The sequence below is a fragment of the Tripterygium wilfordii genome, chromosome 10 (genome assembly GCF_013401445.1).
Source record: "Tripterygium wilfordii isolate XIE 37 chromosome 10, ASM1340144v1, whole genome shotgun sequence".
Lineage (NCBI taxonomy): Eukaryota > Viridiplantae > Streptophyta > Magnoliopsida > Celastrales > Celastraceae > Tripterygium > Tripterygium wilfordii.
In genome coordinates, this window is record NC_052241.1 from 3,083,771 (window position 1) to 3,198,162 (window position 114,392).

The 114,392-nt window shown below is 36.9% G+C and overlaps 14 protein-coding genes across 16 annotated transcripts; 7 read left to right on the forward strand and 7 right to left on the reverse strand.

Moving 5' to 3' along the window:
• The first annotated feature begins 8,604 nt into the window (after positions 1-8,604).
• LOC120006999 (zinc finger protein CONSTANS-LIKE 2-like) lies at positions 8,605-9,921 on the forward strand. Its single transcript, XM_038857137.1, has 2 exons — positions 8,605-9,245; positions 9,340-9,921. Exons 1-2 carry the CDS (start codon positions 8,739-8,741, stop codon positions 9,523-9,525), a joined length of 693 nt encoding a protein of 230 aa, XP_038713065.1. The 5' UTR covers positions 8,605-8,738; the 3' UTR covers positions 9,526-9,921.
• Positions 9,922-15,371: 5,450 nt separating this feature from the next.
• Positions 15,372-17,909, reverse strand: LOC120007009 (frataxin, mitochondrial-like). Its single transcript, XM_038857151.1, has 5 exons — positions 17,642-17,909; positions 17,284-17,356; positions 16,892-16,939; positions 16,711-16,805; positions 15,372-15,844 (listed from the first exon to the last, which is right to left on the reverse strand). Exons 1-5 carry the CDS (start codon positions 17,878-17,880, stop codon positions 15,709-15,711), a joined length of 591 nt encoding a protein of 196 aa, XP_038713079.1. The 5' UTR covers positions 17,881-17,909; the 3' UTR covers positions 15,372-15,708.
• Positions 17,910-19,517: 1,608 nt separating this feature from the next.
• On the forward strand, positions 19,518-24,154 carry LOC120007559. Its single transcript, XM_038857868.1, has 5 exons — positions 19,518-19,933; positions 21,166-21,617; positions 21,716-22,961; positions 23,047-23,193; positions 23,296-24,154. The coding sequence occupies exons 2-5, from the start codon at positions 21,564-21,566 to the stop codon at positions 23,925-23,927; spliced, it is 2,079 nt and encodes a 692-aa protein (XP_038713796.1). The 5' UTR covers positions 19,518-19,933; positions 21,166-21,563; the 3' UTR covers positions 23,928-24,154.
• Positions 24,155-24,526: 372 nt separating this feature from the next.
• On the forward strand, positions 24,527-29,592 carry LOC120006855 (5' exonuclease Apollo). Of its 2 annotated transcripts, none has more exons than XM_038856963.1 (5): positions 24,527-24,956; positions 25,419-25,627; positions 26,103-26,210; positions 26,432-27,152; positions 29,468-29,592. In XM_038856963.1, exons 1-4 carry the CDS (start codon positions 24,665-24,667, stop codon positions 27,122-27,124), a joined length of 1,302 nt encoding a protein of 433 aa, XP_038712891.1. In that variant the 5' UTR covers positions 24,527-24,664; the 3' UTR covers positions 27,125-27,152; positions 29,468-29,592. The 2 variants fall into 2 exon arrangements, with proteins under 2 accessions (XP_038712891.1, XP_038712890.1); XM_038856962.1 differs by lacking the exon at positions 29,468-29,592 and adding an exon at positions 27,445-28,034.
• On the forward strand, positions 29,391-31,954 carry LOC120006854 (G-type lectin S-receptor-like serine/threonine-protein kinase At2g19130). Its single transcript, XM_038856961.1, has one exon. It carries the CDS (start codon positions 29,539-29,541, stop codon positions 31,756-31,758), a length of 2,220 nt encoding a protein of 739 aa, XP_038712889.1. The 5' UTR covers positions 29,391-29,538; the 3' UTR covers positions 31,759-31,954.
• A 4,042-nt stretch (positions 31,955-35,996) lies between these two features.
• LOC120007908 lies at positions 35,997-37,742 on the reverse strand. Its single transcript, XM_038858390.1, has 3 exons — positions 37,084-37,742; positions 36,903-37,001; positions 35,997-36,792 (listed from the first exon to the last, which is right to left on the reverse strand). Exons 1-3 carry the CDS (start codon positions 37,701-37,703, stop codon positions 36,546-36,548), a joined length of 966 nt encoding a protein of 321 aa, XP_038714318.1. The 5' UTR covers positions 37,704-37,742; the 3' UTR covers positions 35,997-36,545.
• Positions 37,743-41,863: 4,121 nt separating this feature from the next.
• On the forward strand, positions 41,864-44,818 carry LOC120006847 (cytosolic Fe-S cluster assembly factor NBP35-like). Of its 2 annotated transcripts, none has more exons than XM_038856952.1 (4): positions 41,864-42,009; positions 42,196-42,257; positions 42,346-42,447; positions 43,644-44,818. In XM_038856952.1, the coding sequence occupies exons 2-4, from the start codon at positions 42,221-42,223 to the stop codon at positions 44,564-44,566; spliced, it is 1,062 nt and encodes a 353-aa protein (XP_038712880.1). In that variant the 5' UTR covers positions 41,864-42,009; positions 42,196-42,220; the 3' UTR covers positions 44,567-44,818. The 2 variants fall into 2 exon arrangements, with proteins under 2 accessions (XP_038712880.1, XP_038712882.1); XM_038856954.1 differs by having other exon boundaries at positions 41,894-42,009; positions 42,182-42,257.
• Positions 44,819-53,062: 8,244 nt separating this feature from the next.
• Positions 53,063-54,556, forward strand: LOC120007164 (transcription factor MYB10-like). Its single transcript, XM_038857360.1, has 3 exons — positions 53,063-53,277; positions 53,395-53,524; positions 53,622-54,556. Exons 1-3 carry the CDS (start codon positions 53,136-53,138, stop codon positions 54,106-54,108), a joined length of 759 nt encoding a protein of 252 aa, XP_038713288.1. The 5' UTR covers positions 53,063-53,135; the 3' UTR covers positions 54,109-54,556.
• A 13,689-nt stretch (positions 54,557-68,245) lies between these two features.
• Positions 68,246-69,692, forward strand: LOC120007838 (transcription factor MYB15-like). Its single transcript, XM_038858301.1, has 3 exons — positions 68,246-68,431; positions 68,551-68,680; positions 68,776-69,692. Exons 1-3 carry the CDS (start codon positions 68,302-68,304, stop codon positions 69,260-69,262), a joined length of 747 nt encoding a protein of 248 aa, XP_038714229.1. The 5' UTR covers positions 68,246-68,301; the 3' UTR covers positions 69,263-69,692.
• A 10,421-nt stretch (positions 69,693-80,113) lies between these two features.
• LOC120008039 (putative cyclin-D6-1) lies at positions 80,114-81,967 on the reverse strand. Its single transcript, XM_038858543.1, has 6 exons — positions 81,696-81,967; positions 81,513-81,593; positions 81,327-81,422; positions 81,042-81,243; positions 80,821-80,951; positions 80,114-80,742 (listed from the first exon to the last, which is right to left on the reverse strand). The coding sequence occupies exons 1-6, from the start codon at positions 81,870-81,872 to the stop codon at positions 80,467-80,469; spliced, it is 963 nt and encodes a 320-aa protein (XP_038714471.1). The 5' UTR covers positions 81,873-81,967; the 3' UTR covers positions 80,114-80,466.
• Positions 81,968-95,495: 13,528 nt separating this feature from the next.
• On the reverse strand, positions 95,496-96,257 carry LOC120007238 (secreted RxLR effector protein 161-like). Its single transcript, XM_038857445.1, has one exon. The coding sequence runs from the start codon at positions 96,255-96,257 to the stop codon at positions 95,496-95,498; it is 762 nt and encodes a 253-aa protein (XP_038713373.1).
• Positions 96,258-100,269: 4,012 nt separating this feature from the next.
• LOC120007169 lies at positions 100,270-100,668 on the reverse strand. Its single transcript, XM_038857362.1, has one exon. It carries the CDS (start codon positions 100,666-100,668, stop codon positions 100,270-100,272), a length of 399 nt encoding a protein of 132 aa, XP_038713290.1.
• Positions 100,669-102,481: 1,813 nt separating this feature from the next.
• LOC120007240 (uncharacterized GPI-anchored protein At4g28100-like) lies at positions 102,482-104,607 on the reverse strand. The gene is made up of 2 exons (XM_038857446.1): positions 103,462-104,607; positions 102,482-102,829 (listed from the first exon to the last, which is right to left on the reverse strand). Exons 1-2 carry the CDS (start codon positions 104,083-104,085, stop codon positions 102,482-102,484), a joined length of 972 nt encoding a protein of 323 aa, XP_038713374.1. The 5' UTR covers positions 104,086-104,607.
• Positions 104,608-111,286: 6,679 nt separating this feature from the next.
• Positions 111,287-112,748, reverse strand: LOC120007888 (transcription factor MYB41-like). Its single transcript, XM_038858364.1, has 3 exons — positions 112,530-112,748; positions 112,285-112,414; positions 111,287-112,196 (listed from the first exon to the last, which is right to left on the reverse strand). The coding sequence occupies exons 1-3, from the start codon at positions 112,660-112,662 to the stop codon at positions 111,434-111,436; spliced, it is 1,026 nt and encodes a 341-aa protein (XP_038714292.1). The 5' UTR covers positions 112,663-112,748; the 3' UTR covers positions 111,287-111,433.
• Positions 112,749-114,392: the final 1,644 nt, after the last annotated feature.

Genomic DNA, 114,392 nt, shown 5'->3' on the forward strand with positions numbered 1-114,392 from the left:
ATAGGGCTGCAACTTTAAATAAACCAAATCACCAACTTCAGAGACAATGGGGGTTCGTTTCGCATCAGCAAAGCGCTTCATAGAGTTTTGACTTTTATTGAGATTATGTCGCAAAACTCCCATAATGTCCTCCCTGGATCGAAGGTAAGTATCCACAGCTGCAATGGCTGTTGTGTTCGGGATATAATCACAAAGACGAGGAGGGGGTCGCCCATAGACAATTTCAAAGGGAGTGAACTTGGAACTCGAATGAGTAGTAGTGTTATAGCAATACTCTGCCAGGGGAAGCCATTGTAGCCACTTCTTGGGCTGAGTCCCTGCGAAACACCGGAGATATTGCTCAAAGGCCTTATTCACCGCTTCGGTTTGACCGTCACTTTGAGGATGGTAACTGGTAGTGAAATTCAACCTCGTCCCTTGCAAGTCAAAGAATTTAGTCCAGAATGCGTTGGTAAAAACTGAGTCACGGTATGTCACCATGGATTCCGGAATCCCGTGCAATCTGAAGATATTATCTAAAAATATTTGAGCCACAGATGCTGCTGTATACGGGTGGGAAAGCGCCAGGAAATGAGCATACTTTGAAAGTCTATCCACCACAACTAAGAGAACTGATTTTCCCCCCGATGTTAGCAATCCTTCCACAAAATCCAAGCTAATATCTGCCCAAATTTTGGTCGGTATTGGCAGCGGTTGCAGCAACCCATACGGTTGAGTATTGAGGTACTTGGTTGTTTGACACACCTCGCAATGCTTGATGAAAATCTTGACATCAGATTTCATGCCTGGCCAATAGAAGTCCCGATGGGCTCTTTGAAGGGTCTTATCATAGCCAGCATGTCCCGCCAAAGTAGAACTATGAATCTGGTCAAGAATCTTACCACGCACACCAGCTTGATTAACAACTACTAATCGATTTTTATAGACCAGAACATCACTCCGCAAACTGAATTTGGACCCCAAAGGTGGAATGGCTGTCAACAATGTAAATTACTGCCCTATCCAAGGATCTCCATCATAGGACCGCTTGATATCTGTAAGGAGGTCTATAGTTGGAATGGTGATTGCACAGATGGAAGGTGGGGTTGGATCGCCCACTTCCAGTTGCCGCGAGAGGGCATCGGCCACTTGATTCTCCTTCCCTTGCTTATATTCCATCGAAAAATCATAACCAAAGAGCTTGCTAATCCACTTTTGTTGGGCCGGAGTTCCAATTTGCTGTTCAAGGAGGAACTTCAAGCTGGAATGATCTGTTTTGACCGTAAATGTGTGACCCAACAAGTATGCCCGCCATTTCTTGATAGAGGAAACCAGAGCAAATAACTCTTTTTCGTAAGTTGACAGATTAAGTGCTTTGTTTTTCAAGGCAACACTAAAATAGGAGATGGGCCTGCCGTTTTGGAGCAACAAGGCCCCAATGCCACTACCAGATGCGTCACATTCAATCACAAATGGTTTGGAAAAATCAGGGAGAGCTAGCACTGGCGGAGATGTTACAGCGTCCCGCAAAGCATGAAAAGTTGTTGTGGCCGCATCCGACCAAATGAAAGAATTTTTGGCAAGAAGCTTGTATAGTGGTGTTGTAATAGCTCCATACCCTCGGATAAATTTTCGGTAATACCCAGTGAGCCCCAAGAACCCCCGGAGCGCCTTTATTGATTTAGGAATAGGCCACTCTCTCATAGCTTGCGTTTTATCAGGATCAGTCCGCACACCATGGCTATCAATAATATGTCCCAAATACCCAACTTCCTTGACTTCAAAGCTGCACTTAGAAGCCTTAACAAAAAGTTGATGTTGTTGCAGAAGCTCGAAAACAATGGTCAGGTGGTGCAAATGGTCCTGCCGGGACTGGCTATAGACCAATATATCATCAAAGAACACAAGAACAAACCGGCGAAGGTAGGGCTTGAACACGGCATTCATAAGACTTTGCAAAGTCGATGGGGAGTTTGTGAGACCAAAGGGCATGACAAGGAATTCATAATGACCTTCATGAGTTCTAAAAGCCGTTTTCGGGATATCCACCTCCACTACCCGAATTTGGTGGTAACCGGAGCGTAGATCCAACTTTGAAAAAATCACCGCCCCGTTTAATTCATCCAATAGTTCCTTAATGAGAGGCATGGGAAAGCGATCCTTAATAGTCGCCTTGTTTACAGCCCGATAATCCACACACATCCGCCACGTGCCATCCGTCTTGGCACACCAATAAAACCGGAGAAGAGAAAGGACTCACACTATTGCGGATGACCCCGATCTTTAAAAGTTCGTGGATGATTTTCTCAATTTCCGCTTTCTGATAATGGGGGTACCTGTATGGCCTCACATTGATAGGGGAAGTACCCTCTTGTAGCACAATTCTATGATCATGGGTTCGCATTGGCGGCAGACCAGTTGGTTCCGTAAAAATAGCCAGGTACGAGGACAATAATTGATTAATCTCCGCATCAGGGGAGGTGAGAGAGGAGGCCGAGCCAGTTTCAACTAATTGCAACAACATGCCATGTCTTTCAAACTTCTGAAATGTACTACAGTTCGCCATTGATATGAGATCAGAGGAAGACGGTTGTAGGCCAACCAGTTTACAACGTGCTCCCTGATAAACAAACTCCATAGTCAGCTTCCGGAAGTCCCACTGCACCACTTCAAAGGCCCGCAGCCATTGGATGCCCAAGATCATGTCACAGCCCCCCAACGGCAAAACCAAAAAATCAGTACAGAAGATCAATTTTTGGATGCAAAAAACGACTCCACAATGCTTTCCTTGGCTATGAACTTCATCTCCATTGGCGATTTTAATAGGCATTGTAGCACACTGTTGAAGTACCAAGTGCGACTTGTGAGACATGGCAGGGTCCAGAAAATTATGAGTGGAGCCCGTATCAATTAAGGCCACAAAATGGTGCTGCCCAACTCGTCCAACCACTCTCATGGTACGCAGTGAGGAAGACCCCGACAGTGCATGCAAAGAAATTTCAGGATCTTGGGTGGAGGACCCCGGCATAGCACTAATAGAGACCTCATTTCCTTCGGCAATGGCCACCGTTTCTGCCTTCCCACCCATTTCAGCCAGAGAAAAATTATCCTCCTGAGTCTCGATGTAAAAGAGTTTGGGGTTTGGACATTGGTGACCCGGAGACCATTTAGCATCACAGCTATAACATAACCCCCTCCGTTTCTTCTCGCGCATTTGCTGGTCTGTAATTCACTGGACTGGAGGCCCTTTTGACAAAAAACTTGGTTTGGGTAACTCGGAGGTGACTGGGGAACTGGTTGTTGTAGGAGGTGTCGTATGCATTCCATAACCTGGGTAGGGAAGTGATAATACTGCAGGAGGCGGTGGCAAAGCCGGTGTAAGGGACCCCACACTGAGTTCGGATTGATAGTGATGGTGATGCGACATTGCTCCCAACTGTGGGTGACGAAACTGTCGCTGCGTGATCTGAAGAGTTTCTTCTTGCATCCTGGCTCAAGCTTGGGTTGCCAAAATTGATTGGGGCATCAACATTTTAACTGGTAACCGAATTTCCTCCTTCAAACCCCCCAAGAAACAACTCAACTTATGGGCTCCTGTCAACCCTTGGACCTTGACAACCAAGATGGTAGTTGGCCAGAAACTTGGAATTCCCGGCCCCAAATTGCCGCACGGCCCTCCATATGATAAAGAGCGATCAGGGCTCTCTGTTCCATCGGGGTCTGATAATAAAGGAAGTATTGACTAGCTCGTTGGAGCCACTCTGTTGGGTCATTACTGGAGAACTTCGAAAAATCCAACCGTGGGTTGCGGTTCTGCCAAGCCACATGTCCGGCATTCTCATTCCTCCCACGCTGAAGAGCATGAACTACTAAGGCTGGGTCTGGTGGTGGTGGTGGGGCTGGTGCCGGAGGTGCTTGAACTGGAGCAAGGCGCTCGTTGAGGGATTGAATCGCTGCGTTCTGAACCTCGAAACGGGCTTCAAAACGGGCTGTAAGAGCTGTAATAGCCGCCAGGATAGTGGAAGGAGAGTCATCGTCCGTCATCGCTCTCGTCTTAACCATGAGCAAGAAGGTTCCTCTGATACCAATTTGTCACACAACTATAAATGAGCAAGTAACCAGGAGATAAATAAGACCAACACAGTTAACTCCAACCAGAACCGAGGATATCTATATATGTCTGAACGAACTCCAAGTACATAACAAGAACAAATCCAGGGTCCCTCCAAGCAAGTGACCACAGGTAACGCCTTTTAGAGAGAGGCGGCTCTCCAAAACAACCCTAACACAGGAATAACTTCAACAACAACTTAACCTACAAAGCAACAACAATACATATACAACATAAAGTAATCGCAGCCCTTCATTTCTTCTTCTCATCTGATGGCTGCAGTTCCAGGAAGCAGCAAAGAGATACTAACAAAAGACGACGTCGCTTAAGTCAAAGCCACTTAAACAGACTCGTGACATAAAAGGAGACACGTGTCTGCAAGGACTTGGAGGACCAGAGGCGGAGGTTATTCTTGTGGAGAGGGAGGTGATGGCGAGGGGACGAGTCACAGGAGGATTTGGGGAATCTTAGGTGAGGCTTTGGAGGGCTGTTAGGAGGAATGCAGGTCTCTGGAGTTTGGAGGGCGTTGATATCGAGACTTTGTTTAGCAGACTTTCCATGTGTTTCTCCATTGTCGTTTGGATGGAGGATTATTGCCATCGAAACGATTCCTCCATGAACTCTTTGGTTGCAGATTCCGCACTGAAGCTTGAAAGCCTTCCACATCTGATCTGGATTAGCTGTCCTGCTGTAACGACGTCGTTTCTTGCCAATTATACAAGAGGTCAAATTAGACCAGCCCACATTACGTATGGCCCAGAATCGTTAAGATTTGACGGCCCATTTGTGAAAATCGCTGTATTGGTGAGAGCCCACTGGCTATTTTAGATCAAGCCTAGTACGGCCAGCCTAAAAGAAAGATACATGAAGCCATGAAGATGAAGGGGACTACCAGACTAGTATTTTTCCCAGTGAGTTGGAAGTGTAATGTCATTATTGGGTTTCATGATTTTAGGCCCACTAACTTAAGAGTTTCAGTATATACATCGCCAAAGGCCCATGTTGTAAGAAAATAATCTCAAGATTCTCAATTCCCAAACCATAGACATTTTAGAATAATGTTTGAGACTTCAAAATATCTAGCTCCATTTCATCTTAAATTAACGTAGAGCGTTGGATGTTAAGTGAGTCGTATATGTATGTTTATTGTTAGTGACTATTTCACATGTCACATAAATTTGAGATAAATCGATGTCATATTTTGAAGGTCTGTAACATTACTCGATATTTTATTGTTTAAAAGAAGTGAATGAGTGCCTCCTTTTGTTAGTGCAAATAAGAATAATAATCCATACGAGGTGCCTATGTGAATGCATTTATGATTCATAAAAGATGCACCTCGTTTATTTGCATTCATGTTTATGAAGAACACCGTTACTCTTATTTGCTTTCATGAATCGTGAATCATGAATGCAAGCTACATGAACACCACCGTTACTTTTAGTAATGGTTGTTTTTATTTGTTTGGATTGATGTTTTTTTTGATAGTTCAGTGGCAAACGTTAACAAGGGGAGTAACTTCATATCGTTTAAATTGTAGAAGAGGGAGTTAAGTGGGGAGAAGAAGGGGAAGTTTCACCGCACTTAACATTATCAAACTCAACATTTTGTAACCCTCAATTTTGGGGTGCATGGGAGATTTTAACACAAATTTTTTTAAAATTTTTTTTATAAATGTGTAGTATTCGGTCTAACGAATCCCATGATGTATTTTTGTTATAAACAAAAATTTAATTCAACATGAAAAATACATAACAATTCTAGATCGTCAAATATAAATTCAAAACATTCGATGTTTCGATCGAGATGAATTTAATTTTTGTTTCAAACAAATAATATATCATTGAATTCATTAGAACGAATATTACATATTTATAATTTCAAAAAATTAATTAACTTTTTTTATTATCAAAATAGCTACAAGTCTACAACAGTGCTTGTTGTAATTTTTATTTCAACAGACCCTTGACATCCCAATTTTGGGAGTTTGTGATGTGATATAAAACTTCGTTTTTTATTTCTTAAATCATTCCTAAATTTTTCTACTCATTTCAACTTTAGTTAGAATATTTTTGTAACTCACATCTCTCAATTCTCCTTAACTATTCTAGTAAGAGTGAGTAAAGGTAGTTCTCCTCCCATAATTCTCCCTTAACTATCTTTTTGTTAACTCTATATTTATTTTGATGCATTTTCTATTTTTTTCAAAAAAGAAAACAATTTTGAAACATGTTTGATTGTTGATTCTTAAACAAATCAATTGCACCTAAAAAAAATCTCCGATGAACATTATTTGCACCTCACACTTAACTAAGTACAACTCATTAACTTTCCAAAAACTCTCATCTATGAGCTCCCCACTTGTCTCTACCATTTGCCCCAATTCTTTTTCCCTCTTCTCCTTCTCCCTTTCGTTGAAGACAAAACTATTGAATCCCCTAGCCAAAACACCAGTCCCATCAGCTGAAGCAAAAGCATTAAGGGCAGGGGCACCGCCACCATAGACAGAGGTTACAGCAGTGGCATAGCCACCACCAGCACCAGTAACAATAAATGTCAACCCACGAGCATAACTCTCAGTAGCAGCATAGGAAGCAAGGGTAGATCAAGTCGAAAGACCAGTAGCATTAGTTGCTAAGACGGGTACTTCATGTGCTTCAACTCTCAAAGAAACTGCTTTTGCTTCTCGTTTTTTATTCTCGTTTCATTGTGATTATTGGAGTTTTGAGATGCTGGGATTGATGAAGATATCTAGAGAAGAATTGAGAATTAAGATTCAAGGGGTGTCGAAAGATGTGTATTCATAATTGTTATGTTTTTTATTGTGATTTATTTAGGACGGGTTATACATAATTAATTGTGGGGTTGAAATAATTTTGATCAAAATCTCACTCTCTGGTAGAGGTAATAGCACTTTTGGGTATTCAATTATTTGACTCAGTTCAACTCGAGAACTCATTTTTCAAACGTTTCAAGTTAGGAATCGAAAATTCAAATTTATTTCAAACCACCTACACCGACAGCTTTCTGCCTTTTCGGGCAAACAATTTGATAAGCATTTTCACTGCTCAAAAGGTCTGCAAACTGACCGAGTGACTAAGTTGGAACAATTCTAATTTTCGATTCCCAACTTGAAACGTTTGACAAATAGATTACCTAGTTGAACTGTATCAAATTATTAAGTACTCAAAAGTGTTATTACCCGCTCTTTGGTATAATACTATAGTGGACGCACTTAAACACTTCGTCACACTAGCCAATGGAGTCGACAGTGGTAGTCATTCGCTCAACAAGCACGTGAGCATTGTCGTTTCTTATAAGAAGATTTGCAGAAGCCGAAACTGGTGGCCAATTGAGCAAGGAATGCATGCGGGGCCAAAAAACGTACACGTAGTCGAAAAACGAATCAAGAGTGGCCCACGTAGTTGATCCACTGTAGTGCACCATATCAAGCCACGTAAGCAAATCCGAATCAATCTCCACTGCACGGGGATGACACGTCACCAAGAGATTAAAAATAGTCTTCAATCAAAACAAAGCTGAAGGGCGAGAAGTCCAATACCTCCTGACGTATACGAACCGCAGAAAGGTTTGCTGTTTGCTCCCTTATCGGCCAACACCTGGCGGCGAGGGTCACCACAACTGGGTGATTTTAATTCACACACAACCCCACGCTGTGTTTTTATATTGGGATGAGAGATTCTAATTCTTGATTTCAATTCTCCCTCTAAAATGATGATTTTATTTTTTAAAATACAATATTATAATTTATAAGTTAGGAATTAATGTTAAAGATTTAGGTTTAGGGTTTACGATTTATTTTTTAGGGTTTATGATTTATTCTTTAGGGTTTACCTATTTTTGTTCAAAACCAACTATATTATAAAATTATGAATACAAAACTACCCAATTACACATTTTTATTATCGATTTAATATATTTTTGAAAGAGAGATGAAGCCCATAATTGAAACTCACCATCTCACCCGTTCATATTACACTAAGAAAAAAATGAACGAATACCTGCATTAGAAATAAATGTAGTGTCCTGAGGTCGGACACAATATTCAGTTTGTTTATTAAATTCAAAAAATTATGTGAATTCTCACCAAAGTAAATAGACTAGAAGTATGATAAAATGATTAAGAAACTACAGTGATTTTTATTGTTGGAGCATTTCAACAAGAAAAATAATGATTTTCTTTTATTAGAAGCATCATAATATATAAAACAAGAGAAAGACTAAAGATTTTGCCCCAAAATCTCAACCACTACCCCGAAAATTAATAATTTCGGTGTTACGAATACCATTTATTTGGAGACATTCTAAATTTCAGAATTTCTAATTTTCATGTTTCGATTTAAATGTTTAAAATTGACAGAATTTATAACTGTGTAAGGGAAAAGTAGGCGAAAGTCCTGAAGGGTAAATTTGTAATATAGACCAAAAGGAGGGCTGTTTCTGTAAGTGACGGCAACTTGCCATTCTTTTCTTTTCGTCTGCCTAACCCATATACCATCCTCGAATTGTCCAGTAGAGAGAGAAAATTCCGACAAAGCAGAGCCAGAAAAATCTGGGGAAACTGGGAAAGAGGAATACAAGAAAACTCCACTGTTGAAGAGTAGTTGGTGCTATAGAGAGTTGAAGGATGAAGAGCTGTGAGCTTTGCAAGACTCCGGCGACGACTTACTGCGAATCAGACCAGGCGAGCCTGTGCTGGAACTGCGACGCGAAAGTTCACGGAGCGAACTTTCTGGTAGCGAGGCACTCGAGGACTCTTCTCTGCCGCGCGTGCCAGTCTCCGACTCCGTGGAAAGCCTCCGGTGCCAGGCTTGGCAGCACTGTTTCCGCGTGCGAGAGATGCGTAAATGGGACGAACGAAGGAGATGAAGAGAGTGAAGCGGGTAATGATGATGACCTCGATACCGAGGATGAAGATCTTGATCACGAAGAGGAGGTTGATGTTCAAGATGAGGATGGTGATAATCAAGTGGTGCCGTGGTCTTCTTCCACAACACCGCCTCCGGCTGCGAGTTCCTCAAGCAGCGAAGATTCGGTTACCAGGATCTCTGGTTCTGACACGGTAGCTTTTGAATCAATAAACAGTTTCACTTTGAAGAGAGTGCGAGAGAATGATTCCGATCTTCGCTTTCAGGTCAGTACTTGTTAGCAATTTGGGCTTCTTCTTTCGGCCAATAATTTTGTATTTGTTTTAAATTTCTTTTTCTTGTGTCTCGATGATATTGCAGGAGGAGGAATTCAACTGTTCATCTTCTCGTCTAAATTACGTATCGCCGTTGACAGCTCAGGCACATCAGTCAAAAAATTACGGCGAAGCTACCTCTGGCGGCTCCACAAGGCGTCGTAGAAATCAAGGGGCTGAGCAAGATACGCAGTTGAAAGATCAGGATCGGGCCGGGTCGAGATCCATGTAATCACCGCGTCGCTGAAGCGATTTCATGTTCGTTGACGGTCTTACTTTTTTGCGATCTTAGCCGTCCGGATATTGTGAGGAGGTTTCGTGATAATTTTTAATTTTACCTCTCTTTACTAACAGAAGTGGTGATCTTGGATTTAGCATTCCTTAATTTGTACTAATCAGATATCTTCTCTGTAATTTGTTTGTTGATTGTGATTTTGATTTTCACCATGAAAGCCAGCTTTTGTTTCTCTGGTTTGATATTGGTTGTGATATGCGCCTTTCATCATTGGTTTAGGCATACTGGAAACGCTGTCGTATTGTAACAAGTGTTGGTCTTTGTAAACTTATTATATGTGTAGTTTACAAATGCATTTCGTCTATCAAAATAAAATTAGCTTCATCTGTTTCACCAATTTATTTTTTTTAGTACAGAGGGAGAGGGTGTAAAGGTTCGAACTCAAAACCTCTATGAAATATCATGCATGCAAGTATCATTTGAATTGCCCGTGGTTCTCCATCTGTTTTACCAATTATATGAAAGAACAATGACATTAACTAACCAAAAGACTGGAATTTTTAATGTTAGTTGAGTCGAATTAATAATGGCAAAGGTGATTAGTTTAATAAGTTGAACAACTTCGGTGTTATATGGAGTAGGAAGTTCCTATATTTTGAACAATTTGTTTATCAAAATTTTTTAAATTTAGTAAAACAGGTTGAATGTTTGTGGTGACCTGTACAATGACTTCTATCACAGTGACTCTTCTGCTTGATGGATATGGTTAATCATCAGCCACACAAAAATGTCAGGAATCACATAATGGCATGACCACAATTGGTAGGCCTCTCAGATTTCTAGATAAAGGCTTACAAACAATGTTGGAGTTTTTTACCAAAATAACATTCTTACTGAGAATAGGAGATAGCCTAGTTGGTCAGGTTGTCTGCCCAGGACCTTGAGGTTCAGGGTTCTATTCTCACCAGGGGGTTTAGGATTTGGGTAGTTTTCCATCCGCAGTGGTGGCCTTCATGCCCCTCGGGCATGGTTTAGCGTGTGTGTGGCCTGTGAGCCTTCAAAAAAAAAAAAAAAAAAAAAAAACATTCTTACTCAAAATATGTCCCAATATAACACCTGAGTGAAAATATTTCCCAAAATAACACTACACGTCACTATTAGTAACGTGTTCTTTGGAAATTTTAAACGATCACGCCATCAGAGATGGCGTGATCTAATTAACATTGGTCACTTCATTGGCAATGGAGTGACTAATAAATATTTTCATTCACGCCAACTATGTTGGCGTGAATCATATTTTTATGATGATCACGCCAACACAGGCGTGAATGAACAAAATAAACACATATATATGTATCTACATATATACATCTATATACATACATACATATATATATATATATATATATATATATATTGTGATGGGTCTCACAGAAAATTTATGGTCCCCACTTTTGTTTTGTTTTATTACAATCATTGGATTTGAAGTTCACAAAGTTGGTTCACATACGATAATTCCTCTATATGTGTGTGTATATATATAGGAATTTTCCTATGTGAACCAACCTTGTGGACTAAAATCCAATGGTTGTGATAAAGTACAACATAAGTGAGGGCCACATATTTATTATGGGACTCACCATATCTATCGTTAAAAAATAAGTCTTACAAAGAACACGACATTGGCAGTGGCGTGTAGTGTTATTTTGGGAAAAACTTTCACTTGAGTGTTATATTGGGACATATTATGAGGGAGAGTATTATTTTGACAAAAAACTCAACAATGTTGTGACCAATCTTGATCTTATTGGTTTAGTTTTTTAATTAGTTAATTAGGCGTCGGTTAGGGAGATATTTATAGTTGTTCAATTAGTAAAAAATATCTGGGGATCCGGAGTGGAAACGTGTTGAATATTGTCCTTACATCTTTTTAATACATTAATGTAAAATGTAGCGTTTGTGGCCGGCCATCACATCAAGTGCGTGTTAGCTTTGTGTGGATTGGGAACTTGGAATTCTATTACTTTATTCAAAACAGAAACTCTATTGTGGTCAAGAGAGGCTCAACCGCTCAAGCATCATTAGGGTGGAAAAAAAATCGATTTCGGGTCTATATGTTATCATACGAAATATTTACATTATAAATTTTAATTTGGATTGGATTTCGGACATACTTAATTGATCAAATCCGGATTGATTTAAATTCGAATAAGTAAATTGGATAATAACCTAATCTAAGTTAGGGTATGAACAAATAAATCAAACTAAATTTATGCATTTGGACCCTGATCCGTTTTTAAATCTAACAAAATTTTTGTATTTGGACATATGTGACTTATGTTCAAACTTGAGTTAATCCGTGTTGACCAGATATTGTCATTCATATCAGATAAAGTTTTGACACCCCTAACCATCATAAATGCTCTCATCAACCAATAATAGAGGGTTAAATCCTTTTCTTTTGAGAAATTTATTGATCACTTGGGAGAAGAGGAAATAAAGGAAGTTGATATGACATACGAACTGTGGATATGAGTTGTTGTGGTGGAGGTTTGTCAGAGGGAAAAAGGAGGTTTTTTTGTGGTGGTGGTAAAAAGACAACAAATCAGATGATCAAATTCAATGCCACTCTTTTGTGAGAAGCTATGGAGAGATAAGGTGATTACATGGAGAGATAAGGTGATTTCTCACATTATCATAATAGACGTCAATCAATTGGATAAGGAGTGGTCAGCTTGAAAGTATGTTGTGTAACTGTTGGTTAGCTAAGGTTTGTTCAAGACAGAGACTGATTAAAAACTCCCAGTATATTATGCTTATCACAATTGAAGACTAGCTAGAATAATTATTATCATTTACTAACAGACAACGTTTTGTATTCATCTTTGGGTAGTTCAAATGACTATCGTGACTGTTGAGTAAACTGAACAATCACATGAGATAAGAGTGAAGAGTCTGTACAGTGCTACGATGGTTGAGGTCAATATCTGTATAAAGTAGCTTGTTATTTGTCTCTATATTCTCAATTTTATCTGTGGTTACATGCTTTTGAAACTCTCAGAATAACCGTACAGATGTCATGGATTCCTTCGTTGATTGATCTTAGGATTCTTTTGATGGTGATTGATTGGAGATATTAATTTAATCAGGAGCGTCCATTTGGGATTCCATGTTTCCTTATTTTGAGTCATAGAGTTTGTCGTTGTCGAGGCACTCCCCATGTTACGTTGTTCTTGGGAAAATGTCTCATTGCATGTGTGTTAAATCAAAACTGGCGTTCATGAATCATGATTTTAATGCACAAACAAATTAAAAGAAACTTATTTTACACAATACTTCATATAGTGTTCGAGTTTGCGGTTGGGTGTGTGTTGCGAGATTCTTATGACAAATTAGTGGTTGTTGCGGCAATTCCAATAGGTCTCCTGCATTTAGTTGATAGCGCAGAACTTTATGTCATCAGATAAAGAATCAATTTATCCATCTCTTTCAATTTAGTGATTGCAACGATCATTTAGCGATTTGAAGGGGCTAATGGAGGATATTCAACGAAGGGGTTAATGGAAGATATTCAATCTACGAATCTCTGTCTGAATGAAAACGATAGTATAATTCAAAAAATAAGTTTTCCTAGGTAATCTCATGTTTCTATAGTTTCTTCTGAATTTTAATAATGTTGCCCATTGTATTACTAAATTTGTTCTAAGTTACTCTAATCCGTGTGTATGAATTGCGTCCTATGAGCCATATTGACTATAAGAGATTGTAATGACAAATTTTTGCCAAATGATTCTTAATGATATACAATTCTTCCTCTTAAGAAAAAGAAGATTAATATTTTCTTAAGATAGATATTTTATAATATATTCTTGTCAACAAGCAAAAAAAAATAAAGATACTAACAATTAAAATCCAATTATCCGTTACTGAGCATATCAAGACGTTGATATCAACCGGCTTATTCAGCTCAGACGTGTCGATTACAGTGAACTCGGGGCATTTCCAAATTCACTCTATCTTAATGTATGTGTTTGGCAGTGTGTTGTAACTGTGTTCAGTTGCAACACACCTCACAGCACCACAGTTTTTTGTGACACGTCAAACAGCTTTTGCGTTCTAACTCACCTCACAGCACCACAGCTTTTTACCTCACAGCACCTCACCACACTCCCAAACACTTACAATATATGTTGACTTGTCCTACGTAATCAAATTAGGTCAATTATTGTATTTTAGATTAATGTACAAGGTAAACCTTGAGTGATTTTATATTAATATTATTAGTCATCTAATATAAATGTAATTTTGATACGTCAAACGCACTGCACCACAGTTTTAAAATGTAATCTAATATGAAGGAGAGTAGGTTCAATGAATCTACTAATATTGTCAAAGTTCCAGGATGGAGTAACAACTTGACCAAACAGGACTCTAGCCACAATAAGTGAAACTGCAACTTTGACTTTGAACTGATAATTAATCCTGTAACACTAACCCTCCACGTCACCTAATCATTTTTGCGAGTTGAAAAACCATACTTCTTTTACTCGTCAACATAAATAGCTTTCTTCTCAAAAAGATTTAATATAATCCACGTCAGATGCATGAATGTTTACATCTCATGCCAAAACTAGCTGATGCTGAGAAAAAAAACGTTTACCTGCCTGAGTCTGGGATAAGAGCTACGTTTCGTAGAGCGAGAAGATTAATTTTCAATACTAATGTAAAAACTGTGAAAAAAAAAACTACACTTAAAGCCAATGTTATCAGACTCGACCCGTGCATCAACCCGTGGAAGAAATTTTGAAGGCTCAACCGGTTAACCCGAAGGGTCAAGGGGTTGAACCGCATGTTTTTTTAATTAATTAATTTTATTTATAAATATTAATAAATAAATATTAACTTAATTATGTGTCGTTTTATATCAATTACTAAATAGATCAACAATGATAATTAATTAATTTAAGATAGAAAGAAAAAAATATAGTAATATAATATCATACTTGACAGTAATAAACATGGTATTGAAATTAGTTTTAAGAATTTTCATAAAAAACAGTTATAAACTTACAATAATATAAAAAAAGTTATAAAAAAAATTTATTATTAAAGTAGTGAGAAAATAAAAAACAAAATGCTTCAAGCCAAAGCAAATATGGGACCCACGCCTGTCATGGGCCCATCAATCCATGAAGTGAATCATGATTGAACAATTTTCAATTAATTTATTGTTATATCTTTTTTGATTTTCTCTCTTTGGTGGGAAATCCCACATCGAAAGTCTTACAAAATTTATCACCACAAGCTTAACATAAAAGAATGACAGGTAGAAGGTTTGTAGGTAAAATATTTCGACTTAAATGCTGAGTGCTTCGATATAAAAGTTATAATTTTTGAAAAGGTTTTTAACCCGTGAGTCGTTAAACCGTGCGGTTCAAGAATCAACCGCGGGACATACCGGTTTGACACGGGTCAATTGCTTGTTCGGTTCAACATGAGGATCGACCCGGCATAGATGAAAATTGTTGGTTGAACCGGTCCGACCGGTGGGCCGGGCCGGTTCTGATAACACTACTTAAAGCAATATAATATGCTATGAGGTATTTGACGAACTAAAAGCTAACCATCCGCTTACCAAAACGGGCACAAGCCCATAGGAGGTGCCATTTTCAAACTACCTCATAAAAGCTAATCATAGCACTGAAAAATTGAAAATCACAAGGATGAGAACGGACATTGATGATATTCCTACGAGAATGTACAAAATGTCAAAGAGGAATGCTACGAGTAAGAGACCCATGCTTGGACACCCATGGAAAGAATATGCTCTATGTAAAAGGTAATTGTCTGAAAGTTGCCCATCTTTATAACATATTATGCTACACAGCATACATGTATTACAATGTTGCATTATGATCTTTTTGAGATACTGATCTCCAAACCAATTGCCAATACAAATTATAGGCAAAGAAGCATTGATATATCATTCATAAATTATGATGCTGGCAGCTGGACAAGACTTCAAATACATTTCTTGGATAAAAAGAAAAAAAGGGATCCAAATCTAAACATAGATAAATGGTGAAGCTAAAACCGTAAACATAGATATTCTACTAGCATGCAAGTGCTGCTGATAAAAAGAGATAAATCAAAGTATGGGTATGTGATAGAACATGCAGTTCAAGAAAAGCTGAGGCTGATAGGTTCGTCGCATAGTTGCTTCAACTCACTTTCAAGTACTTCATACAATTTTGCTCCTGTTCTCCTATAAACCCAAGTTTGAACGTCTTTATCCCAATCAAACCTGGATGGACCACTGCATAAAACTTAAATTTCAGATTACAAAGACAATTTGAGAAACACAGTGCAGGGTATATAACAAAAATAATGGATGTCATTAAAGATTTCAAATCTTGTTGATATGCAACTCCATTCTCTATGATGCCTTTCATGATACCTCATTACACAGGATTTCAGAATTTCGGCAAACAAACAATGAACATCACTAACCTGTCACTGATGATGGAATCAAAACAAATGGGTAAGACAACCATATCTGCTGATATAAATATATAGTGAAGGCGTCAATCAAACTTAAGGAGTATATACGTCAAATATCCTCTAGTCACCAGCTTTTGACTTAGTTTAGAGTCCTACAAATAGACTTGACTTGACACCATATCCAATCATTTGAAGGGAATCGATGCTTATATTTGCCAGCTCAAGGAAGAAACTGTTAAAAATCATCTTCTTCATTGCACATGGACTAGGAAGACTTGGGACTATGCTTTAAATCTTCTGGGATTATCATGGGTAAAAGGCTTACAGCTCAATGTTTCAACAAGGAGCTTAGCGAGCTGTATTGCTTTTTTAGATCAAAGAAGCGGAACAAGAAGCGGAACAAGATAACAATCACTCATTAACCATCTCTTGGAAAGTTTAGTTGGGAAGAAACTAAAATGCCTTTGAAGACAATGAAAAAAATATACTTGCTTAAAACTCTTAATTTCTGATTCAATATAAATTGTAACCTTGATATTCGCTCTTTCTTGGATGGCATAAAATAATTCTTCCACACCATCTTGGTGCTATACAATAAATTCTCATTGAAAACAAAATTAAATAAAGCAGAAAAAAAAAGTATACAAATTCAAAACTTTAGAAGGCAAGAACCATTCATACCTCACTGGGGAAGACAACCAAATTTGTCTATTTGGAGTTTGTTTGTTCAACACATAAGTGCCCAAAGCCCCAAGCTTTACAGTTAAAACATCACTCTATTAAATGCAAACACAAACTATATCAGACAATTTAAACCTTCAGAGATAGTACCCCATCTTCAAACACTAATAAACAGATTTACCCCGTAGTCTACGTCAAATCCATCAATTTGGACATCATCACCATATTCCTGCTCAGCACCAGATTTCATATAAGAATTAGAATAAACATCCCAATCAAGTGGCAAAAGAGAATTCCTCGAGCCATGCATGGAAGAAACCAAAAATACTTCTGAGATCAATACCCAAATTCACTCCACACACAACACAAATCAAAATTCAAAAAATACACTGGGTTGGTGCAGGATTCTGCATGTCAAGTGCAACACAAAATTAAAGGTCATTTACTTAAAAATTTTGAACACGGACATATAACAGTTTGTAGCACCTATATGGAAATAGCTAATAGCAGTATTGGCGTATTGCCACAAGAGCACACAACGATGCAAACATTTCGAAATAAGAAGAGAAATACCTCAAGTTTCTCTTGCAGGTCATGGATTGTCAAATCAGCTAGTCTTTGAAAATCTTCCTCCTGCAGAAGAGAACTGTATTAAAATTAATCATTAGAATAATTACCCAAACTTACACGAATACAAGGAAAATTTCACTCATGTATGAATTAAAAATTAAAAATAATAGAAAAAACAAGTGTAATCTACTTCAATGCCAGGTATTCACCAAAATATTACATCTCCTAATTCAAAATTGACAAAGAAACCTCAAAAACCCTCTTTTCTCTGCTACCAAAACAGAACAGATGCTAAAATTCACGGTTTGATTTTTGTTGAAATGAATAAAAAAACGAAAAAACAAGACTGGCTAGTGAGTACCGGTAATCAATGGTGGCAGGGCCTTCGGCGTCGTCGAGATTGAAAGGACGAGAGCAGAAGTTTCTGGAAGAGGAAGACGAAGGAAAGACATCAGTGTTTGATATAACAAGGAGACTAACAGAAGCTTCAGGACGCAAAGCGCGAGATCTCTGAACTGAAGAAGAAGGATAAGGTAGAGAAGGACATCGAGATTTAACAATTCTTGATAATCTTCTCATGGAAAGCAGCTTTGAAGCCATTAGTAACCGCAACCGGAAGACGGAGTGTCGGGTGCAGACATCTATGTCCATACCAAAACTTAGTATAAGGATGTAGATGGGCCTGGATCTGGGCCAAGGCAACAGCAGTAATGGGCTGGGTCCAGCAGGGTTTTTCTTAGCCCATTAAGTAACGGGCTTATAACCATAAAATGAATATTAAGCCCTAATGACCTTTGGGCATTCAACGCGAAATAGGCAAAAATATTGGTCTATAAGGTTACCTCTTGTTGTCCGTAAGAAATTGTGATGGTAATTGGAATGAAATGGTAATGATAATTGTCATTACAATGATATGTTTGGTTGCATCATGAATATTGATAGTAATAATGGATTACAACGTTTGACATGCAAAATATATTTCGGAATGAAATGTCAATAAAGTATTTATTGATCGAAATATTTAATGTGTTTGTCTTTATCTCTTCATAATCAAGTCATGATAATTTGTCAAATAAAATCAAGTAATATATTATTGAATTATCATATGTTATATTATTATATATATTTTTACTACACTTTTAACAAATATTTGAACAATTATTGTAGAATAAAACACCTTAAACAATGTTTATAAAATAGATATAATAGATTAATAGTAAAAGTCAATAGTTGATTATTTAACTCGGAGTGAGAATGATATCACGCACATCAAGGGAATGAATATTCTCATTACCACTTATCTGTGGATGATTCGTCCATAATGATATCACGTACATAAAGAGAATGATTATTCTCATTATCACCCCTCATTTGTGGGTGGTCCTGACTTCGATATCATCTTATAATTTGGGCTCTCACATAGACATAACAGTTTGTCCACGTTGAACGCAATGGGTCCTCACGAATTTTTCTCCATGGGTTACGTTAGGGAGACCCAACCCAACTGACCTCTAAGATTTATTTGAAAAATTGATTGTTATGCATTAAGTTGGTTGGTCCACGTTATATGTTGGATCATATTCTAACAATAACCCGATGTGAGAGTTTTAACACCATTCTTTGGTGAAAGGGTATACCAAACGTTTAAATGTTTGACATTTACACACCACTGCTTTAGTATGAAAGACTAGAATTCAATCCACCGACCTGACCTTTGAGCCTAGTTTGTTCGCGTCCTATATACCTGGTGCTTTAGTGTGTGTGTGTATATATATATATATATATATCCAAAATTATTGTCCTTTTGACAAGAATTTCTTAACTACGGATTATACGATCATAATGAAATATAATTTTAATTAATATCTTTACTAAAAAATTAATGACGTTCAAAAATTATTTGGCCTTGCTAAGTATCAGGTGATTAGGTTAGTTATCAGGAGGTGCCTTCTTGGTTGTGCTTTGATGATCTGCACATGAAAAGAAGTGGCTCGGTACCTCGATTGTGTCTTGATCGGCAGCTCGATGAGAGTTTGTTCGATATCTTGGTTTCACGTTTGTATTTTTATACCACGTGTCATCATTAAGTAGATGGTATTTTTGGTACCATAAAAAACATAAAAAAGAGGAAATAAATAAAGGAGTCTTTATTTATTTTTTAAAAAGAAAAACGAAAATATGCAAACCACCAAAATTCTAGAAAGAGAGAGACATTCCATTTTCTTTTGTGGTGATCCGATTCGATAGAGCGACAAAGTTTGCGTTGCACCCGAAAAACAACACAACACAACGCGCACCCTTCCTTTAATTTTGTGCCTTTTTTTATGCTGTAATGAGTCCCGATCGGAATCATATTCCTCATATCGCAACCAACCGAAGCTCGCCAGTCGTAGCAACCAAACATAGCAGTTTGTCAATTCATGGGGAAGGTGACATTCCGTTCCGGATAGACTTGGGTTTCGGTTTGGCAATCAGAGCCGTTGATTTTGGCATAATATATATTCGTATTCTAGGGTTAGCGTTTAACTGGCCATGCCTCTCTCACGCCGTCCGTTGAAAGCAATAATAGAATAGTCAGATACATATAACAGTAATAACGCTCTTTTTCTCTTGGTTGCCCTCTCTTACAGGAACTCAATCTGGCTAGAGTTAGGTAAGATCTCTCGATTTGGGTTTTCTTTTTTTAGTTTTCTTCGTTCAATGATTAATTGTTTGTTATTCATTACTTGCCGTTGAATATGATTCTAAGATTGTATTTGTCAGTGTTTTGCTTGTTTCATTGGTTATTCTTTGCCCTCAATTCAAGTTCTTCATCTATTTTATAATCAAGGGTTGAATTCGCGTATGCTGATGGTGATTACTAGTTATCCGGAAATCTTAGTGAGAGTCAATTTTGCATGGTAGTTGAGCTTTTTGTGTGTTTGATTTGTATGCTGTATGATAGGTTCACTTTTTGTATGTTTTCTCTTGTTCGAGAGATTTGCTGCTAATTACGTTTCCCCTGTGTTGTTCAAGTTCTTTTGAGGCAAGCTCGAGATCTGCCCTTATTGAAGAATGTCCAATTAGGAGAAGAATGTTCAATTCTGAGATATTGAATTTTTTTTGGATTTCATGGCTGCTCGCAGTTTCTACATTATATTTTATTTGGTTTCCATGCTCAGGTCATAGGCTTAAATTCTTCTGCTGTTAGCTGCGATTTGTTTTGGCTCTAGTTTCCCATTTCCGGTTGCAATCCTTGTTTTGGTTGTTGATAGATCCTTGCAGGCTTATGCAAGGAGGGGAAGAGGGTAGTTTGGTAATTTTACAGTGCTGAGTGAGCAGAGTTGTTATGTAGGGAAGTTTGTTATTTAGGTGGAGCATCATCCTGGATTGAAGCCAAAATATCATTTGGCTTGTGTATTGGAGGTGCTAGCTCCTCGAAAGCTAGCTGACCATAGTCTTATTTTCTTCATCAATCACAGTCCTATCAATTTCCTCTTTATTCCAAACTCTAGCTACTGTTTCCTGTGTTCTGTTGGACTTGGTTCTTATCGGTTGTCAATAAGAACCAATTGGTTTAAAGCCTTACGGAAGCTTGTATGGAATATCCTCTTTTCTATCGCAGCATTCTGGAAACAGTTGGATTGGACATCTAATGTCGGAAAGGTTGAGAGGAGAATGAAAACAACATATGACTTGATTAAACTTCCATTCCATGTTTTTTTTTTCTGTGTTCATGTCCAAAGATTTAACAATGCTATTTTCTGCTACGTTGATCTTTGTAGTTTCCACCATATATCCTTGAAAGTTGCAACTAGAGTTACACAGTGAAGTTGATGTATCTTTCACAATTTTTTGTTGTATAAGCCAGGCTCTGATCTTTTCGGGTTTCCATTTAACTTGTAGGCCAGTATCTCTTATCCACTCAAGAGACAGGAGTTTCCTACTCCGCAAAGGTTTCTTTCATTCTGGCAGCTACAACAAAGTCTAGCTCTACTCGCACCTCTAGGTGGGTGTGGGGTGAAAACGAGGGAGTGATATTGGTTTGTGTTTTACGAAGATCAAGATCATCACACATTTGGAGATTGAGTCGTCTTTCAGAGGGTCTATCCCTTGATTATGGCTAAGGTTCCTGTTTGAGAAGTCCTGGAAGCTTGATAGTACAATTTCATATTTTCGAAGCAACTTATTCTGATTTGGAGTTAAAGAAATCAATGAGTTTTACTGCACAGGTGATCTGTTGATTTTGCATGTAATGCACAAGTAGGTTGAGTGTGGATGTAGTTCTCATCAGTATCTCCAGAATGTTTAGGTTTTCATGCTTCCACGCTCATGCAAATAATTCTCACAAGCCAAAGGTAAGTAAATAATAAATTTGCATCTTTGGCACCACGATTTAGTGGTTGTAGTCATTTTTCTTGGCTCTTTCTTACTTGAGTTTTTATTTATCCATCAGAAAATGGTTCAGCCATCTAGTGAAACAGTGCATAAGACTTTGCAAGATATTCCCCAAATTCAAGCTCCCAAGCCATCATCTGATTATACTGTTTTAAACTCATCAGCACAACCTTGTAGTCCAACTGGAGACTGCAGTCATCATGTCACAAGTTCACCAATTTCGGTTGAACGTGGCTGGAAATCAGAGGAAATTAAGGGCAAACTCACTCCGGAGAGAGATACTGGGTTCCTTTCAAAGGGCCGTCTTATGAAAAGCCAGTCTCTTGGAAGTGGACTATGCCTGGAGGGGAGAAATCATGGTGACAACAATACCGAGGATGAGACAGATCAAGAATTCTCTTCTAGCGTGCTACCAGAAGGCAGTAGGGATCCAGGAGTAAGCCCCAGCAGTGAGCATCGAATGGGCATGAACTCGGATTCTATCCACATAAGTTCTGATCATGTTGATAATATAGCAATCTTCTCAATTGGAGATACTCAGCATTTGGAGAAAGGTGGCCAGGAAACTTCTGATAACGTCTTATCTGGTGAGCATGCTAATGATTCAGGTGACCCCTCACCTCGCAGCCCTCTTGTCATCGTCAAATCTCATTCTTTGTGCAACCTTGGTCACTTGTCACCCACTTCTGGAAAATGTTCTCCTTTCAAACCGTTAGTGCAGCAGTCGAGATCTTCTGATGACCTACATGTTTTAAATACGAGGCAGAAAGAAATTTCCACCCATGAGTTTGAAGCACGGATACTTCAAGAGCAAGAATATGAAAAGGAGCATGAAACTGATAAAAACAACTTTGAAGCTTCTGTTGATGATGGTTATAATTCCTATAATTATTCTGCTGTTGCTAAGGACTGGATAATACCAGCCACCAATGAGGTATTTGGAAAGAACATCCAAGGTGAATCTTCCTTTGAGCGGTGGCAAGAGTTTCCAAGCAAGAATTTTAAGATCAAGCGCATTGAGGAGTGGGTTAATGATCTTCAATACTGTAGCCCACTTGAAGAGGCTAATGAATCTTCCCCTTGTAACAATCAGGTGAATGGAGATTCAACTGTCTCTAATGGTCTGACCACTTCAAAAGTGGATAGTAGGGTCACGCCTAGCATGGAAGCTGCCAAAAGATACATTTCTTCTTTGAGTGCCTTTGCAACCACAGCTCAGTTGTCAAATCATGGGTTGGTAGTGATTCCATTTCTTAGTACATTTGTAAGTCTGAGGGCACTTAATTTGTCAGGGAATGCCATAGGTTTGTGTTTCAAGCTGTGAACAACTTTCTATTGGTGATTTATTTTTGTGAACTGATTACTTACTTGCTTTCATACTCTTTCCAGTGAGAATTACTGCGGGTGCACTACCTCGTGGACTTCATGTTTTGAATCTGTCAAAAAACAGCATCACCACCATTGAGGGGTTACGTGAACTTACTCGACTTCGCGTGCTGGATTTGAGCTACAATCGGATATTGAGAATAGGACACGGTATATCATATGCTGCAGTCCAATTTTATAATGTCTAAATTCGTGGCATTGTTTGTTTTATGAGCTATTATTAATTTACTTCTCCTTTGTTTTTGGTGCAAGGTCTGGCTTCTTGTTCCTCTCTCAAAGAGTTATACCTGGCTGGAAACAAGATTAGCGAGGTGGAGGGGCTTCATCGTCTCTTAAAACTGACTGTGCTGGATCTGCGCTTCAATAAGATTTCTACAGCCAAATGTCTTGGCCAGCTTGCTGCTAACTACAATTCCTTGCAAGCAATCAGCTTGGAAGGAAACCCAGCCCAGAAGAATGTTGGAGATGAACAACTGAAGAAAACTTTGCAAGGCCTTCTTCCACATCTGGTTTATTTTAATCGGCAGCCTATTAAAGTCAGCACTTTAAAGGATGTTGCAGACAGAGCAGTTCGACTTGGAATTAGTGCTCGTCAAGGTGATCGTGGCCTTAGATTAGAAAACAAGGGTACGAGGAAAGCTGGCCATGGTCTAGCTGCACAACGGCCATCATCTTCTTCAACTCTTGGTCGTAAAAGTCAAGCTGTCGTGTCACCAAAACGATCCAGAGGCAGGCGTGTCCGCCTACCCCCACCTCCAAGTGGTACGAAAGCAACCACAGGGGATCAGCATCACCACTATGATTTTGGCGACAGACTTCTTAACCTCAAGTCAGAGTTATCAATTCGAAGGAGTCGAAGTGAAGGAACATTGGGAGCACTCTGAGATGATATCTTGCGATATTACACTGGAAGGCATGTCTCTTGGTTGTTGGTTGTTGGTTGTGGTCTCTGTCAGCTTTTAATATTAGTCCAAAGATATTTCATAAGCTTTTTGCCTTTTTGTTGGGAAACATGGTATGATTTTTAGTCATTGAGTTGAGTACTTAAATTTTCTAGCATTAGTTGTTTTATCTACTCTTTACGGATGATATTGGCCTGTTGGAAAATAAATTTTGAAGCTTACTTTTGCTCATACAGTAATATGCTGATTATGTCGCAGATTTTTTTGAATGTTGCTTATTTGTCCGGTGGGTATGTTGGGAAATTCTTAGTTGTAAAAAAAAAAAAAAAAACTTGAGATAGCAATGTCGACGAGCATTGAGAAAACAAAAAGCAACAAATGTAGATACACCCATTCATATTTACAGGTCATAAGTCTGCCATTTAACACTAATCAGTTTAATACTGAGCTAATGAATACTAATGAATAATAATCAAGCGCATTGCATTCCATTTCAAACGGTTTTGTAGAAACGCCCATCAATTATTACGGGCTGAGTATCAGCCAAATGGGTTGGGCCACAAGCTCATGGGCACATAAGTACGGTGTCGTTTCTTCGTTGTGTAAATCAAAATTATAGACTGGCGCTTTCAAAATTTTCAGATCAAATTTCACCGCCAAAACATAATTATCGCGATTACTTCTCTCTGAAAAACGGAGAAGGCACGCAGCACTCGCAGATGGAGAAAGGCCTGATCTCGGTGGATCGATGGTCGCAGGGGAGTCAGGCGTACTTGCTTACACACCTGCACTCGGACCACACGAGTGGATTGACCTCGGCGTGGTCCAGGGGTCCGCTCTTCTGCTCCCGAATAACTGCCAAACTCTTCCCCTTCAAGTTCCCCGATTTCGATCTATCGTTGCTCCGTGTCCTCGAAGATGGATCCTGGTACTCCGTTCCCCTGGTCTCTCCTTCGTCTGGATCTGAAACGGTTGTGCAAGTTATGGCCATTGATGCTCATCACTGCCCTGGTATGTTCATGATTGTACTTGAGTGCACAGTAACTGTTTGATTTTAGTTCTCAGACTCAGAGAAGGAATTAAACTGAGCTTCAAGATTTCTGTTCTTGCTTGTTAGGACAGTGAGATTAATTATTTGACATGTTCACGTACTTTCAGTTTATTATAAATCGTATTTGATTGACTGAGAATTCATTTTATATATTCCTCATTCATGAGAGTATGCGCGCGCTTATTATCATTCAAAGAGAACTAGTTTGTTTCAGTAGCCTGGCCTTATTGTTTGGTATTCAGTAAATAGTCTAGTACTTTGACTTAGTTTGTTAATGTATGAAATGGATAAGGTGCTAAAATAGCTAGCAATTACCAGGATCACATGTACTACTGTTATTTTGTTCTAGAGACTAAAACTTCCTGCGCGAGCAGAAATGTTTTTTTTCCCCTCCAAAATTTCAGTGTTCTATTATCCACCAGGTGCAGTTATGTTCCTGTTCCGTGGAAATTTTGGTTGCCTGCTTTATACTGGTGATTTCCGCTGGGAAGCAGATAGTGAGAGAGCGAAGAAAGGAAGGACCATTCTCCGTGATGCCCTCAAGAATGATGTAATTGACATCCTTTATTTGGATAACACCTACTGTAATCCATCATATGTTTTTCCATCTCGAGAAGTAGCTGCTCAGCAGGTGTTTCACATTTCAGATTTCTTGTAAATTTTGTTTTCTTAAATTTTCTCCTAGTTTGACTGACAATATGAACTTAAAACACCTTGCACATAATCAATACTCTGATAAGCTATATGCACATGTAGTTGATTCAACATTAATTCTTTGGAGCTTGTACAGAATGTAATACTTTGAGCAGATTTCTTTGCTGAAGAAAATGTAACACACTAAGAAACAGAGAGAACTTTAGTCACCCTCTATGATTTGTTTTTTCAACTACTTATATTTAGCATTATATAGATAAAGATAATACTAGAGATGCTCAGCTTTTCTTTAATAATTTCTGCAAAGTTTGTGAGGTATGCAACTTAGTCTACTTCATTAGCGAATTAATATATTGTTTACTGTAGGGCGTTGCAGTACTTCACCAATGGAAGGCCAAAGCACCTCAGAAGCTTTTTCTTTGGATGCTAATTCCATTCCTTGTTGATCACAGGTTGTTGACATAATTGCTTCACATCCAGAACATGACATCATCATTGGGATTGACTCTCTGGGGAAGGAAGATCTATTAATCCACATTTCGCGCAAGCTGAAAACAAAGGTCTGTCTCTGTTAATAAAGCTAAGTAACATAACTCTCTCTTGTATACATATTGTGTTTGTGCCCCATCCAAGTTTTCTTTCCTTTCTCATCTCTCCTTTACACCTGTATCAGCTCAAAGATTGATTCAACAGCCCTGTTTAAATTTTACCATTGTATTCATTTATCTTTCTTGAGAGCATCGCTGTTCAGTTGTTCACAGTTTTGTTTTCTCTTGTATAGATTTGGGTGTGGCCAGAACGCTTGCAGACCATGCATCTTCTTGGATTCCATGACATTTTTACGACCAAAACAACTCTTACTAGAATACGAGCTGTTCCTCGTTATAGTTTTAATATCGACACTCTGGAGAGCTTGAATGCGATGCGTCCAACTATTGGAATCATGCCATCTGGTCTTCCGTGGGTGAAACCAACAAAAGGAAATGCTAATCTTTTCGGTTCTCTTTTAACATCTCATTACAGAAGAAGCAGATCAAGTTCAAATGGTGGGAAAGCTGATGAGATGACTGGGAATTTAAGATCCATAGATAGATTCCACCAGTACATATATTCAGTTCCATATTCTGATCACTCAAGCTTTACAGAGATACAGGAGTTTATAGAACTTGCAAAGCCAATCAACATGAAGGGCATTGTCTCTGCATCAGCTTGCTATGTTGAACCTCTTTACTATTTCGGTCGCCTATGTGGAGTAAGGCAAACATCACAAACGTTATATGTTAAACATGAGAAGGAAGAGGAAGGCAAGAGAGTTGCAACTAACGAAAGCAAATATTGTTTTAGAGATTTTAATCCTAATGCCGAAAAGAGGAAAAGAAAAAATACCGCATTGGGAGTTTATCTGAGCAGGGTGAGTGCGTTGAGACGGAAACGATGTGGAGCAAAGATTGTGGAAAGTGAAAGTTCTATTTGATTACTTTTCAAGGTTGGCGATCACCTAGGTGAGCTCTCAAAAAGTTAATTTCATGTTGCTCTTTACCATTCAAAAAAGTAGTATCTTCAGTTGAAAATATACTGCGAAGTTCAATTTTGACTTTTGGAAGTGCAAGAATGCTTTTATCTTCCTTGTATCCATTATGCTAGATTCTGGAATGTATAGAATATATAAAGTTCAAGGTAATTGATGTGTCAATTATATACATGTATTTGTGCATCCTTTACACGTATTTTTGGATTGTTTTGAGTCGTTTGAGGATTGATTCTGCTTAAGTAGTTCATGTTTGTGCATTTTAGGTAAGGCGTGAATCGAATAAAAGAGAACCAAAACGAGCCAAGATAAGAAGATTTGACTGCTAGAGCCAAATTCCGATTGATTAGAGTGGGATCCCGATCAATCGGGTTATGTTGATCTAGCTCAGTTTGAACTCCAGTGAAGAACTCCGATTGATCATATATTAAGCTCGATCGATTGGACCAACCTAGTTCGTGATTTTGTGTTTCGAAACTTCACGGAAATGCCCCCAAACTCAAGTGGGTCAAGTTCAAAACAACACCAATTTGTTAGAAAAATGGCACAAAGGTTTTAGTGGTATACAAGGGTAGAAATTAGGTTTTTACTTCATTCCTGAAGGCTAGGGTTTTGGAGTACTTGTTGGAGGTAGCATATGAGCTTGGAGAAGAAAGGGATTCATGGGTTTTTCTGTCTCTCTTATTCTTGTATCCATGATTGTTATTATGGATTTTGATATGTATTTGAATGCCATGAGGAACTAATCCTCTAACTAAGGTCCTAATGGAATCCCATCTTTGATGATTCTATAAACTTGGTATGTGATTATGGATTTCTTGTTCTTTGTTGATTATCTATGGCTGTGTTTAATGTTTTTGGGTGTTTGATCACCATCCAAATGAGAGTTGTCTAGGTGGAGATCGGAAGGAGATATTTAGGGTTGCTTCTCACCATGGATGACATAGGGTTCATGAACCATAGGAATATAGATGTATGACTTATGCAATCACTATACAATTATCTATGTTCTTAATGGGTTTTTAATATTTAAATCCGAATATCAGGAATAATAGGGATTAATATTGAAAATACTTTTGGTGTAATAAAGAATGAAACATTGAATAGGAAAGGGAAATCGATTGTCAACAATTGAATTAGGAATTTAGGATTAACGAACCAAAGGAATATAATTGGATTAGGTAGTGGTGACATTGGGTGCCCTAGCATTTGAATACTTAATTTAATTACTTGGGTTTGATTTGATTGCTTGCTTTAATTTACTTGTTAATTGCTTTAATTACTTGTTTCACATTAGTTGTTAGAGAAAAAACAAACTTGGTTCTGCAAATAGCGCAGGACTTGACCATAATTGATACTTAATTGAATTGCTAAAATATTCTCGTGGGAACCATAATTGATTCATCACTTTATTACTTGAAACGATTTGTGCACTTGCAAACATTTCGTAATAGTAATTCACTTTTAACATATGACAAGTCTGTTTATAATTTCCTTTTGAATACTTTTTCACATGGTGCACTCATCATTATCACCATTTTTAATTTTTTTCCCATTTTTCATCGTGATTCTTCCCTGATAATGGTGTTCTTCTAATCAAATTTACCGCATAAGCCTTGCCTTTGCTGGAGTCCATGGTTATTTGCTTGCTTTATGTAGTCAGCCATCGCAACTATCAGATGACATGCCAAAACAATTGTGAATCTTTCTACCTGGAGTTGTGGTACCATTATTGCCATTTACTATTTTCCATTGTTACTCCACTCCCATGGTATGTAATGATTAAGTTCATGGCAGAAACTTAGCCAAAAAGTCAAAAAAAAAAAAAGGAAAAAAGAATGTCAAAAGCTTTGCCTTCTTTGATTCTTCATGTTACTAGTAGATGATTTTTTTTCTCACTCCAATGGTATCGACAGATAATTGTTTCTCAAAATTTTCTTGTGCGATCTGATTCAGTAAAAAAAAATCATCACTCCACTTATGCCATCTCATCCATTCATCTTTGTTTGATGGTGGAAGTCACAACATACTTATTATTGTTATGGTATGACTGCTTCAAACGCAACTATTCCTGTGAAATGCAAGTTTTCTCCATTCAAAAATCAGTTGGTCAGTCTTCTTTGTATGCCATAAATCTAATCATTGACTTTTGAGTCTTGACAGATGAGTCAACAGATTTCTTATTAACGAAAATGTCCGCTAAGACAACCAATTTTTTTTTTCCACTTCGGTGTTTGAATCTCTCTGCTGCCCTTTGAGACCCATTCTTCTTTTCTTGTTTTCTTGTAGATATTTGATAATCCATCTGATATTTGCGTTTCTTGAATATCTACATCTCATCTACGGAAGATTATTCAGCCATGGATGCCAACAACAATCCATGGTTCTTGGTATTCGTTATATTCATGTACTTCTCACTTAATTTCCACCACTCCTTTGGAGCCGACACCATCTCTGGTAACCAATATCTCTCCGGTGACCGGACACTTGTCTCTGCAGGTGGGGATTTCGTACTCGGATTCTTCAAACCAGTTAACTCATCTAACTACTATATAGGCATGTGGTACGGCAAAGTTTCTACAAAGACCATAGTTTGGGTGGCAAATAGAGACCGACCCATCTCTGATATACTCTCTTCGGAGTTGAGAATCTCAGATGGTAATCTAGTTCTCTTCGACGAGTCCAGTAGTCCTATCTGGTCAACAAGTTTGGAGTCTACCAGTTCATCTCCAGTAGAAGCAGCTCTTCTTGATGACGGAAATCTTGTTCTGAGAGATGGGTCTAACTCAACAGATTTATTATGGCAGAGTTTTTATCATCCAACAGATACATGGCTTCCTGGTGGCAGACTTCGACTGAATGGAGGGACCAAGAATCTCATTTCATGGAAAAATGAACAAGATCCTGCATCAGGCCTCTTCAGTTTCGCGTTGGGCCCAAATGAACTCAGCCAGTATTATGGACTGATTTGGTTTCAAATATACTGGAGCAACAAAATCTTCGGTGGAGTATATGAAATGACACCAAGCGATAATTACTACTTCAGCTATGTTACCAACGACTACGAGTATCTCACCTTTTCTATGAAAGACAAGTCCATCATATCTCGGTTTGTGATGGATGTTTCGGGCCGGATTCAACTACTGACATGGTTAGAAAGCTCCAAAGAATGGAATTTGTTTTGGTCCCAACCAAGGCAACCATGCGAAGTTTTCTATTTTTGTGGAGCATTTGGAAACTGTAATAATAATTCGCATTGTACTTGTTCGACAGGTTTTGAACCGAAGTCAAAAACTGATTGGGATTTGCAGGATTATTCTGGCGGTTGTGAGAGGAAAACGAGTCTGCAGAGTGGAAGTACTAGCCTTGCAAATGGCAAGAGCGACATATTTTCAGTCAGCCCCAATGTGAAATTAGTTCGACGGCTTATTGTTGGCTCGGTGGGCGCAGTTGTTTTCCTAGTCATTCTTGGTATTATATACATAAGACATCGAATGAGAAGAAGCATAAAAGTAAAAGCAGTAGAGGGCTCATTGTTGGCTTTTGGGTTCAAGTACTTGCAAAATGCGACAAAGAATTTCTCAGAGAAATTGGGTGGAGGTGGCTTTGGTTCTGTTTTCAAAGGCGTGTTGCCAGATTCCACTGTCATTGCTGTGAAGAAGCTAGAAAGCGTCAGCCAAGGGGAGAAGCAATTTCGCACAGAAGTTACCACAATCGGAATGATCCAGCATTTTAATCTCGTTCGTCTTCGTGGATTCTGTTCGGAGGGTAATAGAAAGTTGCTGGTCTACGATTATATGCCCAATGGTTCTTTAGATTCCCATCTTTTCCATGAAAAGAACTTGAAGGTCCTAGACTGGAAAACAAGGTACCAAATTGCTTTGGGGACAGCTAGAGGGTTAACCTATCTTCATGAAAAGTGTCGAGACTGCATCATACACTGTGACATAAAGCCAGAAAACATTCTTCTAGATGCTGAGTTTTGTCCAAAAGTGGCAGATTTTGGCCTTGCAAAGCTTGTCGGGCGGGAATTTAGCAAGGTACTGACAACCATGAGAGGAACGAGAGGTTATCTAGCACCAGAGTGGATTTCAGGAGTAGCAATCACTGCCAAAGCCGACGTGTACAGCTATGGAATGATGATTCTTGAACTTGTATCTGGAGAAAGAAATGCAAGGGAATTTGAGGCTGGGAAGGTGAAATTCTTCCCTACTTGGGCTGCAAACCAAATAATACAAGGCGGAGACATCCTTAGCTTATTAGACCGTAGGCTGGAGAAAAATGCTGATGTAGAAGAGCTCACAAGAGTCTGTAAAGTCGCTTGTTGGTGCATCCACGACGATGAAACTTGTAGGCCATCAATGGGTAAGGTAGTCCAGATTCTAGAGGGGGTAGTGGATGTAAGCATGCCCCCTCTTCCAAGGTCTCTGCAGATGTTTGATGACAATGATGAACACATCATTTTTTTCACGGAATCATCATCTAGCCAGAGTTCCCCACAGAGCAGCACATCAACTGCTTCGTCCCAGCCTAAAAGCACTATATCATCAACTGGTTCGACCACTCAACTAGATCAATGAGGGGATCACGATATGTATAATCAACATTTATTGTCATTGAAGCCTAGATCATTATCATAATTAGCTCACTGATCTTATTACAACAGTGACATAAGATAGCTCACTGTATTTATTGTACCAGTGACATGTTTGTATGCTAGGTATTATTAATTTTATGATTTCAAGTTCAAAATCATAAAAATAGATGGTTGACTGATTTGAAGTTCAGAAATTTATTTTTTAGTTAGCATTGCATGCCTTGGGTCATGGCGTTGGATTTGGAGGGGAAGGATTTCCTCCATTTCTCTTTCTATTTCTACTATTATTTTGCACTCCGCTGCTCAATCTATATTTCAGCTATTCTTTCACACTCTTCTGCTCCATCTCCATTTCTATCTCTACTTTTGCCCAGTCCATTTTTGTATCTACTACAATAATGTGTGTGTGCAAACTTAATGCTGGAACAGATCCATTGACTTTTTCCTCCCAGTTCTTATGTAGAGGCAAAGAAAATTTTTGCCATGAGCTGATGGTAGGTGGAACTCATACTAGGCTTTTCTTTTGGGACAGCAAGCTCAACTAGTCTACTTGGGAATTAACACACCATTCTCAAAGGAAAAATGAAAGCATCACTTTCAGAATGAAAGACAGAACAGTAGTCCTCATAAATATCAGAATAAAGGAAAAGAAGGAAAACAATAATTCAAAACAAACCAGAGAATAAAACTAACCTTGAAGATTTGATGTATGTTTCTGGAGTAGAGTAGGATTATATCATCGTATGCTTACGAATCAAGCACGTAAAAGAAAAACCAGTATACTTAAGTTCTTAACGTTATTCCAATAACAGTTAACCATTGGCATCTTCTTGCAACAACAATCCAGAACTGGCTCACTTAAAATGGCCCCAATTGTTGTGAATGAACATCTATTGAGAACTTTACCCGTCTCAGGCATTTCATAAACTTGTATTCTACTTGTATGTGTAATCTCTCACCCAAGTCAAGGTCATTTATCGCACATGACAGCCAGACCATGTCCTATTCAGAATGATATTGCCCCATCAGTGCCAAACATAAATAAAATTACGCCTAGAGAGATCAAGAGCAAAGAATATTTACATAGTTAACTAAACTGGTGCATAAAGCTCTACTTAATAGTTCTGCAACTTATAAACTGCCAATTCACAATCTAAGAGCAGTTTATTTAACTCTTCAGAATTAAAATGCAGTGTAAAACAATTGAGCTTTTTTCTTAGTAAGAGAACATACCTCTAATAGCAATGCAATGCCTACCATTCAAATTTAACTGAATTCAATTACCAATTTATTTTCTTGAATTAACAGAACACAAAATGTGGTGTGGAGACTTCATGACATAAGCACAGAGGGATGGATGGGGATCAATCAAATGCAAGCTGTGACCAGTTGAAAAAATGGTTCAACTCTAATTCAGGCTGAAAGGAGCAATGAAACCAAGTTAACATCACCTATGAGGACAATCAGATTTCACTTAGAAAGTGAGCGGAGCAATAGCAAGAGGAAAAGCAAGAAACCCTCAATGAAATATAATCTAATCAATAATTTATCTCGGATTTTAAACAAAGGAATGAGTCATCTTTAAGCATTTCCTCATGTTCAAATAATCTCAATCATAGTTTCCCTCAATTGAAGGAAAGTGATATAGCTCAAAAATTTATCAATCTTCTGCCTCTTACAGGATAATAATGAATGAATTAATGGAGCAACCAATTTTTCATGTGCTGACGTACATCTAGTAAATTAAATGGTGGTAAGGTCTCAGCAAGCTTGAACAACGATGGTAGTCGTGGTTAATCCCAGGAAATTGTTTTTTCCCTTCCTTTGATTCACATAACTCCCAAACATGCTTCATTCACACACAAAAAACTCTGAACTAATTACAGAGTTCCTAGACAGATACAACAAAATTAGAATTTCAAGAGATCAAAATATCTGACAGGGTTCAGGTGCAGTTTATGAGAGGTATCTAATGCCTCCTAACCTGGTACCCGCAAACACCACCAGCATTATCCCTTTTCAATTTCTATGTTACCTAATAATAGGATTTCAAGGACTAAAGACCAACTGCCCAGGCAACTCTCAAAAATTGGGAGACCAAACTAATAGTCTTTGTACTGTTTGGAAAGATTGTCATTCCAAATCTCTTTGTCATATATTTGCCTCTTCTTAGTTTGCTATTACAACTGCCAGAGTGCCAATGCCAGTGTAACACCTTGTTGTAGCAGTTTATTCAGCTCCAATTAAAAGGGGATATAGATGCACAAAAAGCATGAATAAGTGTTGTGCTACAGTTGTACTGACCAGAAGAATTACGGGTGTGAAATCGATCACTTGTCAACTTAATTGATCGTATGTAGTCTGCAGTTTTCATCGAGAAGATGAAACAAAAGAAAATAACACCAAAACTTTGGTTGTTCATGTCACGTTATTATACAATCTAACAATAATAAACTCTACAGAGATATTCAACGAGGTCCAACTAAGATTCAGCACCAAACATCGATTGCCTGATTAAAGATTAAACCTAACGAACAACAAAATCTCACAGATCGACCTTGGATTTCCACAAGTTAGAAATTAGAACAATATCATAGCAGAACAATCGGATACTCCAAACAACTTACCACAAATTGAACACGGAGACTATGAGGAACTGTATTACTTGACCGATGGTGGAGGTACGAAGCTACGGAGGAAAATTAGGGCTAGGGTTGGGAGAGTTGAGTGGGATGGGAGCTCTCGAAGGAGAATGCAGAGGCTGACTGGGGGTGCGGATTGTTGTGATCGTCATATGATAATGTTAGTAGGTTAGTAATGGTTTTAGATTTGAAATGAGGCGGCAAGTTGCTGGGTTTCCTTGTGAAGGGACAAATTTTTTGCTTAAATTTGTCAAAATATTATTTATTTTTATGAGAATGAAAAAATAGTAAGATTATTAGCTTTCATCAGTGTATGTAAGAAACAAGATGAACATTATTTACATCCCATTATTTACTGAGTACACCTCACTTTAAATAAACCCCACCTAAAAATATAACAATTATGAGTTCACCCCATTTTGTGTTTTTTTTTTCCCCTAAAAAACTCAATTTATATCCCTTGAACTCTAATTTCCAATTCATCTTGGTCCAAAGCCTCTCTCACTCTTTTCTCATTCTCTCTAAAATCACAAGACACAAATCAACACAGAACACAAATCCAGATGATCTGGTGTTGCCACCAAAAGCTTGAGGAACATCCATATGTATCTCTCATAAGGGTAATAAGTTAAAAGCGAAGTCACATGAAAGAGATGGTTTACGGCACCACAAAAGGGAAGTCATCCTCATAGAATTTGTGATCCTACAAAGTCGTGGACCAGTTCCTTTGGTATTGTGGAGGAGAGAGGTAGCATAGAAGATTTTTTGGAGGAGGTGAAAGAACGGCTGAAGTGTGAATATCAAGGAAAAGTTCTTGAAAAAAGTTATGTGGTTAGAGGAAGCGGGATTAAGATCCCTTTTAGTGAAAAATCACTAGATCCAAAGAAAATTGCTCAACATATAGCAAGACATGTAAGAGCAAACGTTACCAGGGATGGTGGGGAGGGTAGGTGAGGAGGGAGAGAATGATTTGGGGCTGATAATCGTAAGATCAGTGAGGGTACTGATAGATTAGGTTTTTTGTAAGTTTTTGAGGTGTACTTAGTAAATGGTGGGGTGCAAATAAATTTCATCAAGAAACAAATTTATGAACCTACGCTTAATGATTTAAATTCAATATTTTTATTTGGAATGATTTAAATTTAATCGATTTACTATAGCGTTAACGAAGTATGTTTTTATGGCTATTTGTTGAATGTTTGAATGACGAGTTATGAAATTTGAACCCATCATTGTTGAGGCTCTGGTTGTGCTTATAAACTTATAAATTTGTTGTGAATCCGGTTCTCAAGATATTTTGTTGAAACAAACTCTTCTATCATTTTGTATGTGTTGACGTCTGAATCTTACCCATTATATAAGCTTTTGGACATATCACTGATGCCATTAAGAAGGTTGCTCATAGCATATCAGCATTTCAAATGTTTCATCTCCTGCGAAAAGTACAACATCGTCAAAGACCACGGGCTTGCCAATCAAAGAAAACTTGAATAGGCAACCGCTGACCCTAGCAGCAAATTTTTCTTTAAACATTTGTCCAATTAGTAATTACTCTAAAGCTGAGTCCTATATATGAAACAACATGTTAACATTTCATCTAGAGAAAAAAATGATCATACAACTATCATCACCAGAAGAAAAGAGATCTAAGATTGAGTAACAACACACATTTAAGCCATACAAGGAAACGAGATGGCTGGAATATTTTCAATACTATGTAAAAGAACCAAAACAAGTTTAATTTGCAAGCTTTCTCAGACAACAGTACTAATCATGTATTTTGATAGAACTGTAATGTAGGACAGGTCTCCAACCATCTCTACAAAACTCTATTCTATAGGTTCCACTACCTCTTTGTCTCCTCTCAGCGTTGCTGGGAAATAAATAATTCGTAGTCTGGGTGTTGATTGAATACCACGGAATTCCCTATGCAAACACAACCTCTAGAAAAGCGTGAAGCATTTTCCTCCAATGCTTGTACCCGTTCTTCGAGAGTAAAACTTCTGTCGAAGACACGATTTTCTGCCGCGGGAGCCTTTCCAGGAATTCTCAGCTGAAACCAGGCTTCTTCCTACAAATTCAAGATTGTGAGGTCTATATACCAATTCAATAAACATAATCGCAATCTTTACTTCCTAAATTCAAGTTCCCCTTGCAGACATTTAAGATTTAACTCCAAATGCAACTTAAATCTGTCACACTTCACCTGTGCATTGTGACTTGCCAATCCTAAAACTGGGAAGGCAATAACAGATGTTTCCTCCTTTTGGAGTAAATCAATTGGAGTGATCAGTTTCTCAACCAAATGTCCCAGTGAATGATAAGTCAAAAATGACGCATTAAAATCCCCTTCCGGATACCATGCCACTGAAAACCTGCGAGTCATCATTTGAGTAGGAGTGTGCTAACTGCTAAGAGCCAATTCTCCAGATTAAAAAAAAACAAAAATACATTGAAATCAAATGTCATGTTCACTAGTCCTCACCAAGATGCAGGGTGTATATCATGCAGAGAAGAATATAGTTTCTGTGCGTCACCATACATTGGATGATTAGAACTTCCAACTTCAAATAGCTCTTCAATTCTGCAAGATTAGAAGAGACTAATGTGAATGAAGAAAGGCACGTGTCATAGTGTCCAGGCATTGACTAAACAAATTCGCTTACTTTTTAAGGAAAGGCTTTCGCTGCTGGAGCTGCTCAGATTCAAGAAATTCAAATATGACTTCAGGATTATTCGCCGAGCAGTATGGTTCTGGAAATAAAATACTTCCTGTCTTTATACGATTCACAGGAGCTGCATTCTTTTCAGGGTTGGCATTGGAGAGAGGGCATACAGTACTTCCCTCCTCTACTTGATTCACTGCAACTGCACTGGTTTCAGGGTCGGCATTGGAGAGAGGGCATACAGTACTTCCCTCCTCTACATTATTCACTGCAGCTGCACTGGTTTCAGACTTGGCATTGGAGAGAGGGCATACAGTACTTCCCGCCTCTACAAGATTTACAGCAGCTGCACTGGTTTCAGAGTTGGTCTTGGAGAGAAGGCATGTAAATGTAAAACTTCCCAACTTAATAAATTTCCCTGTTTTGGTTTGAGGGTTGGAATTGGAGAGAGAGCATACAGTACATCCCTCCTCTACTTGATTCACTGGAGCTGCACTGGTTTCAGGGTTGGCATCGGAGAGAGGGCATACAGTACTTTTCTCCTCGACAAGATTCACAGCAGCTGCACTGGTTTCAGTTTTGGACTTGGAGAGAGGGCATACAATACTTCCCACTTTCATAAATTTCCATGTTTTGGTTTCAGGGTTGGAGATGGAGAGTGGTGTATGACCAAACAGTTGAACTGCTGAAACTTCGGCACAAAATGAAACTTATTCTCATTGTTTCTTGAATCTTTTGCCTCAACTTCCAATCCGTGGCTTCTGGGTCTGTCATACCATTTCCAGATAGCAGCAAGAGAAATGTTTGGTACTTGGTGCTCGCAGAGAAAACCATAGAACCGCCTTGGTTTGCAAAGTTTGCATTCCTCAGATGGATTTGGATTATGAATTACTGGCACAACATTCTTAAGGAAGCATTCGTAGTTCCCAAGTGGATTATTCACTGCAACCTCAGCGACTTCAGATGCTAATTGCAGTTTGTAAGCATCATTCATAGCTTTTACAGTGACTTCTGAGGTAAGCAAGAAGTGGTTCCCATAGATATCCAGCGGTGGCATGATTCTTGGTACCTAAAACTTTTGATCTGTTAAAACATTTTCACCAGTATAAATTCCCAAAACAGAGAATTGTACTAAGAAGCAACCTTGAAATGAATCAGAAATCTTTCTTATTTTAGACCCACAAAATGACAAAAAGAAAATCACAAATTCATACATTGAACCGCCAAGAATGCATTACATAAAAACTTGGAGAAACTATCTCATAAAAACAAGAGTGAAACCCAGCAATGAAACATAGAACGGAATAAGAATATGAATGAAATACTCTATGTCCATAAGTATACTCAAATCTCTGACTCTTTAACTCATTTTAACACAGATACAAATTTCTTATGCGATTATCATGTCAAGAAACCAAATTTAAGAAACAACGAGAGATTAACTACATACCATACGAACAGAGTGTAATCAAACAAAAAGAAGAAATTAGAATGCAATCTTGAAATGACTCAAAAATGTGTACAACACCACAGATTCAAACATGGAGCCAACAAGAATTAAATCCATTAGATATGAAATCGGAGAAATTATCTCATTCAACAAGAAAGATAAAAACCCAACATTGAAACACAAAACAAAGAAGAGTATGAATGCATTGCAACCAAAGAAACCATCACACACCATGATTGAGAGATCATAAATGAACTCATTTTGATACAAATGCAATTTCTTTCTGGGTTAGTGCGATATTATATCAAGAAGCCTAACGTTATGGAGAAACCTGATTTAGTTCAACTCCTCATGAAATGAACAGAATGTAATCAAACAAGAAACAGAATTTCATAAAGATTGATTCATTGTCAAATGCATCATGTTAAAGAATACCAAAAAAATATTAGCCAGAGTATTGCAAAGAAAGTACCTGAGAAAGAGAGAGAAATAACAGAGTCGTTGAAAAGCGCGGGAGGACAAATGATACAAAAAAAAAAACCCCGGAATGAAAGAGAACGGTCTTGGTTTAGGGAATACAAAAGACCCGGTTTTATTTATAGTTGCTTAATTAACCATAAAAAAAAATTTTAAAAAAAAACCATGCTTGTTTGTGCCTTTCGACTCACTTTTAATGGACTATTAAGGACTAACAATATGTGTAATTTAAAGGTGAAAGTCTAAAAATTTAGTCAGTAATGCAATTGCCAATTGAAATTGGCACCAGAAATTCGTGACTAGGGCAAAGATGATTCTCAACAATACCTCAGTTCACAGCCTGAAGAAAGCCGCAAATCCAAGCTGCATGCTCTCAATGCAATGGATTTTGATGGATCACAACGAATAACGCCATTGCCGAAAAATGTAACAAACGCTCAGATACTTGCAATGGCCACCCCATGGCGATTCGTTTATGATTCTCAAGAATTTCTGTTGCCGGTCACCAGCCAACCTGCTGCTTGCACAAGCAGAGTCTACCCCGACAAAGGATCCTACAGTGGGAGAGTGCTCGGCCACACAACTAGCCATCGAAGTTGCGGAAGATAAAATCATCCAGTATATAATCGTCGGCGAAGGAGACTCAGAAATCACCGTTATAACGATCAAAAATACTCAATTGGGGAATCAGCCCCTCGTTCAAACTTTCAAAAGTATTCTCGGCGGTCTTAGGGATTTTGACTATGGAACAGGCTGGCCCATATATGATATAGCTGTTGGGTCACTCTATAAGTTGGGCCTGTTAGTGGTATTGAGATAACAACTGTCAGGAAGTTTTCCGGCCCAAATAATAGGAATGTTGGGTAGGGTGACAAAAATTTATCTGATCCGAATGACCGAATTTGTTCCACCTGGATAAAACCAAGTTTGAACATAAATTAAATGTCCAGAATTCGGGTCCAAACACACAAATCTTGTCTAGTTTACTTGTCCGAATCCTAAACCGAATTAGATTATTGTCCGGTTTACTTATCCAGATTTAAGCTAGTATGAGTTTGATCAATTAACTACGTTCGAAATCTAATGTGAGTTAGAGTCTGGATATGTAAATATTTCGAAAATATTTGATGTTGTCTGATCTGAAACCAATTTTCTTTGCAAAAATACACATTTCATCCCTTAACTATGACCCCAGGTTTCAATTTCGTCCCTAAACTTTTTTTGGTCCTAAAATCATACTCAAACTATCCAAACGTACTAGTTTTGTCCCTAAAGTCTGATTGATGTCGAAAAAAGCCAACGTGGTGCCTAGTTGACATATCGAAAAAATCTCAATTGGCAAACTTTGTTAAAACACAACGTTTTGTTCTCAAACTATCAAAATGTAACACTTTTTGTCCTTCAACTAAAAAAAACCTATACAAGTTATCCACATCCATATACAAACCATACAAACAACTTCATCAGAATATCCAAAATCATAATCAACATGAAGACCACATGTGCTGCCAGGATTTGATCTCTGAATCTCTACACAGAAGTCATTCAACCTCTTATATTGTTCTGCATAGCTTCCATGGACTACCTCTAAGGCTTTCTTCCTTGCTCTTGAGGTTAATGTTTTGCTGATATCAGTTGTGTACTTGTCCCTAATCTTCTGCATTATCTCTGACAGCTTCATCTTTTTCTTCTCATTTTATCAACCAAACGGTTGGTAAGCCATTTCGAATTCAGTAGATTGTTCCCACTTATCCTCTCACAAGCATGTTCATTGAAAACTGTCTTCAACTCCCATGTGTCAGCACCCTTGAGCTTTGAACAAATTAGTAGAAAATTGCAACCTTCTGCACAACCAACTCTTGCCCTGATGTTGTCAAACTTTATCCACTTCAAACACTAGCCACCTTGAATGCCATAAGTAGCCAATGCATCCTTGAAAACATCCCTACTTGGAAATTTAATACCCAGATACCACTTGAAGCTATCCATATGCTTCACTGCCTTGAACACATGCCTCTTCTTCAGTTGAACCATCAATTGTGTCAAATGAATCAAAAGCATACTTTGCATCACTGAACACAACTGCGTCATCAAGCCCCAAATATATAAACTCTTCATTCCTCCCCACAATGCCCTTAACCCCAACATCCGTGTACCTGAGAAACGTATCATCATCCAAGTTGTCATCCTCACTATCATCAAATCTCACATTCGTGACACTATCATCACTATCACTACTTTCATCACCACTTTCACTCTGCACTTCCTCATCATCTTCTTGTGAAACGGAAGGGGCTTTGAACCTAGATGCACGTGTCTTCACCATTTTAGGATGCCTACAAGTTAGACAGAGCTTGAAATCAATGGCATAAGAAACCCTAAAATCAATAGCCGTACAACCTATTTCTCAATGAATGGGAAACCCATACCAAAATCAAAAGCTACAGCCTGTTTTACAATGGAAAACACATACCTGAACAACGATTGTAGCTCGTGCGCCTTCCTTCCAGCTGCGTGCATCTTCCTAGATCTAATGGAGATCTGAAATCACGAAATTGAGCTAGGGTTTCATCTTATACCCCTAATGCTTACTTGGATGCCATCATGTAAAAAAAGCCCAGATGGCTTGCTAGTTGTAACAAATATGCCACGTGGTGAGCCACATATGTTTTTCTGTCGTCGGAATGAAATCAGGGACAAACAGAAAATGTCTAGATAGTTCAAGGACGATTTTAAGACAAAAAAAAAATTTAAGGACGGAATGTGTATTTTTGCCTTTTTTTTTTGTCGGGTCTACTGTTGGAAAGATATTTTTCTACAATTTTCTGTTTAAAAAATAATATAAAACAAAATGTCGCGACTTCCCCTCCTCTTCGTCTCTTCGATTGCTTCCTCCTCCTCCCTAACCCTAATTGACTGCCAGCAAGGCTGTTTCATTTCTGTCTGTTGTTCCTCCTCTGCAGAAAAACTTCAAGCGTTCCTGTCAATTTTGTTTCACGGTGAGTGCGAAAACTTCTTACTGTTTAGTGTAGTCATCCAACTTTCAGCTAATATTCCCAGAACTAGTTGTTGTTTTTTTCCAAGGGAAGTTTCGATATATTAGGATCAATATTCTTATGAGTTTGTAATAAAGCCAATTTTTATCAATATGCATCTTGATTAGTGCGTTAGTGTTGTTGTTGCAGCTCTCTCACCCTTCCTTCCTCTGCCATGGAGAACGGTGAAATCCCTGAAAACGCCAATGAACGTATGCATCTTGCTCTTTAATTTTACCTTCGCAAATTTCGGTTCAAGAAATTTAAATACGGAGTATTTCTTTGTGGGTATTGGTACAGATTGCCCAGGACCTCAATCTGAGTCTGCCGGTAAATCTGATGCATGCGAGGGATGCCCCAATCAAGAAGTCTGTGCCACAACCCCCAAAGGCCCTGACCCTGGTATGCTTCTATATGTGTAGGGGCAACCCGTTTCTTTTGTCTCCTAATACCTGCTCTAGATTTCTCTCAAAAGATATTTTCTTTTCGGTTTGGAAAATTTATTGTGTTTGTATAATTGATATTAAAAAAAATCTTTATGATGCTTCACTGATGGTTCTTTTTCTATGGGGCTTCTGTGTTAGTTGGGATTTTTTGTACCTGTACCTGTACCTCTCTGTGATGATATGGCCATATAGAGGCTAGCTAATGTTAGTGTTTCCTTTCTTGTTCCCTGGAGATTTTGTGGATTTTTTTAATGCAGTGTTTAAGCTATAATCCGTCATTGTTGAATAAAGTTAAGCTATCATTCCCATTTATGTTTCTTTTCAATTTTGGAATTCTTATTGCTATCAATTGTTGATACTTGATAGCACTGTTTGTGGATAATTGGATATGGCACAATGAGATAGATTCTGAACATGACTTTTAACTGAAGATGGTATAGTGGGTGGTATAATTGTTGATTTCTATTTATTTTTATGTTATGGAATCAAATATACAAATGTGATGATAAGTCTTCTTGGATCAAACGGGGCTTGTGCTTGTACATGTCACGACTGCCAGTCTAAAAATATTGCAACCCTTTAGTTTGAGCGCCTGTATACTAGTTCATTATGAATGAAGCAAATAATTTGTTGTTGAGAGAAAACACATGAAAGTTGTTAACATCTGCGGGAATGTGGGTGTTTCATGTTTGGACAATGTAAACATTGGACCATCAGTTATTCTTGTGAAAGTAAACTTATTTGGAGCTGTTTATATGATCTTTTCCTTTGGAAAACATGTTAAAGTCTTCTTTGCGTTAAGGCTGGACGAATATGCAGATTTCCCCCAAAGTATGTGCCAAAAATGGTTCACGACTTAGTGGAATCTTGCAGTAGCAGAAACTGGGAACTGTTTCTAGAAGTATATACTTGAATTAACATCTTTACTGACCTAAATAATACTTGGAATGCAATTTAAATTAGCAATTGAAACTTTAAGATCTGATGTACATGAATTTCATTTGATGGGAATGTAACATATTCTCATTTTTTTTTCAAGTTTCTTCATATATAAGTGAAATCAAAACTTATATACAAAAGACTTAATCCAGTCCTGTTCCCGATTTTTAAAAGTTGCATATTTTGCTTATTCTACATATGTTGTTTCTGCAGACTTGGTTGCAATTGCTGAAAGACTGGCTACTGTTAAGCACAAAATCCTAGTCTTATCTGGGAAGGGTGGAGTTGGCAAGAGCACATTCTCTGCTCAGCTCTCATACGCACTAGCAGCTATGGACTTCCAGGTGGGTCTCCTGGATATCGACATTTGTGGCCCAAGCATCCCAAAGATGCTTGGCCTGGAAGGTCAAGATATTCACCAGAGCAATCTTGGCTGGTCTCCTGTCTATGTTGAGTCCAACCTTGGGGTGATGTCAATTGGGTTCATGCTCCCTGACCCTGATGATGCTGTTATATGGAGGGGACCGCGCAAGAATGGACTCATCAAACAATTCCTGAAGGATGTGTACTGGGGAGAGCTTGATTTTTTGGTGGTTGATGCCCCACCTGGAACCTCGGATGAGCACATCTCAATCGTGCAATTTCTCCAAGCAACAGGAATAGATGGTGCAATCATTGTTACTACTCCACAACAGGTTTCTCTGATTGATGTCCGCAAAGAAGTGAGTTTCTGCAAGAAAGTAGGTGTACCGATTCTGGGGGTTGTTGAGAATATGAGTGGGTTGAGCCAGCCTTTGACAGATTTTAGGTTTATGAAAATGACAGAGACTGGTGAGCATACAGATGTCACTGAGGCGTTTTTGGAATTCATGAAAACAGAAGCACCCGAAAGGGTAGATCTGATTGCTTTCACTGAGATATTTGATAGCAGTGCCGGTGGTGCAGCAAAGATGTGCAGGGAGATGAATGTCCCTTTTCTTGGAAAAGTACCAATGGATCCACAGCTCTGCAAGGCAGCTGAAGAAGGCAGATCCTGCTTTACTGATAAGAAATGTGGGGTAAGCGCTCCGGCACTGAAGAGTATTATAGAAAAACTACTGCTGGCAAATCAGTGGCATCAACCGATGGAGCAGTAGATTGTTAAATACTCTTAGCGTTGCTACTTGCTAGTGGTCATTTTGGATTAGATTTTTGTCTTAAATTTTTTTTTCCACCTGATTTTCATGTGTTTTTTATTTGTCTCTAATGCTTCAGTCTTGAGCTTTAGATAATTACCCTTGATATAGCATATGCAAGCTTCAGAGTCGCTGTTTGCTGAGTGCTTGGGTTGAATGATATAAAGATGTACTCCAAAATAATAGAAAATGACTTAAATTTTTTTTTTTAAAGAAGAGAAACTTGATTTTCATTAACCAAGAGGAAAAACATCAGAAGAATAATGGAAAATTTTATCTACACATCTTTACATCACTTTTTAATTACTTTTTAATTGCTATTCAAAGTTAGTGAAATCAAGGTCATCTTCTTGTATCTCATCATCGTCATGACCACCACCACCAACACCACTACCATGACCGCTACCAACACCACCACCACAACCAACAATTACAATTGCCACTTCGTTTATGCAAAAAAAATATTGTCAAAACTCAGGTGATATAATACAAAATAAGGATAATTAAACTATTTAACTTACTCCCATATGCTTGAGACTGGTTGGTTCTGATCGAGTTACCATTTCCTCTAACTCTTCCATGTGAAGCTCAAGTAACTCTTCTTGAGGTATGACCCAACAATCTAGTTTAAAACGAGGAGGGAAATCCATTACTCATGACAAAAAACAGTTAATTAGCAACGGGTCTCTATTCTAATTTATTTCAATCCATAAGATCCATAAGTGATAAGTGGATAATATTTATTCCATTAAGGCCAAATTATTTAAAATATCTTTTTTATGACCCTCAACCCTTGTTTTACTTTTAAATTTCAATAATTAAATATCTTTTTTGATGTTAGTGTGATTGAACAGCCATAACTCACTCATTTGAACTCTGATCGAGATGATTTTTATGGCATTCGAAGAAGATTGAAGGCCCATAGAATTGTGTTTAATAATTTTTTGGAGATTCGAACATTTTAAAGGCTCAAAATTCACGCGTCGGAGTTATGGATAGCCATAACTTGCTTGTTTTAACTCTGATTGAGACGATTTTTATGGTATTTGAAAGAATACTCTAAGACCCATAGAATTGTGTTTAATACATATTTAGAGATTCAAACATTTTAGAGGTCAAATTGGGGTCAAATTTTTGCATTGGAATTGTGTTTCAGACATCACTTTGTTCGGACAATCATAACTCACTTATTTGAGCTCTGATTGAGACGATTTTTAAGGCGTTTGAAAGAATACTCAAAGATCCAAAGAGTTATGTGTCTAATACATTTTTAAAGATTCAAACGTTTTAGATGTCAAATTAATTCTTAAATTTTGCCTATCAGACTGTGAGTCGCATAGAGACAAGTTTATCTTTAATAAATTTATCTGCATCATCTGTTGTGGTTTTGTTATGATTAATATATATTGAAATTTATTTACATTAAAGATAATTGTATGTGCAGTGCATATAATTTATATTATATGCCCTACAGATAAATTATATATAATGCGGATAAATTATATGCATCACAAATAAATTAAATTATATACGCTACAAATAAATTATATGCACTATAGATAAATTAAATTATAGACACTGTAGATAAAATATATACACTGCAGATAAATTATATGCACTTTAAATAAATTATTTCTACTGTATTTCATCTCAGAATATATTGATGAGTGATCTTGTTTAAAAGAGTTTTTCATGTTGATTTAAAAAATATTTTTTTTTCTATCATTTATTTTGAGAGATAAATTATTTTGAAGATTCGTTTCAGAAAAGGAAAAAAAATAAAAAACTGATGATGTCATGGACGGAGAAATGTGGGAAAAGACCACATGAATACTCTATAATGTTTTTAAATGGGTTAGGTATGAATAAGTCACTGAAAGATATGAATATTTACAATTGAGTCACTTAAAGAAAAATGTTTCAAATTGGGTCACCAAAGGTTTCAAATTTTATTACATAGATCACTCCGGTCTAATTTCAACTAATTTCTTATCGGAAATTGGTGACTTGTCATAAATTTTAGCAATTTGTCTATGCGGGCCTACTCGATTCGACCCCAAATTTGGTTAGTATTGAGAAATTCAGACATGATGTGGTGCCGTTTTCTTGAGGGCAATAGGCGTTGAAGTTAGGGTTAGGAAGAAGATGGTAATGATTATTCAAAAGAGGAACATTGAGATTACCTGTATTTGGACAATTTGCAGCTCTAATGTCTTCTCTTCAATGCTTAATCGATTCAAGAAGAGTGACGAAGACACTGTTTGTTTTTTGTTTTTTTTATTTATTTAAATTTCCTGGTTTTTCGTTTTTAAAATTATTTTAGTTTGTTTTTAGATTCCACGTAATTTTCTTATTTTAATTTAATATTCCACTATGACAAATTTATGACAAATTAGCCTTTTTCAGTGAGAAATTGATTGGAATTAGATCGGTGTGACCTAATTGCTAAAATTAGAACGTTCAGTGGCTTAATTTGAAAATGTTTTTCTTTCAATGACTCAATCGCAAATATCCCTCTATCTTTTAGTAACCAATTCGTACCCAACCCGTTTTTAAATGAAGAGGGGCATATAGGTAATTCAATAAACTTTGTCCTTATAATAACTTTTTAATTGTATTTATTGGAACATTTCTTTTCAATTGTGTTCCTATTTGTAATTATTTTTAAAAAAACATAGGTGATGGTCAAAAAGGAAAATAAAATCGAAAATTGCAACATTGTTTACACCATTAGACGTTTTATTTATAAAGAAAAAAAGTGAAAAAATAATAGTAAACAACGATCATGTTTCTGGGTTAGCAAAGGTACATACTACTAGAGAGCTCAGAGTACCGAGCACTCCCATTTGATAGTTTACTTACTTGAACATGGGAGACCCATTATTTTACGTGTGACCGACATCAAAATTGTGTATAATGAACTTATCTCAAGTGTAAGGTAAACGACAAGTAATAATCTGGTGGGACCGGTATCAAATTTACGGAGAAATAAATACAATTTTGATGAATAAATGCAAATAACTAATTAATAAAGAGCTAAATGCAAAAGAAAATGAATAAGATGCAAGAAAAAATAAAATGTCCGAAAAAAGATTTTGTAATAAACTAAAGCAAGAATAAATAAAACAATTAAGTAAAAACTCTAGTTTTTAATTCTTTACGGTGGATGTTCAATTATGATATTCAAGGTATTATTGCAAACTTGCACAATGCAATTGTGTGAAATCATCAATCATGCATATGCAATGAAAATTGGGCATAAAGACTTCAATTAAAACATTAAGGTCATCGGGCCTCTTGGTTTACGATGAACGTAAAGGGGTAGACACCTAATCTTATGGATTAATATTTTTCCTTAGGACATGGCTTTGCTAACACCCTAGTTTCACACTCAAAGACCAATTAACTATAACTCTAGCATACTCATTTCATGAATTTCACAAAGACCAATCATCAATACACATAATCAATGGATATACAATTAACTCAAGCAACTGAAAAAATCAAACATTGGACATTCAAGACTTCAATTCAAGCATAGTAAATTGGATTCCTAGATTCACGATGAATACTTAGCATACAACATACCAAGTTTTATGAATTAATATTCCCCTTGGGGTCTACCCTAGTCATCGAACCCAATTCACACTCCAAATCAAGAAAACGCAATAATAGCTTACCCATTCATATCTACCAAACACATAACTATTACAAAATTACAATAGAGAAATCGAAACTACGATTCTATACACATACCTTGAGCAATCAAAAATCGCATCCATCCTTCAGGGCTAGAGCCTAGATAAACAACTAGCCACTTATGATCTTGATGATAAACAATAAATTTATTGTCATCTAAATCAGTGTTTACACAAAATCAAAGAAAGGAACTACGAGAACAAAGACAACCTAGAGAGAGAGAGAGTAAATCTACACTACACTATTCCTATGAAGGCTTGAGAGAATGGTCGTCCCCTATTGGTTAAAATCATTAAATGCCCAAAAAACCATAAAAAATATGTTCTCGGAAGTGTAGAGTCATGCAGCTGTCCAAACACCTTTTTAGGGTGTCCGAACAGGTGATGTTCAGACTTCACAAGACTGATGCAGAAACTCCAAACTTAACGCCTCATCCAATTTAAGCCTGTTTCTGATAAAACCAAGGGAAAACACGTGTAAGTGTAAAATCAAATTAAGACACACATAAATGCAAATAGCTAGATGTTAGAACATTCAAATTAAAAGATATTGAAATCTCAATTTAGATGTCCAGTCAACGTGTTCTCTTGTGTAGGTCATTCTCATCAACATCGAGGATAACATATGACGTAAGTTCTATCGCCTATTTTTTTCATATGTAGACACGAAACACATGGTCGGTCGTCAATGTATTGTGACACATGATGTTTATTTTATTTTATTTTTTCTTTTCTTGATAAGCCTGTTTATTAACGTTGTTGTACCATGAATGAAATAGCTATACGCCTATACGAGTAAGTCAACAGTAAATGGTCGTATTTAATTAATACGTTTTGTTGTATTATTCTTGGTGGGGTATATAATATTCACATTATAGAATTGGGAAACGTTCACACACGTGTTTTAATTAATGCTTTATTATAGACGCAATTTTTTTTTTAATTGTGGCTGAAATCACACTAATTGACTAAGTAGCTCTATTATATAGTATTATTGCTAATTTGTGACCGCACGTTTCAGACATTATATATATATATATATATATATATATATTCTTCTAATTAGTTGTCTTCTTCCTCAAATCATAAAATATTGTTATTAAAAAGGGCGGACAATAAGACATAATTTCTTCTTCGTCTTCTTTTGTTCGCTCCTGTTTGGCTTGCAATTGTAGCCTAGCTTACCTTCCTCCTGGTTTCTGACTTCGGTCCTGGAAGCCTCTTAGTTGACACGTGATTCAAAGCGCTTCAAGTCAATTGTGATTACACGTCGTGATGTATATTGATGTTTAATTAATTAAAACAATTTGTTGGGTAATCAATTTTGTTAATTGTGATTAGATAAGGTTGATTACATCGTGTGTGGGACCTGATCATGAGTAAACTATTACTAACTCTATTATTTATTTTGTTCACACTACGAGAAAATGACGTGGTGTTCCATACTGATAAGTGATAAGAAAGTACCAACTAAATATACAGTTTAAATAGACTTTTTGAAAATTTATTGATCTAATTAGAACACCACATCAGAAATTTAAATTCAAATATCCTTTACATAACTTTTGTTTTGAAAGGTCAATGACCAAATATAAGGGCAGAGCCAGAAATTCATACGAGGGGGTCTTAAGCAGGGACGTAGCCAGGATTTAGGATGAGGGGGGGCAATGTGGGGGTTTGGGGGCATCGCCCCCGAAATTGTTTTTTGGCTATTTGTATTTGTTTTATTAATATATAGTCCAATAAATATAACTTCGCCTGCAATACTATAATAATTTTAATTGAATTACATATATTATTTTATATTACTGAGAGAACAAGTAAAATGAATAATATATTTTATAATCAGTAGTTTTAATGATTCTGGGTTATCGTATCTCAGTCATAGAACTATTAAATTTGACTATCTAATTAAGTTATTTGTTTTTGATAAAGAGATAATTTTAAAAAATAAAATAATTGAAAATAAACAAAGCCAAGCATAAAATAATTTAAGAATAACAAAACTCAAGTTGCTCTGGAATTTCAAAATGAAAATAAACATAAAAGCAAAAAACAAAAACAAAAAGTATGTGGCTTGTTGAACAAAAAAATAGAAAAAAAAATATATGGCTTGCTGAACGAAAAATAGAACAAAAAGGTATGTGGCTTGCTGAACAAAAAAATAGAAAAAAATATATATGGTTTGCTGAACGAAAAATAGAAAAAAAATATATGTGACAATGCTTACATAAGACTCGAACCTCAATACTAGAGCTACCAACTACAAAGTACACCACCATTGAACCAACTACAATTTTGTGCTAGGCTTGTGAAGCATATATGTATATCTAGTATTTCTTTTGAAGAAATCCAGGGGGGGCACTTGCCCCCCTCAGGACCAACGTGGCTCCGTCCTTGGTCTTAAGATTGATAGGGGTTTGAGGACAACGCCTCAGAATTTTTTTTTGAACTACTTTTTTTATGAGAATTTTCTCAATTTCTCATTGATTATAGTAAAATTATAGTGAAAAATAAAAGTATTACTGAATGTATAAAAGACCATGGATTTGTGATTGAGATAGTGTGGACTTAATATATGATATATTTTGTATTAATAAAATACTTATTAAATAGTCTTAAGTATAAGATATAAGAAATTTGAATGATATTATCTATTGATGAGAGGATTTAAAAAGAAAAAAACAAAATAATTATAAAGAAACAAAAACAGACTGGCCGAGATATGAACTCAGGCAAGAAAGATTGTTGAAAGTTCCAATACCCCTACAACATCAAGCACTTTTCCGAAATGAGACTAATACTTATATATATATATATATATGGTATAAATTTTTTGCATATTCACTACTCAACAATCTTTCAATCTCTAGAGTGGGAAATTTTACGTGGCATTCCATAATAATTTTCGAGTTTGCAATTCAAAAGAAATTACGGAGCTCCAAATCTTTAAATTATATACAAGTATATATAGTGAAAGACATAATCAATTAGTATATCTATGTTTTTCAAAAAAAAAGTTAGTATATCTATGAACTACAACAGTAGTGGTATTTGGCAGTATATAGATGTATGGAATCATAATTAGGTTGTAACAGTGTGATGAGAATCCCACATCAGAAATGGTGGGTTTTGAGTCTAATTTATAAGGAAAGACAAATTTCTTATTGTCAACCTGAGTTTTCAATAAAGAATTATGCTCAAACTTATAATGCTAGGCTTGAGCCCCCATTTCCTGTGGTGGGTTTCCATCATTGGTGCTTTCATTGAGAATGCACGCGCATGAGTGCAGGGCCGTGGACTGGCACTATAGTAGACTAGACTAACCCAGAGCCCATTCCTTTGTACAGTTGGATTAGCAGACAATGGGCTATGTTCATTGTGAGCGGGTTGGAAAATAGAAAAAATGCCGTTAAAAAAAGAGAGAGAAAAAATGGCTTTAAAAAGTAACTGGGAAAACCCTAAATCCACTGGGTTTGACAAGGCTATGTGACATTGGCTCGTAAGACTTGAGATGGTAAGTGGGTCGTATGCCGAAATGGTACAGAGTCAGGGTCATGCACGAGGTCGTGCATGCTCCTAAGGGTGGAGGATTGATGAGAAACCCATATCAGAAGATGGTGGGTTGGTGGAGGATTGATGAGGAATCCATATCAGAGAAGATGGTGGATTTAGAATCTAGATAGCGAGTTGACTCAAACTTGTAATGTTATGTTTGGGTCCCATTCCGTGTGGTGGGTTTCCATCACGGTGCTAATCATTGATCCCTCCGAAGAAACTTACAATCTGACCACGTTAGACACGTATTTGCTCCATCCTCCATATTTAGACGAGTGGTGATTCATGTGTGAAGCTGACACGAGTAGGGCATATATTTCAAATAAGTGGCCCTCGATTAGTTAATCAGTTAATGCTTGTCTAGCTGGATTTAGTGGATCATGGTCCATCCATCTCTACAGATCGTCTGTTGTACTACCGTTGATCGATATATGAATCTAACATTATGTTTTTTACTCAAACACAAAAATTTAACTGAACGTAAAAAACAAATGTAATATTTCGGATTTATATTCAATGATTTCAAATTTTCATATATTTTTCACGTTAAATTTGATTTTTATTTGAGATAAAAAAAAGTAAATTACATCGTTGAACTCGTAAATCCAATCCAAACGTATTCATGCTTTCTTTTCTTAACAAAAAAAATTGTGTTGACTTTAAAAGGAAATTACGTGTTCTTCATGGTTACGAAAGTAATATTATGTACACCTCCTTGTCAGTAGCAGTGTAATACGTGATTCCCCCTCTCTAGTTGGATTTCTTGTGCCGTCTGTCTGTGCTTGTCCATTTTGATCTAGTTTCCATTGCTTTCCTCTTCAATTATTTGTCCTAAACTACCATTGAACTACAGATGATAATAACTTACCAAAAGACTTTTCTTTTTTGATGCTGATTGATTTTATAATATACCGTCGTCACCTTGTACTGATGAAATGTAACGCGGTCAGGCATTTTAGTAAATAACAAGTATGATTTGATATATGCGTACATAAATCTAGTAACACGAAAATGAGGCTTATTACAATGAATCTTCTTCGAACGTAAGGACTTTTCTTTCATATTATCCAATGTGTGGATGACGTACAAAACAACAAAATAAAAATCAAATAATTATAAATGAGGTAGGCGTGAAACATGTTTTGGTCCAACTCCAGTTTTATGGTATAAATAGTTCATCACACTCGAGTGTTAGATCCTAGGAAAGGAGAGGACTTGGACTGTCGAATATTGAAAGAGAGACAAAAAAAAAAAAAGTATCCAGAGAGAGAAAAATGAGAGGGAGGATGAGAACTCCTTGCTGTGACAAAGCTGAACTGAAGAAGGGTACTTGGACCCCAGAAGAAGATAGAAAGCTAATAGCATATGTTACAAGGTATGGCTGCTGGAATTGGCGACAACTCCCCAAATTTGCTGGTGAGTGATCTATCTTGCTTCATTGACAATATTTGTGTATATATTGATCGAATTACGACATCGTTTGATTAAGTGATTGACATGTATGTATATATATATACTTTGGTTAATTTTCAGGTCTATCAAGGTGTGGGAAGAGTTGCAGATTAAGATGGATGAATTATTTGAGGCCAAATGTGAAAAGAGGAAATTATACTAAAGAAGAAGAGGAAACCATCATTAGATTACATGCATCTTTGGGGAATAAGTAAGGACTGATCGATCACTACTTTAATTTTAAAAATTCAATTGGGTACAATATAATAGGATCTAGTTCTAAACGGAATGATTGATCTGATGTGCAGATGGTCTGCTATTGCTGCTCAATTACCCGGAAGAACTGACAATGAGATCAAGAACTACTGGCACACCAACCTCAAGAAACGCGTTAACCAAAAGACGGTCAGGGTGATGATCAATGATGAAGAAAACTCTAGTATCATTGAAACAAATCAAGGAGATAAGTCAATCGGACCAAACAACGAGTACAAAATTCAAAATTCTGCGAATGTTGAAGTTCTTGAAAGCTCATCTTCTCCATCAATGGAAGAATCAGCAACGGAATTAGCCTCAGCTCTGACTGCAATAGAGACAAGTTCGGACTTGATTCGTCAAGACGAGCTTAATTTCTGGGAAACATGTGGTGGAGATTTCTGGACTGAACCATTTGTGCCAGATAACTTGTATAACCATTCAAATGATCGCTACCTCGTGTCGCTGGTTGAACCTGCTGGAGAATTTCAATCTCCATATCTTGATCAGGAAATTTTATGCTCCTATGGTTTCTACTAAATCAAGATCACCTCCCTCAAGGCCCTTATTCTCGCCTTCTATTCTTCTTGGGTACGTCTTTTGCAACGAGCTATAAGTGGGCCACTATGATATAGATTAATCCAAATTGAAGCTTTTGAAGGTCAGATTGAAAACTTGGAATCTTGAAATCTTTGGCAACGTGGATGACAAGTTTAGAAGGTCGGAGGATAACATAGATGGTGACTCCATTTGGTGAGCCGGTTCATAGAGAGCAGTATCATTAGCGATCACATAAAACGGGACCACCTCATCAAACACCTCAAACCATTGGGTGTTTACCCCGATTGAAAAGGAGGCTTTTTAGTGTGAGTTGTATTCCAATAAACACAAGTCAAAAGGAAGTTTAGAAATAAGCACAAATGTTATAAACTTATAAAAATACACTTGTATTATAAAATAACACACGTTATTATCTTCTTCCTCCTCATTTTGACATTTTCTCTCTCTTCTTCTTTCTTCATGCCAACCACCGAAAGTTGGTCGTCCAGCTATCGTTTTCGACCAACGAACTATCGAAATAAAGCTCTAGGTCAATACGATCGAATCCCATTTATCACTGACAGCTTATTATCACTTGAGTCGTCGGAAAAGTTTTGTGAAATCACGACTACTATTTGCAAAAGAGCTAGATCTGGCCAATATGGCCAACACCGACGACCATCAACTCCACGGACCAAGACGCATCACCTTTGAGGTTTTATTGTTTTTTCAAACTCTTTTTTTCCTTCTGAAATCTAATCTGAACCTATAGATATTATATTTGTTTCTAATATGTTATGATATGTTATCTGTTTCGGACATAACATTTCATTAAAAACATATAATATTTTTGACAAGACGGATCATATTTAGCGAGACAGATAACATTATAATAGATATCAAATTAATCAAAACATATAAAAAATCACCCGTAGTCTGTTGATCCCTAATCAGGACCAAAAACCACAAAAACTACCAAAATTAATGATGTGATGACAGATCGAAGGAAAAAAAAGAGAGCTAAAAGTCACATGGTGAGTATGGGTAGATCTACTTCGAATACAACAAAAATCGGAATGAAAAATCACTAAAAAAATGTCATAGAACTTTCGAACAAGCTATGAGGGGCGGATGAAGCTTTCGATGGAGGTCAGAGATGAATCATGTGTAAGAGGTATGTGTCATATTTGAGGATGAAGATGATGGTATTTTAGATAATAAAATCAAATATTTTTATTTTTTTTGTCCTTTTTGAAATATTAGTTCAAACTATATAGACTTTATGAAATAAGACTTTTAAAAGTGTACTTATTGGAACAAAACTGTCAAGTGAGGAACTTATATTTAATTTTCCCTTCAAGGTCATTAGCCTTTTTCATGTGGGCCACACCTCCTTAAAGTTAACTTTTTTTTTCTTGAAAAATGGTAGGATCCACTTGCTTTAAAGTTAAATTATATTTATATGAAATAAATAAAATTCTTAATAAACTATAAAATATACTATTATTGTATTTCATTCTTAATAAATATTAAAATAAATTAGTAACAATTATAAATTTATAATAATTTATATTTATCCATTTATAATTATAATGATTGATATTTATAATAAATTATATTTATTCATTTATAATAATTAATTATAGTAATAATTAATACAAACAAAAATAGATTTTACACAACTTAACTGCTAACAACAGTAAAAGTTTCACCAAACACCTTACAGCTTTAAACTCAGTTTATTTCCCACAGCTTAACCATTAGTGTTGAAAATCAACACAACCACTTTACCAAACAGACACACCATATGGAGAAAGCTAGTTTTTTTTATTTAGTGATTCATTTGTGCAATAGTCTGTGGGTATTGTGATTTGAATGACAAATTGGTATTAGAACTTGGGGTTCGTGATTCTTTGTGATTTGGGGTTTCTGCATTTGTGATTTCCATAGTGCTTCACGCCCTAGGTCTTAATTTTCAGTTGTGATTGACTGAAAATTGTTGGGTAGAAGATGAGTAGGGATAATCCAAATAGTGATACACCGTCATCGTCATTTTCCACATCAGTTTCATATTATGGGAAGGGAATTTCCAATGCTAGGTTTGTAGTAGAGAAGTTTGATGATAAAGAAAATTTTGGTATATGGTAGTGTGAGGTTATGGACATGTTGTATCACTAGGATTTGGATGTCACTTCGGGTGATAGACCTAATGATATTTCAAATGGTCTTTGGGGGAGTTTAATAGGCAGACGTGCAACTCTATTTCGTTTGTGCTTGAAAAAAATTAAAGTACTCAATGATAAAAGAGACAAGGGCTTAGGACATGTGATAGATACTTGAGGACAATTTCATGACGAAGAGTAGTGAGAATAGACTCTATTTGAACGAAAAGTTGTTTAGGTTTCAGTATTCTTCAGGTAGCTCTATGTCAGATCACTAGAGTGAGTATGATAAGATATTGACATATTTGGAGAATCTAGAAGTCACATTTCAGGATGAGGATAAAGCTCTACTACTCTTGAATTCCTTGCCAGACTCTTATGACCACTTAGCCACTACTCTCCCTTATGGGAAGAAGGAGATTAGATTTGAATAAATTTAGAATACTTGAACAACAATGAGGTCAGGAAGAGAGACAAGGAAGTTCACAATGACACCTCTACTGATGCATTGACAATTAGAGGAATGCTAGAGAGTGAGAAGAGTGAGAAGCTCTGGAAGTGTGGCAAGTCTTGCTCCAAGTCAAAGATTGAAAAACTAGCTAAGGGTGAATGTGCTATTGTCATGAGAAAAGGCATTGGAAGAAGGATTGTTTTGAGTTGAAGGATAAGTACTAATGATTGTGAAATCAAATGAGAGATGAATGACTCGATGATTATATAGTTACATACATCGAAAAAGAAATGTTTGATCGAGTTTCGAATGAGGTTATTATACAACATTATCAAAACATAAGGTCTCAGTAAAAGTATTTGTAAACATTTTATCAAATTTATGGATATGATTTTTTACTTTTATTTTATTGTTAACCAGTGATATATATAAAATCCAAAAAAATCCGGGGGTCCGGGGTAGTCTTCACACTAAATTCCACCCTCCCTAATATGGAATGCTGATTCCGCCCCTGCTCAAGGCCATACGGTTTGGCTCCAGAGAAGTTCATCAACTAGGATATTGCTCAAGTAATTTTATAATTTATTACCTTCTAACTTAATTTGCATATATATCCAGTCTGCATGTATTGATGGGAATGTGGGATTAATTGAGCTTGTTTGATAAGTTGTTCTTGTCCAATTAACCTGCAGTTGTTTCAGAAATGAAAATTAGCATCATCAATTAATAGACAAATAGCTGGAACTTAATTGTAATTCCATCATTCAGTATCACTTATCAGCCCTAAAGTTGATGAATATTTGTGGATAATTAATTGGAGGAATTCTTAAATTGTCAATTGTTTATTTTACATCATTCAATGAGTTAATAATTCAATTAGTTACTGAATCGTACTAACGTGTTTACGTACTGTAATTCCATCACTCATTATCAGCCCTAAACTAGATGCATATTTGTGGATTATTAATTGGAGGAATTCTTAATTTTTCAAATGTTTATTTCAAATCTTTCAATTACTTAATTATTCACCTTGAAATTTGAATAACATAAGTCTTACATACATATTTATGTGTTACCTGTATATATAAATTAAAACTTCGGTTTGATTGAGACAAATGGTGACGCAGTATGAGGCTAAACCTATGTTTTAGCATAAAATATTAAGAAATTGGAATCCATCACAAAAGAAAGTAATCTCAAAATATTTTTATAGATTGTTGAATGATCTCCTAAGAGATTAAGACGTTAAGTATAAGAAACTAAATTACCTGTATATATAAATTAAGACTTTGGTTTGATTGAGACAAATGGTGACGCAGTATGAGGCTAAACCTACGTTTTAGCATAAAATATTAAGAAATTGGAATCCATCACAAAAAAAAAATAATCTCAAAATATTTTTATAGATCGTTGAATGATCTCCTAAGAGATTAAGACGTTAAGTATAAGAAACTAAATATTTAGTAAACAACAGAATTGAAATGAAAAATCTAAATATTTACTAAATATTTTGTAAACCCTAAACTTGATGCATATTTGTCAATCATTAATTGGAGGAATTCTTAATTATTCAACCTTGAAATTTGAATAACAAGAGTCCTACTGTTTCATTAGCATCGAGGATAACATATGACGTCAATGATATGTCATCACATATATATATATATATATATATATATATATATATAGTGAGGTGTTTTTTCATATATAGACACGGAAACATTCGGAAAAAGATTGGCTGGAATTATTCCACCAATTCCACCAAATTTGCACCATTGAATGGTGAGATATTGTGTTGTCAAACCCAATGTATTCATGCATTGAATGGTGATGATTTGGTGGAATTAGCTGGACTAATTCTAGCCCCCTATCCCGAAACATTCATGGTCGGTCGACAATGTCAATGTAGGATGGATGCTTATTATTATTATTATTAACGTTGTTGTCGATACGAGATTCACATTAATGACGGACGTACAATTTGTGTAAAATTGTGGCTGAAATCACGCTAATTGACTAACTCATTCTATTATGGAAAATGACAAAGAACCCAAATTTCTGGTAATCCAAATAGTCCAAATGTAGGTGGCAATGCCATATCATTTGGAAAGGTGTAAAATTTTAAAAATTCAAAAAATTTCACCACTCTCTCAAATTAAACCCTACATCCCCTCACCCTCACACACTCTCTCTCTCTTCCTTTCTTGGCTCGACGGATCTCTCTTCCCCTATTGGCTCGACAGATCGTCTACTGATGGACGGCGATCGGTCAATAGGCTCCCTCGATTCAATCGAGCAACTCCATAATAGGATTTCGATGCTCGAGGTGGTGACGAAGTTGCAAATTTTTAAAGGATTCAAAGATATTGGGATTCTGAAGCCGTTATGGGTTCTGATAAGGAGGATTTTGTTGATTCGATCAAGGGATTGAAATTCCCGGTGGTGGCAAAGCACTCGATGGCTGATAGGAGTATAGACTTGCACAAGGACAAAACTTATATCATCATCTGTTTGTCTTTTTCCTTGATAATTGAAAAAGCAAATCATCATTTGTATATATTTTTTACAGAATTTCCTTGATCTCTCTTTTAAGAATAGGAATGGCCACTCCCTTCCATAATGTTGTCACGCATGTGACTAATTACCATTCACTGATTCACTCTTTCCAAAACAAAATGTTACTAGTCTTTGACAAGGAAGGGTTGGGTAAGATAGATACACCGGTTGTGGTGCAATAGTTTGTGAATCATGGTTGGTCTATTTTCAAGGTTTATGTGGTTGGAGAGCATGTGACTTTGTGTGAATTCAATGGATACAATATTACATTTTATGTCATTATATGTTTGCTATTCCACTGATTTTAAATAATGGATTTAGATATTCCACTAATTTGCCTGAAGTTTTGAAATTTCTTTTGTTTTCAAAGTTTATGTGGTTGGAGAGCATGTGACTTTCTGTGAATTCAATGGATACGATATTATGTTTTATGTCATTATATGTTTGCAATTCCATTGATTTAAATTAATGGAATTTAGCTATTCCATTTATTTTAAATAATAGATTTAGATATTCCACTGATTTGCCTGAAGTTTTAAAATTTCTTCTAGCTACTGAATACGTTGAGTTAATAAACTTATTTGTATTTTCTGTATATGTTGTCCTTGCAAGGGTTGAAATCAAGAAGAGGATGTCACTAATCAAAGCATGGGAGGAGAGTGCAAAAAAAGCAATGCTGAGAACAATGATATAGCTATCATTTACACCTTTGAAGATGAAGATAATATCATAAGAAAAATGTTTTTGTTAATTCTAGACTCCATGTCATTATTTTTGCTAGTTGGCAGAGAGAATATATATTTTCTTCTATTGCATTTATCTGTATTAAAGAATAAAATTTGTAATGTCACTAGAAATGGAGCTCTCACATTTGTTTTATTATGTTTTCACATTGATCAGACATTTATATTTTGTTACAAGCTTTGATTGGTGATTTCATATTTAGATATTCTATTGATTGTTGGCTTAATTGAATTGATGGAATAATCAAGAGCTAAACTGCATCAGGAATGCCAAAAGAGAACATCGTCGTAAGACTTTGTGGCCACTTGTTGCATCACGCGGGGTGAATGCTTGTATCATTGTTGGAAGACCTTAATTTGGCATCCATTAGTGTAGGCCAAGAGCAACTCACATTCTCTGGCATCTTGCAGATTGGAAAACAGTTCTTGAAACGGTTTAATAGGCTTATTGCGTCTCAGCACATGCATTTGTTTGTGGTTCTCTTGCTCCCTACACGGTTGTTACTTCTTGGGATGTGCAGCGTGTTCAATTTTTTAATGTGGTGGAATAGGATGATAATGATATGATGAATCAAGGAAGCAAAATAATGAATTTATTTGTTCCATTGATTCAAAACAATGAATTTAGTTATTCCACTGGTTCAAAATAATGAATTTAGTTGTTTAACTGGTTCAGAATTGTTTTTAATCTCAGGTAGATTGATTGATAAAAATTAATCGAATAGTTGAAATCCACTAATAAAATGAATGGAATAGTCCAAATCCACAAATAAAATCAATGGAATAGTCCAATAGCTGAAACCTGTAGAGCTCAACAATACGAATCCAACTGTGGTGGTGATTCGCTAAGAGGTGGCCTATGGTGGTTAGATTGAGCTTTTAAAGTTTAGTTTTGCCACGAATTCACACTCAGATTCTGATGAAATAGGCGATTGTTGGCGACAAACGAAAACTAAGGGTGAGTCATAACGCTCCGACGCTTCAGTTTGATGGGTTGGCGTCTCAGATCGGTGGCCGGACAATAGACTTTGGGTTCACACAAAGAGGGAGAAGAGAGAGAGAAAAAGAGGGAAGAGAGAGAACGTAAGAGTGTAGAGGAGATGTAAGAGTGAATATTTGTTTGAAAATTTTAAAATTTTCTCCCTCATTAATCTAGTCATCAGTCCAATCACCATGCCACCTAGATTTGGGCTCTTATATTTTGGGCTACCTAGCATTGTCGTTCCATTATTACTCTTTTTTCTTATTTGGGTTGCGACCTTCCTCATAGCTTCTGTCTTTGGTCCTGGAAGCCTCTTAGTTGACACGTGATTCAAAGTATGATTACCCGTGATGTATATTGATGTTTAATTAATTAAAACAATTTGTTGTGTAATCAATTTTGTTAATTGTGATTAGATTAGATCCGGTTGATTACATCATGTGTGGGCAGTGGCGGACCCAGGAATTGAAGTTACCGGGGGCACAAAAATGACCCGGGGGTCCGGGGGCAGCGCCCCCGGAATTTTTTTTTGGGTTCTTTATGTAATCGACTTACAAATATAAACGATAAATATAAAAACACATTAATAATATTTTAAACACATAAGAAACTACATTATAATTTATTATAATTGTTCTCTACGAGTTTTCATATTTTGAAAGTGCGATATTAGAACATCATTAGTAATAGTTCCGAGCAACTCCTTTTCTATGTAACATATTAGACAGTCATTCATAAATTGATCACTGATCCGGTTGCGCAAATCTGTCTTGACAATGTTCATTCCCGAAAAGCATCTTTCAACACTTGCTATTGTTATAGGCAAAACCCATGCTAACTTCAGAAGTCGATACACCAAAGGATACGAAATATGCTTCTTTGTAGACACTAACAATTGAGAATGAGGGTTTTGATTTTTGGGATTTTTCTATTTGGGTTGAATGAGGGTTGTGTCTTAGTTAATGGGCTAAGTGTGTGAATGAGAGTTGGGTTGGGTCTTAGTTAGTGGGTTAAGTGTGTGTAATGGGGGCCTTTTATTTTTTTGTTGGGGGCCTTAATGTCAAATTGTTAAGAATGTAGGGTATATTTAGAGAAAAAAATTTTAACTGACTGGGGGCCCGTGCCCCCAGTGACTATGCAGTGGGTCCGCCACTGTGTGTGGGACGTGATCAGTAAATTATATATTACTAACCCCGACTATTATTTTGTTTAGACTAGGAGAAAATGACAAGTGATAAGAAAGTGCCAACTAAATATACAGTTTAAATAGGCTTTTGAAATTTGATCGATCTTGGATGGATCGGAACCCCCACATCTGAAATTTACATTCCTCTAAAATTTCTCTTTATCTTCTACAATAATTCAGTTTACCCTTTCTTTGTCGTATATAAGAATCATACTCAAATATGGGTCGTCGATGATGCTGAGAAGAAGCTATATGAGGTCGTCAATGTCACGAATAAGTTGAGAGGAGGAGGAGAAGAAGTTGCAAACGAAATCAAGTGAGGGTAGATTGACTGGGTCTTCGTGACATTGACGACCTCACATAGAAACATAGAACACTCTTCATTTTTTGGGGGTAAGAAAGACTCCATTTGCGTCATCAAAATTTGGAAGGGAAACCATAAATTTGGAGTGGCCATTTGACTGCGTTTTTATTGTCGGATTAATTGAATAGTCAGGCTTGTAGAATTACATAAGATGAACATTATTTACATCCCGTTTTTTACTACGTACACCCCAATAATCCTTTAAAAACACATTAAAATAAGGTGTTTTAATAAAAAATGGAGTGCAAATAATGTTCATTTTACAGAATCTAAAATTTGAGAGCCCAAATCCCTAGGCATGTTAGACATTAGTTAATTCTTTTTTTGCTCATTTACATTTTCAAGACCCAACAATAATTGGATCTCAAGAATTAAAATTTTACGTGTCATTCAATGATACTTTTAGACTCTGCAATTCATGGAAAATTGTGAAGCCTTTAAATCTCTAGATTATTTACAAGTATATATAATAAAAGACATAACCAATTTGTATATCTTTGAATTACAACAGTAGTGGTATTTGGCAGTATATAGACGTATAGAATCATAATGAGTTTGTAATCATTGATACCCCCTGAAGAAACTTACAATCTGACCACAAATGGCTCTACACGAAGAGACAAAGCAAGCATAGGTGGAGTACCGCGAAACGACAAAGATAATTTTATTTGCATTTTTTTGGTTCATGAGGGAATGCGGGCTTAAATCTAAAAGAAGTGAATGTTGAAAATCCACAACCCCATGCAAATCAATTATATTGTCCACTTTGAGTTGTTCAATTCCCATAAATATATCGGATCCGCACGGTTTTGTTTATTCTTAGCTAACAAATGGGTCAAGGCCCAACTCACTTAATTAGAGAAAAAGCCTAATTAATATGTTAGGAGTGAGTTTGTCTTATAAAGAAACAAATGTCCCACATATTTTTTGATATGTGACTTCTTTTCTGATATGTGACTTTCTGACACTCCCCTGTACTTGTGGGCTCGGTTATGAGAGACCAACAAGTGGATTAGACATGTTAGGGTCCATATGTGGTACCTTTCACCATGTGGGTAGTCCATATCCGAAAGGCCCAAAGGTGACTCAAACGCTATTGGGCGGAGATCCTAAGGGAATGGGTAAAAAAAAGGTTGAGCCCAACTAACACTTGAGATATTGTCCCGCATTGTGCCAAAGGCTCATGTGGGGCTTTCTAACAGTGAAAGTCATATAGTTCCATCACTCGGGGCAAGATTGGTTCTATAGTGGTTATGAGATTGTGGACTGGTTTTGTTTTATTTATTTTCTTTGTCTAGATCTATTATGTGGCAACTCTCAGTTTGTCTCGTTCTTCAGACTTGGGGATTTGGGAGCTTGCTTTGCGTTATGTGTTGTGCTTAGTTTTTGGTATAATCTTGGTAGAGATTCCCTCTGTAAAGACCTGTTCGCTAGCCTTGTTACTGCCTGTTAACTATTCATCAATAAAATTATCACCGATTTATCAAAAAAAAAAAAAGGTTTGATGTTATAAGAAATGCAAAGAAGAATGAAGAAGTGGAGCTGATTTATTGTATGGTGGAGAGTAGTTGGTTTAGAGCCTTCTAAAAGGCTTGTAAGTCTATGGTTATGTTGATGGTGAACCTACTCTCTCATTATTCTTCTTTGATTATGTTTACTTTAGTATTTTTTTTGTAACTGAGAATGACACCATACAAACTTGTCATTTGGACATCCGATATAAGCTTAAACATGGTCCGTTATATGGTCCGTTATATCGTCCTTTCTATGGTATTTTGGTCTAAAGTTTGGGGTATATATGCCCCCTCGTAATTTGTAAATATTTTTTATTAATGCATTACTGACTTATCGAAACAAAAAAGATTGTGAAGTAATCGAATGGGAGATGAATGACTCAATGATTATATAGTTACATACATTGAGAAAAAAATGATTGATCGAGTTTCGAATGAGATTATTATATAATATTATCAAAACATCAGGACTCAGTAAAAGTAATTGTAAACATTTTATCAAATTTACATATATGATTTTTTACTTTTACCTTAATATTAACAAGTGATATATATAGAATAAAAAAAAAAACCCATACTAAATTCCACTCACCTAATATTGAATGTTGGTTCCACCTCTGTTTGACACCAGACGATTTGGCTTCAGAGAAAATAAAAAAATCAAAAATCAAAAGCAACTTGAAACAGTGTATGAAATGTCTTTTATTTTTTGTATCACTTTTTATGTTGAATTTGATTTTTATTTTGAAAAAAAAAATATCGTTAGGTTTGTAAAACCGATCAAAATACAAATATATTTTTTTCAAATTTTTTAAAAAATGTTTTGATCTCTAAAAATTGGGACCTCACTTTAGAATCTCATGAGAGAATTTCTATCTATATATATTGCTAATTAATTATCTTCCTCAAATCATCAAATATTGCTATTAAAAATGGCAGACAAAGACATCATCATTTATTCATTTCTTCTTTTCTTTCTTCTTATTTGGGTTGCGACCTTCCTCATAGCTTCTGTCTTTGGTCCAGGAAGCCTCTTTGTTGACACGTGATTCAAAGTGTGATTACACGTGATGTATATTGATGTTTAAATAATTAAAACAATTTGTTGTGTAATCAATTTGTTAATTGTGATTAGATCCGGTTGATTACATCATGTGTACGTGGGACCTGATCAGTAAATTATTACTAACCCCGACTATTATTTTGTTCAGACTAGGAGAAAACGACAAGTGATAAGAAAGTGCCAACTAAATATGATTGATCTTGGATGGATCGGAACCCCCACATCTGAAATTTACATTCTAATATTCTTATATTCTAATATTCCAACTCCTCTAAAATTTTTCCTTATCTTCTACAATAATTCGGTGTACCCTCTCTTTGTCGTATATAAGAATCATACTCAAATATGGGTCCTCCATGATGCTGAGAAGAAGCTATCTGAGGTCGTCAATGTCACGAATAAGCTGAGAGGAGGAGGATGAGAAGTTGCAAACGAAATCAAGTGAGGGTGAGAGCCCAAATCCCTAGGCATGTTAGACATTAGTTAACTCTATTTTTTATTATTCATGAGACCCGATAATCGTTGGATCTCATGAATTAAATTTTTACGTGTCATTCAATGATACTTTTAGACTCTACAATTCAAGAGAAATTGTGGAGCCTCAAATCCCTAGGCATGTTAGACATTAGTTAATTCTATTTTTTATTATTCATTTACATTTTCGAGACCCAATAATGGTTGGATCTCATGAATTAAAATTTTTACGTGTCATTCAACGATACTTTTAGACTCTACAATTCAAGAGAAATTGTGTAGCCTCAAATCCCTAAATTATATACAAGTATATATAGTGAAAAACATAATCAATTAGTATATCTTTGAATCACAACAATAGTGGTATTTGGCAGTATATTGATGTATAGAATCATAATGAGGTTGTAACAGTGCTAATCATTGATCCCTCCGAAGAAACTTACAATCTGACCACGTTAGACACGCATTTGCTCCATTCTCCATATATATGTAGACACTAGACTGGTATTTGACTCTATAAGTAGAATGTAGACTAGTGGTGATTCATGTGTGTGGCTGATACGAGTAGCCGTATATTTCAATTATGTGGCCCTAAATTATTTGGTGCACGTCTAGCTTTTGTGGAGCATATATGATCACTTGTCCTCGACCTCAAATAATTATAATGTACTATGTACGTGTTGTTCATGTCATGCCAATAGATTTGCCGTGATGTGTTAATTATATACATATAATTATTTATCTTTTTACATGTAATATTGTATTGTTTAGAGTCAATTTAGGATTGATATTGCATGCCTAAGAAAATGTTATTTGTACATTGCAAGTGTCGAGGCAGGCATCGGAGAAAAGGAGCCAAATCGGATCAAAATCAGAGAAATTTAGAGGCAGAGCCAAATCGCGATCGATCGGAGGTCAATTCCGATCTATCGGTGCTTTACGATGAAGTTGTAGTGTTTTTACCAGAGAAGAATCTCGATCGATTGGACGTCAATTCTGATCGATCAGAGGTCACCCATATCGTGATTTCCAACTTTCCGAAACTACCCCAAACTCAAGTGGGACCAACCCAAAACGACAGAAGATCGTTTTATAAACGACATATGGGTTTGGGGAGGTATAAATGGATAGATTTTTAGGGTTTTAGGGATTCTTGAACAATTCTTGAGAAGTGAAGGTGTTGAGAGCTTGGAAGGCAACATAGGAGCAAGGAGAAGAGCTGGGATTTCAGGGCGTTTCTTGTATATCTCTCAATTTCTTATGATTATGACTGCTATTTTGGATATTGTTTTGTAGTTCATGGTTATGAGGAACTAATCCTCTAACTAGATGTCCTAATGGAACCCCTCTTTGAATATTGAATGAAATTAGTCTCTTGTTCTTGAATCTCTCTCTATAATTGATTTTCTGTGGATGTGTTTATTGTTTTCAAATGCTTGATCACCATTTGGATGATATTATGCCTAGGTTGAGACCGGAAGGAGATACATAGGGTTGCAAGAATCCATAGAGAACATAGGTTGCAACCATAGGAATATAAGTTTATGACCTATGCAATCGTTAAATGATTTACACCGCTCCTAATGAGTTTTTGATATATTAATCCGATTGTTAGGAATAACATGGATTTGTATTGAAAATACTTTCGATGTATCTAGGAATAGAACATTGAGTAGGTTGGGAGATCGATTATCAACATTTGGATTGAGAATTATGGATTAACGGATTAATGGAGTTCAATTGGATAAGAGGAGGTGAAATTAGGAACTCTAGTGTTTGACTATCTTGAAAACCCTCTTTCGTGTTTGTTTCCTTGGTTGATTAAATCAATTGTGAAATTGCTAATTAGTTGTTAATTTCTTTAAATACTTGCTTTAGTGTCAGATAAATCAAATCCAAACAATTCACTTTCCCATTTTAGTGTGATAATTGCTTAAGTTGATACTTATAAATTGAATTTGTCAAAATCTCTGTGGGACGATACTTTACTCATACACTTTATTACTTTTACGGTTAGTACACTTGCTAGAAATATCGCAACAACGCGCACATAAATTTCTCACTTAACGATATAGTGTGCATGGCCACCATGCTATTACTCCAAGTAAAAATAGAATTCAGGACTTCTCGATTTCTTACTGTTTGACCCCAAAGAAATTTACCAACTAAGATATCACCTAAATGATTCTAAAAATGATCACCCTCTTGTTGGAGGGTTTGTTATGGCCGTGTCTGTCTCTTTGCATGTCCATTTGATGTTCTCCTTGTTCTTATCTTCAATTATTTTTCTTGAAATTACGATTGAAGTACAGATGTAATAACTGCTCAAAAAACGATTCTCTGCCTCTCTTCAATATCACTTCTTTTTTGATGCTGATTGATTATATACAGTGACCTTTGTGCTGATGTAATGTAATGTCAGGCATTTTAGTAAATAGCAAGTGTGATTTGATATATACATAAAGCTAATACCAAAAAAATGAGGCTTAAAATGAACCTTCTTGGAATATAAGGACTTTCTTTCTTTAATGTCCAATGTGTGGATCACGTACAAACAACAAAATAAAGTATAGATAGGTGTGAAACACGTTTTGATCCAAGTCCAGTTTTATGGTATAAAGAGCTCATCACTTGAGCTGTTGAATATTGAGTCAGAGAGAGACAAAAAAGTACCTAGAGAGAGAGAGAGAGGGGGGGAATGAGAACTCCTTACTGTGACAAAGCTGGAATGAAGAAGGGTACATGGACACCAGAAGAAGATACAAAGCTAATAGCATATGTTACAAGGTATGGCTGCTGGAATTGGCGACAACTCCCCAAATTTGCTGGTGAGTGATCTATCTTGCTTCATTAACAATGTTTGTGTGTATATTGACTTACGACATTGTTTGATTAATTCATTGACATGTATGTGTGTGTATATATATATACTTTGGTTAATTTTCAGGTCTATCAAGGTGTGGGAAGAGTTGCAGATTAAGATGGATGAATTATTTGAGGCCAAATGTGAAGAGAGGAAATTATACTAAAGAAGAAGAGGAAACCATCATCAGATTGCATGCATCTATGGGGAATAAGTAAGCACTGATCGATCACTAGTTTAATTTTAAAAATTCAATTAGGTACAATAATAAGATCTAGTTCTAAACGAAATGATTGATCTGATGTGCAGATGGTCTGCTATTGCTGCTCAATTACCCGGAAGAACTGACAATGAGATCAAGAACTACTGGCACACCAACCTCAAGAAACACGTTAACCAAAAGACGGTCAGGGTGATGATCAATGATGAAGAAAACTCTAGTATCATTGAAACAAATCAAGGAGAGAAGTCAATCAGACCAATCAACGAGTACAAAATTCAAAATTCTGCTAATGTTGAAGTTCTTGAAAGCTCATCGTCTTCGTCGATGGAAGAATCAGCAACGGAATTAGCCTCAGCTCTGACTGCAATAGAGACAAGTTCGGACTTGATTCGTCAAGACGAGCTTGATTTCTGGGAAACATGTGGTGGAGATTTCTGGACTGAACCATTTGTGCCAGATAACATGTATAACCATTCCAATGATCACTACCTCGTGTCGCTGGTTGAACCTGCTGGAGAATTTCAATCTCCATATCTTGATCAGGAAATTTTATGCTCTTATGGTTTCTACTAAATCAAGATCACCTCCCTCAAGGCCCTTATTCTCGCCTTCTATTCTTCTTTGCTACATCTTTTGCAACGATATATATAATGTCAGAGGTGGATTTGTATAATGTTAGTGTTTGTGAGGTTTTTTTCCTTCTCCTGCTACGAATCCTGTCCAACGTGGAAGGACCAAGCACATGAATGTTCGGTTTCATGCTAAGAGAAGCAAAGAAGAGTGAAGAAGTGAAGCTGGTTTATTGTATGGTGGAGAGTAGTTGGTCTAAAGCCTTCTAGAAGACTTGTAAGTCTATGGTGATTATAGAGAAATAGAGCATATATATGTTGATGGCGAACCTACTCTCTCATTCTTCTGCTTTGATTTATGTTTATGGTGTATATTTGTTTTCGAAACTTCTATCTAAAGAGAAGGGAACTAGAGCTTACAATATGAAACCATACAAGTTTGCCTTTTAGACAATCGATAAGAGAGATTCATATTCATCAACTAGACTATCAAAAATATCCAATCTGCATGTGTTGATGGGATTAATTGAGCTTGAATTTATAGGTTGTTCTTGTCCAGCCTGCGGTTGATTGAGGAATGAAAAATTAACATATCATTCATTATCCGTCAGAAACTTGATGCATATGTGTGGATCATTGATTGGAGGAATTCTTAATTTGTCAATTGTTTATTGCACATCATTCGATTAGTTTAATAATTGATCACCTTCAATTCACCTTGAACCACATAACTTACTGAGTCGTACCCAGGTGTTTACGTGTCGTAATTCCATCGGACCGTCACTCATTATCAGTCCTAAACTTGATGCATGTGTAACTCATTATCAGCTAGCCCTACACTAGATGCTTATTTGTGGACCATTTAACTGGAGCAATTCCTGATTTGTCAACAGTTTATTTCACATCATTCAATTACTTAATAATTCAGCTTGATATATTTGAATCACATAGTTTACTGAGTCGTACTTGCGTGTTTGCGTATATATTAAACTAAGACTTTGGTTTGGTTTGATTTGGTATGGTACTCTTTTAAGGGAACTACCCTTTAAAAAAGAAAGAGAAAGAGAAAGAGAAAGAAATAGGGACAAAAGGTGACGTATCTCATAGAAAATTACAACCCTAATTGTATGAAAATGAAAACTTAATAAATGAGAAAACTGAAATAAAGAAAATTGCAAAAGGGTTTCAATATAGATCTCAGTAATACATGTCCAAATCATCACAGTGCATGTATGGCGTTCACTTATTGGATGTGATGGCATCATGATCAGGGCCCACTAAAAATCATATCCAATAAATGAGTGCCACACATGATTACGAAAAATGTCCAAAAATAATAAAATGTTGGAGTAATTTGAAGACCTAAACAATGAAATTTGACCAAAATAGCATGGGACTAGTGGCAAAGTCACTAATCTTGACAACAATACCAAAGTGAGTTACGGAGCCAAATTGTACATAATTCAGAATTCGTGACTTTTCGATCCTATTAGACGGTATTCTTGTAATAAACATGTGAGTAGTCCTACATCAAAAGGGCATCAAATTATTTTCGTTAAATTATTTTCTATCATGACATCCTTAGACAATCAAACTCCGTTTGGGGCTTCATATAGGATAGTATAATATTTTTATCCAATATATAATTTAATCCTTATATAAATTGATGTATAATTTAATCCTATCAGGTGTTTGAAAAGAATCCGATATTAGGCTTGTATAGTATAAGATTTGTGGTAATATGCATATATTACCCCTAATTAAAGTGAAAGTGAGGGTTTTTTTTTGTCATTTAACATGTTATTTCTTATACTAAACGCTCCGTATAAAATAAAAACGAGTTGGAAGTGTGTTAATATTATACGACCGGCATCGTATAAGAATCACTTTTGTATAAAGTTATACTATCCTGAGTGTTTTTAAAAATCGTTCAAACACCCGATAACTTCATTAAAGGATAATTTTATAATATACGGAGTATTATTCTTCCATCCAAACGGAGCCTCAGAGCCTATCAAAGTGAAATAAATACTATTTGGACCAAGTGTTTTTCATGTTGTTATACACGCACTTGGCAACCTTAGTCAATGTTGCATTTCATCCATGTGCGATCGTCAATTCTGGTTTCATTTGCGTAATATAAAATGTTTGAACAATTTGTCTGGCTTCGTTTGTCTGAGAATGGCAGCCATCGGACAGAATATCCGCAACAAATGAAGACAAAATTAACAATCGAGGATCTAGACCCCAACCGGTACGCTGGGTTATTCTATCCGCTATAATGAGTTTTGGATGCTGGGCTTCTACAAAGCAAGCGATTCAGCCCACTTTATCAAGCCCATTGATGGATTGCAAAACCCAACGAGGATACAAGGCCCTTTAGTACTTGTGGTCAGTGAATGGTCTTCCTTTTATCGGAAACGATAAAAATCTAAGAAGTTGATATTTCAGTTATACTAGCAGCGAAAATTATCTTTCAAGCGTCTTTATAACATATGGCTTGTTAGGAATGCGGTGGTCCATAATGGCCATCCGTGGCCTCTAGAGAAAATTATCTTTCAAGAGTCTCATCTGATCCATGTGCGGCCCCTGGCAAATGTTCTGTGTACTAGTACTAGAGGCCAAGGTGCGGCTGCTTCCTCCCACTGGTCTCGTCCCCCCCTCCCCTAGTTATCTAAAGATTAATGTAGATGGGTCTTGGCGGCTTGGTGACACAAGATCGGGTATTGGAGCTGTTATCCTTGACCATATGGGGCAGATTCAAATTGTTGGTTTCCAAAAAGCTACTTCTCCCTTTCCACTCTCAGATTATCCATAGGCTTTCAGTCGTTTCCTTTGATTGGCATGTTGGTTTAATGAAAATTTTCTTCTTTTTTAAAAAAAAGTTATAATAACATATGAGTAGGATGCACATGATTAAAGTGAATTCGTGAGTTCCACATGTCTTACTTGATACACATAAAATCATATGAGTACAATTTAACAATTGAGATATCAATTACTGGGATCCATATCATTATCGTTGTTTTATTCTTTGCAGGATTGGGGTCAACTTCCAAGTTATGCGGGTTCCCACGAGAATAATCGGACATATGAAAGTTCTAATAAAATAAACCCCTCAATAGTATAAAGGATGGCAGACCATCCAAAATATGATTCTCATTTTACATGCTTTTTGGCTTCTTCGACCTTGTTTCATCCGTAGTTGGTGTAGGAATAGGATGATGATTGTTGATAGATATGCGACTGAACAGTCAAACTTTAAAATATGCGTTCATTAATTATCCTAGTAATTCACACGTGATATGAATGTCTAAAACCCTATCCCTCGCGTGATTAAAAAATGGAAGTCCATCCATCGTGGTTGACAAGCTTATGTGACTTGGTCAAACCTATGATTGTCCATGCCCAACTGCTTTCACGCGCTCAATTTCAGTCAATGAGTGGGTTCTCAAACAATTTTAAGGGTATGACTTGACATTATAGTCAAAAAATATGTGAAATTAATGAAGGAAGGAAATGCACAAAAGGTGTGATCCTCGTTGCTTGTAGTTTCACATTTTGATGCTGACATCGTAGTGTGATATTTTGAATCTCAAATTGGTTTGTGAACTTCCAACAAAAGTAGCGCATCAAAAACCTTCAAAACAAAGCAAAAAAAAGATATATCGCCTGTTTGGCACAGCATATGCGAAAGCGGATCCGCTAACGGATCCACTTCCACCTTTCGCTGTGCCAAACGGCGTAGCGAATCCGTTAGAGTTTTATAAGTTCTCATTGGGATCTTATAAAACGAATCCGTTGTTCTTCATTTTTTTCTTTCAATTTTATTATGTGGGTCCCACATAATTACACTTTATTACTTTTTAATAAAGGTTGGACCCACATGCATTACAATATTAATTTCTTTTTACTTTATTAATAATATTTAAAAAAAATTTGTTATTTTAAACATTTTTAACATAACACATTATCTTAATTAATTTTACATAAGTAATTATTAAAATATTTAATTTTTATACTTAACATTAATTTTATTAGTAAATTTTATTTAATAAATTAAATGTAAGATTAATGAAAAAAATTTATTATAAAATCATTATATTTAATATTTAATAAAAAAAATTATTTTATTAGTTTTATTAACAAAATTTTATTTATTATACTAAATTTAATAACAAATTTTGATGTAAAAATTATAAAATCTAATATCATAATACTTTAATTCAACAATTTTTTCGCTAGCGTCAGTTTTTAGTTCACCAAACACCTCACAACATATTTCATAGCTTTAAGCTCAGCATATTTTTCACAACATTTCCTCTAACATTGAAAATCAACTTTTCCACTGTGCCAAACGAAGCCTATAAAATTACAACCTCTGCACGAAACATTAAAAAAAAGAGGGGAAATGACTCTTACGTATCATTAAATATTATAATTGGACATTATATATGCAGATAAGAACATTGTGTATATGGTTAAGCCGTTAAGATGAAAGGAGGAGATTTCTCCATATCCGATGAAGAGAAATGATCGAGCTTCTTTCAGCATATATGCTTCTATAGGTATTTCTCATATCAATTACATGTCACGTGAAACTCGTGTATGCAACTAGTTAAAAGAATGTTGATGATGTTCTATGCAATCTTGAAGATGGCTTAAAAACTTAAAATAAAGAATTATTAAATTATTTTTATTTAAATACAAAAAAAAGGGAAAGAATTCAATGTTAAGGTAAAAGTCAGGCATTGGAAAGTTGACGGAATACAGAGAGTTTTATAAGTAAGATTCAATGAAGAGTTAGTTATGATCAATAAGAATCAAACTCGACAGTTATTAGAGAAGCCTCAGGATTAACATGTTATTGGAGTGAAATGGATCTACAAGACCAAGTTAAATCCTGATGATTCAGTGTTTAAACACAAAGAACAAATGCTACTCACAATGATTGGACCCTTGACCACCAGATAGAAATACAAGAATGAGAATCAATTAGGCTAGCACCCGACTTGTTTCACAGATGTAGTTACTAATGGTTTCACTTTCCTGAGTTCACCTGGAATGAAGCCAAGTGTCGCGTTGGATCTCGAATAAACAGGATCCATGACCGGCTTTGTTATAATAAAGTCAATGGACCGAAGACCCAAAGTATTCCCCAAAAGGCCAATTCCCAGAAAGCCCGCAATTGTTCAATCACGGCCCAATATGATACTAGGTGTCTAGGGGAGTGTTTCTTTTCAAGTCCAAAAGCAAATCATTGTGGGTGGATCAGAGCTCACATATTGCCAAACATTGTGCATCTAAACATTCAAGAAAATGAGTTTTTTTTTTTTTTTGAAAATAACACTTTTGTATAATTTAATTAAGCCACTTCAAATTTATTAGAAAAATAGTAACATGTGGTTGTTTGTAGCATCGACTTCCTTGGTTTTTAACAAAGTCGTTGGCAACAACGGCATCACATGAGTGATTCATTGTCACTATTACCAACCACGGCATCACATAGATTATGCATTGCCACTATTGATACTTTGTGTGGTAATATTTAAGATGTGGGCAACGACCAGTCATCATCACCCAAGCCTCGATTCCAAGCCATTTATGGTCGGCTACACTAAACTAAAAGAGAAAATCACTTGGAACTTGCATCTTGTCTCACCACTCATTCCTATGTACAGCTAAACTCTCCACTAATCCCAAAAGCCCATGGACAATGAAACAATGACCTCAAAAAATAAGCAAGAGTTTGACTCTTACTCCTCAACCACAAAAATAATACCCCTAAACCCAATAACAGAAAAACAAATTATGGTAAATACATGTGCCACATGTTGAGGGGCTTCTCATGAAATGATATGGCTTGGCTATAAGACACGTGTATGAGTTTTGTTGAAAAAGAGTGGCAACAACTCAACAATTACAATGATAGATTTTACAATTAACACTTGGGCATGCTTCCCTCGACATTGTTTTACAATGCAAGCTACGCTGAGCCTACAAGGGCAAGAAGAAGAGCAAAAGCGAGGCGAACAAGCACAATGTACCACTTCTTTTGAGCTAGACTCTCGTGTCTATACTACTGTGCTCAAAGATTGAATCCGAGACGATGACCCAGTTAGAGGGAAAGTTGTTTATTGTATTGTGAAGCAACCGGCATGAAAAACAACGAGCCGCCACCAATTGATTTTTAGGATGCAATTGGACATCCATTCTGGTTTACGAGAAAAATGGGTAAGGGGGTCTATTGAGCATGGAGAAGGTATTAGGCACCCCACAACTCCCGAAAACGGTTACTTTCAAAAATGTTTTCCTATTTGGCGCTAATTTGTTTTTGAAAATCTCATTGTGAATGTGATGAAAAATCCACTTGGAGTGGTTTAAAGAAAAAGGTGCACAAGATCACTGCTGTCATTCTCGGCTTGGCCAAAGATTAATAAAAATTCCACTTGGAGTGGATTTGGATGATTTGAAAAGAGGGTACACGTGATCATTGGGGTCATTCCCGGCTTGGCCAAATATGAATAAAAATTCCACTTGGAGTGGATTTGGATGATTTGAAAAAAGGTGTGCACGGGATCGTTGGGGCCATTCCCGGCTTGGCCAAAAATGTTTGTTTTGCTTAGTTTGGATGAAAAATTCCACTTTGAGTGGGTTTGATGTTTTTGAAGAACGGACTTTTTGGGGACTTGGTTGATGTACCAAAAGAGCCCACAATCAAGAAAAAATGTTCAATTTAAGCCTTACTCACAATTATGGTTTTCATGAGAAAAGAAAGAATTCATTTAAGACTCATTGAATGGGCCAAATATCTTTAAACCCACATTTGAGTCCTTAAATAAATTCTCCTAATCCGTAAAAACATATTTGCTTTCCGGGTCCACGAAATCCAAATATTTTGAATGAATGCTAATGGAACCCCAATATCTTGAAAGCTCCTTGGTATTTAAACGAAACATAAGGGTTCCATAATTTAGTCTTGGTGTGTTTATGAAAGTGAGACGGCTTGGATTAATTCTAAAGCTAACGCGTTGCATTTATTTTCATGTCATTCAAACAATCCTAGCATACATCTAAGCATCATGGCATAGTGTGAGAAATCAAAGTCCTAAGCATGCATTCTAATGCAATCATCATTGCCCTTGGGACCCATTGCTCAAATCCGGTCCAAATCCTCTAAGTCTTTTCCGATTTTGCTTCTCTTTTCTGGATCCGACGGCGGCTCTTCTTGTTTTTTCCTCTCATGGTTTGCTCTCCATTTCCTTTCTCTCTCTTGGTTCCTTTGCTTTGCCTTCTCTGGCAATTCCCTTTCTCTCTTGGTTTGTGCTCTCTGGTTTTCTTTCCCCTTTTCCCTACGATTTTTCTCTTTGTTTCTTTTTTTTTCTCTGCCGGCTGCCCTCTCTCCTTTTTTTCCTTGTTGTGCGGCTGCCTCTTTCTTCTCCCTTTTTTCAAAACCCTATGGTGTGCTTTTCATATTGTGCAACCATCTCCCCACTAAAACCCTAGCTCTTTCAATTTTTCCTTTTTCCCCCTATTTTTTCTTTCCTTTTAACCAAGATGACTATTCTTTTGGTATTTTCCATTTTTAATTTTTCATCTGATTTATTTATCTTTTTATTCTCTAGATATTTTCTAAGACTTTGCTTTTAGCAATTGGGCCAAAACTTTGGAATTGGGCCTTAAATTTTAAGTTTATAAATCCACGGGTTTTTAAGTAAAAACGAGTTAGGATTTCATTTTTCCTCCTTTAATTTTTATTTTGGATTTCATATCTTTATTTTTTCTTTTATTAATATTTTTGGCTGGAGGAAAACCGGTTACTACATATTGTTACTTTGATCAAAGGGTAGAAACTTTAGTTTAGATAGTTGGAAGGTATAGAGTTGTTCCACCGCTTACATAGAGAAGAGTATGAGATGAACCCTTTTGTTTTTTCTGAGATGTTGGATTTGCCTGTGGGTATTGAATGGGAGGAGCTGTGTTGGATGCTAAATTATTACATCTGTAAGCTTTGTCATGACTCTAATACCTTCGTTGGGACTGCTCTTATTGATGCATATTTTGAGTGTTACAAACAGTGGCATTGTGCTATTGTCCTAATAATTTTGAGGTAGGCATTATATACCTAATTAAATTATACAAAATTGTTATTTTCAACAAAAGCTTCAAGAAAATTAATTAATTGCTAATACAGCAGGTTTATTGGACCAATTAGCTAATAATCTAAACTTTTGAAGCCCAATATAATACTGTAAAGTACACTTCTAAACTCTCACTTCTCCCCAATTTTTGGTTTGAAATTGCACTAATCATGATTATTGAGTCTCCTTCCAAAATCAAACAACCATGTTAGAAATACAGAATCTCTCATATCGGTTAGGTGAGAGCCAACAATGTGGTTTATAGATTTGAACTCAACTTCTCTCAACTGGAAATAACCCCTTTAAGGACAAAATCATACGGGTCTTAAGGTACAAAGTAGACAATATCTATATAAATAGATTGGTACAAACCTCACTCGTCTCTTTTTTTTTTTTGGGTAACTGAATAACCACCCAACATACTTTTAGACAGCTGAGTGTGCGAAAACCTCGTGTCATCATAACAGTCTGCACCATGTTGACTACAGATAAGACTGGACTGAAGCCCATGCGGATAAAAGCTCAAAAGTGGGACAAGCCCACGGTCAAGATTTCACAAAAAAATGTCACAACTAGTTAGTTTGAGCTTCGGATCTTAGATGTCGTAGACTCCAAGTCCAAAGAGATAAAACTATGCTATCGTCAAGCGGTTCTCATCTCTTTACTTGTTTCTTCTTGTCCCTATTAAGCCCAGTTGATGATGAACTTTATGTAGTGGCTGATGTCTACTTCCAGGGGAGTAGGGGACAATACTAGTAGCCAAATTAAAGCAATGTAGTTATTAAGCACTAGAGCTTTAAAACATATTGGAGCAAAAGATGCAATAATAAGCCACCTTTGGTTTCATTTTTCATTTAAGTTTTGGGAGGATTATCATTGTACACCCCACCCCACCCCACCCTATTTAGTATTTACTGCTACTTCTCCCTTTCTCGGGTTCCATGTGAGTTTAGGGTATGGGTATCATCCAAATACACTTAATTGCCACTGCCATATAACAACAGCTGCAGAGACCAGACGAGGACAACTGAAGCCAAGAAACTTCTCCCCAAACCCAAAACACTTGTTCTCTGCCATCTCTCTTCGATTCTTTTAATTTATTTCATGTAAGCTTTTTAGTTGGCTATTTGGATTGGATTGGGTTGCGACTTGGGAAGAGGAGATGGAAATGGTATCCTATCCTGCTACAGGTCCCACTGTTGTATTAATTACTGTTTCTCTCGTCCTTTTCTTCTTTCTCTGTGTGGCCCAACTCAGTATTGATGATTCCATATCTAGGTTCCAAAGTTGATCAATTCTGGCTGAAAAAGCAATTTATTAACTCTAATTAATATGACCTCCAAATTAAGTAATTCCTACCACAATCAATCAATCAAAGCCCAATTTCCCTTCTTACTGAAAGCATGAAAAGCATTCGAGTGTCATACTACCTGATATTACCAAAAATATGCCCACCAATAGAGATTGGCCGCGTGATACATAAGTGACAGTTAGATCAGAACAAGATCAAGTAATTTGGTGCCAACCAAAGTATCCAGTTAGGTACCGACCAAAGTGTCCTCCTAGGAATCACATGTTAGGCAAGTCGGTACCAATCATAGTGGCTCACGTCACACGACCTAGGTATTTCGGCCCACCCAACCGAAATAGGAGGGCTTGACCGACCTATTGGTTCTTAAACTCAGAAAACGTGTCTACATTGTGAGAGGAGTTGAGCTTTATAAACCACTTGACTGAATTATGTCAATTTGATATGATATTTTAGTCTTATACACTATATGCTCTAGATAAACAAATCTAATGCAACAGTTACTTAAGTAGGTAAGTCCACCCTGTCATACATACTTATTTGTAACAATTGAAAAGCATTTACAGGCCCAGTGGTCCGTCTTTCTTAATTGTGTAGAGTTACTGTCACCTCCTGCAGCTCATAAGAGATCTCATAACTTGGTCCAGGTGATCAGTCTTGGATTTGGAAACTTGAATAATTTGTAAAAGCTAATGATAGAATTCCAAAAATACCCCTTAGGTCGCATAACTTTAATAAATTGAGGAAGCAAAACCCCTTCTGCAGTTGTCTTTTGCGATTTTGTACCATTTCTTTTGCCGTTTTGAGCCCAAACATTATTATGGCAATCTCTGAGGCAGAGGCACGTTACCATGTATAGCAAAACAGTGTTCAGGAGGGTAAGACCGTAAATTTAACCCCTTGGTTTCCTGCGCTGACTATAAACGCCAAAATGAACAAAGGAAGGAATGTGGAATTTTTATCACATTTTCCCATATTAGCTTTTTTGCACGTAACGTATGGACTGAGTTGGATTTCCTCTTGGGAGTAGAAAAATGATAATTATCCCATCAATTTAGTCTCTCAGTCATTCCAATTGATGAGTTGTATGTGCATGATTCAAGTGAATTTGTCGGTCTGACATGATGCACATGAAATATTATGCGTACAACTCAACAATTACGATAACTGAAATATCAATTGCGGGATCCCTATCATTATTGCTGGAAGTAATATCTTTACGAAAATGCATTGGACTTCAGTTCAACTTACTCTATCGTTACGTGGAAAACTACTGTAAACGTTGGATTGACGGTCTGAGTTTAAATTCATATCGGATATATAAAGAGGAAACTTATATAATGTTGGTTAAAAAAAATTTCTTCGTCTTTATTTATTATTTTTATTCCTAAATAATAATTATTATTCCTTTGCGAGAAACTAAGAGACATAAAGACAGTATAGGACCAAAATAGATACCACAAATTTGAACCCTACATTTCAAGGTTATGGTATGACTTTGTTTTGGTCTCTCAACATATATCAAAAGGTGCAAAAAGAAATTATTCTTATCTTATAATTCACTTATCACCCTTTTGTTTTCAATGGGACGTACTTAAAATTTAGAAAGACTTTGTAACAGTCAGTCAGTCAGTCACTGATTTTCTCTCTGAAAATATCTTCTTCTTTCTAACCCATCACTGATCCCTCCTTTCTCTCTGTTTTTTCTTTTTCTTTTTCTTCTTGTTATTTGAAGCAGTGGAGTCACTTTCAGTCTCATCAGCAATGTTGGACCTGCGAAATCTGGACCGTCTGATTGTTGTTGTTGTAATGACCAGTGATTTTCCTCCTCTTAATATCTCTCTCTGTCCTTACTGAAGAACTACCATTGGCGGTGATGGTTGTGGTGCCATTGGTCTTTTCACTTACTGCGCTAGAAAAATGCCGGTCAAGCACATTGACTGGCGTGTCTGAGCTTGACACCGCATCAAACAATGAATCATATCCATCAATGGCGATTTCCTGCATCGTATTGTAGCATTGTTGCATGCTTTCCTGCAACAGAGTCGCCACACACGTTAAAAAACAGAACAAATTGGGACTTGATACGCCGAACGAAATAATTAACTTTACCTTATTTACATATGAACAGGCAAGAATTGCGTTTCTAAAGCATGGATATTGCAAGGGACACATCTCATGAGAAGTAGAGAGAAGTGCGGATGCAGAAATTACAGAGGGCTTGAACTCTAAAAACTTGATATCTGTTCCACATCAAATCAAGCATAAATCAGTTTCTCGATTGTTAGATTCGAAATGTACTTGTAAAAATGTCAATCTGGGTATTTGGTTACCGTGTTGAGCTTTGAAGATGATGTTGATGGATCGAGCTTTAAGAGCTTGCATCAATGGTGGGTCTTCCAGTTTGAATAAAGAAATGAAGTAAGAAATGAAAGCGAAGGGAGTGATTGAGCGCATCCGCCATTTAAGAGCTCCAAGGACCAGGAACTCCATTCTTTGCATTGTTTGCGGATCAAATATGAAACCTCCAACACCCTGTACCAGACACGTCAATTTAGTAACTAAATGTATCAAACAAAAATCTGTTCAATGCACCATTTAGTCATAAAATCAAGTACCTGGATGTCAGTGAAGGAGAGCTCTGTTTTCCTCATCTTCGCAGCAAGAGAAACACAGGCGATTGAAAGAAGCTTAATGGCCCATGGCTTCGGTTGCTGAAATAACACATTATACGAAGGTTTCTGTCAGATCTCAAAACAATACAAACGATCATTTTGTTACTATAAACGGTGAAGTATCTTTACCGGAATTCTCTGGTTTGATAGGAACCGATCGAAGTAATTAATAGCCAGATATGATAACAGCGGATCAAAGTTGCAGGAAATCTGAAATTTCAAATCAGATTCGCTTAATTAGAATGAGAAGATAGAATCCGAATCCTGTTGTAATCCAGAGAGCAAGAAACTGAATGTAATTTGCATATGTACCTTCTCTATTGAAGATATGGCCTCTCGTCGAACAGAAACATCAGAGTCTCTGGCTTTAAGCATCTTTAAGTAGTGATGAGTGGGTATATGGTCAGATTCTATCAGGAAGAGCGAAAGAACTGTGTTTGAATCTTTATCGTTGACACTGGTTACTGGGTTCTCAAGATCCAACTCCATTGTTGAGTTGTGTTGAAGATTTCAGTACTGGTATTGAAGAGAGAGCACAATAGACATTGTTTGGAAAAGGTAAAGCTGAGGGAGAGAGAGAGAAATGTTAAAGGTGGTGGAGACTTGAACTACACTCCTTCCGTAGGTCGCTGGCTTTCTTTATAGTGCAAATGATGCATTTTGGCATTTGTTCTAGGGCTTAACCAATTTTTATACCCTCGAAGTTACACGCGTTTTTTGTTTCTATCCTTGAAGTTTAAATTTTACCCCAAATGTCCTTGAAGTTTCAAACAACTAATAATTTGTGTCCCGAAATCGATTGTCCGACCAATGATCGTCGGAACTTGAACAGCAGACAATCAGAGGGCTCAGTTGGCAATTCCATGTCATTACGAGAATAATAACATTTTACATGTCATTTTTATTTAAAATAAATAAAAAAAATTTGCATCCAAATTAAATCCGATAAGGGTTATTTGCACCCCAGAGTTAACTAAGGACACCTCAAAATCGAAAAAAGTTTCAATCTAATAACACCCCAACTGGCCTTATCACATATCATTTCCCTCCATCCCTTACTTCTCCTTCTCCTCCTTCTCCTTTCTCCTTCTCCTTCTCTCCTTCTCCTCGTCCTTCCTTCAGGCTCCTTCTTCCCTTATCCTCTATCATGTCTTTGATGATGAAGATTGGTCCCTCTTTTGACTAGAAACAAAGAAACAGAATGTTAAAGCAAATAATGGAGAAATACTCTTCCTTCTCTTACTACTATCTTTGTCATTCTCCTTTTCTCTCCTTCATGCTTCTTCTGGTCCTCGCGTTGGTGATGGGTCTTTGAGATTTTTGAGTGGTCTTTGTTGAGCAGGTGCTAGATCTAGAAACTACAGTCAAAGATGGCATTTTTGAAGGGATTGTAGTCAAGGATGACATTTTTGAAGGGCTTGGGAATTAGGGTTCAAGGGGTGCAGATGATATTTTTGTGAAAAAACTGAAATTGGAGTATACTCATATATGTTATGTTTTTAGCTAGGGTTTGTTTAGAATGGGGTGTACTTAGTTAAGTCAGGAGTGCAAATAGTCCTCATATGAAATCCCTAACCCTAGTTCACCGACCTCTGCTAAACAAACACTATCACATATAAAAAATCTTCCTCTGTCGCTGTACATGCTCTCTGGTTCTTCTCTTCTGTGTCCATTTCTAAGCAACACACAAACCCACAAAAAACAAAATTCAGTCTGTATCAAACCCAGAAGTGAATAAGACAAACAACAATTTAGATTTTTTTTCTCTCTTTTTTGTAGACAATGGATTTGGCTAAAACTGGAATAGATTGAGAGAGACCCAGAAGAGGAAAACCAAAAAAGATAGAAGATTTCAAGTCACCTCTCAAGATCTGCAACCGTTGAAGATTTTCTCAACAAGAATCCCTTTTAATTCTCAATCTACTTTGCAATTCAACATGATTGATTTTTAAACAAAGTATCAGAAAGAGACAATGAGGAGAAGGAGACAGAGAAGAAAAAGGTCAAGTTGAATTAGAAGATATCTTACCATCAGAAACTCTCATTGAGATTGGAGAAGAAAATCAAAAACATATTTTGGAGAAACCAATCTTCTCAACAGAAACTGAATATCTGTTCAATCTCTCCAATGGGGAAAAGAAATTTGAGATGATTAGCAGCACAACAAGTCTCTATCAAATCCTCTCGGATGTGATACAGGAAGTTTGTCTCTCTCCTTTCTCTAGTTCTCTACGTGTTCTCCTCTCAGTGTGAGCCTCCGCAGGTCGGTGAACTAGGGATAAGGATTTAATTTGGGTGCAATTTTTTAAAAAAATAAATAAATAATGACACGAAAAATGCTATTATTCTCATAATGACATGGAATTACCAACTGGGCCCTCCGGTTGTCAGCTATTCAAGTTTCGGCAAACATTGGTCGGAAAATCGATTTCGGGACATAAATGATTAGCTTTTCGAAACTTTAAGGACATTTGGGGCAAAATTTAAACTTCAAGGATAAAAACGAGAAACGCGTGTAACTTCTAGGATATAAAAGTTGGTTTAGCCTTTGTTCTGGGAAGGATGAGAACTGGTTAGTGTGGTCAAGGGGGCCAGAGCTACTAGTGCAGTATTCTTCTTAAGTTAGTAAAATTAATATCAAAGTAGTTTTTTTTTCACTTTTCATGAGATAATGTAATCTTTGGTAATTGAAATAGTAGATGAGTTGAAAGTTCAACTCGATCACCAAATTTTCAAACATTTTTATAGTGCAATTGAGGTGCCAATGATATGAAATTTTATAAAAGAAACTAAATAAAAAAAATTGGCTTTATCTTATTCTTCAATCAAAAACTCTAAAATCCAAATTCAACACAATGCTCCTCCTCCTCTTCCTAAAGGCCCCCTCACTAATTAGCCTCTTCCTCCACACAACAACCCTAGTCTCCGCCTCCTTCACCTCTGCATCGAATTCAACCTTGTTGTCCTTCATGAGAAGAAAATACTTTGTGTCCAAAATGGTTGCTTTCCTTGCAGGAATCATGGGAGAGTCCACGGTATATGCTTTGGTACCTTGTAGATAAAACTGCCCAATACGAGCCTGGATGGATAAGGGTGCACTTGAGTTTTGCTGGAACATCTTCTCAAAGCGGTCAGAGGAAAGAAGACTAGCTCTGGCTTTCAAGCATGAACCAGGTTTAGGAATTAGCAAGAGGTCTAGGATTCAGCATTGTAAGGGCATGGCATTATATTAGGATGGGGCTTAAGATAAGCCCTGAAATTGGAATGCTTGACAATGGCTCTTTGGGTTTACGAAGAGAAAAGTATTGTTTAGCTTAGTTAGCTTAGATCCTATTTGAAATGAAATGCGGAAAAGTTCTAATCAAAGACAAAAGATGTCATCAAAGAAAAGTGGGATTTCACTGCGGCTCTTGCCTTCATAAGGATTTCTAGTCATATAGAGGTGTGGTAGTGGAACCATCCTGGCTGATGAATATATTACAAGGTTTGGTGATTGATTTGGTAAGGTTTGCTTTATGTGGGGAATTGAGTTGCCAAAGAACTTTCTCAAGCTTGGGTTTAGAATTTCGGTGGTCTTGGGGTATATATTATCTAGGAGACTAGGATCCATAAGATATATTTGGAGTGAGTATATCAGTATATGTGATCCTTAAGCCTACGCATCAATATTCATCAAGGACATGCTACATGCAAGGTACATGGAATAGGTCTCAATTTCATCATTTTCTCTTAATACCAACAAGGTCTCCAACATAAAGGATTCTATGAAGATCTTTCAAACTGCCGATACTGGAAGTCAAATATAGTGTCATGATCTTTTAGGGAGAGGATGCAATGCATTAAATTCCTTCAAATAAATTGTGGCTCCATAGTTGCACTAACACAGAGGTTTCAACCAAAAAGGACTTCGTTCAAGCGTCTACAGATTGGATGCAACCTGTATTTCATCAACGAGTTTAATCTGTCAATATGAATATCAAATCTCCAACGTATAACAAGTGTAGCAATGGGTTTTTTCATCATGCACCCCTAATCACACAGCTCACTTGATCCCGTTATCACATACATCTTACCATTTGTATCCTTAGTATCTTGTTTCTTGTTTTGGCTTTTGTTTTTTGTCTAGCTTTTGATAAGGACACGATAATCACAGATAGTAAAATGCAAACTCAAAAGGAAAAGGAAGTTGATACTGGTTAACTTGATTTTGTAAACACAAGAACAACCATAAAACCCTGACTTTCGAGGAGTTAGGCCCTCCCAAAATACTCTGTTTCGTCCTCCTCTCCTACTGAAATTCTCCCTTATTACATACTGATAGAAAAAGACAAAATAGCAACAAAGCAAATAGAAAGGTTACACGTGCTCCATTCTTGTATGTATAATTCATGGCTAACATCTGTCCCTCCACCTAGATTAGCTTGTTTCCTCTTCTTGTATGTATAATTCATGGCTCTATCAATACCCTCCCCTCAAGCTTGAACCTTGTCCTCAAGGTTAAACTCAGGAAATTGGGACTGGATATTTGTAGCTAACTCCCAAGAACTGTCGCACTCTGGCAACCCTCGCCACTTGACCAAGACCTCCAATTGACCATTAATGATAAGTTCTCCTTGAGTTGGTCCAGAATAGCATTGCGCTTTCACAACAAAGAATTCACTTCCTCCACCACTAACCCATCATTAGTAAATCGAAGAAGAGTAGGGGGTTTCTTACCATACAAAGCCTTAAAGGGTGTCATACCTGCTAAGATATGGAATGTAGTATTATACCAATACTCAGCCTAAGAAATCCATTTAGACCATGCTAGTAAAGCACCTTAAATATTCATCCATACAACGGTTCACCACCTCGGATTGGCCATCCGTTTGTGGATGGTAAGATGTGGACATCTTCAAAGTGGTACCTGCCATTTTAAACAATTTTGACTAGAAGTGACTCATAAACACACGGTCTCTATCAGAAACAATTGACTTGGGAAAATCATGGAGGCGAACCGCCTCCTTGATAAACAATTTGGCCACCTGCAAGGCTGTATAAGGATGTCCATGTAACAAAAAATGAGCATATTTCGTCAAATGATCCACAACTACTACTATGGTATCCACCCCTTGTACCTTAGGTAATCCTCCCACAAAATCCATAGATATGTCCTCCCAAGAACTAGAAGGAATAAGCAGTGGCTGAACTAGGCCTTGAGGACTCAGAGTTGAATATTTGTGCCTTTGACAAGTTTCACATTTAGCTACAAAATTTTTGATGTCTGCACGCATGTCTGACCTAAAGAAAACATATGAAATACGTTTCCAAGTGCGAAAGTACCCGGAATACCCCCTTGCGGAGTAGAATGAAATTCTTGCAAAATAGTAGGAATATGGGAAGAATTTTTAGGAATTACCAAACGAACATGATGGAAGAGACATCCCCTACTAAGGAGTAAGGTTGGTGACTTCCTGGATCCAATAGTAAGGATTGGACAATAACCTTCAGTTTTGGATCCTTCAGAACCTTATCTTGGAGCACATACATAATTGGGCAGGATGTAATTGTCAAAGCTAGTAAAAGAGAGGAGTTCTCCCCTGACGAAGAGTCCTCATTCCTTGACAAAGCATTGGCAGCTTTGTTTTCTACCCCGGGACGGTACTTTGTCTCAAAATAAAATCCCATAAGTTTGAGAATCCACTTTTACTGCCCTTCATGCACTAACCTATGATCTAAAAGAAATTTCAAACTGCTCTGGTCGGTGCGGACAATAAACTTCCTTCCCAACAAGTAGTGACGCCACTTATTCGTAGCAAAAACAATAGTCATAAGTTCTCTTTCATAAACAAACTTCATTTGTGCTCGGGGAGAGAGACGTTGGCTTATGGGGTGGTTATCTTGCATCAAAACTGTCCCAATACCTAATCCAGAAGCCATCAGTTTCAACCTCAAATATCTTCGAAAAATCTGGTAGTGCAAGGACCGGCATATTGGTAATGACCTTCTTGAGTTCTTCAAAAGCAATACTTACTGAATCATCCCATTGAAAAGCATTTTTATGCAATAGATTGGTAAGAGGTGTTGCCAACGACCCATAACTTTTAACAAATTGATGGTAGTACCCAGTTAGCCTAAGAAATCCTTGCAGAGATTGAGATTAGTGGGAGGGGGCCAATCTAACATGCTCTGCAGCTTGGAAGGGTCTGCTGAAACCCCATCAGTTGAAATTATGTCCCAGATACTCTACTTGGGACTAGGCTAGGGCACACTTCTTCTCATTCAAGACTATTTCATGCTCACTAAGAATGTCAAAAACAGTTCTCAAGTGTTGTAGGTGTGTGAAAAATTCCCTGCTAAAAATGAGAATGTCATCAAAAAAGACCAAAATAAACTTGTATAAATAAGGATTCAATACCTCGTTCATCAATGATTGAAATGTAGAGGGAGCATTCGTTAGCCCAAACGACATAACTAGAAATTCGTAGTGGCCTTCATGAGTGCGAAAAGCGGTCTTGTCAACATCAGATTCTCTGACCCTGATTTGGTGACAACCAGATTTCAAATCCAGCTTGGAAAAAATGCTAGCCCCGTGTCGTTCATCCAACAATCCATCGATTACAAGAATTGGAAACTTATCTGGAATGATAATTTTATTTAGAGCTCGGTAGTCCACGCGCATACGCCAACCACCATCTTTTTTCTTCACCAAGATAACTGGGTTGGAATAAGGGTTATTACTTTACCTAATTATACCTGCAGTTAGCATCTCAAGGACCAGCTTCTAGATCTCAGTTTTTTGGTAATAAGGATATCAATAGGGTTGGATGTTTGTTGGTGTAGGCCCCTCACATAGCCGAATAGCATGGTCTTGTCTTCTCTAAATGGGCAACCCTTCCTTAGGAGTGAATATGTGAGCAAAATCCCGTAAGACCTCCTGCAACTTATTATCCCAGTCTACTGGTAGCTGATTTGTAGAGGCCTGAACAATCTGTTTGCCAGTGATATCACAAGCTCCAAATTCAATTAAAAATCCCACCTCCTCATATTTGAGAAGCTTCATCATAGTCTTAAGAAAAACGATAGTCTTAGATAAAGAAGGGTCCTCTTGCCACACAACCCGCTGACCCTTCAGCACTCCCCAAGTCCAAAACGTGAAAAGTTTCCCGGATATTCACCCCCTGAATAAACAATCTCACTTCCATACAAACACCCGTTCCTTTCATACAAACCCCATTCTCTACCTGAACTGCAAATCGTCTCTATTTATCAACAGGAAGGTGCAACAATTGATCCAAATCAGTAGAAATAAAGTTGTGAGAGGCTCCAATATCTATTAGTACGATCACTTCCCTACCTTCCAACAAGCCACACACCTTTAGAGTGTTGTTGTTGGTAGAAAACCCCATAATGAAATTCATTAAGAACTATAATCGTTGTTCCTCCTCCGCTGCATCCACTTTGGGTTCCTCCATGGTGGCAGGGTTATCTCCTTCCTCTGGGTCCTCTTCAGCCATGATCATAAAATTCAGCGATCGGTTCTTACATCGATGTCCTGGGTGATATTTTTCATCACAGTTGAAACACAAACCCTTTTTCCTTCGTTGTTGAGCCTCTTTCTCCGATAGATGCCTAAAAGAATTTCGCTTCGTTCCTTGTGGCAGTGATTCTGAAACTTTACTGAGATGATGATCAGTTTTGCCAACTAGAGCTGGACGAGGGAGATCCAAAGGTCTCCCCTGGCTGCCTGATGAATCGTGAGTACCACTGATTGTTGAGAGACTCGTACATTGATGTTTGAGTTGATACACGCAAGCTAGGGCATGGTTCTTATCTTCAATCTTTTGGGCCAGCCCCATATAGACCGATAATGAGAGGGTTGGGCTCATACGAATTTCAGCCCTAATTTCTTCACTACGTCCATTTACAAATATACCTACAAGCATCTCTTCACTCACGTCAGATAACAGCGTCGACAAATGCTCAAATTTTCACGGTACGCCATCACGCTCACCACTTGCAGGAGTGCGACCAAACTTTCGTAATCACTTCCCTCCTGGGAACTCCTAAACTTTCGTAACACAGCTAAATAGAAAGCAACCCAGGTTACAATGGGGGCTCACGCGTCTACCCACTAGTACCAACTAAGAGCTCGGCCTTCCAAACATACTACTATTGCTTCTACTATCTTTTCTGATTCTGAAACTTGGTTGATGGAAAAGTAGCATTCTACCCGGAACAACCATTTGGAAGGGTCATCGCCAACGAAAACGGGAAGTTCAAGTTTTCTCATGCCAAAATCCCAGTCACGCGTAGTTTTTCGTTCGTCGGTGTCTTCGGAAGTGTGGGAAGAGTCAGCCACGATTTTATCCTTACCATTGTTGGGAGAATATTTGGTTTGCATCAACTCACGTATCTCAAATAAGCAAGCTTTCAGCATGTCCATATCCTCTTTCAACCCTCCGACAGTGCCCTCCATCACATCCATTCAACCTTCCATCTTTGATTTGACCGTGTGAAACCGGAGCGGCTCCGATACCAATGATAAGGACACGATAATCACAGACAGTAAAATGCAAACTCATAAGGAAAAGGAAGTTGATACTGGTTAAGTTGATTCTGTAAACACAAGAACAACCATAAAACCCTAACTTTCGAGGAGTTAGGCCCTCCCAAAATACTATGTTTCATCCTCCTCTCCTACTGACATTCTCCCCTATTACATACTACTAGAAAAAGACAAAATAGGAACAACGCAAATAGAAAGGTTACACGTGCTCCATTCTTTTGCTAACATCTGTCCCTCCACCTAGATTAGCTTCTTTCCTCTTCTTGTATGTATAATTCATAACTCTATCCGCTTTTTCTTTGTAACTATCTGAGGCCATCCCACATGATGTCCTTTTGTTTTCTCTTTGTTTGGTTGATATATATCGTTGCTTATAAAAAAAAATAAGAAAGTGGGAATACCCAGCAAGATCCGATCTTAAATCGAGTTCATACCTAGTTCAAGAGCCCATCTCTACGATATTGGCAAGACAAAGAAGAGGCTCTAACGAGCGAAGGAAATTATGGTGGCCATGGAATGTCAATGCGCAGATTGGAGTTTGTGGCCATGTACGTTGGCTCCATTAGAACGAGGCTTTAGAGAGTGAAGAAAATTAAGTAACGCATTTCCAATATTTAGAAACCCTAATTTCTAAATATTGCATATGTGATTGCTCATGGATTATCTCTCTCTCATCTGTCAATTTTTTAAAAATAATTTCTTTATTTTTCATGTCACCATTTGTCAATCCACACAAGTTAAAAAAATAAATTTATTTTTTTATCCCACATAAACAGTTTGATTGCCCGAAATATTCACAATCTGTTCGATTGTGTAACTTTCGATTATCAAGTTGAAAAGTTTGAAAATTCGGTGATCGAATTGGATATGATTAACTCTTTCAATGACCAAAAGTTACATTAGCCTCCACATTTTCCAAGTTATTCGAGCGAACTTTTGCAATTTGGATATAAACTGTAATTCCTTTGCAATGATAGAAATCAACAATTAACCTAACGGTATGGATAGAGTCTAGTTTTTTTTATGGAAATTGCAAGTTCATTCAAATAACGCAAAATGTGGACTTCTATAACGAATCTATATCACTATAATGGCACACTTGTTATCTCCATGGACCATCGATCATTATTACCTTCAGCATTGCCACCTATCACCTATATCACCTTCAGAAATGCTAATAATATATCCACCACCACCACCATAAGAGGACAATGACGAGTTTGGAAAACTATGCCGCTTTACACACCGAGACGACAATAACCATAATTTTTAAAGGATGCCCCAAACAGCACGCTGCAATGTGCACTCTTTTTATGGGATGACAGCTTGGCCTATTGACCTTGTAGTGTATGAGAGTTCCTCTTCTTGCGAATGGTCCAAATGGAAAAAGCCTATCGAGAGGACGATAAAAAAAAAATGCACGCTAACATGTAATTTAAGCATTAAGAGGTAGGATTAGGATTCGGATACTTGAGTTATTTATTAGGTTTGTTTAGGATCCAAGTCAATGAAGAAATTAAAACGCCACGAGTTGAATTAATTGACGAGTTAGTTTATAGTACATATATGATATATATAACTATTTACCATACTTAGTTTATGCTCAAGCATAAGCATTCATGCATGAGTCGTGCATTATGCATTGATCGATATACATGAATCGCATTACATGTATAGCTTGCTATAGTTTGATACTTTGCCAGTAAACATTATTGAATCGATGTACGCATTACATGCAGGCTACAACAGACATAACCATGTATGCATGCATTGATCATGTCGTCATGCGAAAACCAAGCAGATTATGTAAACAGGACTTTGATTACCCAAGTATATAGTACTCATCTGTGTTAATTGGTTATTAGAAAGACAGATGCATGATGCAGGTGATCGAACCTACAATTAAAAAATAGTCAAAGGGGCCTCAGCAATTTGCGAAATGAGCAAAAAATAGATAATCAAAGCTTTTGGACACCGATGAGCTGCCAGTCAAAAGGTTTTCGACGATCCATTCAATAGCAATCGCAAGGACAAACATAATGTGGTATATGTTTAATATTTTGGAATTATTCTAGTATAGCCCACATAGGATTCTAATACTCTTACTTGTTTATATTTGTTTGAGTCTGAGAATAATTAATTATTCTCTAACTTAGATGAGAATAAATGATGATCTATCCATATTGATAGAAAATAATATTCTTTGTGCAACAGCCCTTCCTATATGATAGAAAATGATCCCATGATCCTGAATCGATCTTACCTAGGATCACAAATCTCAAATTTCTTAAACTTAAAATATTCTTAATTGTTTATATTTGGTAGCATATTGATCTATCCGACTACGGTCAAAATTCTGAAGAGTTAGAATCGTCAAATCTATAGGTTGCTCATCTCATATTCTGATACACACATATACTCTCTTCTTTAATTTAAAAATATTACGAGAAATGATAATATGTGTCCTTAGGGCACTATATAAGGATGAAAAATGTGCATTAGAATCTGAAAATATATATATATTTAAGTTTAAAAAATTAGACCAGAGAGTGTTTATCACACATAACATTCTAAGATTTGTTATAATGAATTCTTAACAAATATCCTTATGACACACATTATCAATACCCTATATTTAATTAACCTTATTTTTTCCTTCCTTTAATTTACTTTTCTTGCTGGTATCTTATTCTTTCTTTGATAAAAACCAGTGTTATCATACTCGACCCGTGCATCGACCCGTGGAGATAAGTTTCAAAGGTTCAACCGGTTAGCCTGAAGGGTCAAAGGTTGAACCGCTTATTTTTTAAATAATTAATTTTATATAAATAATAGAAAAAAACGTAGTATGTTATAGTGGGAAATTTGATATATGTTTAATAATGTAATATAAATTATAACAAACTAGTAATAAATTAATAACACATTTTCAAATACAAAACTTCAACTGGGAGGGGATGCGAACAGTGACTTACTTTCAAAATCCCACATCGTTAAAGAACACCACATGTAATTGAGAAAGAAGTTAAAAATTGATAAAAAGTCACCGTAATTCTTTAATTACCTAGGCGGGCTCAATTATTGACTTGTAACAATAAGGGCCCAAGAAGGTCAATGGATTTATGGCTGTGGTCAAGCCCATAGTCATATTTTAAATTTTTTTAATTGTTTTGACTTAAGCCAGCAAATCATGCGGGTCACAAATTTCGCGGTTAAACCCACGATTTATGCGGGTTGATTGCTTATTCGGGCCAACAACAGACTCGGCCCGTAATTCTTCAATTATAGCGGTTGAACCGGTCCGGCCGACGGGCCGGACCGGTTCTAATAACACTGATAAAAACAATGGATTCTCTATTAAAAAAAAACAATGGATTCGCCTTTCTCTGTATCGGTGCAAGAGAAAGACTAAAGAAAATCCATTTTTATTCGGAAGACCAACGACCCCTTTTACTTCTCTCCATCTCCCTTGCAAGAAAATGATTTACTTATTAAGTGCATTAAACAAGATTAAACATTAATTTGGACATAAAAAAAAAAAAAAAGACCAACACGTGCAGTCACGTGATGAGTGTATATATATATTTCACGCCATGTTGATGAAAGTGAAAGATGATGGAGTAGGGACTATGATTCTTTTTTTGTAAATGAGACAAGAATCAAAGGCCTGGCTACTCAATTACTTGGCTTCTTTGGAAGTTGAAACGCTGCCGTAGCCCTGTCAACCAGCCAGCGCACGCACTGACACCGAGAGGGAGACGGATCAGTTTTTCTTGGGCTCTCGTTGCTATATCAAATAAATTAATAAATGGGCCTACACGTAGTTTTGAACATTTTCATGGTCTCCTAGACTTCAAGCCCATGTCTGAAGGCCAGTTACTAATGGGGCCCATTTCTCTGTGCTCTAAACCAAAGTTAATCTAGACGGGTCACGCAAACAGGCCCAAATAAAGATATCTTCGTTTTGGGCCATTTAAACGGGGCCCACTTGTGGTCGTTTCATCCCTAGCCCCGACGTAAACATGGCCACCGCACAAGTATCAACTAATAACACAACCCTAATTTCTCTCAAGAATTCTCAACCATGGCTTCCTCTACACTTTCTTCTACAACCCATAACAGGTAAATTCTTAATTTCATAAACAACACCGAATATCTGGAACCGGAGAGGACTTGCTTTTAGAGATTCAATTTGGTATGCCTTTTCTTTGCAGCTATGTTCGAGCAAGAGTGGCATGTGTTCAACCCATCAAATGCTTTTCTTGCTAAGCCATGGTGATCTTAGACAACCTACTTCGCTCATTCCTCCCTGTTTTCCAGTTCCTGTAATGGATGTCTATCAAAAAGATGTAATGGATGTATTGATAAAACAGATTTTGAAATATTTGGAAATTGTGGGAATGATTAACGTATTATTGAAATAAAACTTTGGCTATATATAGCCTTACATCAATCCCATGATCTTAACAGAAAACCTTAACTTCTGTACTCCCATTACTTAACAACCCTAAGAACATGGGATAATACTAAGACGAGTTCAACTTAATGACTAAGTCAAACCCTAATACAAACTAACAGATCCCTAACAAATAGGGCTTATTGAAAGGATATTAAACTTAACAAGTTAATAAAGAGGAGAAGCCCAGTCCGTCTAAGTAAGTTATACGCTCTTAGAAGAGAAACAATTTGCAGCCTCCAGGAAACAATTTGCAGCCCAGTCTGAGCAGGAGAGTAGATATTGTGAGATGAAGGAGCCGTAGTGGAAGCATAGTTGGCAGAGGCAGGGGGAGGAGCTGCAGAGATTCGAAATTTTCTGCATTTAGAAGCTGGATGGCCAGGGATATCGCATAATTGACAGATGAGACGTGGTTTGCCACGACCACGATTCGCATGATGCTGATTAAATGGAGGTCGGGTATCGATCGCTTGCTAGCACTGCCTCTGAGGTTGCTTGGCTCCGGCATCTTCTCACCGACCTTCGCTGGAAACTTCCTCAACCACCTACACTTTATTGTGACAATCAGGGAGCTACTAATCTCAGCCTAAATCCAGTTCTCCACTCACGTATGAAGCACATCGCGGTTGACATTCACTTTGTTCGTTCTCTGGTTCATCAAGGTATCATCACGGTCCGACAAATCTCCACCGAACATCAGCTGGCTGACCTTCTAACCAAGTCTTTATTACGCCGTCGTTTTGAACATCTAAGCTCCAAGATTGGAGTGACTTCCAGCCTCTCCATCTTGAGGGGGTGTAAAGAGGAGAAGCCCAGTCCGTCTACAAAGGCCCAATCTAAGGCCCACACCTAACAAGACCAGCTCAACTATTTCTGTAACCATCTTTAGTTTAGTTCAAACATATATTAAGTCTCAACGGCTCTCTAGTCAGTTCGCACAGTCTTTGTGCAGTCCTCTCTGTACCTATGTCAGTGTTTTCCAACCGTTACCTCTGTTATCAATCCTTTCTATATATGCTCTGTAATATCAATTGTTTCAATCAATGAAAATCATCTCTTCATCTTTTTTTTTGTTAACACCCTCCCCTAAACTGAACACCATATAGGTTCAGTTTATATTAATCTTAGAACACACTCCAAGTTGGCCAAGTAACTTGACAAATAAATCAAACTTCAGAGGCTTTGTAAAGATATCAGCAACTTGTTCTTGACTCTGGCAGTGCTCAAGTTCGATCACCTTCTCCTTGACAAGACCACGAAGAAAATGGTACCTGATGTCGATATGCTTGCTCCTTCTATGCATTATTGGATTTTTGGACAGTTTAATAGTGGAACTATTATCACACATAATATGAGTTGCATCAGTTTGAGAACACTGCAACTCACTTAATAACCTTCTCATCCATACAACTTGACATGCACAGTGAGCTGCAGCAATGAATTCAGCTTCAGTTGTTGACAAGGTAACAATTGGTTGCTTTTTTGAAGACCAAGCAATAGGTGCAGAACCATAAATAAAAGCATACCCTGAAGTACTCTTTCTATCTTCCAAATCACCCCCATAACCACTATCACTGTATTCAACTAAGCAATCTACAGATCCTTTCTTGTATGACAGGCCATAATCACTTGTACCTTTTATGTATCTCAAAACCCTCTTTGCAGCTAGAAAATGCATCTCAGTAGGTGCTCCCATAAACCTGCTAATCAAACTAACCACAAACATAATATAAGGCCTAGTGGTAGTAAGGTACATCAAGCTACCCACCACTTGCTTGAAGAGAGTGTCATCAACCCTTGTTCCATTAGAGTCTTTGACAAGTTGGGTAACAGGAACAATTGGAATCTGAACAGGATTGCAGCTACTCATACTAAACCTTTCCAGTACTTCTTGAGCATATTTTTGCTATCCAATGAAGATACCTTTTGCAGTCTGCTTAACTTCGATTCCCAGGAAATAATGCATTTTTCCTAAATCTGCCATCTCAAATTCTTTCATCATCGAGCTTTTAAATTCATCAAACATAGCAGCATCATTACCAGTGTAAATGAGATCATCTACATACAAGCATACTATCAACAATTTACCTCCATCTCCTTGCTTGATGAATAGTGTATGCTCATAAGGACATTTACTGAAGCTTGTTTTCAAGAAGTAGGATTCTATACGACTATACGAAGCCCTAGGGGCCTGTTTTAGTCCGTATAGTGCCTTCTTCAATTTGTAAACCTTTCCTTCACTTCCTTTACGTACAAATGTAGCCTGCAGGTTGATCCACATATACTTCCTCATCAAGTTTTCCATGCAAGAATGTTGACTTTACATCGAGCTGGTAGATTATTGATAGGTATGATAATACCTATTATTTTTGGTAGAAATATCCCCTCTTAAGCTTTCTTTTGATAAATAATGAGTGTATTTATGTGTTGATTTGTATTTTGATAGGTTGATTGCGGTTTGGATGAAAAGCGACGGAAAAAGGGCTGAATTGAAGAAAATGTCCACCGACCTTCGTGTGTTCAAATAGTCATAACTTTCTGTCACGTTATTGCAATTGAGCGCAACAAAAGGCATTCGAAACTAGACATCTCAAGCTTTCCGTAGAATCTAAAATCATGCAAATCGGAGGTCATATGGAGAAGTTATGGTCATTTGAATCATGTGACTAGGGGTAACGCGCCTAGGCGTGGCGCGCCTAGGCGCACAAATTGTGCACGCCCAGGATCACTCCTGCACGCCCAGTCCAGAGAGTTGGACTTGAATTTTAAGTTGGGCACGCCTAGGATTGCGGCTAGGCGTGCGCCTAGGCGTGTGCCTAGGCGTGGTGCGCTTAGGCGTGAAAACAACGCGCCTAGGCGTGAAAAGCAATTTTCTGGGGTGTTTTAAGTCGCGATTTGTCCGAGCTGCGGGAGTTTTGAGACCTAGAACAGATTTCTGGAGAGCGAAAACAGAGGGGAAAGGTGATTCTTGGAGCTAGGAGGAGAGATTCTTCAACTCCACTTGGATCTACTCAACTCATTGGGTTTATTCATGCTTTTCTCATCTATTCTCTTGTGTTTTTCTCTCATTATGTGTAACTAAACCTCTTGTGCCAAGGCTAGGATGAAGCCTTGGGTTTGATGACTTTGTTTATGACTTGATTTACATACATATGAGTTGATTTGGGTATAAATCTTGTGTTTCTATGTTTGATTGCAATTTCTTTATGCTTGTGGTGTTTGGCCAACACTTTAGGTTTTTGGATGAAATTGTTTGGAGAATTTGCTTAGACAATAATATGTCAAGTAGATTATGCTTCTTGAAACACTTGATTATGAATATGTCTCCCTTTAATTAGGTGACAATTTGTATGAATCCTAATCTCCATAGAACTTCATGAATTCCTATGCATGTTTAGACCAATAAGATGGCTAGAATGTACTTAGGAATATCCGACCTAGACCAATAAGATGGCTAGTAATCGATTTTAGGGAGATTTGGCTTAGGTGCGCTAAAACCGACTTAGGTACGGATTCGTTATGCCCGAATTAGCAAATATGTGTGTGAATTTGTGTCATTGCAAGTCATTTCCCAAGGGGAATTCCAAAGCCTTGGTGTTCAACTCATTTGCATTAGTTGCATCCCTATTCTAAGAAAATACCAAAAATACTTTGCTCTTTACTTGTCTTAGTTTAATTACCAACCCAAACAATCTTGAGTTGATCTTTACTTTGTTTGCATTGTACATACATACATACAAGTATACATTTGGATTAGACATAACTCCATCCCTGTGGATTCGACCCTTGCTTATCATTGTGCTGTAGTCGCCGACTAGTACACTTGCTAGTAAGGTTAATTTAGACCCAACAATTATCCACTTGTGTTGTGCAACTAAAGAGATCACCAATCTGATTGTATCATGTCTAGCAACTGGGGCAAACACTTCTGCATAATCAATACCATATTCTTGTGCATACCTTTTCGCCACTAATCTGGCTTTATACTTATCAACTTCCCCATTCTCCATGAGTTTGGTCTTGTAGATCCATTTAACACCAATTGATTTTTCTCCTAGAGGCAACTCAGTAAGCTCCCAAGTCTCATTCTTAACTATGGCATTGATTTCTGAGTCCATAGCTTGCCTCCATTTTTCTTTCAAGACAACATCCTTAAAACTTAATGGATCACTATCTGCAAACAGGGCCAAGTGTGTATTATTATCATCTTCTTCATAGAGCTCATCACCACTTATGTAATCAGTCATCCAAGCTGGTGTTCTCCTCACTCTTGAATCTCTGCCTCCTTGATCAGTCTGAACTACAACTTGTTCTTCTTCAGAATGATCAGAATTTGAAGAGTGAATTTCTGTGTCATTAATATCCAACTCTTCTGTTGACTCATGACCTCCTTCAAGATCCATAGGCACTTCAGCTTCTTCATACTCAGTCCAATTCCATCCCCTTTCTTCATCAAAAACTACATCTCGACTTATGACAATCCTCTGAGTGTTAGGATTGTATAGTCTATAAGCTTTGGTTTCTTCACTGATTCCCATCATAACACAGCTCACACTTTTATTATCGAGTTTGCTTCTCAAGTGATCATGCACATGTGCATAGGCTAGGCAACCAAAAACTCTAAAATGAGTAACACCAGGCTTGTTACCACTCCAAGCTTCTTCAGGAGTCACATTTTTTATTGCAAGTCTAGGACACCTATTCAATATATGCACACTCCACTTCATTGCTTCAGGCCAAAAAGGTTTAGGAACCTTCATTCTTGCTAGCATACATCGTACCATATTCAAAATAGTAAGATTCTTTCTCTCAGAAATCCCATTCTGTTGGGGTGAATAGGCTGCAGTCAGCTGCCTCCTTATGCCTTGCTCTTCAAAAAAATTCAAGAATTCTTGGGAAGTTTACTCCCCTCCCCTATCAGTTCTGAGTGTTTTAATAGACACCCCAGTTTCCTTTTCAGAAAGAAAATAAACCCAAGTTCTTCTACTATAATCATCAGTGAAGATGAGAAAGTACCTTTTGCCACTGTTTGAAATGGGATTGATTGGCCCACACACATCGGAGTGAACTAGTCGAAGGACATCAGAGGACCTCCACATGCTTTTCTGAGGAAAGGGCTCACGATGTTGCTTGCCAGTCAAGCATTCTTGGCATTTTGAAGAGGGGTTCTTCAAAGGAGGTAGTCCAGTCACCATTTCCTTTTGCTGCAGTGTCTAGAGCCCATTGAAACTAAAATGCCCATCTCTATAGTGCCATAACCAACTCCTATCTTGAGTAGAGGAATGAAATCATTTTTGTGTACTCTGTGGATATTTTGCATTCAAGGGAAACATTCGATTACTTGTCATCTCACTTTGAATGATGAGACCATGTTCAGGGTGATGAATTTGACACCTATTCTTGTACAGAAGCACTGCAAGACCTTTCTCTTGGAGTTGTCCTACACTTATAAGATTACTGGACAGCTTTGGAACATAATACGCATTTGTTAGACGATGCACCACTCCATTCACCTCAATCCTTATGTCACCCTTTCTTTTAACACACAAGCTTGAACCATTTCCTAATTTAACTATGTCTCTTATAAATGATTCATCAAGGCAGCAAAAGAATGACTTGACTCCAGTCATATGATTACTACAACCAGTGTCAAGATACCACACATACTTGGAAGAATTCACCTCACCATCTCCAGGAGCTGTAATTACTGCATCTTCATTGTCTACCTTTGCCATCAACAACATTTCTTCTTTTGTCTCAGTGTAATTGGCCTTGTTCACTCTCTGTTTCATAGGACACTCGTATTGAAAGTGTCCCAGCTCATGGCAATTAAAGCACTCGACTGAGGCTTTGTTGAAATTTCCCCTTCCTCTACCACGTCCTCAAAAACCTCCACATCCCCTTCCTCTACCAAGTGAGAATTGTTCTTGGCTCACCTTTAATGCTTCTTCTTCCACAGAATGCCCAATTATTCTTTGCTCATGCACTTGTAGACTACTTTGAAGCTTGTCAATGGAAAGTTCATCGATGTTATTGGATTCTTCGATAGAACAAACCACATAATCAAGCTTTGATGTCATTGATCTGAGAATCTTCTCAATGACAACAATCTCACTCATCTTTTCTCCATGATATCTCATTTTATTTGTAACTGTGAGAATCCTAGCAAAGTAGTCATTAACAGACTCACCAGTTTTCATTTGCAGCATCTCAAATTCTTTCCGCAGGGCTTGTAGCTGGGCACGTTTCACTCTGGTATTACCTTCGTACTTCTTCTTCATAGAGTCCCATATGTCTTTAGCAGTGTCTTTCGCCATAATTGTCTCAAGCACAGCTCGATCGATAGCTTGAAACAAATAATTCTTAGTTTTCAGATCCTTGAGCTTCTGATCCTCCACACTCTTGAGCTATGCCTCAGTTAAAACTGTCCCTTCTGGGTGTCGAGTGATTCCTGTTTCAATCAGACTCAAATACTCCTTTGATCTCAGGAAATTCTCCATTAGCATAGCCCAATGATCATAATGACCATCAAACCGTGGGATTGAAGGTTGGATAAACCCTCCTTCTCCTCCTCCTCCTCCTCCTTCTGCTGCCATAAATGCCTACTACGGTAAGCTTAGAAGACTACGGCTTCTCAAACAAGATCAGGCCCTTGGTGGCCTTGCTCCGATACCATATATTGATAAAACAGATTTTGAAATATTTGGAAATTGTGGGAATGATTCACGTATTATTGAAATAAAACTTTGGCTATATATACCCTTACATCAATCCCATGATCTTAACAGAAAAGAAAACCTTAACTTTTGTACTCCCATGACTTAACAACTCTAAGTACATGGGATAATACTAAGACGAGTTCAACTTAATGACTAAGTCAAACCCTAATACAAACTAACAGATCCCTAACAAATAGGGCTTATAACAACTTAACAGGATGTCTGTCTTGGAACATTGTATAAACACTCTGGATCGTGAAGCTATGCCTTGTATTAAAATTGTTTTGTAAGTTAATAGGGAGATATCATGTAGAAATGGCAAATCCTGTGATATCGACAAATATGCCTCGTAACAGATTCACTTTATGTTTCTTCAATGATTATTACTAGGCTCTTGGATTCATATTTTTGGATTCCTAGCTCCATTTGAGTTGACTTGAGACTTCGGGCAATCCCTTTCCGCCAAGACAAATATTAGTCTCTTGGTGGCTGCTCGTCTTCATCCACAAGAGAGTTTGGGGAAGAAAAAAAAAACCCTAAAGAAACGGCCCAAATAACTTGGGCTTTCTTTAGGGTTTTAGTTTGAGGCCCAAGCCTGTCATGTATGGTTGTAACTGGTCCAGAGTCCAAATTGCTCACTTAACGTTGACGAAGGGATTTGGTTAAGGAAGGTAATTTCATCAGTGAACTTGGCAAATCCCAACTAGAAAGGCAGATTCTCTGTCTCTATCACATGACAATATACAAATATTTTTAATCTTCTGGGTTTCTTTCTTCCCGAGGTTAGCATTCTTTAAGGACAAAAGGGCGACAAACATTCAACCCGCATTACCTCCCCTGAAAATATGAGTTCTATTCTAATATTCTAATAATTCACATTTTACTGCAAAAATGACTCAAATCTTGAATTAAACTATGATGATGATTGTCGTTCATGATTCTCATTACTATACGACCAACATACTCATCATGCATTGGGATTTCCCAAGTTGGGCTAATTTCAACACCATAATCATCACCTTATTAATAGGACTCATCAATCAAACACATACGTCCTCCTACGTAGATCCCAAAAGCACAGTTTCATCGACACCCAGTTGACTTGTCCAAAAGAATAGCTTTTTGGCACAAATTTCCCTGAGTTGAATACAATCCCAATATCCAACTCCGCACCTAAAATGGATTCCCCACTGCAAATATACACAACCATTGACTGCTAAATCTTTAGTGGAAGAAAAGAATACTGCAGAAGAAGCTGAAATATACAGTGGCCAAAAGTACAAAAACAACCCTCTACCTCATCAGCCCCTTTGTCTATTACCATCACGTGACCTTCGACAGACACCTCCCCCTGCCCCTGCCCCTACCCCTACCCCTACCCCAACCCCTTCCCAAACAGAGAAAGCAAAATCATTAAGGACAAAATGGTAAACAATGAAAAATGAGGCGATGGTAAGGTTGAAGAAGATGATGGGGACCTCTCGAACTGCAGCGAATCAACGGCTAACGGCATGTTCTCTTGATCAGGACTACATTTGGACTGGTGCGGTGGGTGCGCACTGTACATGATGGCGCGTAGCACAGCAGAAACAGTCGGTATGTACGCCGTTTTGTTACGGGCAAGTAGCCACGTCAGCCCCATGAGCTGACAGTCCCTGCTGAACATCTCTTTGGCCCTCTCGCTCGTGCTGTGGTCAGTTCCGTTCTTGACTCCGCCTTTTAGCTGCAATTATTCAAGAAGTACAAGGTTATTTTAGTCATCAAATCGATTGAACACGAAAGAGGAAAAGGTTGCGAAGAAGGGGATCCTAGTGAAGAACCATATTGCTTGCAAAGTAAAAGGAAGGAGAAAGAAAGCCACAAAAACGATGTTATTTTCAACGATCGATGGGTCTACCTCTACCAGAACCACTCTCTTTGGTTGGTTTCACAAAAGCAATGCGATGTTGACTCGAATCTATAATCACAAAGTTGTTGTTAAAGAAAGAAAGTTGCGATGTTTAGTTACACGCACAAAAATCCAGAATCACTGAAGCCATGAATACATGAAATTATCATTCAAGTCGGTATGCATTGTACCCAGGTGGAGTAAAAATTAAGCAAATGAGGCAAAATAAACAAGAAAGTTGGCTGCTGTTCGATCAAAATCAAAGAAAATCCCTCAATTCATTCAACCCATCTGAAATCATATCTTATCTGCATGGTTCAGAACCCCAATTGCGAAATCTACATGGAAAGGAGCTAATTAATGATTGAAAGCCACACAAAAGAAATAAATGGGTTTCAAGCATTTCAAAGGAAAGAGAGGAGGGAGGATTTAATGAGGGGGCGAAATAAATGCAATCTCAAACCAACCTTTTCTAGGGCACCAAGGCACCTGGTACACCCTGCGTACGAGGAATTTCTGCAATTCTTCTCCAAATTCTTGACAGCAGCAGTGGGAGTCACATTATGAAAGACTGAAGAGACATTAAATGCGGCGGGGCAACTAAGCGAGCTAATTTGATGAAGCCTTATTCCACAAAAGCACAAAATAGGATCGCAGGTCGCGTTCGGTTTTGGAATCTTCACGTTCTTGCTCAGCAATGCGCTTTGTAGCGAGTTCACGCACTTCTCCGAGTCGTCCGGCATCATAGGAAGATCCGGTTCGGCTTCAGGAGCCGGAGCAGCGACCTGGAGAGCGGACCGGGCGTGAGCGGCGAAGACCCATGCCGCTAAAACAGGACAGCAACGGCTCCGGTCCAAGTTTCTACCGCACGCGTCATTCACGCCGCCGAATAGCTCGGCTGAGAGGTCAAGTCGGCACCTCTGCGCCTCTGTTTGGACCGGGAAGGCCGGGACCGTGTTTGGAATCAAATATTCGCCTGGGTTTAACGGTTGGTCGTGACCGGCAACCGGCTCGGCGTGTAAACCAGGAAAGGAGCAATGAAAAAACGCGGAGAACAAAATAGAGAATGTTAAGAAAGCAAAAGGTTGCATCTTCTTTCTGGGTTTTTCAGGGTTTGTCACTTTGTCTGCTAACGCTCAAAGAGCAGAGCTCTGAATCTGCTTTTTTCTCGGAAACTATGAATCACGAAGAGTAAAAGGGGAGTTTCAGGAGATTTTCCAGGTAAAATCCTCTCTCGTGACTTCACTTTCCTGGGGCAAACTTGAACATGCAAATTATGTAAAAACTTGAGCTTCTCTCTCTTTGGAGTAACTAAGAAATGACGTATAATGTGATGATTAGCATTAACGTAAAATAGGGGGAGAGCAGTCTCTTTCGATCTGTGGGTACTGGGGAGTGTGGTAGTACACTCCAGGTTGAAGAAACAAAGTATGGTCACATTATTTTGTACTTATTGTGATTGCACACAATTGATTTATGGCTTCTTAATTGGAAGGGGAAAAGGTCAAAGGAGATGGGTCATGTAAGGAACGGAAGAGATTCTTTTGGTTTGCACAGGAGGGAGAGATGAATGGGCTTGATAAGAAAAGCTGTCTGAGGTTTGGCGGTTCATGGTGTTCTAGCTTTTCTTTGTCATTATTTATCATACACCCAGCTAATTTGAGAAGAAAACGATGTCGTTTTGTTTGAGTTGTTTGTTTGTGATGGAATATAAAAATATTTTTATATGAATATCATTGTAACCTCTGATTCTATATATATCTGAATACAAAAATATAAACGTATATAGGGAAGGGAGGGCATCCTAGGGATTTGACATTTCTTTGACAGACTCATTTGAGAAGTTGTATTCTCTTAGAGATATGGGAGTTGCAGAATTCATTTAAAATGATATAGTTTATAATTTAAATTTAATAAATTGAGAAATGTGTCACATCAAATCTTATCTTTATTTTTTTATTTTTAAAATTTATGTGAATTTTACTCCATAATTAGATATGAATTATACACTTTATGAAATTACAGAGTCTTCAAATCCTATCTTCTTGACTCGAGCTTTGTGGTTGTATGGCTTCATTTGCCGTTTCTGAGATGGGAGCCGGGCGTGACAGCCACTTTTTAACTCCAACAAATAGCTTTCACAGATGACGCAAAGTAGTTTCATTGAATCTCCAATCAGATGGTCATGCACATTATTATTTTTTTCACGAAAGATAGTGGTTAGTGACTATCAACTTAGTAACTATTTTTGGATGTATTATGAAAATACTTACCCGTTAAAGAATGTTCGGTTCGACTCATAACTATATTTTTTAGGATGAATCCATCGCTGTAATCCCAATAAAATGCATGTCCTAGACAACTATCACCCAGACCAATATTCTCGTATTTAATTCCGAGTTAATCTTATGTAGTATAAAAGAAAATTCGAAGCTAATCTTTATCAGGGCATTATTAATTATTCCATTTGAGGAACAGGACAAACGAGTACACATTTCCATATACATACATATAGCTTCCAATCACAACAAACATAAATAAACTTGCTACTAATCAAGCTGCAATAATTCAAGCATAAAGTTCCTTTACAAAAAAAAGATTTACAAATCTCAAGCCTCCATTTAGCCCATTCTCTTTATTTTTCAGTTCAAATGTTGCTTTGGAGTTAGGTATGGCTGGGTCCTTTTGTTCCTTTGTTTGTGGCCTTGCATAATATTTTACAGGGATTAGGTTGGTGTAGTAAATCAAAGATTCAAACAAAGAGAAGATATTGCCATGACTTTGGTAATGGAGCTTGAAAAGCAATGTGAAAAAGGTTATAATCATAGTGTTGCAGTAGATTTTTATGTAGAAGAAATTTTCTGGTTTTTGGTTTAGTCGAGATAGTGGGAGGACAGGTGAAGGGAGACTGTGAAGTCCGAACTGCTTTGTCTGGACGTCCTCTTTCTTTGTTTTTTTTGTTTTGGTATCTGCCAGCGTGGTCCACTACTTCTTAAAAACACAGATTAATTATACACTCAGATGACTTTTTATTTAGGATGAGCTAGTATTTCAATCCGGTGATTATGTGCTGTAAACACGTGTGTTCGTCAACTAGATAACCAACACTTTAAGAAATAAATGCGGAATAAGTAAAGATAATCTAACACATAATTTTTACGAGAAAACCCAACGGAGAGAACATCTCGAGGATATGTAGCGACCAACTTTCGAAACAATCCAGTATAATGAACGAAGATTATAAATGATTTACTCAACCTCATTTAACATCTTTGTATATTATAGATCTAGCGTATGCTTGGAGTCCACCAAAGACTTGTGTTGTGTAGACCTTCACTTGGAATCCATCAACATGAACTAGCTCTCCACCACGAGCTCTTCACGGCTACGGTCTTCACTAGCTGTACCTCAAAATCCATCGAGGATTTTCACTTGACGATCTTATCAAGAATCCACCTACCTCAAACCAACTTTGGAGTCCTCCAAGGATCTTCGAGTGACCGTTTTCTAATTTGAAATCCACTTGAAAATCTCACAAGTGTTTATGGTGTTTTTCTCTCACACTCAAACCCTCCCTCACTCACTTATACATTTGATGTAACACTCAAGAATAGGAGAGAGTATAATATAAAAAAGAAACCCAAAATTTAATGAATGATCTTATATTTTTCCTCAATTGCTTCGATATTGATTTTAGATTTTTAATAATAGATAAAATAATACAATCATACTGTCTAAGATAAATCCATTATCCTTTGGTGAGATAATAATGATAAACCTGTAACTAAGGGATACGATGATAAAAACAATAATATTATCATGATTAAATTTATCAAGTGATAAATAAGAGAAAAGATTTATTTAGGATAAATATATTTCCTATCATTATCACTTAAAGAGATATTAACAAAAATAAATAGATGACCCTTATCTCAACAAATATATGTTTGGTGGTTTATCCAAATGACTAAGATAAGATCTATCTTATTTATCCACACAAGATAATTTAGACAACATATAAGTCATAGACAAAATTCAATCCATGTGACTAAATATAATCATGCATGAAACATAATAAGATCTGTGAAATCATATCCGACCAGAGTAACCTGTTTCATATTACTTCACTGCACCGAACAAAGTAACCTATTTCAGGTTACTTCACTGTAATCTCATAACAGGGTTAGATAAAAATCTGATTAACCATACAATTGTCATAATCAATAGGATTAAAAATCTTACAAGTTTGGGTAGCAGCACTGTCTATAATGGATATTGTCAATTAAGAAACTTTGGGTTAATGGCTGCTCCACTACAGGCACCCACTTCAATTAGCAAATTTAAGAATATAAAACTATTTGGAGAGTAGAATTATCAAAATTAGTAGTGCTAGATCGCTCATATAGTAGTAGTCCATGGGAGCTCAAGTCTCTTAAACAAAATTTTAAAATGTTTTAACTCTCAAAATACATGTTAGATTTAAAAAAAATTACATATTCAGAATCAGCACATAAAACTCTTTCTAATAAGATTCATTGTCGATGAGTTTTATATGGTAAATCTTAATTCCATTGTTTTTTGCAATGAAATTTATTAATTTCATTCTTTTTTTCAATGGAATTTCAAAAACCAACGAATTGAGAACTAAAACAATAAATTCTACACTGTACTTTAAAAACTAATAGAATCTATATTAAAATAATAAATTTTTGACAATAAATTATAAGATAAAAGAGTGAAAATAAAACTATTCAATTGAGTTAATCAATGAAATAAACTTGTTGGGCTCCCATAAGCAACCAAATTAATGTGCTACATGTCATTTTCGTTACAAAAAGGCCCCCATTCCCCCCGGACCGTTTTTTTTTTTTTTTTTGTTGAACCATTATCTTTGATTTGGGCCGGTTAGCCTTGAAGACAAGTGTAGCAAGTCTAATGGGTTAGACTATTTTGTGCTAGGTTTTGACTTTTCGTAATGATAGAGCCGAGCAACTAAATATCTTTGGGCTTTCACGACTAAAGGCTCATTGCTTCGAAGCTCTAGAGTCTACACTGGCATACGCATAAGTTACGATTTTGGGCCGACCACAAGAGCGCGACGGGCATGGGTGAGATCCATAATAGGCTTTTAGCCAACATTGATTATTTTTTGGGATTTTTGGAGGTCGGTACACTAAATTGTACTTAATTATAAAAAAGTGCAACTACTAAAACGTCCTTTTAAAAAAGTACATTGGAGACCAGCTTTTATCAAAATAACCTCAAATTTGATTTTCTCTCTCCACGAACCGCGATACAATAGTGATACTTTTAAACAGAATATCAAATTTAGTGTTCAATTTATATCTTTTGCTCATAAAATTATTACACAAATATTGGAATGTAAATTTGATTGCATTACATGTGTTTTGGTTCAATTGTATCATTTACTGGATTTTTTGTGTTGGTGATACTATAGTGATACATCTCTGTAACTGTAAATGTTTTTTCAGAACGAGCAAAAGAGGTACAAACCAAGAAAAAAAAAGTAATTAGGAAGATGAAGTATGCATACTGGTTCAATTGTATCATTTTAGTGGATTTTTGGTGTTGGTGATACTATAGTGATACATCTCTGCAGCTATAAATGTTTTTCCAGAACGAGCAAGAGAGGTAACCAAGAAAATAAAATCAAGAAAGGAAAAGTAATTAGGAAGAGGAAGTATGCATACTGATTCAATTGTATCATTTTAGTGGATTTTTGGTGTTGGTGATACTATAGTAATACTATAGTGATACATCTCTGCAACTGTAAATATTTTTCCAGAACGAGCAAGAGATGTACAAACCAGACAGAGCGAGGAATGAGAGAAGAGAGAACGAAGCACAGCCTGGATTGACCAATGAAGCATAGTCCAGATATGCCAAAAACGGAGACAATAGCAACTCGACGCAGTCGAGATCGAGCAACGAAGAAGAAGGCGATGAAGAGAGGAGAAGCTCGGCCAAAAACGAAGAAGAAGGCAACGAAGAACAATTCAGATCGAGAACCAGAAGAAGAAGAAAAATGAGAGAAAGAAGGAGATAGCTTTTAGTAGAGAAGAGTGAGAGAAAGAGGAGTTGGATAGTTGGAGGGAGAAGAAGAAGAAGGGTATTGTAGGTATAAACTAAAAAATATCTTAAGCCAGATGACTAAATTACCCTTAAATTGCACTTTTTATAATTTTAAAAAGACCCATGACAATTTTACAATTAAGTTGTTGAAAATGCTCTTAGTGGCAATTGTCTGTTATTTTTTTAATTTTTTTAAGTTCCATAATAATGATTTAATTGTTAGCTAAAATTATATTAGGACAGGAATAAACTACTAGCCTATTTGGTTAGGAGATAGTCTTCTCTCTTTGGCACGCGTGGTTTATTGGTTATTACGTACGTATATGGGTTTGCCCAATACACACTCGTAGGATAATGGCTACAGATTGTCATGTCATTAAAAAATAGACTATGAGCAACTAAAAGGCCGTCTTTAATGATGTGAAGCTAAAGCATTGAGGGAAAAGAGTGTTCAAGACACATGGTTTTAAACTTAAGAACTTAGTTTAATCTTGGGTAATGTAATTTTTGATCACTGAAAAAGTTAATCAAGTTTAACTCGGTCATTCAATTTGCAAACGTTCCAATTTAGATATCAAATTTTTTTAATTGTTTCACAGTATTCACACATATAGTTTTTAGGCCTTTTAGTTAGTCAAACATGCTGATGTGGTCTGACAAATTGATGACTTTGATATTTATTATATTTTTTAAAAAAATATAATGACAGAAAGAAAAATAAACAAAAAAATAAAAATAAAAATAAAACTCTCACACCCACCCACCGTGCGGCACCATAAAAAAAAACCCCCCCGTTCAATCTCGTCCTCCATTTTTAAAATTTGTTAATTTAGTCCTTCAATTATTGCATACTTATTCAGTGGTCATGGTCGTCAAAATAACCGGACAACTAAATGAACTACTTATAGAGAGACTTGATTAATTCTATTGTACTAAAAAAAGTTACACAAAATTAAAGTGAGCGAATAGTGATTACCTATGTCCTTTTGTTTCATGCATGCAAGTAAAGGACCTACCCCGTCTCTCACCCCCCCCCCCCCCTCTCTCTCTCTCTCTCTGTCTCTCTCTCTAACCCAACAATCTTGCAATTTCATACATAAAAACGTGCATCATCTTTTGCAAATTACACATGTACATTAATTATGTACTCTTTTCTGTCTAAATTTCAAGTCTAAACACATTGAAGATAGTGTTGACTCTGGTCACAGATTCGCACGGATTTGTTTTTCATGAGGCGATCGTCATTGGTATTTAGGATCGTGAAAACGCGTCTATAATGTGAGAAGAGTTGGACTTCATTAAATTATGTGGAAGATGTGAGATTTTGTAGTATGGACACACCAAATAAAGCTTATTTTGACATTTGAAAAGTGCATTTCGAACAGTACATGATAATAGGGGAAAAAATTCTCAAAAATTTTTGGAGCAATAATTATGTCATGCTTCGTTTATTTTATAAACACGTGAAGAAAAAGAAAGACTCCATCTTTTCTTCTCTTTCGAAGACCATATTCACAGCATCCAATCAACCCACATTGGCTCATTAGTCATTAGGCCTCCTCTTCTAGCAGAAGACAATCTAATTGCCTCAAAAATCATTAATTTCTTCGCGGGATAGAGAAATGGTTACACCTCATCTTCATAAAAATGTCAATCGGAAAAAGAAACTGAAATACGCAGCAGGTAGATTACTAATTGGTCAGCAAATTCAACTCGAGTCTTCTATGGTTTTGTCAATTTTCTCAAGCGAATATGATAGATTTATGTGAAAACAAGAGTGCACTTTTTAAGAGCTTTTTGAAAGACATGGTCCCATATATATGTGATCAATTGCTTTACGAATTTGGTTTGCGTGGACGATCAATAATAATAGGAATAAACGTAGACATGGGATCTTGACTAATATGATTATTGGTTGATTATTACTGTTGAAATTGCTAATACATCTCTTCCTTCTTTAATTAACCCATATACAAGATTAACAGTTGATCTGATCATCCTATTCCTACCCACTTTTTCTCAAACCGCCATTGACCTTTTCCTTGGCCTATTACACTTACAATGCAAGACACAATCTCCAGGATTCAAGAATGATCAATGTTTCCTTAATCTGATTAAATTCAATTGGTTTTGCAATCATCAATTCCTTAATTGTATGTTAATTTCATGGCATGATAATATTAAATTTTTTATAAATTTTAATACATAAAACAAATTACAAAAATAGAGTCAAAATCTGGCATAAACAACAACAAAAAGGAAGAAACAAGCTAGTGTTTCCATTTACAAACATAAACTACTAAGCAAACCAAAATAAGCTACTGCTAGCTCGTTCACATTCAGTACTTACATGAACTCATCAAAGTCAAAACCCTCTGGAATTTCAAACTTGAACATACTGCTATAGCTTTCTCTCTCATCCTCAGTACTGCTGCCATTGATGAATGTAGAGGATGAATTCATTGGAACTGGACTTGACAATGGCGTTGACATAACTGAATTCATCCCAAAATTACGGTTCCCATTATTCAATGCTTCAACATTCAAATTCTCCTCTACTTCAGGAATTGTAGGAATATTTGAGCTGCAGTATTGCATATAGCCACCTTGATTAGAAAGAATTGAATTTTCTTGCGAACTTGTGCAGCTCAAACTGTTTGTCATATTCATAAGTAACCCAGCTTCAACATTTGCTTGCATGATTGGTACTGTTTGATTCAAAAACGGACCACAAGAATTCGTCGGATCGCCATTTTTATTTTGCAGCTGACCTGTTTGTTGTAATGGGACTAATTGGTTTTGCTGTAAATACTGCAAAACCATTTCTGGGTTCTCTTGTTTTGGTGTAAGGAGAGTGTTAACTAGCCTTAACAGTTCTGGATTTAGGAGAGCTGGTTGAGTACTACCCAACAAGCTTGACACATTGAGAAGAGATGAGTTGCACAAAGTTTGGCTAAGAAGGGCAGATAGGTCTAGATAATCAAGGCGTGGAGCATGAGTCACAGGATCAATTCCATTCCTAAGAAGCCTTTTCCTTATGTGGGTGTTCCAGTAATTCTTGATTTCGTTGTCGGTCCTTCCTGGTAAGCGACCTGCTATGGCTGACCACCTAACATCGAACAAACAAATTATATATAAGGGTTGATTAATACCATTTTCATTTAGTTTCTAAAAGAAGAAATTAAGCAAAATCTTACTTGTTTCCCAAAATACTGTGTAATTGGATTATAGTCTCTTCTTCTTCGAACGAAAACCTTCCTCTTCTGATATCTGGCCTCAGGTAATTAGTCCATCTAAGGCGGCAACTCTTTCCACATCTTTGAAGCCCTAAAAAATCAAAAACATGGTTATTCATCAACTCTAATAATATATACACTTTCAAAAGGCCAAAAACCTTAAAAAATAGGAAAAAGAAGAGAAAAGAAAAGACGTATGTACGTACCAGCGTTTTTTGGGAGGGTGCGCCAGTTACCAGGCCCATGAATCTCAATATAACTGACAAGCTTAAGATCTTCTTCAGTAGTCCATGGACCCTTCTTCAGTCCATTTTTGTCACAACAAGGTGCTCTCCCCATTGATTTTATCTCTCTTGTATGAATATACCCTAAAGCTCGCTTAACAGCACTTTGCTGAGGCTATGAAGGAAAGAACCAAAAGTGAAGTTGCGGATGCTTGCTTACATGGAAGACGACCTTTCATGAATATATATATATATATATAGGCGAGAAAGAAAGTCATGCAATTATGGATGAAAGTCAATGAGATTTGGCGCCGGCCTTCCTGACACGTGTCACTTTTCTTTCTGTATTTTTGAATATTATAATGTTTATGCTTACGTATTGTACGTATACATATTGGAAACATATAGACGTAAGAACTGATACGTGCCACATGCTTGAGTAAAGAGAAAATGTATTTTGGATTATTTAATTCATATTGATCACTGGTTATTGCCAGGGCCGTCTCTAGCATTTTAGAGGCCCTAGACAAGTTAAGAAAATGGGGCCCTCATCCCTCAAAATAAATTTTTTTTTATAAATCTGAAATTTAACATATCTAATAAATCCAAAATACAATATAATTCGTTCTTGAATACACATAAATTATCACAAATATCCAATAAATTAAGCAAAACACCTTATCATTCTTCCGAGAGTATACTAGCCATGACCTATCAAGTTTTTCTCCATTTGGCAAAGAACGGGTGTAGTGTTTATCACTAAAGCTTCTATTTTGGGCATTAATCGGATACACTACATCTCTAACTCTTATTGGGCCCTTCTCTACTAACAAATCTACTTTTCCTTGAGGCATATTTTTCTCCCAATTTCCCGGATCAAACAAATCTTCAATTTCATCCCCTTCGCAATTGTCATTTACATGAGTCTGATCATTCACAACAACACTCTCAGTCAAATTTTCATAAGCATTCACAGGGTTTAAATTTTCATCATCCACAATCACATTCTCAGACAAGTTTTCATCAACATTCACGGAGCTCAAATTTTCAGCATTCACAATCACATTCTCAGGCAAACTTTCACCAACAGTCACACTCTCAGTTAAATTTGGCAGCATATTTGTAGGTTTTACATACCTATTCATAGATCCCGTGAGAGATTGTGTGAGTTTATCTTGTCTTTCTTTCTTCTTCCTCTTCGAACTTCCCAATTCGAACTTTCTTTTACCTGTCATGATTTCCCAATCACGCGCAAACCTAACAGAAAAAAAAAACAGAAAAAAGGAAATTAGGGTTTAGAGAAACAAATAACAATTTATAATTTCTGATTAAGTGTGCCAAAAAAGGTCAAAATAATAGAAATATATGATAGGTGATTTACCTGTGGTTTCCCTTCTCTTTCAATCTCTGACTCTCTCTCAAAACTCTCAAAACCTTTTTTTTCAAAAAGATGAGTAGACCGTAGACGACAAACAGGAGAAGTGCAGAACATGTTCTCTTAGTCTTTGGTCTTTACTAGGGTTTTTTCAATTCTTTAATTCTTATTTTACAATTATGACCTTGTCATTTTATGTTTGGGCTAATGGGCTTGCTTTCTTAATTTGCTAAAGATTATAATTTTTTTTTCTTATAAAACTATACAATTTAATAAAAAGTGAGGCCCCTCCCATGAGAGGCCCTAGGCAACTGCCTATTTGGCCTCCCCTGGAGCCGGCCCTGGTTATTGCCCAAGCAATCAATTAAGATATATATAAAGTCTACCTATGATGAAAATAAATATTCACGAAATGTATCTGCAACATGCATGCATCAATACGTACAAAAATGTATGTGAAAACAATAATA

What these genes read in the sequence shown, in the direction of transcription:
- LOC120007164 (XM_038857360.1), top strand. Translation starts at nt 53,136, where the DNA reads ATGAGAGGGAGGATGAGAACTCCTTGCTGTGACAAAGCTGAACTGAAG. An exon ending in ACAACTCCCCAAATTTGCTG is followed by an intron (nt 53,278 to 53,394) that starts GTGAGTGATCTA and finishes GTTAATTTTCAG; the next exon opens with GTCTATCAAGGTGTGGGAAG. An exon ending in CATGCATCTTTGGGGAATAA is followed by an intron (nt 53,525 to 53,621) that starts GTAAGGACTGAT and finishes TCTGATGTGCAG; the next exon opens with ATGGTCTGCTATTGCTGCTC.
- LOC120007009 (XM_038857151.1), bottom strand. Translation starts at nt 17,880, where the DNA reads ATGGCTTCAAAGCTGCTTTCCATGAGAAGATTATCAAGAATTGTTAAA. An exon ending in CCTGCCACCATTGATTACCG is followed by an intron (nt 17,357 to 17,641) that starts GTACTCACTAGC and finishes ATTTTAATACAG; the next exon opens with TTCTCTTCTGCAGGAGGAAG. An exon ending in GATTTGACGTAGACTACGGG is followed by an intron (nt 16,806 to 16,891) that starts GTAAATCTGTTT and finishes TGCATTTAATAG; the next exon opens with AGTGATGTTTTAACTGTAAA.
- LOC120007238 (XM_038857445.1), bottom strand. Translation starts at nt 96,257, where the DNA reads ATGAGTAGCTGCAATCCTGTTCAGATTCCAATTGTTCCTGTTACCCAA.
- LOC120007908 (XM_038858390.1), bottom strand. Translation starts at nt 37,703, where the DNA reads ATGAAAGTGGGAAGTATTGTATGCCCTCTCTCCAAGTCCAAAACTGAA. An exon ending in CGAAAGCCTTTCCTTAAAAA is followed by an intron (nt 37,002 to 37,083) that starts GTAAGCGAATTT and finishes CTAATCTTGCAG; the next exon opens with AATTGAAGAGCTATTTGAAG. An exon ending in GATATACACCCTGCATCTTG is followed by an intron (nt 36,793 to 36,902) that starts GTGAGGACTAGT and finishes GATGACTCGCAG; the next exon opens with GTTTTCAGTGGCATGGTATC.
- LOC120006999 (XM_038857137.1), top strand. Translation starts at nt 8,739, where the DNA reads ATGAAGAGCTGTGAGCTTTGCAAGACTCCGGCGACGACTTACTGCGAA. An exon ending in ATTCCGATCTTCGCTTTCAG is followed by an intron (nt 9,246 to 9,339) that starts GTCAGTACTTGT and finishes ATGATATTGCAG; the next exon opens with GAGGAGGAATTCAACTGTTC.
- LOC120008039 (XM_038858543.1), bottom strand. Translation starts at nt 81,872, where the DNA reads ATGGAGTTGGATCTTGAGAACCCAGTAACCAGTGTCAACGATAAAGAT. An exon ending in CCATATCTTCAATAGAGAAG is followed by an intron (nt 81,594 to 81,695) that starts GTACATATGCAA and finishes TTGAAATTTCAG; the next exon opens with ATTTCCTGCAACTTTGATCC. An exon ending in CATCTTCAAAGCTCAACACG is followed by an intron (nt 80,952 to 81,041) that starts GTAACCAAATAC and finishes GATGTGGAACAG; the next exon opens with ATATCAAGTTTTTAGAGTTC.
- LOC120007838 (XM_038858301.1), top strand. Translation starts at nt 68,302, where the DNA reads ATGAGAACTCCTTACTGTGACAAAGCTGGAATGAAGAAGGGTACATGG. An exon ending in ACAACTCCCCAAATTTGCTG is followed by an intron (nt 68,432 to 68,550) that starts GTGAGTGATCTA and finishes GTTAATTTTCAG; the next exon opens with GTCTATCAAGGTGTGGGAAG. An exon ending in CATGCATCTATGGGGAATAA is followed by an intron (nt 68,681 to 68,775) that starts GTAAGCACTGAT and finishes TCTGATGTGCAG; the next exon opens with ATGGTCTGCTATTGCTGCTC.
- LOC120007559 (XM_038857868.1), top strand. Translation starts at nt 21,564, where the DNA reads ATGTTTAGGTTTTCATGCTTCCACGCTCATGCAAATAATTCTCACAAG. An exon ending in ATAATTCTCACAAGCCAAAG is followed by an intron (nt 21,618 to 21,715) that starts GTAAGTAAATAA and finishes TTTATCCATCAG; the next exon opens with AAAATGGTTCAGCCATCTAG. An exon ending in TTTGTCAGGGAATGCCATAG is followed by an intron (nt 22,962 to 23,046) that starts GTTTGTGTTTCA and finishes TACTCTTTCCAG; the next exon opens with TGAGAATTACTGCGGGTGCA.
- LOC120006854 (XM_038856961.1), top strand. Translation starts at nt 29,539, where the DNA reads ATGGATGCCAACAACAATCCATGGTTCTTGGTATTCGTTATATTCATG.
- LOC120006855 (XM_038856963.1), top strand. Translation starts at nt 24,665, where the DNA reads ATGGAGAAAGGCCTGATCTCGGTGGATCGATGGTCGCAGGGGAGTCAG. An exon ending in GAGAAGTAGCTGCTCAGCAG is followed by an intron (nt 25,628 to 26,102) that starts GTGTTTCACATT and finishes TGTTGATCACAG; the next exon opens with GTTGTTGACATAATTGCTTC. An exon ending in CGCGCAAGCTGAAAACAAAG is followed by an intron (nt 26,211 to 26,431) that starts GTCTGTCTCTGT and finishes TCTCTTGTATAG; the next exon opens with ATTTGGGTGTGGCCAGAACG.
- LOC120007888 (XM_038858364.1), bottom strand. Translation starts at nt 112,662, where the DNA reads ATGGGGAGAGCACCTTGTTGTGACAAAAATGGACTGAAGAAGGGTCCA. An exon ending in CACCCTCCCAAAAAACGCTG is followed by an intron (nt 112,415 to 112,529) that starts GTACGTACATAC and finishes TTGATTTTTTAG; the next exon opens with GGCTTCAAAGATGTGGAAAG. An exon ending in CACAGTATTTTGGGAAACAA is followed by an intron (nt 112,197 to 112,284) that starts GTAAGATTTTGC and finishes GTTCGATGTTAG; the next exon opens with GTGGTCAGCCATAGCAGGTC.
- LOC120007240 (XM_038857446.1), bottom strand. Translation starts at nt 104,085, where the DNA reads ATGCAACCTTTTGCTTTCTTAACATTCTCTATTTTGTTCTCCGCGTTT. An exon ending in GCCTTGGTGCCCTAGAAAAG is followed by an intron (nt 102,830 to 103,461) that starts GTTGGTTTGAGA and finishes GAATAATTGCAG; the next exon opens with CTAAAAGGCGGAGTCAAGAA.
- LOC120007169 (XM_038857362.1), bottom strand. Translation starts at nt 100,668, where the DNA reads ATGAAGAAGAAGTACGAAGGTAATACCAGAGTGAAACGTGCCCAGCTA.
- LOC120006847 (XM_038856952.1), top strand. Translation starts at nt 42,221, where the DNA reads ATGGAGAACGGTGAAATCCCTGAAAACGCCAATGAAC. An exon ending in CCCTGAAAACGCCAATGAAC is followed by an intron (nt 42,258 to 42,345) that starts GTATGCATCTTG and finishes GTATTGGTACAG; the next exon opens with ATTGCCCAGGACCTCAATCT. An exon ending in CCCCAAAGGCCCTGACCCTG is followed by an intron (nt 42,448 to 43,643) that starts GTATGCTTCTAT and finishes TTGTTTCTGCAG; the next exon opens with ACTTGGTTGCAATTGCTGAA.